We start from the raw sequence: 140,774 nt of genomic DNA, 5'->3' as shown, positions 1-140,774 counted from the left end.
TTAAATTCCTGTCTAGCATTGTTCTGAGATTTGTGTAGAAATAAAGGCCTTATTGTTTTGTGTACTTTTAATCAAGGGGTTCTGTTCACTATTTTGGGTGGGAGGAATACAGAATTGGGCTTTGTTTGTATGAAAAGTTAAGTAGGTTTTATGAGGCCTTTACCTCACGTGTCTCAGTGTAGGCACTATTTTAGCCAAGAGTAGTTCTCGTTCCATTTTCTTTAATTTGTACTGCTACCCAAGACATCCAGTGAAACAATACAGAGCTTTGTGGTCCTAATTTTAGCCTCAATGCTTCCATTTTTTTTTCTTTTTAGACCAGAAGTCACCCTGAAGAGGGGTCAGTTGTTACGACTATGTCCTGTGCTTCTTGGAATAGCCTGAATTTGTTACATTATTCCCACATGTCACATAATGCCCAACACTGTTTAGGGGAAGCTTTTCATCAGGTTCTGTGAAGAGCCATGTGCCTTGATGTACTTAATTCCATAGGTTGGTGTCACTAGTAAAGAGTATGGGATCTAGGTGTGAACTGTAATTGGTACAGAAATACTGGATGTGATTAATAGGGAGTGAAGTAGCCAGCAGCAAACCAGAAGGAATATGCTTTTTATAAAAGGAATCTGAGGCCGGGCGCTGTGGCTCACGCCTGTAATCCTAGCTCTTGGGAGGCCGAGGCGGGCGGATTGCTCAAGGTCAGGAGTTCAAAACCAGCCTGAGCAAGAGCGAGACCCCGTCTCTACTATAAATAGAAAGAAATTAATTGGCCAACTGATATATATATATAAAAAAAAAAATTAGCCGGGCATGGTGGCGCATGCCTGTAGTCCCAGCTACTTGGGAGGCTGAGGCAGAAGGATCACTCAAGCCCAGGAGTTTGAGGTTGCTGTGAGCTAGGCTGACGCCACGGCACTCACTCTAGCCTGGACAACAAAGTGAGACTCTGTCTCAAAAAAAAAAAAAAAAAAAAAAAGGAATCTGAAATTCCCATGACTGTGGCTTTTAGTAATCACAGTACCTCCAAATCTGTGTACCTCCTGTAGTTAAAGTCATTATCAGAGAAAATATTCTTAACATGTTGCAGATTCCCATTGTCTTTTTGGGATGTTAACTGGAAGTCCAAATTCTATACAGGCAAAAAGACAAGGATATAGAATGGAGCTCCTGTAGTGCAATGGTGTGGATTTTTTTATCTGCTGCGCTGGTGGAGTGCTGCCCTTTCCCAGGCATGAGGAAGGAGATAGTGGAACCAGCATGGGGTTTCCAAAAAGTGGGAGAGCCAGAGTTTTTGTTTTGAATCATGTTTTAAAAATTGAGGTGTAGGCCGGGCGCGGTGGCTCACGCCTGTAATCCTAGCACTCTGGGAGGCCGAGGCGGGCGGATTGCTCAAGGTCAGGAGTTTAAAACCAGCCTGAGCGAGACCCCGTCTCTACCATAAAAATAGAAAGAAATTAATTGGCCAACTAATATATACATATAAAAATCAGCCGGGCATGGTGGCTTGTGCCTGTAGTCCCAGCTACTCGGGAGGCTGAGGCAGGAGGATCGCTTGAGCCCAGGAGTTTGAGGTTGCTGTGAGCTAGGCTGACGCCACGGCACTCACTCTAGCCTAGGCAAGAAAGCGAGACTCTGTCTCAAAAAAAAAAAAAAAAAAAAATTGAGGTGTAATCAGCATGCAATAACCTATATATATTTAAGGTGTACAATTTGAAAAGTTTTATCATACACTGTAAACCCATAAAACCATCAAAATCTCAATAATGAACATACCCATGATTTGTCTTGTGCCCTTGTAATGGATTAATTTGCATTTTCTAGAATTTTATGTGAATGGAATCATAAAGTCTTTACTTTTTTCTCATATTTTTCATGCTGGATAATTATTTTTAGATTAATTAATGTTGATTATGCAAATTGTTCATTTTATTGCTAAGTAGTATTCTGTTCTATGGCTATGCCATTATTTGTTTATACATCATTTGTTAATGGGCAGTTGGGTTGTTTCCAATTTGGGGCTGTTACAAATAAAGCTGCAATAAAGATAGGCATATAATCCTTCATATGGAATTGTGTTTTGTTTCCCCTTTGTTAGTGCTTTTGGTGTGGTCAATCTTTTTAATTTTGGCTATATTAATAAGTGTGTAATGTCATCTCACGGGGGTTTTAGTTGTGTTTCTCTGATGTTTTATGATGTTGAACACTTTTCACCTGTGTCACCTCTGTATCTTCTTTCATAAAATTTCTGTTAATGCTGTTAGTCTATTTTTGTAATGGATATTGGCTGTAATAATTTTCAATAAGACAGATATAACAAACATATGTTGGAATTTTACTCATTCTTTAGTCATGTGAGTGACATCTTTGGTAAATGGAATAATTGGCTTTGAATCCTAGAAGAATTATTGTTCAACTTTTTTGTGCTATTCATGGTGTTAACAGCCTGCCCTAGACACTTATTTTTCACTCAACACTATTCTAACAAGGAACACTATATATTTTTAAGTCTAATCTACATTATTAACATATTCTTCATTAGGTTCTTAAGTCTAGCAATTCATTAAACCCTGGTTTTAGTGTTTGCCAATTCCCCTGGTATAAGTATTCCTACTATGGCCAATTCCAAGCCACCAAAATGATGTCACTGAATATGGAGTTAGGAAGAGATGGGCAGTAGCACATCATTACATTCTGTTTCCACCATGCTGATACAGTATACAGAAATAGTCTCAAGAACATATATGAGAGTGAAACATAGTGACATAATTAGGAAGTGACAATTTTTGGTATTTATTACCATTTTTTAAAAAAATAGCTTTGTTGATGTATAATTGTTTCACAATAAATTCTGCGTATTTAATGTGCACAGTTTGTGCCTTAATACATACTTTTTAAAACCTTGACAGCAAAAGATCCCCCCTACCCTTTTAAATCTATCCCTTGTAATCTAAAATCAATTAAAGGATATTCTACCCATTTTAGTGGATATTTTCAAATATATGCACAAATGGAAAGGACTGTGTTATGCAGCCCAGGGAACCCTTCACAATCTTCTATGATTATTGATCATGTCATGGTTTCTTGTTTCATCCGTCTCCATGCACATTACTGGATAATTTTACTTATTCCTAACATCTTGTCATTAATTGCTAATGGCTTCATAATGCATTTCCAAAACATAAGGGCTCTTTAATTTCCTAATAACTTTATTAAACAACATTTGAGGTATCATAATTTATGTAGTCAGTGCTCAATTGCCTCAAAAACATTTTTTAAGGCATCCAATCTAAAATGAACTGTGTGACTTTTAGAAGTTTTGTCTGGTAAATCTACTTACCCATAAGTACCACTTTAGTTTTTTATTCTTTTTTTTTACTTTTATTTTATTTTATTTTTATTTCGGCATATTATGGGGGTACAGATTTTAAGGTTTCAATAAATGCCCATTTCCCCCCTCCCCCCACAAGTCTGAGTCTCCAGCATGACCATCCCTCAGATGGTACACATCTCACTCATTATATATGTATATACCCACCCCCCTTCCCCCTCCCACCTTGCCAATACCCTATTGCTGTAGTACCTATGTGACCACTTAGGTGCTGTTCAGTTAATACCAATTTGCTGGTGAGTATATGTGGTGCTTGTTTTTCCATTCTTGGGAAACTTCACTTAATAATATGGGTTCCAGCTCTAACCAGGAAAATATAAGATGTGCTATGTCACCATTGTTTCTTAGAGCTGAATAGTACTCCATGGTATACATATACCACATTTTATTAATCCATTCTTGGATTGATGGGCACTTGGGCTGTTTCCACAGCCTTGCTATTATGAATTGTGCTGCTATAAACATTCGAGTGCAGGTGTCTTTTTTGTAGAGTGTCATTGGATCTTTTGGGTAGATGCCCAGCAATGGGATTACTGGATCAAATGGTAGATTCACTTGTATCGCTTTAAGGTATCTCCATATTGCTTTCCACAGAGGTTGAACTAGTTTGCAGTCCCACCCAGCAGTGTAGGAGTGTTCCTCTCTCTTCCCATCCACGCCAGCATTTGTTATTTGGAGACTTCTTGATAAAGGCCATTCTCACTGGAATTAAGTGATATCTCATTGTAGTTTTGATTTGAATTTCCCTGATGATTAGAGATGATGAGCATTTTTTCATATGTTTGTTGGCCATTCTTCTGTCTTCTTTAGAAAAGTTTCTGTTCAAGTCCTTTGCCCACTTTTTAATAGGGTTATTTGATTTTTTCTTGCTGATTTTCGTGAGTTCTAAGTATATTCTAGTTATCAGTCCCTTATTGGATGCATAGGATGCAAAAATTTTCTCCCATTCTGTAGGTTGTCTGTTTACTTTCATGACTATTTCTTTGGCTGTGCAGAAGCTTTGTAGTTTGATCATGTCCCATTTATTTATTTTTGTTGCTGCTGTGATTGCCTTTGGGGACTTCTTCATAAACTCTTTGCCTAGGCCGATGTCTAGGAGAGTGTTTCCAACTTTTTCCTCTAGAATTCTAATAGTTTCATACCTTAGGTTTAAGTCTGTTATCCAGCATGAATTGATTTTTGTAAGAGGTGAAAGGTGTGGGTCCTGCTTTAGCCTTCTACAGGTGGCTACCCAGTTTTCCCAGCACCATTTATTGAAAAGGGATTCTTTTCCCCAGCGTATGTTTTTGTCTGCTTTGTCAAAGATTAGATGGCTATATGAGGATGGTTTTATATCAGGATTCTCACATCTGTTCCACTGGTCCATATTCCTATTTTTGTGCCAATACCATATTGATTTAATTACTACAGCTTTGTAGTATAGTTTGATACCTGGCAAATTAATGCCTCCCATTTTGTTTTTGTTGCCTAGAATTGCTTTTGATATTCGGGGTCTTCTTTGGTTCCATACGAAGTGTAAAATTATTTTTTCTATATCTGTGAAGAATGCTGATGGGATTTTAATAGGTATTGCATTGAATCTGTAGATCAGTTTGGGTAGTATAGACATTTTGATGATGTTGAGTCTGCCAATCCACGAGCATGGTATGGATTTCCATCTGTTTACATCCTCTGCTATTTCCTTCCTCAGTGTTTCATAGTTCTCTTTCATAGTTTCATAGTTCTTTTACAAGTCCTTGGTTAAGTATATTCCTAGGTACTTTAATTTCTTTGTTGCTATTATGAAGGGAATTGAGTCTTTGATTTGGTTCTCAATTAGATTGTTGTTGGCGTATATGAATGCTGCTGATTTCTGTGTATTGATTTTGTATCCTGAGACTTTACTAAATTCATTTATCAGTTCCAGGAGTTTCTTGGTTGAATCTTTGGGGTTTTCTAGATATAATATCATATCATCAGCAAACAGTGAAAGTTTGATCTCTTCTGTCCCTATTTGGATACCTTTAATTCCCTTGTCCTGTCTGATTGCTGTAGCCAAGACTTCCAGCACTCTATGTTGAACAGAAGTGGAGATAGTGGGCAGCCTTGTCTGGTTCCAGTTCTAAGTGGGAATGATTTCAATTTTTCCCCATTCAGTATGATGTTGGCTATGGGTCTGTCATATATGGCTTGTATCATTTTAAGGTATGTCCCTTCTATGCTGATTTTCTTAAGTGTTCGTATCATGAAAGGGTGTTGAATTTTGTCAAAAGCTTTTTCTGCATCTATTGAAAGAATCATGTGGTCTTTGTTTTTCTTCTGTTTATGTGGTGAAGTGCATTTATAGATTTACGTATGTTGAACCATCCCTGCATCCCTGGGATGAAGCCCACTTGGTCGTGATGGATTATATTTTTGATAAGCGTCTGGATTCGGTTAGCTAAGATTTTGTTGAAAATGTTTGCATCTATATTCATTAGGGATATTGGTCTGTAGTTTTCTTTTTTTTTTTTTTTTTTGAGACAGAGTCTCACTTTGTTGCCTAGGCTAGAGTGAGTGCCGTGGCGTCAGCCTAGCTCACAGCAACCTCAGACTCCTGGGCTCAAGCGATCCTTCTGTCTCAGCCTCCCAAGTAGCTGGGACTACAGGCATGCGCCACCATGCCCGGCTAATTTTTTCTATATATATTAGTTGGCCAATTAGTTTCTTTCTATTTATAGTAGAGACGGGGTCTCGCTCTTGCTCAGGCTGGTTTTGAACTCCCGACCTCGAGCAATCCGCCCGCCTCGGCCTCCCAGAGAGCTAGGATTACAGGCGTGAGCCACCGCGCCCGGCCCGTAGTTTTCTTTTTTTGTTGCATCCTTTCCTGGTTTTGGTATCAGAGCAATATTCGCTTCATAAAAGGTGTCTGGGAGGTTTCCGTTCTTCTCGATGTTGTGGAATATTTTCTGCAAGATAGGTACTAGTTCTTCTTTGTAAGTGTGGTAAAATTCGGGTGTGAGGCCATCTGGACTGGGACTTTTCTTTTTAGGGAGATTTTTAATTGCTGTTTCTATTTCAGCTGTTGAGATTGGTCTGTTCAGGGAATCTATTTCGTCCTGGTTGAGCCTAGGAAGGCTGTGTGTTTCTAGAAATTTATCCATTTCCTCCACATTTCCCAGTTTGTGTGCATAAAGATTTTTGTAGTATTCATAAATTATATCTTGTATCTCTTGGGGATCAGTTGTGATATCTCCTTTTTTGTTCCTGATGGAGCTTATTGGAGATTTCTCTTTTCTGCTTTTCGTTAGCTTAGCCAATGGTGTGTCAATTTTGTTTATTTTTTCAAAGAGCCAACTTTTTGTTTTATTAATCTCCTGAATAGCTTCCCTGTTTTCAATTTGGTTTAGTTCTGATTTGATCTTGTTGATTTCACTTCTTCTGCTGGGTTTGGGGTTTGTCTGTTCTTCTTTTTCCAGCTCTTTGAGTCGTTTAGTTAGATTGTCTATTTGTGATCTTTTTGTCTTTTGGTTATAGGCATTTATGGAGATAAACCTTCCTCTCAGAACTGCTTTAGCTGTGTCCCAGAGGAGTTGATAACTTGTCTCTCCATTGTTGTTTTCTTCATAGAATTTTTTTTATTTCCATCTTGATTTCTTCATTTATGAAGTAATCATTTAGTAGGAGGTTGTTTAATTTCCACGTTTTTGTGTAGAAATGTGAGTTTCTGTTAGGGTTGATTTCTAGTTTTATTCCACTGTGATCTGAGAAGGTACATGGTATGATTTCTATTTTTTTAAATTTCTTGAGATTTACTTTGTGTCCTAGGATATGGTCGATCTTAGAGAATGTCCCGTGAGCTGATGAGAAGAACATATATTCAGTGGATTTTGGGTAGAATGTCCGTTAGATGTCAGTCAGACCCAGTTGTTCCAGGGTTTTGTTTAAATCCATTATTTCTTTATTAATTTTCTGTTTGGAGGATCTGTCTTGTGCTATCAGTGGGTGTTGAAATCTCCGGTGATTATGGAGTTGCTATTAATCCATTTTCTTAGATCCAGTAAGGTTTGCTTTATGAAACTGGGTGCACCTAAGTTGGGTGCATATATATTTAAAATTGTTATCTCTTCTTGTTGAAGTGTGCCCTTCACCATTATATAATGACCCTCTTTGTCTTTCACTACTTTTGTAGGTTTAAAAACTAAATCATCTGAAATTAGAACTGCCACGCCAGCCTTCTTTTGGCTTCCACTTGCCTGGAATACTGATCTCCACCCTTTTACTTTTAGTCTATACGCATCTTTGCAGGTTAGATGTGTTTCCTGAAGACAGCATATACTTGGCCTGTATTTTCTTATCCATTCAGCCAGCCTATGTCTCTTGAGTGGAGAGTTTAAGCCATTCACATTTATTGAGAGAACTGATAGGTAAGGTAGATTACTGTTCATTCTGTTGGGTTGGATGTTGTTGCTTTGATTTCTCTCTTGAGCCATTGTATTATCTGGCCTTTAATCTTTGGGTTTTGGTTGTTTTTATATTCGTGAGTTTTTATTATGGTGTTCTGTGCGTAACACTGTTTTGAGTACTTCTTGTAGGGCTGGTCTTGTCTTGGTGAATTCTCTGAGACTTTGCTTGTCTGAGAATGTCTTTATTTCTCCTTCATATATGAAGCTTAGTTTTGCAGGGTATAAGATTCTAGGCTGGGCATTGTTTTGTTTCAGAAGAGTGAGAATGGGGCCCCAAGTCTCTCCTTGCTTGTAAAGTGTCATTAGAGAAGTCTGGTGTTATGCGAATTGGCTTTCCCTTGTATGTCACTTGCTTCTTTTGTCTTACAGCTCTTAGAAGGGCCTCTTTAGTTGATATTTTGGTCAGTCTGATGACTGCATGTCGTGACGTCTTCCTGTTTGCACTGAATCTCCCAGGGGTCCTCTGAGCTTCTTGAACTTGTATATCAAGATTTTGAGCAAGGCCTGGGAAATTTTCCTCTATTATATCTTCAAATAGCTTGTCCAACCCTTGAGTGTTGTCTTCTTCCCCTTCTGGTAACCCTATGACCCTCATATTAGGTTTCTTCACATAATCCCACATCTCTTGTAGGCTTTGCTCTTTCCTCTTGTTTCTCTGCTCTATCTCTGTGACGGTTTTATTTAGTTGGAGGATGTTATCTTCAATCTCTGAGATTCTTTCTTCTGTTTGATCTACCCTGTTCTTGAGACTTTCCACTGTATTTTGTAGTTCCCTGAATTGATTCTTCATTTCCAGGAGTCGGTTAAACTTTTCTTCATTGTGTCTATTTCTTTAGTGAACTTTTGTTCTAGGTCCTGGAGCCTTTTTGTGGTTTCTTTGTGTTGGTTATTGAGTTGTTGTTGCAGCTCGGTGAGTGTTCTTATGATCCACATACGAAAATTCCTCTTCTGTCATTTTGGTTGCCTGATTTTGGTTGGTGGCCATTTCTAGGGGGCTGGTGCTCCTCTTTGGGGGTGTGTTTTCCGCTTGGTTCTTCATATTTCCTGAGTTCCTTCGCTGATTTCTTCCCATGTCGATCAGTTGTTGTTTCTTTCCTTTAGGTTTTTGTTTGGGTATTCACACACCTTGTTTAGTTTCTGAGCCGTTAGGTGGTGTCTGTGGGTGAGATTCGACCACTCCCTGTATAATGAGTCAGTGGGTGCCGTGAAAAGGCTGTGCAGGATGCCCTCCCTGTCAATAGGTGGCGCTTGCTTGGAGGAACAGGCTATGCTGTTGATTTTGTGTCCTGTTATCAACTCTTGTGCTGGGCGGAGCTGGGTTGGGAAAGCCTGCCCTCAGGCACCACCAATGCCGTTAGCAGGGGTCAAAGTTCTGTTCTCTGCTTCCAGAAAAAGCTGTCAGGGCGGGACTGGAATGGCCCCACTCAGCCAGAAAGTCTGCGTGTGGGGGTGGGGCTGTCTGAGACCCGCAGTCTGGAGCGGGCCTCCTTCTTTCCACCCTCCCCAACTCCGCAGCTACTCCTGGGTCTCTGCCAGCAGGCCAGACCACACGCCATCAGGCCTCCCCTGACTGTGATGCCGGCGGGGAGGTTCCCTGCACAGGAAGGAACGCCGCCTGGGCTGGGTGCACGGCCTCCCTTTGGTAGGAGGGTTGCCCTCTAGGACGCTGATCTGCCCCTGAAGGCACACACACCTCAGTAGGCTGTTCACATATATCCCTTCTGTGCCCCGGGCAATGCTAGACCTCGGTGCAGGGGATCTGGTCTGCAGGTCCGACCTCTGGGCTCCAGATTTCAAACTGTATCCCCACTAGGGAGAGGAGTTCCAGTCCCAATTCACCCACAGGGAGCCCAAGCTGGGTCTATGTCTCTCAGCCTCTTAGTCGGCACCGTTCTCCTGGGATCACCGTGCCAGCAGCACCTGGGAGGGTGGACGGGTAGGGAGCTCACAGTCTGAGTTCCCCTTAGTCAGCTGTAGGGCCCCAAAAGGGAAGGTCCCATTCCCTGGAGGTGCCTCTGGCTGGTGGCTGTATTGTCTCTCTGGGCAGCCGCGGGTAGGGTCGGCGGAGGGGAGGAGGAGGCGATATGGCGCCTGCCGCGAGGCTCGGGTCTGTGCACACGGAGGTGCCGGGAGGGAGTTGGGAGCCTGGTGCCACGTCCGCTACAGGCTCACCGCGAGCTGGCGGTGGCCGTCTCTGGGCTGGTGTCCGCAGGTCTCTCCACCGGCTGGGGAGCCCACCAGCAGTCCCAAATGCAGGGGAGGGGAAAGGTGACTGATCCACCTACCCTTGCCGCTGGTCTCCGGGCTGCTCCAGTGGTCTCAGCCTCCAGTTCTCCTCTGCAGCCTCCTCCTGTGGAGTCTCCCGGGGTCTCAGGTACCCCTCCTTCCGGCCCTCGTCCACTGTATGCTCGTCTTCTTGCTTCTTTTTTCTAATTTCTGCTAGAATCTGTCTTTTCTGCAGAGACACTCTGTCTGGCGGTGTTTCTCGTCCACCATCTTGATCCTCTCCCTTATTTTATTTTTGGTATCTTATACAATGCCCACAATCCCCAGTTGCGGCAAGAGTGCAGTGGACACCATCGGCCTGGCGGGTACTTTGCTTGGTAACTTCGTGCTTCCAGGGGGTTGCTGGAAGGTCTACTTTGAATCCCACTTCTGATACCAACCTTGTCGCTGGTCTCCAATTTTATTCTTATTATTTGTTAAAGTTGCTGAATTACTTTTCCATCAGAATTTGCCCCATTGTGGGTTTGGTTTTTTGTATCTCTCAGTGTGTTTAACGTGTTGACCTCCATATTTCCTGTGTACTGGATACTAAGGAGGTGGATGGCATGTGCAGTCCTGGTGGGTCTGTGTGTGACAGTGACACACCAGGAAACCATGCCACATGACAGTGTGTTTTGCTAGCATACTGGAGCCCCGCCTGGAAACAAAACATTTCAGGTACCATTTCATATTCCAGGTGTCCCAAATAGAGTGACAGTGTGTGTTTCTGAGTGTGGTAGTTTTAATATACCATACAGCCTAGGGACAAACACATATCCCAGGATCCCTGTGTGACTGAGTGTGAGACTGACATTCCTCAACACAGCCTGGACTCACACATGCATATACCACATCCACAACATGAAGCAAGTGTGACAGATACGAGACACACAACTGCCATATGCAAAGCACACTAGTGACCTGTTGGACAAGACAGAGATTCTGACACATGGCAGTTGTGGCCATTTGAACACCAATACTGCACGGAGATTTGTGAGACAGATGTGATAAGGACACCCCAGGGCGCGGTATGTGGGTCGCATACACATGTGCTGTATTGCTATTGCTATAGCAAGCTCTGAATACCTAGCCTTTGCACGTTCTCATTTGGATAGCCTTCATCTATTTCCACAACATGTACCCACAAGTGCACAGTCGCATTGCTTGTGACAATGTAGGTACAGCCTGGCTGGAAGAGGACAACCTTTCCACTGTCCTGCAGGTAGCTAACGCACGGATGAAGGTCACAATACTTGGACGCTCACTTTGGCACAGACTGCAGACTTGCATGCAGGCTGATTCCATGTGACAGCATGGGGACGTGGAGCTAGGTAATCAGACAGAGCCCCAGTAGCAGAAACCAGGACTCACAGATGGTTTCCCCAACGGGAGCCTTTTCCTCTCAGTCACAATTACATTATGTCCAGAGGTCACGTCCACCTTCCCCAGGCCCTGCACAGAACTCAACCCTCAGGAGACCTCCGTGATTTGGGTGATTTGGGCCTGGGTCTCTGTCTTTCCTGGTGAGGACACAATAGGTTTTCATCTCACCCAACAGCCCTGAGGGCACTTGCTCCCTCTGATTTTTCAGGCATTGGTGGCCTTAAAGGATAGAACTACTACGTTCACCTGGGAGAAATGGGGACATTGGGAGCTGGCCCAGAGGACCTCATAACGGGATGTGGCACTGGGAGCCTGTGGGGCTTGCGAGTAAGGCCCTGTCCCTTTCCCACATGGGCCAACTGTGGCTTCTTCCTTGTTTCCACCTCTTGCTCCCACCCGCACACATTGGAGAGCAAGCCTGAGGGGCCTTCCACCCACAGCCTTTGCTGTGTTCTGGTCTCACAGCCTTTTGCCTGGTCTTCTTGTGACTGCATCCAGAACCATTAGACAAGATCCATAGTTCTTCCTTGCTCCAGCGCGCAGCACTCTCTGTCCTCAATCTCGGGCCTTTATTCCAGAATCCATGGGAAAGAAGCTCATGGCCCAGCCTGGTGCAGTCAGGCGTCCCTCCCAACTTAGTTAGCTGGGTCATGGGTGATGGGCTATTCTTAGAGAAGGGGCGATTTGAGCGGGGCCCCCAAATATCTCCATAATTCAAACAACCTGGATAGAAAGGCCTCTGACGTGTCCATGTGATTGTCCCCTGTCCCCTGTCCCCTGAGGCTTGGGCCGTGCCACTGGCACAGGAGATAATCCTGAAGGAGTTCCATGTACCCTCGAATGGCGGGGTGGAGGCCTGAGAAAGCCAGTCTTCTTGGCCTTCTCTTTCCCTTCGGGATGTTTCCAGGAGGACCTCGAGGCTTGCTGCTTGGAGGTTAATGCCCCTGGCCGGGGCTGGTCCCCTTCTCAGTGAGGAAGCATCTTCAGACTCACATCCTCAGCGGGGCCAGGGCTCACTGGGACTTGATAGAATTTTTTCCCCATTCCATTGCGGAGGTTTGAGGGCAATTCTTCTTTTGTGGGGAATCAAACTGGTTTTCTCCTTTGCCAGAGCAATGCAAGATGCCGTTTTAGTATAAGTCTATTTAAGGTCAATAAAAAGTGGGTCCTTTAAAGTGAAACAAGTAGTAACAATGGCTACAGCTAATTGTTGACCCAATGTCAGGCCTGTTCCAGGCACTGTTCCTGATGACTTTGCGTCCCTGTCCTCTCAAGGTCAAAACTACACCGATGCGGTGAGTCTCTATGAAGCTGAACTCAATTCAGAAGCTGCTCCTGCATTGTGAGGTGCCATCTTCTGCCCTCTTTGGTGGTAAAAGTCCGTTCTTTCTTGAAATGTGGTGAGAGTAGATGGTAGTTGATGTCTGTGTCATGTCCTTATTGAACCAATCCTTGTGTGGGCTGTCCAACTTTTACTTATGTTTTTTAAGAAACAGAGTCTTACTCTGTCACCTGGGCTAGAGTGCAATGGTGTGATCATAGCTCACTGCGGCCTCCAACACCTGGGCTGAAGCGATCCTCTTGCCTCAGTCCTCTGAGTAGCTGAGACTACAGGCACATGCCACCACACTTGGCTAATTTAAAAAAAAAAATTATTTGTGGACCGGGCGCGGTGGCTCACGCCTGTAATCCTAGCACTCTGGGAGGCCGAGGTGGGTGGATCGCTCAAGGTCAGGAGTTCGAAACCAGCCTGAGCAAGAGCAAGGCCCTGTCTCTACTATAGAAAGAAATTAATTGGCTCACTAAAAAATATATATATAGAAAAAATTAGGCCAGGCGAGGTGGCTCACTCCTGTAGTCTGAGCATTCTGGGAGGCCGAGGCGGGCGCATAGCTCAAGGTCAGGAGTTCGAAACCAGCCTGAGCAAGAGGGAGACCCTGTCTCTACTATAAATAGAAAGAAATTAATTGGCCAACTAATATATATAGAAAAAATTAGCCGGGCATGGTGGCGCATGCCTGTAGTCCCAGCTACTCGGGAGGCTGAGGCAGGAGGATCACTTGAGCCCAAGAGTTTGAGGTTGCTGTGAGCTAGGCTGACACCACGGCACTCACTCTAGCCTGGGCAACAAAGCAAGACTCTGTCTCAATAAATAAATAAATAAATAAATATTTGTGGAGACAGGGTCTCACTATGTTGCCCTAGCTAGTCTCTAACTCCTGGCCTCAAGTGACATTCCCTCCTTGGCCTCACAAAGTGCAGGGATTCCAGGCATGAGCCACTGTACCTAGCCTCTAATTTTTAAATTTTTTAGCAGTGCATGAAATGCCAATTTCTGGGAATCATCAAACCATCCCCTCCCATAGGCTCCTATTCCCGGGTTAAATCTTCCCAGTCACCATACCTCCTCGCTTCCATGTCCCCCTTTGGCCAAGGCTGCTGTGGCCACACAGAGTCTGTGAGCCATTTCCTCCTTAGTGTAGCACCAGGAATAAAATGTATATAATGCATTCTCTTGTTGAAGGCTTTTTCACGTTATTGGTGTTTATAGATTGCTTCTAATACCGTGTTTCCCCCAAAATAAGACAGGGTCTTATATTTATTTTTCCTCAAGAAGACACCCTAGGGCTTATTTTCAGCGGATGTGTTATTTTTTTTTAAGTATGGTACAACAATCTACATTTATTAAAATATAGTGAAGTCATCTTCTTCTGGAACATCACCATCACTCTCCAAACCCCGAAGTCCATCCTAAATTTCTTGCGACTCTATTTCCTTTAGACCCACCGGCCCGATCTCTCCCGTGGAGCCACAGAGCTGTCACGGGCGGATGAGAAGGGCTGCTCTGCGTCTTTCCCGCTCCGCGCCGACACGCATGCGCTGTGCAGACGCGCCGCGTGGCCACGCCCGTCACTAGGGCTCATTTTCGGGGTGGGGCTTCTATTGTGCACATGCTTAGACATCCTGCTAGGGCTTGTTTTATGGGTAGCTCTTATTTTTGGGGAAACATGGTACTTATGCTGGCACCAGCCTTCCTTTTTCCCCAAAGCAGGGTAGATAGAGGGCCCGTCCTCTGCCTATAACTTATTCCTCTGGAAAGCCACAAGGCTTTTTTCAACAACTTGCTCAACTGCCCTCTTACTGAGAAGCATTTCCTTATTCAACTGTGTAACTTTACCCTTCGCTCTCCCACCCTCTACTTCTCAGCACCCTTAACCTCTCCTTTCCACAGGGCATGTCGCGTTCAACATGCTATGTATTTGGAATTTCTGCTTTTTGTTTCCCATCTCTTCCTTGAATCGTATTATGGACTGAATGTTTGTGTTCCCCTCCAAATTCATATGTTGAAACTCTAACCCACGGTGTGATGATATTTGGAGGTGGGGCCTTTGGGTTGTAATGAGGTTTAGATAAGGTCATGAAGGTGGGACCCCCATGATGGGCTTAGTGCCCTTAGAAGAAGAAGAAAGGGCAGTGCTTGCTCTCTCTCTGCTGTACAAGGTCACAGAGAGAAAGCGCCATCTGCAAGCCAGGAAAGGGACATCTCCGGGAACCAAACTGGCCAAATTCTGATCTCAGACTTCCCAGTGTCTGGACCATGAGAAATAAATGTTTGTTGTTTAAGCCACCCAGGCTATAGTATTTTTCTATAGCACCCCAAACTGAGACGGAGCATGAACTCTGTGAGGACAGTGGTCCCGGTCTCTCTTGCTCCCTGCGTCCTGGACGCCTGCAGCACCACTTGAAATCCGCCGGGTGCTCCGTGAGCATTTGTTAGAGCAGTGAAGGAGCGTGAAGGCCCAGATTTTTTGGTTTTTATTTGTTTATTTCCCCCTTGCTGGCAACCCCTTCTCAATATATTCTTTCTCCTGTTCGGTGTATTATTCAGTATTTTCAAGAATGAAAAAATCAATCAATTTTGGAGACAAATCCCTGACTGTGGCCAAGGTCCTAGCCAAGACATGTGCTCAGCCTCACTCTCTTACTTTTAACTTTTTAGGGTTTTTGTTTGTTTGTTTTAGTGATTTCCACCTTCCACAAATATTTTTCCCCCACAGGTAATCTCAACTCCCCTTGCAGACTCTGTCACTACAATTTCAGGTAAAATGTTCGTCAGTTTCCAGAAAGAATATGATCTCATGGGGCCGTAAATGTTTGTCTTTGGGATAAGATGCCCGTTTTGCACAGGTGCTCATATTGTGACCACGGCAAGGAAAAGCAGTTGGTAAGCGGCTCTTCTGTTCAGAGAAGTCTAAGATTTTAAAATGAATAGTATCTACATTACGAAGTTGAGTTAGAAATATTGCATAAAAAACAATTGGGCTTGCTGGGTTTGTAACACAAACACTGAGATGTATCTGTGCAGGGAAGAATTTTGTTTTGTGTGGGGAAACACTAGCTCTGGGGTCTCCTGACATTTCTGATCTGCTTCTCCTATCTTGGTAGCAGCTGAGCGCTTTTCTTACTTGTCCTTTGACTACACATACTGAAGCCCACAAAATGGCTTCTAAAGCTTTGATCAACATGTCATTTGTCTTAGTTCATTTTCTGTTGCTAAAACGGAATGCCTCAGACTGGGTAATTTATAATGAACAGAAATGTATTTAGCTCATAGTTGTGGAGGCTGAGAAATCCATGGGCATGGAGTCAGCATCTGGTGAGGGCCTTTGTGCAGTGCTGTCTTGTGGTGGCAGAAGGGTGAGCAAGTACATGGGGATGAGAAAGCATAAAGGACTAAACTCACATTTTTTTTTTGAGACAGAGTCTCACTGTGTAGCCCAGGCTAGAGTGCCATGGTGTCAGCCTAGCAACCTCAAACTCCTGGGCTCAAGCGATCCTCCTGCCTCAGCCTCCCGAGTAGCTGGGACTACAGGTACGCGCCACCATGCCCGGCTAATTTTTTCTATATATATTTTTTAGTTGGCCAATTAATTTCTTTCTATTTTTAGTAGAGACGAGGTATCACCCTTTCTCAGGCTGGTTTCGAACTCCTGACTTTGAGCGATCCACCTGCCTCGGCCTCCCAGAGTGCTAGTATTACAGACATGAGCCCGTGCCCGGCCTAGACTCACTTTTATTACACCCTGCTCTCACAGTAACTCATCCATCCCATGACTGTGACATTAACCCATTCATGAGGGCTCTGTCCTTATGACCCAATGGAAACCACCCCTTAATAAAGGGGTTCAAGGTGAGAACTGTGGTAAGGCCTAAACTCTGCAAAGGCACCGGCAAAGCTAAAACTAATGATAAAGACCAGCCACTGTCCCTTAGTTTGCTTTCCTATAATTGTCACTTAGGAGTCACATAGCTAATGGTCATAAAGATTTTTAACTTTCCCCATCGATAACATCCCCCTTGTAAAACCTAAGGCTAGTTTTTGAGCTATCTTTTAGGCCCTGCATTCCAGTGGAACAGCTGACCCACCCAGACCAGCAGCCTCCACCAAGGAACCGACTAAACTAGTCTTTAGACCCCCCTACCCAAGAACCTACTCAGCAAAGAAGACAATTTCTGTCCCCCCATGGTTCTGCCGTGAACCCAGCCAATTAGCAGACCCAATTGCCTAGCCGTTTGACTATCAAACTATCTTTAAAAACCCTTTCTCCCCGATTTTTTTTGGAGATGGATTTGAGAAATTCTTCCCATCTCCTCACATGGCACCTGCATATTACAGTCTTTCTCTGCTGCAGCCCCTGCTGCTGTCGCAGTGTGTTGGCTTCCTCTTGAGCAGCCGGCAGTGAGCCTGGTTGGGCTGTGAGAGGATCATCTCTTAAAGGCTCCACCTCTTCCCACTGTTATAATGGCAGTTACATTTCAATGTAGGTTTTGGTGTGGACATTCAAACCACTGCATGTTTGTTTGTTACCAGCTGCTGACAGCTTGCACCCTGCGTCTGAGTGGCACTGCAGTGTGTACATTTTTTTGGGTATTTCTTTGGGTCCCTGCCCTGCTGAATGGAGTCTACAATATATTGTCACCAAACATTTCTGTAATTAGATACAAATTTTAAACTTTTATCATCCATACAGAGATTTGCGAAGATCATAAAAAATGTTTAGGCATTGCGGATTTTGTGAGCACAAATAAGCAACATCTTTGCTACTCTAATGACAAATGTTTACTTGACATCTAATCAGATTTTAAAGTCCTTTCATGTCCTAATTATCTGGGAGATCTTTTACACTGTTGCCCTCCCAGTCTCACAAACCCTCCTATGCATCCTTTGAATTTCTACCGCAGCACTCCTCCCTCTCCCTGACCAGCAGCCATAGCTGTTTTATCCCAGGAAACCCAACTCTGCCCGATGCCGATGCTGTGTGGGATGGACATCTTCATATGCCTGTCACTGATAGGGTGCTGTACTTTTTTCTTTTTTTTGAAACAGAGTCTCACTTTGTTGCCTGGGCTAGAGTGCCGTTGCATCAGCCTAGCTCACAGCAACCTCAAACTCCTGGGCTCAAGCAATCCTCCTGCCTCAGCCTCCAAAGTAGCTGGGACTACAGGCATGCGCCACCATGCCCGGCTAATTTTTTCTATATATTTTTAGTTGGCCAATTAATTTTTATCTATTTTAGTAGAAATGGGGTCTCGCTCTTGCTCAGGCTGGTTTCAAACCCCTGACCTCGAGCAATCCGCCCGCCTCGGCCTCCCAGAGTGCTAGGATTACAGGTGTGATCTGTAATCCTAGCACTGCGCCCGGCCTCAGCAGTTACTTTTGATTTTAATTATGTAAGGTATAGAATACAATGAAAACAATAGAAATATAATTGTAAAAGTGGGACATTTTTGTTTTAATAAATTTCATTTTGTATGTTCTTGAAAACTACAAAATTTCAGTTGCTAACAAATTTCACTTGAGTGAAGTATGAGTGATGATAATACAAACATCTAAGATACGTTGTCACATAAATCTACAAGTATTCTCCCCCAAGAGTATTTTCAGAGACATTTTAAATTCTCAAGACTTCCTTAAAAACCCAACTGTGAATCACATTGGATTAATTATGTTTTTACATAGATTAAAATAATGATGGAAATTTCTATTGTCAAAAGACAAAAATTTCAACAAATTTAGCTTACAGATCGAATTGGTTTTTACTAGCGATTCGTGGCTGGGACAATATCTCATTCTATAAAATGGAAATAGAAGGTAGCTGGAGCAGGAGTAATGAAACAGCATAAGATAAAAGTGGATTGTTTAAGAATACACCTGCATTTATACATATTAAGTATATTAAATATCTTTTTGTTCAAAATAAAAAGTGGATTGGTTAATACTAGGTTATGTCAGGTCACTTACCCTATAAGGGTTAAAGCCAAGGGGACTTCCTTATCATACCAGCTAAAACTAGCTCATTTGGAGTTTTCCCTATCATCTCTCTGATTTCTTGGACAGTCAGAAATACAACTTTTGGTTTGGTCTGTTTGGTGCTAGTGCAGGAGCTCAGCCCAAATTGGTGGCTTCCTATATATTTTATTTAGCAATCCCTCTCTTTCAGTCAGGCTTTTACCTCTGAGGTAAGACCTAGGCTGACCAAAACTTAAGGCATCAGTGCTAGTCTTAGTCACCATCATTCTTTGATTTTAGTTTCAACACATCATTCATAGTTTCCTCATTATCATGCATTTCTTTGAGTTTTTGTTGTTCTGGCTGGAGATACATTATTTGTTGTTTGTTGGACAGCTGCATGCAGCCATTTAAGACCTTTTGAGAGGGTACATTGCACCAGGAAGAGTACTGGGAGGACAATGTAAAGAGTTTAGAATGTGCTGCTTAGTAGGGTTCCTAGGAGCCAAACCAACTATTAATAAAATAAACAAAAGAAAAACAAAGGTTAGTAGCTATAACAAACTAAAGGACAGTCAATCAAGAAGATTTCTAGATTTGATCTCAAAGAATATTTTCCTGGTTTGCGGTTTGAAAGTCTCTGGTTATGACATTGGGTGTTTTGGTGAATTATGAGTGGCTCATGTGTCAGGCATGTAGGGTGTCTCTTGAAATTAACATCATATTCTCCAGCTTGTGCAACTTCAGGAACAGAGTAGTTTTAACTTCAGTGATTCCAAGTCAGAAAGTGGAAAAAATTGGCAATATGAATTTGTAGAGTTGTAGAATTAGAAGAATTTAGGATCCAATGTAGTTAGCAGGTAAAACCTTAAAAACATTGAATAGGGCTAGAATCTAATAACAAGGTGTCATATTAGTTCATTTTCTGCTTCTATAACAAAATACCACAAATTGGGCAATTTATAAAGAAAAGACATTTGTTTGGCTCATGGTTCTGGAGCCTGGGAAGTCCAAGATCAAGGTACAGTATCTGGTGAGGGTCTTCTTTCTGTGCCTTAATATGGTGGAAGAGAAAGTGAGCATTTGAGACAGAGAATGGGGGCCAAATTTACACTTTTAACAGGAGTCTAAACCCATAATAACTAACCAACTCCCATGATAATGGCATTAATCCATTTATGAGGGCAGAGCCCTCATGATCTAATTACCTCTTAAAAAGTCACACCTCTTACTATCATCCCAATACAATTAAGTTTCAACATGAGTTTTGGAGTGGATATTCAAACCATAGCAGGTGTAATATAGTTTTCTTTTGAAACATAATTTTTCTCTCTACATTTACCCCCATTTTTACCAAAGATAATTATGGTAAGACCAATGCAAAATAGGTCTAGTCTCATTAAATGTGGCTTGATTATTTACATAGTGTATAAAGAATAGTAATTGACCATATAGGCTGTCTCAGTCCATTATCTGTTGCTTATAACAGAATACATGAGACTGGGTAATTTAAAAAGAAAAGAAGTTTATTAATATTTAGCCCATAGTTCTGCAAGCTGGGACATTCAAAGTCACGGCCATGGCTTCTGGTAAGGGTTTCCACACTGCATCATGGTGGAGAAGATCAAAGGGAATCCAGATATATGAGAAGAGGGAAAGGCTGAAGGGCATCCCAAGTTTATAACGATGTACTCTCAAGGGAAATAATCCATTCCCGTGAGAACTAATCCAGCCAGAGTGAGAACTTACTGATTCACTACTATGAGAATGGCACCGAGTCATTCATGAGGCATTGCTCCCATGATCCAAACACATCCCAGTAGGCCCCACCTCCCAACTACACCACACTAAGGACAAAATTTCAATATAAATTTTGGTGGAAACAAACAATAACATAGATTCTTTGTAAATGTGCTTTGCTGGAACTTTTCATAAGGAATCTCAGGTTAGACTTTTAAAAGCCTCTCAAGACTAGGAGTACAAGCTAAATACTTGCCATCAGATTTTACTAGCACTACCTATAGATTTGTGTAAATGAGTCTCTTCTCAAAGTTCCCCCAATACTTTTAAGGTCCCTGTGCCTTATTCATAAGGTGTGGGAAACTCTTGAAGCCAGGTATTCTATGGACATTCTCAAATATGACATTCCAGTCAAAGCCTTGGTAATATTAACATAACCCATATGTTCAACTGTATCCTGTTATAAAGAGAAAATATTCTTATTAGATTTATGCAAATAACTATTTCCATAAAATAAGAATATTCACAAATAGCTTCTGAATTCTGAGGTATCAGGTAGGGAGAAAAAATAATTGTTTTATATTTATTTACAAATGTATACTTTATCAAATTATAGTTAAGTAAGTTATAGATAGCTCAAGAGAAAATAAAAAGTTTCCTTAAAGCTGGAAAACAAGACCAGGTGTGGTGGCTTGTGTCTGTAATCCTAGCACTTCAAGAGGTTGAGGAGGGAGGATTGATTGAGCCCAGGAGTTAGAGACCAGCCTGTGCTATAGTGAGACTCCATCTGTACAAGAAATTTTAAAGGAAAAATTAGCCAGGCATGGTGGCACACACCTGTAGTCCCAGCTACTCATGAGGATGAGGCAGGAGGACCACTTGAGGCCAGGAGCTTGAGGGTGCAGTGAGCTATGATCAGGCCACTGTATTCTAGCCTGAGTGACAGAGAGAGATCTTGCCTCAAAAAAAAAATTCCAATGAAAAGTCATAAAAACATTACCTTCATTAGTTTATCCAGTCCCATGTAATTAATTCTTATTCTGCTTGATCTTGGGACAGCAGTTTCGTGAATCTTTCAGTTTTTTCACTAGAGTTCTGAAAATTCTTACCCAATCCGATGGTATGATCTTAAATTTATCACACACCTGTAGTCGTCAGAGTCTTTTCCATGAATCTCTTTGAAGACAAAGCACTTAAGGGTCATGGTTTCTTGGAAATGCTTTCAGGAAAGTATTAAAAATAACAATTAATTGTCTGGAGATGACAAGTCTTAAATGGGGGCATGTGTGTAAGTCTTTATTGGATCTCTAAGGACCACTTCAATGTAGCCTTGAAATTATGCTTGGTAATGTCAGGTAGGGCTAAGGGCATTTAGGTAGCAGCACAGGTAATAGGAGGATGTGGTCAAGGCCAGAAGGTCAGGACCAATAACAACGGAGGAAAGAAACCACAACAGCAGGAACTTGAGGTTAGGAACTTTTCCCAACCTGGAGCATGCACAGAAGCTAAAAGCTTGTGATCAAAAGGGAACTTTGCCTCATTAACACAGTAAAATGCACACCCACCCAAGCCACGACAGTTTACAAATGCCATGGCAACCCTGGGAACTTACCCTATAAGGTCAGAAAAGAGGAGGAACCCCAATTTGGAGAACTCACCACCCCTTTCTTCAGAAAAATCACAAATATTTCACCCCCAGCTTAGCATAAAATTAGGGAACCAACATAAGAAGGTGAACTTCATTATGTTCAGGGTCTTCTCCACTGGCAGAGGCAGACACGTTCCTTTCTCCAGAATGTACTTTTGCTTTGTATCCTATGCTTTTTAATAAAGGCTGCTTGTGTGGAATTGCTTTGTGTCTGTCATTGCGCTGTGGCCCTGGCCCTGTTTGCGATTCTTCCAAGCAAGGAGCCAAAGGATCAGGACATCTCTCCGAAAAACACACACAACCTAACAGAAGCAGCCTATGAAATTAAAGAATTTGCCATACTCACAGGTCCTAAAGAGGTAGGCATGGCACTTCACAGAGGAGGCTCAACTGGGCCAGTGGAGAGCTGAAAGACAGTGTGGACCCGCGGGAAAGTACCTTTATCTGGGGCCAGGGTGGAGTATGGAAGTAAAAAGGCGGCAAGGAGATTTTACTGGTGTGTTTGAATGTCACTAGGTCACAGTCAAGGGATGGCAAGAAGGGGAACTTGTGGCTGATGCCAGCCTTATCGCACTGGTGCACCTGGTGGCCTGGTGGGGGTGCTCACAGCCAGTTTGTGGGGATGTTGAGGCACCAGAGTAATATGAAGTTTTAAACATTTACAACAGTGTGTCCACTAGCTCCCTTAAGAGCACCTGAAATAAATTGCAGAAAACACGACCATGAAAAGGGGACGCACGCTTGAAAGGGTGCGTCCCCTTTAAGTATACCCAAGGCCCCGTCCTTCACGGGAGACTCGGGATGCAGTTTCCCAGACCGCTCCGCACTTGAGGTTGAACGAGGTGCATCTCTGCCCTGGCCGGATGCAGGCGAAAACTACAGTACCCAGAAGGCAGCGGGGCGGCGGGGCGCACTGCACCAATGACGGCACGAGAGGCGTTGCCGGGGGCGGGGCTTCCGCGATCCTGGGTGGTCGTTTGTTTGTGGCGTGGAGTGTGCGTCCGCGCCGGCTGCGAGCGCGCGGCCGGCGAGTGGGGGTGACGGGGTCCGCCTGCTGAAGAGGATGGGTGCCCCGTGCGCTCCTCTGTAGGACCCAGAAAGGCCTCTGAGCCCACGGAGATCGCCTCAGGCGGCCCGGTTCCCCTCACGGCCGATGGCGGCGGCGATGGACGCGGCGCGGGTGAGCGGACTGGCCCCAGGCCACGCGCCCGGGCGCGCCCTCGGGGTTGCGGGCCTGCGAGGTGCGGGACCCTTGGCACTGCCACGCGGCCCTTCGCGCTGCCACGTCCCCGCTGTTGGCTTTCGGAGCCTAGGATGGTCCCTCGGTCCGTGGTCCGGAATCCAGGCCGGGGGTCTATGGGGAGGGCTCCCAGTTTTGGCAGCCAGCGGGGTGCGGAATGTAGGGTGAAATGGGGCTTTCAGGACACCACCACCACCGCCGTGTGAGTGAAACGACCCGCACTCCGCAGACCTCACTGCAGATGCCAGCAGTGCTCCCTCCTTTCTGGGGCTGTGATCTCCAGCAAGTCCACTTGCTGCCCTTGGCCTTCATTTTCTCGTGCAGAAGGTGGGGATGTTGACATTTTTTTCCTCTGGATTAAGGAAAGTACATAGGGCATATGGGTGACGTTTGCCCTCTCGGTGCCCAACACGGTTCAGGGAGCATTGTTCAGGATGTTTCCATGGAGATGCTCCCTGGGTATGTGCTGATTTTAGAGGTTCACTCCAGCAGGTGTCTGACACTTTGGCTTCCCTGGCTTACTGTCTCTACAAAGCTAAGGGCTTCTGTCAAGAGAAGTGGGAGTAGTGTTTGCAATTGTTGCTATGCTAGGGCAGAAAAGGTGGCAGGGCAGGCCAGGGAAATTATTTTTCAGTTTAGGACAGTGGAGCTGGGTTACAACTGACAGTAGTCAATCTATTCTCCTATCCAAGACAGTTACAGATGAAGGTGAATATTAAAATATTCTGTGGTGAGAGTGTGCAGAAATGGAGTGTCCCTTTGGATATAAACACATGAAGCCCAGGGTTACTCTTTAGCAGTCATTGTGATTACTCTTAATATAGCCCTGATCACTGTCAGAACTTGTGTTATTTGTTAATTTCTCATCGTCATGTGTCCCTCAGACTCCTTCTAGTGTCCCTGCCTTAAAGAGGCCTGCTCTGTCACTCCATCTAAGGTTGACTGTAATCTCTTTGGTCTCCTTGTTCTATTTTCTTGTCTTCTCAATCTTTTTTTTTTTTTTTTTTTTTTTTTTTGAGACAGAGTCTCACTTTGTTGCCCAGGCTAGAGTGAGTGCCATGGCGTCAGCCTAGCTCACAGCAACCTCAAACTCCTGGGCTCAAGCGATCCTCCTGCCTCAGCCTCCCGAGTAGCTGGGACTACAGGCATGTGCCACCATGCCCGGCTAATTTTTTCTATATATATTAGTTGGCCAATTAATTTTCTTTCTATTTATAGTAGAGACGAGGTCTCACTCTTGCTCAGGCTGGTTTCGAACTCCTGACCTTGAGCAATCCGCCCGTCTCGGCCTCCCAGAGAGCTAGGATTACAGGCGTGAGCTACCACGCCCGGCCTGATCTGCCTTTTGGACCACCTTTGCTTCCTCCTCTTCTATTCTCCTATTGCTCACTGCATCCAGCTAAGGAGTCCTAAACTTGCCAGGCTCTTTCCCAGGTTTCAGCCTTTGCTTTTGTATTTCCATTTGCCTAGAACACTACCTTAGATCTCTGCAGGGCTGCCCCTTAACACCATTCCTGTACATCAATGTCACCTCGTAGCATACTCTTTTTCTGGCTATTCTAGTTCTAGCTAAAGTACTCCTTGCCCCCACCTGCCTACCCTCTTGCAGCTTTGTGAGGTCTTTTACTCAGTGTTCATATCCTGCCTCTACTTCTTAAATGTGAGGCTAGGGGAGTTCTAAAGCTGCCTGAGCCCCAGGTTGCTGACTGTGACATGACATGGAAATGATGATGGCATTGACCTCTGGGCCTTTGGGAAGATTAATAAAAGTTGCAAAACATTTCAAGCATTCACATGTCCTAGACATTACAGTGATTGCCTTGTGAACATGTTCAGTTCTCAGAACTGCCTGGTGAAATGGGAATAATTATTGTTTGATTTGGAAATAGGGGCTTAGGGAAATAATGAGATATCCTCATCATGGTTACACAGCTGGCAACTGTCAGATTCAAGAAGCCTCATTCCAACCCCCAGGGTCTGGCTCCAGAGCTGGGACCTTTATTTCCTTCACCATGGCATATGAAGTCTTCAGCCCAGGCAGGAACACAGTGAGGACCAGTGGGGTTCAGCTGCTGCTGCTGTTAATCATGATTAGAATTATTTTTATAGTCATTTTCCTCCATTCATCTGATATCCCAGAGCACATACTGTCTGCTTCCCACAGTTATCGTGGGATTGCTTTTGTCTGTGTCATCTCCAGCGGCTTCCTCATGGGAGGCTTTTCTCTCAGCCACAATTGCATTACATCAAAAGGCAGTGTCTGCCTCCGCCTTGAGCCGGACACAGAGCTTGGTCCTTGGGAGGCCTTGGTGATTCATGCCTGGGTCTCTCTACACCTTGACCAGCAAGTGAGTGACAGGCTCTGATCTTATTCAACAGCACAATGTCAATACCACTATTTCTGTTTGACTTTCTAGGTGTTGGTGACTTTGAAAGATGTGGCTGTGACCTTCACCCGAGAGGAGTGGAGACAGCTGGACCTGGCCCAAAGGACCCTGTACCAAGAGGTGATGCTGGAGACCTGTGGGCTCCTGGTTTCTTTAGGTAATGGCTCACCTCCCACCCCTGGGGGCAGTCTAAACTCCCTCTTGATTCATGGCTGGGCAGAAAGGTCGCAGGAGCCACCTATTTTCCTCCTCACAGCTCCTGTAGTTTTCTGGTCCCATCTCTTTCTGCATGGTTTCTCTGTGTCTACTTCAGGGATTGTTGCAGTAGAAACATAATCCTTCCTTTTTTTTTTTTTTTTTTTTTTTTGTTGCCCAGGCTAGAGTGAGTGCCGTGGCGTCAGCCTGGCTCACAGCAACCTCAATCTCCTGGGCTCAGCGATCCTACTGCCTCAGCCTCCTGAGTAGCTGGGACTACCACCATGCCTGGCTAATTTTTTGTATATATATTTTTAGTTGGTCAGTTAATTTATTTCTATTTTTGGTAGAGACGGGGTCTCGCTCAGGCTGGTTTCGAACTCCTGACCTTGAGCAATCCGCCCGCCTCGGCCTCCCAAAGTGCTAGGATTACAGGCATGAGCCACCACGCCCGGCTAAACATAATCCTTCTTTTTTTTTTTTTTTTTTTGAGACAGAGTCTCGCTTTGTTGTCCAGGCTAGAGTGAGTGCCGTGGCGTCAGCCTAGCTTGCAGCAACCTCAAACTCCTGGGCTCGAGCGATCCTTCTGCCTCAGCCTCCCGAGTAGCTGGGACTACAGGCATGCACCACCATGCCCGGCTAATTTTTTATATATATATCAGTTGGCCAATTAATTTGTTTCTATTTATAGTAGAGACGGGGTCTCGCTCTTGCTCAGGCTGGTTTCGAACTTCTGACCTTGAGCAATCCGCCCGCCTCGGCCTCCCAAGAGCTAGGATTACAGGCGTGAGCCACCGCGCCCGGCCTTTTTTTTTTTTTTTTTTTTTTTTTTTTAAACATAATCCTTCTAAACACAAGCCCTCACTTCAGTGCTCAGCATACTCTGGCCTCAGTCTGAAGTCTTTATTCCAGATTCCACAAGAAAGAAACTGCTTGGCCCAGCCTGGTGGGACGAGCTGTCCTCACAGCTCTGTTAGTAGGGGTTGTGGGTGATGGGCTATTCTGAGAGAAGGGAGTGAGGCAGCCCCCCAGGAGACATTTGTCATCAGTGCCCCCAGATATCTTCCCAAGCAATATAATCTCTGTAAAAAGGTCCCCGATGCCTGCATGATCATTACTTGTTTCCTGTTGCTGGGCCCCAATTCTCCATTGCCCAGAAGATGTTTTGAGAGGTTGTACAGGAATGTCTTCAAATGGCATGGGTCAACACTCTGAGAAAACCATTCCTTTTACCTCCCCTATCCAATGTGTTGATTTTTGTCATGAAAAAGACTCGGATCAGTGCTGAGTCTTTCACCTGCTCACCCCCCAGAGTGGTTAATTTCTCTGTTAAGCAAAGGGGAGAGCCTCTAACTTACAGCTCTAAGCAGACTACATGAGCTTGGTGGGACTTAATAGCATTTTTTGATTTTGTTGTTGCATTTTGATGGTAGTCTTCTATCTGTAGGAAGTGAAATTGACTTTCTCATTTGCCAGAGCAAAACAAGGTTCTCTTTTAGAACAAAATATTTAGGAAAAATGAATCAGGTTAAAGAAAAATTACCAAGTGGATGGTACGTGGTGTGTGCTGTGCAAACCTGTCACTCTAAGTTTACTTGGAAAGGTGGACATCAGTGTGTAGATGACAATTGAACTGTAGAAAGAAAAATGAGGGGAATTTAGGCGTAAATAACCAGGGAATCATAATCTATTGTGGGTGCTTCAAAGAAGGCATCTCAGGAAGTGACAGTGGAGCTGAGACTTGAAAGCTGAGTAGGAGTTAGCTGGATGGATGGAGGTAGAGGAGGGGAACAGTGTTCCAGGGGGAAGAACCAACATGTGAAAGTGATGGGGAGCCCAACTCCTGGTGGAGCCAAAGGAATGTCCGATTCACCTTTTCCATAGGCCTGTCCTGAAGGTCAGAGCCAGGATGTAGCACACATTGGTGAACATTACTGAGACATGTCTGAAGGAATCTGGGCTGTGGATCAGAATCTGCCAGTTGATATTTCTGTGGGTCCTTATGCCTCAGTCATTGGTCTTCAATACAAAACCCTCCTGTTTTGTTCTCCTTATATCTAGTAAAATGCATTTGGCATTTTAGAATCTGTAGAAAACCAGATCAAACTTCCTTCACCTGGAAGGAAATGCACTACCTCACCTAAAGAGAAACTGAGGTGTGGCTGGCTCAGGCTTCTTGGATGCAGCAGCCCAGTGCTATTAAGGATGTCACAATCTCTGCTCCTCCTCCCTGGTCAGGCTTTTGTCTTGTCTCAGGCCGCTCCTTACAAGGATACAGGTTGGTGCAGCCATGACTGGGGCAGAAGGTCCTGTGTTCACCCCTCTCCTCCCTCTCAGAATAAAGGCTTTCTCTTCACAAGGAGAGCCCAGCCTAGGTCACCTCCCTACCTCAGACTGCTGATGATCAGGGATGCCATTATTTCAACCAGTGGTTTTCAACCCTGTTTGTGTACCAGAGTCTTCTGGGGGAAGGGGGGACATTTCAAAAATACTGATGCTCAGGCCTCACGCTAAGATATTTTGTTTCATTCGGTTTGAGTTGGAATCAGGAATGCTCAGGTTGTTCCGAAGCATAGGGTATTTAAGAACCAGTGATTGAGATTAATTAGAAAATGCCTTCTGGAGGCAGAAGCTCACCTTTGTGATGTCCCATGGCTGTGACAGCAGTGTGTGCCTGAACAGTGTTGGCCTCCATAGATGGAGGTCAAGAGCAGTGGGTATTGGTAGCACTACATTCTATAGCAAGAATGGGATTTGTGCTTGTCTTCATCTAATTGCCTGCCATAATAAAATACAAAAGACTGGGTGGCTTAAACAACAGGAATTTATTTTCTTACAGTTCTGGAGGGTGGGAAATCCAAGATCAAAGTACCAACTAATTGATTTTCTGGTGAGGACTCTCTTCATGGCTTGCAGATGGCTGCCTTCTTGCTGTGACCTCACATGGTGGAGAGACAAGACAGAGCAGAGATCTCTCTTCTGATAGGCCATGGTGCTATCAGATTAGGGCTCCACCCATATGACCTCATTTAATCTTAATTACCTCCTAATGACCCATTCTCCAGATACAGTACATTGGAGGTTAATGTATGACTTTTGTGGGGAACACAATTCACTCTATAGCAGTGCTCTTGGTTTTCAGTTCTTAGATCAGAATTTTGCTTACTTTGAGAGCAGCTCCATGTATGTCATGTCCCCTGTCATGAAGTCTCAGGCAACATAGACAGATTTTATTCTTCTCATCAGATCACCCCTGTCCTATTTCTTTTGTCATCAACAGGGCATTGCGTTCCCAAACCAGAGCTGATCCACCTGCTGGAGCATGGACAGGAGCTGTGGACAGTGAAAAGAGGCCTCTCCCACAGCACCTGTGCAGGTAGGAGCCATCCACTGGTCATGTGGAGTCATAGCAGCATTCGGAAAGCAAGGGGGCCATTGCCTCTGAATTTCTGTATGAAACTCTGTGTTGTGACCTTCTGGGCATCTAGTTGTTTCTGACCCACATCAGGGTACAGTGTGCATCAGCAGGTGAGTGCTGAATCTCACGGTTATTCAGAGAGAGCGGCTTTTGCGTGTGAACGGGAAGCTTTAATAAATAAAGGTTGCTCTGACGTAGTCCAGCTGGCAGAAGGGAAGTGAGAAGAAGGGGACAAGTCATACCCAGTTGCATACATATTCCATGACCACAAATTCTTGGTGAGAAGTAGGCATTTGACCACACCTGGGTGCTCGGGACTGAGAAACATAGTTTGGCTGTGTGCCCAAAGAGAAGAGCAAATGGATTTGGTTTATATCACCTCAGGATGCTATACTCAAATACGTCAGAGTGGTGATTCTGTCTCATTGAGTTGTCGGAGGATGTAATGAGATAACATACAATGCTGCCTAGGTCAGTGCCTGGCCCATAGTGTCAATAGAAGTCAGCTCTTAGTATTATCAATGTAACAGTATTAATGTAATGAGTAAAAGTAATGTTACACATTCACTTCTGTGTAATATTACACATTACACTCGGAGAAAAGGAGCCTTTCCTCCCTTGATATTACTATCCACACTATATTATGGATCCCACTCTTTCCTGCCTTCTCCATCCATTCATCCATCTTAACTGACAGTCAGAGTAGCCCCTTATACTATATTTTCCTGCTCCACTTCCCTGAAAGACACCAAGGTGACATTTGGCTTTTTCTGCTCCACATTTGTGCTGATTAGAGCCATCGCCTAGTGGATTGACATCACTGCTGAGTTGTGGGTTCTCCCCTCTTGTGATTCCTCAGGCCTCTTGGCCAGCCCCACCTCCAACCCTTTGTGTTCCAAACATGTGTCCCCATGCCCTTGATCTCACATCTCCACTTAAGGTCCTCAGAGGCACCTCTAGCTCCTCGTTTAGAGAATGTCCTACCATTCAAGCAGTTTAGAAGGTTAGAAACACCTCAGACAGCCCCTGGGCTCCTCCAACTTCATCAAACCCAGCATCCATCCATCCTAGTCCTGCTCATTTTACATCATCCTGGTCTCCTGAGCCCATCATCACCACTTTCATTGGCTGCACCACCAACAGTCCAAGCTCTTCTCATCTTGCCTAGACAGTGCCAGAGGCTCCTAGCGAGTCTCCCCACATCTACTCTCTGCCTCTGGACAGTTCTCTTTCCTGCACTGGTTCCTGTAGCCACTCAGATTTGTTCACTACTTCCTTAGCAACTGATGTCAGCATATAATTAATTTCATGTTAAAGATAAAGGCTGTGTACTTATGTGTTTCTTGCTTCTGAACCCTTAAAGGTTCATCTTCACCTGTGTCATGCCTGTGGCTTCTCTTATCCTCTGTGGAGGAGATCTTACCTCTAACCATGGCCAGTTTTTCCACCGGTGCCTATACTATGCCTTCTGTGTTCTCAGGGAACTTGTTTTTTAATTTATTTTCTTCCTTGTCTGTATCTTCATCCTTTATATATTCAACATAAAAATGTGCTCAAGTCGCTTACATTTGGGGACAACAAACCCAAAATGCTTTTTATCTACAGTAGCCTGTAAGTTGTGTTTACTTATAAAGCCAAGCTCCTTTGAGTTGTCTCATTTTTTGAAGAGATGTATTCACTTGACTTCCATATTTTTTGTTTAAAATAATTTTTAAAAATCTGACATATACGTGTGTATATATATAATAATGATGTGCACAAATCTTAAGGGTTCAGCTATGTATGTATAAACTGAAAACATATGTATAAACTGAAATATTTCTACATATGTATAAACTGAAATATTCTCCACCTACGTCAAGGTTTAGCATATTTCCAGCATCTTGGAGGCTCCTTTGCCCCTATCCTTGTTAATAGATACTCCTACAATGATAAGCCACTGTTTAGACTCTCTCACTAGGGATTCGTTTTGACTAGTCATGAATGTTGTATAATTGGACTCCCAAAGTATTTTGTTTTTTTGTATATTTCTTCTTTTTATCATCATTGTGTCTGCAAACTTGGTTCATCAAGCTGTTCATAAACAGCTAGAAGGAAGGACTGACACAAGACCCGCATTGAACACCTCTCACAAGGGCCAGCTCCAACAAAGTTTTCTTGAAAGAAGGGTGTAAAGGGCTACCCTTGAAATAATGGTGAATGGATGGTGAGATAATTCTTTAATGAATGGTTATTTTAAAGGCTCTAGGACCGACTTCTTGGAAATATCCACTTAGCTGGGCCCCAACAAAGATTGGTCTGCCAGAATCATCTTTGGCTCTGAGCTTCTGTCTACTGTGTATCACAGTATCTTGTGAGAATATCAGAGTGTATTTCTCCACTCTCCTATTGATTGACATTTGCATTGTTTATATTTTCTGGAGATTCTGAAGAATGCTGCCATGATTATTCTTTTTCCTCATATGTAGTAGATACAAGTACTCATTTCTGTTGGATATATACCCAGGAGAGGAATAACAGAATCATGAGACAGGTTTATACTTAACTTTAAGTCAAATTGTCACATATTTTCCCAAAGTAGCTGTACCATTTCCCTTCTTTACAAGCCAGGCATGAGAGTACTGTTGCACATGTTTAGGTTCTTCTAAACATGTGGTGATGTCTTTACTTTTGAGGCACAGTAGTTATGTCCCTCAGACCACAGCACTTCACTTGTTCTTGCTGATGTCACTGCTATCATCGTAATTGCCCAGTGCAACAATGAGAATAATAATAATGACAGTGGCCCACAATTTAGTGAACACTTATGCTTCATCAAGAACTGCATTTTTGTGCTTTGGCACGGTGACTCATGCCTGTAATCCTAGCACTCTGGGAGGCCAAGGTAGGAGGATCACATGAGCTCAGGAGTTTTAGACCAGCTTGAGCAAGAGCAAGATCCCTTCTCTACAAAAAATAGAAAAATTAGCCAAGCATGGTGGCATGCAACTGTAGTCCCAGCTACTCAGGAAGCTGAGGCAAGAGGATCGCTTGAGCCCAGGAGCTGGAGGTTGCAGTGAGCTGTTATGATACCACTGTACTCTAGCCAGGGTGAAAGAGTGAGACTCTGTCTCAAAAAAAAAAAAAAAAAAAATTGTGTATTTTCTCATTTAATCCTCATAATGGCCTAAGAAACTGAGTCTCCTAGTCTCTTAATTAAAGATTTTGAGACTGAGTAGAGAAAAGCATCCTCCAGTATCAGCCCATTTGACAGCAGCAGGGTTTGGACTGAGTCATCCTGTCTCCAGTGCCTTCACCCTTGGCTGCCATGCAATGTGCCTCCTCATATAGCAGAAACTTGTCAAATCTTACCATGCTTGACCTTTTGTATCATTTGTTCCCATGTGTCCCTCTATCACTTTTGTGCTGCAATCATCATTCCTTTCCTCTGACTCTGATCACACCTTCCATGTTGGCTTCACTAGGCATCTGGTGCCCTTTTCTTAAAACTTTTAAGTACTCTCCAAGGGTGGATCTGCCAACTTTTACTCACTCACCTTCACCCCAATGCCCGCTTCCTTTATCTGGCAGCTACTCCTCTGGCTTCTCCATTAGGACCCAACTCATGGGACACCCCCTCTAGGAGGCCTTTGATTATCTCTTTTTCTTCCCAATCTTGTTACATGCCACTTCCCTATACTCTCACAGCACCAAGAGGCATCAGTTCTTGGAGCAAATGCTCTTAGGTCAATGTCATCAAAACTCTGCCCTCCCTTCCCTACTCTGGACTGTGAAGAGGGGCATCTCCACTCCAGATCCTCTGTCTCCTGGTCCAGCCTGCACTCCAGATTTCCCCTTCAATGATGTCAGGGGTACAAGGACCATGAAAAGTATTTGGAAGCCTGGGTTATAGAGATGTAAAAATGCAGCAAGTGTCAGAGGTACTATTTGCATTCTTTTCTTACCGCTGGAGCGTTTGTTTCTGCTGTATTATATCACTGAAAGTCCCTTCCTTTTTGTGTTGGATTCCTTCAGGTGACAGACCACAACTTCAGACCAGAGAGCCAACCACTTGTCTGCCGGTCTTATTTCAGGGAGCCTTTCTCCAGGGAAGCCTGAGTTTGGGATCTTCAAGGGACTTCAGACTGGGGAGATCCAGGGATCAGGAAGGGCTTTTGGAAATGCAGAAAGGTCAGGTGAAGCCAGGGGCAGACCTCCACAAGGAGACCCATCGAGAGGAAATGAGCCTTGAAAGTGAAGGTTTGGGGATGGAAGGCAGTCTACACTCCGGGGTGTTACTGGAGCAGGTATCTCCAGGAGATGTTCTCCTTCAATGTGACTCACAGCAAACAGGGAAAGACACCTCAATTCATGGAGGGACAAACTCCTACAAATGCAAACAGTGTGGGAAAGGTTTTAGCCGGAAGTGGTATCTTGTACGACATCAGCGGGTTCACACTGGAATGAGGCCCTATGTATGCAATGCGTGTGGGAAAGCTTTTAGCCAGAGCTCAACCCTCATTCGACACTACCTCATACACACCGGGGAGAAACCATACAAGTGCCTTGATTGTGGGAAGGCCTTCAAACGCAGGTCGTATCTCATGCAGCACCATCCGATCCACACTGGAGAGAAGCCCTATGAGTGCAGTCAGTGTCGAAAGGCCTTCACCCATCGCTCTACTTTTATTCGCCATAATAGGATCCACACGGGAGAAAAACCCTTTGAATGCAAAGAATGTGATAAAGCCTTCAGCAGTAGGGCACACCTAATTCAACACTACATCATCCACACTGGAGAGAAGCCCTATGATTGCGTGGAGTGTGGAAAGGCCTTCAGATGCAGCTCAGAGCTCATGCAGCACCAGCGGATTCACACTGGGGAGAAGCCCTATGAATGCACTCAGTGCGGGAAAGCCTTTCATCGGAGCACATACCTCATTCAACACTCTGTCATCCACACTGGGGAGATGCCCTACAAGTGCATTGAGTGTGGCAAAGCCTTCAAACGCAGGTCACACCTCCTGCAGCACCAGCGGGTCCATACTTGAGAGAAGCTCTATTGGTGCAATGAATGTAGAAATGCCTTTACTGCTGCTGCTCTTTCATCCCTCATGATGGGACCCACACTGGAGGAAATAACCTGAGTGCTAAGAATGTTAGAAAGCTTTTTATTTTTTGTCAGTTCTTTCTTAATTAAATGCACAAGTAGTCAACATTGGGGGAGAAGCCTTGTAAGTGCAGTGAGTGTAAGATGCCTTCAGCCACCACCCAGCCCTTACCCGTAGCAGAAGGATTCACAGCAGAGAGAAATGCAGAAGGCATTGCACTTGCATCAACACCAGAGAACTCATGCTGGGGAAAGACATTCCAAATATAACTACTGAGAACAGTCTGAAAAAAGAAAAAAAATCTCATGTGCCACCTGATAATGCATAATGAAGAGTTACTGCTTAATTGTCATCACTCTGAGAGAACTTTCTGTGTCCAGGTCATTACTTGTCATGTAAAGAGCCATATTGGAACTTGACCCACCTTGTGATTTATTCTATGAATGTATAGAAACCTTCAGTGTCAGGTATCTCCTTGGTTTACACTGGAAAGCCATCTCAGCATTATTAAAATATGCAGGAGGTAGAGACATAGATTATAAAAGCGAAAAATAAATGTCTTTACAAACTTCAGACTTCCCTGTAAGCCTGTTACAGTTTTCATCAGTTTTGATTTTTAGTAGGGATATTTGAGAGGTAAAGGTTCTCAGCCCTGTGTTTTATATACATTCGCTGCTCTCCTGTGTCAGGAGAGTTGGACAACAAGGGTAGTTCCTCTTAACATTTCTTGGAAATTTTCTTTGTTCCAGACATCTCTGGGAGGGAATCTATTAGGAGGGAGGGTCATTCTTTCTGAGAAATATGAAGGCTTGAGATGTCTCAAGCCTTCATATAATTGAACTTATAAGAAATTAGAATGCAGAGAATATCCTCCCATGACAATTATCTTCTATTTCTAAAGATAGAAGAATTCACATATCAATGGTCACATTAAAATGTGTACCACTTAAAACTGTTTCAGGCTTGGTTTTTATTCAAAACAGAACAAAACAAAAAACCATATTAATGTGGTTTTAAATGCCCAGCACCCTCACTTTTTTCTGATTCCATTCTATTTGTTTGTTTTCTGACAGCGTGGTGATCACCTTATTTGGTCTTCTCAGGTGAGTCCCAATTTTTACTTCTTCCAGTCTTTCTTGGGTTCTTTAATCCTGTATATAGAGGCATTTTGAAGTCCCCCAACAAGTTTTCTAGGGATTGGGTTATAGCTAAAATAAGCAAAATAAAACACAGCTAAGGTAAATTCATGATAAACCCAGGAAATCAAACAGAGAGGAATCTCACTGATCTTATAAATAAATGTTTGTGTGACATTTTGCTACAGAATAAAGTGCCTAGTGTTTTAACAGGGGAACCAGGATGTATTCATGCAGGTTTAAGTGGGTTTCACAGTTAACTACCCATAGACTCATTCCTTTGCTGCTGGCATTGAATGTGCACATTTTCCTGTGGGATTTTTCTTTGAGTTAGTTTTCAAGCTACATGAGATAATGTTAGGTTAAAACATGTATTGTGTGAAAAATATAAAATAATGATTTCCTCACTTTGAGCCTTAGAGCCTTTTAAAAGACCGTACATGTACTTCACATTTTTATAGTGGGCATGCACCATTTTGTTGTGCTTTATGCACATATAATGAGTGGAATTCTTGAAGAGTTAGAAACACTATGTTTTTGTTTTTCCAGGCCAGAGTGCAGAGTTTTCTGTTTTGGGGGAAGGAGAGTGGACTCTTGAAGATTCCACCTTCCATCCTTTCTCTGGAAGGCTACACATACTGTAGCTGTGCTTGTACCTGAGTCCCTGGGTTCAAGAGAGTTGTAGAAATCCCTCTAGAAACATCTTGGCTCTCATCAAAAGGTTCTTCTTTCCAGGCCTGGGGACCTGGGCCCCAGTTTTTCCCAAAGCAGAAATGATGTATTTTCCATAGATAAAAGACACCCTAGGGTTGGTTTTGTCAACTTCCAGCCATTCCATACAGTCTTCGTTTATGTACTGAATGCAAGGAACAACTGAATTTGCAGCTGTGATGAGTGAGAGTCTCCTGAGACACCCATCGAGCATTTCCAAGACCACTTGCTGTGTTGTGGTTGCAATATGGGGAGTGGGACACATAGGTGGCTGAGACAGGGAGCTTACTGTCTATAGAGTATAGGAAAAACACGAGAACACGTACAATACATTAACCTAAACTTGTTTTTATCACCCTTTTTAATTCAGTAAAGGTTTTAGGAACTTAGTTCTTCTGTGTGCTTTCCAGAATATTCAGTTTATTATTAAGCTAAAATACTTTTCACACTCTTATTTCAGTTGTTGTGTGTTACATTTAGTGAACAATTGAGATAAAAAGCAACATCCTTGTGGTGCTCAGTCTGTGGAAGGAGAGTTGTGGGAGTGGGACTAGCTAGGCATGACTGTTCACATTCGATGCACTTCAATGAATAGGAGTGTGGAGGTGGGAAATGGGAGTGTCAGAGTGAACATTCACTTTAAGTTCATACACATGTGGAGACGTTCAGAATGTTCACAATAAATTTTATAATTCTAAAAAGACCACTCAAGATTGAAAAGAGAAGATTAAGAAATCACTGATGGAATAAGAACATGTAGTAGAACTAGAACAATGAAGAAAACTAACAGAAGTAAGAAGAACCAGAAAAGATTTGGAAGAGAAATTCTGAAATGAATGTGAATAATAGAAATAGATCAGAAGAATATGGAGAATTAATAAAGTTTCTTTGAACAAGCCATCCTACATTGGGAGCCTGTTAGTCTTGAAATTGCTGTGGTTATTGATCATTCTGGCCTTTGAAGAACTGCAGAAGTTCATATGGTAATGTTAAGTATTGAATTGTGTCCCCCAGGAAGATGTTGGAGCCCTAACCCATAGTACTTAAGAATGTGATCCTAGGCCGGGCGCGGTGGCTCACGCCTGTAATCCTAGCACTTTGGGAGCCCGAGTCGGGTGGATCGCTCAAGGTCAGGAGTTCGAAACCAGCCTGAGCGAGACCCCATCTCTACCAAAAATAGAAAGAAATTAATTGACCAACTAAAAATATATATACAAAAAATTAGCCGGGCATGGTGGTGCATGCCTGTAGTCCCAGCTACTCGGGAGGCTGAGGCAGCAGGATCGCTGAGCCCAGGAGATTGAGGTTGCTGTGAGCCAGGCTGATGCCACGGCACTCACTCTAGCCTGGGCAACAAAGTGAGACTCTGTCTCAAAAAAAAAAAAAAAAAAAAAAAAAAAAAAAAAAAAAAAGAATGTGATCCTATTTGGAGATAGGGTTTTTTTTTTTTTTTTTTTTTTTTGAGACAGAGTCTCGCTTTGTTGCCCAGGCTACAGTGAGTGCCGTGGCGTCAGCCTCGCTCACAGCAACCTCAATCTCCTGGGCTCAGGCGATCCTCCTGCCTCAGCCTCCCGAGTAGCTGGGACTACAGGCATGCGCCACCATGCCCGGCTAATTTTTTCTATATATATTAGTTGGCCAATTAATTTGTTTCTATTTATAGTAGAGACGGGTCTCGCTCTTGCTCAGGGTGGTTTTGAACTCCTGACCTCGAGCAATCCGCCCGCCTTGGCCTCCCAGAGTGCTAGGATTACAGGCGTGAGCCACCGCGCCCGGCGGACATAGGGTCTTTATAGAGGTATTCAAGTTAATGAAGCCATTAGGTTGGGCCCTAATCCAATGTGACTAGTGTCCTTATAAAAAAGCCAAGCGCGGTGGCTCATGCCTGTAATTGTAGCACTCTGGGAGGCCGAGGTGGGCGGATTGCTCGAGGTCAGGAGTTTGAAACCAGCCTAAGCAAGAACGAGACCCCGTCTCTACTATAAGTAGAAAGAAATTAATTGGCCAACTAATATATATAGAAAAGATTAGTCGGGGATGGTGGCGCATGCCTGTAGTCCCAGCCACTCGGGAGGCTGAGGCAGGAGGATTGCTTGAGCCCAGGAGTTTGAGGTTGCTGTGAGCTAGGCTGACGCCACAGCACTCACTGTAGCCTGGGCAACAAAGTGAGACTCTGTCTCAAAAAAAAAAAAAAAAAAAAAATAGAAATTTGGTCACAGAGACAGACACAGATGGAAGACAATGGGAGAACACCATGTTCAAGCCATGCAGTTTGTGGTCTTTTCCTGGGCAACCCCAGGAAACTAAAGCAGGTACCCGATTTTTGCCTAATTAAAGGGGTTCTATGGGGACATGGAGGATTTTAGTTGCCTCTTGCCCTCAGAGTGAAGATGAACTTGCTCGTCAGTCTCAGGTGAGTATTTCATTTTATTTGGTTTGGCAGAAACAAATAGGGAAGAACTTTTAAAATAAAATCCCATGTAAGGTGAGCAGAGTACACAGAAATCTAAATATTGAAAGGTGAGGTACATGGGCAGTGTCTGCTTAATAGGAGTGTGGTCTTGGGGAGTGTGAAAATATTTATAACTAGATAGAGGTGATGGTTGCACAGCATTATGAACTTAATGTTAACTACACTGTACATTTTAAAATGGCTAATTTTACATTATGTGAATTTCACCTCAATTAAAAAATTCTACATGGTCACAAAATGTTTTTGATGCTTATGTATAACTCATAGTAAAGAAGGCTTTTAGATTTATTTCTTGGAAAGCAACCCTGCTACTTCCAAGTAGCAGGATATGTCAAAAGAAGGAAGAATATAGCCTTCCATTAGATAGTATCAGAAGCCTTCCAACGTGGAAGTAAAATATTCTCTATACCTTTTCTGTGATAGGTATACATTCTAATAGGTGATAGGTTGTCTTTATTTATTTTAATTTTTATTTCAGGATATTGTGAGAGTATAAACATTTTGGTTACATTTTATGACTTTGCCTCACCCAGGTGAAGATTATAAGCGTGTCCTTCCCCTCTACAATGCTCACTGCATCCATTAGTTGTGATTTTAGCCCCCTCAACCCCCTAAACCCTAGAGAATATTACTACCATGTGAGCACCATAGTGTTGATCAGTCAGTGCCAATTTGATGGAGAGTGAATTGAATTGATAGGTTATCTTTTGAAATGGTGATTTTATGTTTATCATCTTTTGAAGTTCTTTCAGAACCACTCAGGTGAGCTTTGATGCAGTGAGCCATTATATGATGAAACTGGACTTGAAGGCTCTGGACAAAGAGAGCATCCCTCTGTCCTGGTCTCTGCAAGGACTTAAATTTTGATGTACTTATTCCCATTCATCTCATTCATCACTCCACATACAATCCACAGTTGTAGCAGGTCTGGTATGTATCCTTTCCTTTTATGTATATTCTAGTAAGAGGTGTCCTGGGTTCCATTTTAAAGGTATATATATGTGATTATTTGTTGCTGGGTGTAATGTTACATCTAAGATTTCTGTAAAGTGATCTATTAAGGGCAACATTTAAGGAGTGAAGATGAAATGACCATGGCTTACTCTCCTAAAGGCCAGATTCCAGGGCTGCAGTGTGGAACAGTAGAGTAAGGGTGGGCTTTAGCCACACACAGACATGGGTCCACATACTGCAAATTCTTTTTTAAATCTGGTCCTGCATACCAGAAATTAATGCAGTCCTACTCATACCTCTATTTTAGGCCAGGGAGACCTGACCTACTGAACTATAATACATTTGTGTTGTTAAGCTATTCAAATTCTGGTAATTTTTTATAGCAACAATAGAAATCAAACATCCCGCCCAATGTTTAAATGTAGCAAATTTACATTAACACAACTTTATCAACACAGAAAACCAGTCTATATTAGATGAGACCTGGGATGGACAGTGGGTTACAGCATTTTAAGAGTCAACTTCCTTATGAAGTATATTTTTTTCTTTCAGAAATGAATTGAATATCCAATATTAGATTTTCACTTTATACATGCATGGATTATTTCAAAATATTCTTAGCAAAATGAAATTTTAGTAACACTAAGATTAGGAGAATTTCTGAAATCACTAATATAATAAAAGATTTTGGAATGAGGAAAATAAGAGAAGGGACAAAGGAAGAATTTTTTTTTTTTTTTTTTTTTTTTTTTTTTTTTAGTGACAAAGGAAGAATTGAGAGTCTTTTGAAAGAGAAATTATAAAGTGAATTTAATAAAGACATGTAAATAGCCACAATATGGGAATTAATGGTTTCTTTAAACCAGAAATATCACAGTGCTGTGCTTGTTGACTGACCCAGCCCTTTGAAGAGTCATAGCAATTTGCAGGCAATAATGACTCAGTTTCTTCTGATCATAGTGGTTCTGGGGAGACACAGAGAGGAACTAAATTAAGGGCCTCCTGCTCCAAGAAGGGGGGAGGGGGTGAATCTGCTCTTCAATCAGGACTCTGGAGAGTTTTTTTTTTTCAATTGAAAAAGGACACTTTCATTAAACTGAATGTGGTTACAGAAGAACATATGATCTACCTTGCAAAATGTTCCATGTGCTGATAAGAATATATTTCCTGTAGTTTTGGGGTAGAATGTTCTGTAAATGTCTGTTAGGTCTATTGCTTTTATTTATTATTTTTTTAATTTATTTTTTATTTTAGCATATTATGGGGTTACAAGTGTTAAGGTTACATATATTGCCCATGCCCCCTCCCACCTCGAGTAAGAGCCTCAAGCGTGACCATCCTCCAAATGTTGCACATCTCACTGTGTTTGTATATACCCATTCCCTCCTCCCCCTCCCACCTGCCCTACACCTGATAAATGTTATTCCTATATGTCTACTGAGGTGTTGATCCGTTAATACCAATTTGCTGGTGAGTACATGTGGTGCTTATTTTTCCATTCTTGAGATACTTCACTTAGTAGAATGGTTCCAGCTCTATCCAGGAATATACAAGAGGTGCTATATCACCATTGTTTCTTAAAGCTGAATAGTACTCCATGGTATACATATACCACATTTTATTAATCCACTCATGAATTGATGGGCACTTGGGTTGTTTCCACAGCTTTGCAATTGTGAATTGTGCTATAAACATTCGAGTGCAGGTGTCTTCTTCATGAAGTGACTTTTTATCTTTTGGGTAGATGCCCAGTAGTGGGATTGCTGGATCAAATGGTAGATCTACTTGTATCGCTTTGAGGTATCTCTATATTGCTTTCCACAGAGGTTGAACTAGTTTGCAGTCCCACCAGCAGTGTAGGAGTGTTCCTCTCTCTCCACATCCACACCAGCATTTATTGTTTGGAGACTTTTGCCCATTTTTTGATAGGGTTGTTTGATGGGTCTATTTCTTTTAGAGTTCCATTTAAGTTCAGTGTTTGCTGATTTTCTGCCTCAATAATCTATCTAGTTCTATCAGTGGAGTGTTTAAGTCCCCAGCTATTGTGATGTTGCTCTTTATTTCTTTCCTTATCTAGCAGAATTTTTTTGTGAATCTGGGAGTTCCTGAGTTAGGTGCATATATTATTATATGCAGGATTGTTCTATCTTCTTGTTAAATTGACCTCTTTGTCATCATATAATGACCATCTGTCTTTTGGTACCATTTTTGATTTAAAGTGTATTTTACCTGATACAAGGATACCTACTCCTGCTATTTGCGTGGAATATATTTTTCCATCCCTTTACTTTGAATCTATGAGAATCTTTGTAAGTTAAATGGGTTACTTGCAGACAGTATATATTTGGGTGGTGGGTTCTTTTCCCCTATCCATTCTGCCAATCTATATCATTTAAGTGGGGCATTTTGAACATTCATATTCAGTGTTAATATTGATATGTGAAATACTCTTCTGGTCATCATGTTGATTGTTACCTAGTTGCTTTGTTTTCTCTCTTGTGTTACTGTTTTATAAGAGCTGTGTTTTAACTTTTGGGTGTTTTTACATTGGTGGGTACCAAATGTTCTGTTCCATATATGGAGCACTTTTAAGCATTTCTTGTAAGGCAGGTCTAGTGTTGACAAATTCTCTTAGTGTTTGCTTGTCTGGAAAAGAATCTATTTCTCCTTCATTTATGAAACGAGTTTTGCAAGACACACAATTCTTGGCTGGCAGTTATTTCATTTAGGAAGATTAAAAATGGGGACCCCAATCCTTTCTGGCTTGTAAGATTTCTGCTGAGAAATCTGCTAGTAGTCTGATGGGTTTTCTTTGGCAGTTGATGCTTTCATCTCACAGCTTGTAAGATTTTCTCCTTCAATTTGACTTTGGCCAGACTGATGACTATGTGCCTTGGTGATGTCCTATTTGCCATGAATCTTCCAGGTATATGATAACCTTCTTGTATCTGGATGTCTAAATCTCTAGCTATACCAGGGAAGTTTTCCCCAATTATTCCCTCAAATAGGTTTTCCGTGTGTTTTGCTTGTTCTAAAGGATACCTATAATTCTTATATTTGTTAATTTTGTATAATCCCATATTTCTTGGAGAAATTGTTCATTTGTTTTGATTCTTTTTTTCTTCATTTTTGACTGGGTTAATTAGAAAGCCTTATCTTCAAGCTTTGAAATTCTTTCTTCTTCTTGGTCTAGTCTGTTGTGGAAACGTTCCAGTGTATTTTTAAATTCCCTAAATGATTTTTTTCATTTCCAGAAATTCTGTTATATTTTCTTCTTATATTATCTATCTAGTGAATTTTTCATGATGTCTTGAATTATTTTTTTCATTTCTTTGTCTTGGTTTTCAACTTTCCCACCAATCCCATTGCCATCCACATTCTGAATTCCCTAATATTTCAACAATTTCCTTCTGGCTGGAGTCCATTGCTGGAGAGCTATTGTGATCCTTTGGGGTTGTCAAAACTGCCTGATTTTTCATGTTGCCAAGTTGTTATATTTGTTCCTTCTTACCTGGAACCTCTCCTCTCAGCTTGAAACAGATAGCTTCACAGTTCTTCTCTGCAGGGACTTCTATTGTTTGGTGAAGATACAGGAGGGTCCCTGGATGGCATCCTTGAGTACTGCTCCAGAAGATTGACCAGGCAAGAAAGAAACAGATGCACTCTGAGCACATGGCTGCACTCCTCCATCTCTCCTTTCCCCTGTAGTTGTCACAGTCCAAGCACATGCGGGGCGAAATTCATATGGAGGGGTATGCTGGTCCCTAGGCTACTGCTGAAGGCTTGGATGGAGACAGGGCTGGTACCTCTCTATGGAGGTGGGTGGCCATGGGGGTTTGCTCTGCCCAGGTCCTCTGGTGGAAGCAGCAGTGGTAGCTGAGCAGAGCTACTTATGTGGCAGCAGCAGATGCCAGGGCTGTGGGTATTTGCACCACCCAGGTCTGATGGTCGCAGCAGCATGCAGCAACTGGATGGCACATAGTTGTGTGGGCCTTTGCTCTACCCAGGCCTGATGACAGTGGTGGCAGTGTGGGCACTTGCCCTGTTCAGATCCATCAGGGGTGGTACTACGCAGGAGCAGTGGCAGCAGTTGCTGGGGACCATGGCTGTTTGTTTCCTCCAGGTTCCCTAGCTGTTTTGGCTGGACTAGACCAAGGTGGCAGCAGTAAGAACTGAATCGGTGGGTGCTTGCTCTGCCTGTGTCCCCTGGTGATGGTGGGAATGCATGGCACCTGTCCATGGGGCGTGTGAGAACTTCCAGCCTCCTTGTTCCCTCCGTGGCCCAGCAGGGTCAATGGGGAGGCAGCAGCAATGGAGAAGATTCATGAGTTCATGCAACACTTTGTGGCTGGGACCTCAGAATTGTGCCAGCTACAGCACCCTGGGATCAGAAGCCAGTGGAATCCTGCAGTGTCAGGACCCTCCTCCAGCTTAGAAACCTTCGTTGTTACTGACATTGTTGAAAACAGCCAACGGTCTCTATTTCTAACCAACTTCCCCTCATTCTGAATTTCTTTTATTATCCATTTCTTTTCTCTTCCACAGCACCACCTGTACTAACTTGATGTCTATTTGCTCTTCTATCAACAAATGCAGCACTTGTACAACTGCAAGCTAGGGACAACCTAAAGGTCAAGACTATAACAACGTTTTCTCACCAATGCCACCAAGAGTTTTTACTCATCTTTCTCCTCAAAATCACTTTAGAGTTGACAGCTGCATCAGTTACCCATCCTCATCACTAACTGCAAAGTTATCACAAGTTCAGAAAAAACTCACAAGGCTTCACAGAATATAATCATGTGAGGCTTTTATAGGCAAAGATAAGGCACAGTGAGATAAAGGGAGTTCTGGTCAGCATGAGATCTGAGGGCTGCAGGGACAACTCTACTGGCTCATTATCTGCACATGGATGTGTTCATTGTCAGCTCCAAGAAATCAAGACGTTTAAGGCAAAAACGTCATGGCCTCCTGGTATCACAATTAAGCTAGGTTGCCTAACTATGTAGGTAATTTTGAAATCACCAATAAACAAACTGGCTCTGGAAATTACCTTGAAATTTTGTTACCTTGAAATTTTTAAACTTTAAACAGCACATAAATTCTAGTGTCCATATATCAATCACCAAAAGTGTCAAAGCCAGACATCCAGTTTTTACAATAAAAATGGAGCTTTTCCAGTGCAGTTGTAAATTAGCTCTACCTTACAGAAAATGAATACATGATATACCAAGATTTGTGAGATGCTGCTAAAATAATAGAGAAAAACTTATAAATACCTATACTAGAAAAGAATAGTCTAAAATTAATGTCAGATTCTGCCTTAAGAAATTAGAAAACTAAGGGAAATTAAAGCCAAAATTGAGTAAAACTTTTATTCAATATTAGACTGAATGTTTTGAAGAGATGCTAGACTTCTATTCAATGTTGAACTGAAGGTTTTAGCCACTACAATGAGGCAATAAAAAGAAAGAAAACGGAGGGTGCCGCCTTGCGCGATCTGGCGGCCGTGTCCGCCCCCGCGGCGGAACTCGCTGTCCGCGCAGTTCTTTCTCCTCAGTCCGGGAGGCGCGGTGACCGCCACGGCCTCTGTCACCCTGCGGGTGCTGGCAGGCCCGTAGGGAGGACGCTGCGACACTGCGGAAGCCGAGGAACAGGGTCGTGCGGGCCGGGCGTCCCAGCTGCCGGAGGTGCGTGCCGGGCAGCTCGGCCTCGCGTCGCCCGGCGGCGCGGGAGGCGGAGGACGCAGTGGCACTCCTTTCCCGGCCGCGTGGCGAAGCCCGCGCGCAGCCTCGTCCGGCAGCCACGTCGCCCCAGATTGTGCGGGAGGACGAGAGCGTCCCCAGGGGAGAATCCCCACTAGGTGTGCGGGGTTCCTGCGGGGAGGAGCTGTGAACTGTGGGGTTCTCTATCCCTCCTTTCTCCTGTTAAAAATGAAACCGAGGAATGCTAAAACTCCTCACAGAATCTCTCTCGTTGGTACCCAGATGGGAGTTGTTCCAGTTTCCTGGTACTTGGGTGAAGAACAAGGAGGAGGTCTGAAGAAGCCAATTATGAACCACTTCCAAACCTACACAATCACACTACACAGAGTGGGGTCCAGAATCCCAAGTGATTTACATGCTCATTAAAGACCGAGAGACAATGTGCAGGTCTTGCTGTCGCTAACCCAGACCTGATCATCTGTGTGGAGTAGAAGAAAGAGCCCTGGAATGTGAAGAGACACATGAGAAAGTAGCCAAGCCCAGAGATGGGGTCTTGCTCTTGCCGAAGCTGGTCTTGAACTCCTGACTTCAAGGCATCCTCCCACCTCAGCCTCTTAGAGTGTTAGGATTACAGGGAGAAAGGCCAGTCATAATTTTTAAACACATTTTTTTTTTCTGTTTTCTTTTTTTGAGACAGAGTCTCGCTCTCTTGCCCGGGCTAGAGTGCTGAGGCTGCAGCCTAGCTCACAGCAACCTCAAACTCCTGGGCTCAAGCGATCCTCCTGCCTCAGCCTCCCGAGTAGCTGGGACTATAGGCACTCGCCACTACACCCATCTAATTTTTGTTTTTATTTTCAGTTGTCCAGCTAATATTTTTTTATTTTTAGTAGAGACAGGGGTCTCGCTCTTGCTCATGCTGGTCTCAAACTCCTGAGCTCAAAACGATCTGCCTGCCTCAGCCTCCCAGAATGCTAGGATTACAGGTGTGAGCCACTGCGCCCGGCCTAAATTTTTTTGTATATTTCTTAAAAAAGGCCCCTTTATGTTGCGGCCTGATTACAGAACGGGAGATGACATACACAGAACATATACATAAAACGCAGACAGAATTGGCTGCAGTCCCAGAAGAAAAAAGGACACAGAGACAAGAGACGGTTTCAGACTGTAGCAGCCAAAACTGTGCAAGCCAATTTATTTTATACAGTTTAATTGGGCAAGTGTCCTGTAGCTATTTTCTCATGCCAGCTACTTTTTGGTACGTGACTTCCCACGGCCAACACCTGCTTCTCCAGTCAAAGCAAAAAGCATGGCCATCTACAAGAGGTCTCTTTGATGTTTTGCACCACTTTCGGATAACAAACAATCTCGGCTCGAGTGGGAGACTTTGAGTCCTTGACCATCTTGCAGGGCCTAGCACCGCGTGCTGGTTACCAGGCAACCTTGGCTCACACTCGAGGCCACAGGTCTTGGCCATTTGCCTGGAGAAACAGTTTCTTCAGCCGGTCACCAAGCCACATCCTGCTAATTGTGGGAACAAGCAATGGGCTCCTGTTCTGCTGACTTGGGGTCTCAGCCAATCTGACCCTGGGACGGCTCGCTCACTTCACCCTTAGGATTTTGATAGAGATTACACTGAAATTGTACAACACTGTGGGTAGTTGTCACATCTTAACAATATTAAATCACCTAACCCTTGTGCAAGAATATTTTCAAAAGTGTATTTAATTTTCACATACTTTTTCATTCCTAATTTTCCTTCTGCTTTTGTCTTCTAGTTTCACTCCAATTTGGGTAGAAAAGATCCATTGTATGATTTTAGTCTTAAATTTGATAAGACTTGTTATGTGTCTTAATAGATGTACCATGTGTAATTGAGAATATTATGTCTCTGCTGCTTATGACTGAAAAGTTCTGTATATGTTTGTTCAACCTAGTGTATAATATTGTTAAAGTTTTCTGTTTTCTTATCTATCTTGTATCTGATTTTTTTATTTATTAATGAAGTGGAGTGTTACATTCTACAATTATTATGTTGCTATATATTTCTTGTTTTTGTTCCTGTTGATAATTATCTTGATATATTTAGGAGTCCTGATGTTATAGTTGTATATGCTTATACACGTATACATATATTTATTTATTTATATTTACAACTGTAATAGATTTCTGGTAAATGGACCCATGTTACCATATAACATCAATTTCTGTGACAGGTTTTTATTGAAAGTGTATCCCCTACCTAAATGTAGTTATTGTTTGCATGGGATATATGATTTTCATCTTGTTACTTTCATCCTGTTTTAATCTTTAGAGCTAAAGTGACTTTGTTATAGACAGCATATTGCAGGATCTTGTTTGTTCTTAATCCATTGAATTATTTTATTTCTTTTTATTAAAGAGTTTAATCTATATTTAAAATACTTCCTGAATGAAATAAAGTTATTACTGTTCTGTTAAAAAAAAGAAAGAAAGAAAGAAAACATACTCATATTGGTAAGAATGAGGTAAATCTATTTTATGGAGAAAATCCTTTGTCTATAAAAACCAAGAATAAAACTACTAAGTTTTTAAAGTTTAAAGAACACAGATTAAAATAAGCCACTTTCTGTAATAGTAATGAATTGGAAAATTAATAATACTGTACTGACAGATACCTGGGATTTAACACATTGACTGCCACACTAGAAAAAAAAAAAAACTTTCCCTGAGGCCATGGTGTTTTATTACAAAAATAGAATAAAAACTTCAAAAACACAATGATCCTTTATAATAAAAAATTTGTTATTTTTCATTGTTTTCTGTGTGAGTTATATGCAACTTGAAAAACAGAGTTTTTCAGAGTTCATGGAGCTCAAGGTAAAGAGATGTGTGAGGTACATATGCTTCACAGGGACCTGGACTCAAAACTAGTGTGAGTTAAATACAATTCACATGGCAATTAATGTGTTAATCAAGTATGGTAAGCCAACACAGACACAGAAATGACTGTCATGAAGGAAGCTTATACTTCCTGAATTAAAGAAACAGGAGGCATGGCATACCAAAAGGGATCATGTGGGGAAGGATTAGGGTTGGTTAGAAGGCAGAAGGGGAGAGGAGAGATGACACAGAGTCATTTTGCAGGAAGGAATGGGCAAGGAAAGGTAGGTGCACTGAGTATGCTTAAGATTTGATAGTTTGAATAATTCCAGGCACCTCTGAGCTACATGGGTGATCCACAGATGTTCAGTACCTCAGCCCTGGGGTGATTTAAAGCAGGGAAAATTTTGGCTTGGTATGTGAGTCTGATAGAAATGATTAGGGTGTAGGCTATGGACTGATTGGTTTGTATATAAAAGCCATGCTCATAGAGTAGTAGTGTGTTATTTCTAGGAATTAAATATCTCTGGGAGGGACAGTCTTTTCAGGATTGAAGTCCATAATGCTAGAGCATCAAGAATATAGAAAATAAGAAAATGTAGCTAATACAATTAAGGTTTACCATAGCATCAGATATAGAAAGTACTTGGAGATTTATAAGACTTGTAAGATGTATCCATGGAAAACTACAACACTGCAGACAAAAATTAAATAAGATCTAAATAAGATAATAGAACACTCAATATGTCCTTCTAAAATTGCTCTATAGATTAAATGCCATCCCAATCAAAATCCCAGTAGTTTTTTTCTTATCATAGAAATTGACAACTGGATCTATAATTGATATGGAAATGTAAAAGCCCAAAGATGGCCAAAATATCTATGAAATATTAATAGAAGGCCAAGTAGTACACGACCTTGATTTCAACACTTATTATAGAAACACATTTGTCAACACATGAAAGTATTAGGATAAATACAAATACATAAATAGAATAGAAAGTACAGAAAGAAACATATACATAAATAATTGATAAAGGTACAAAAGCAACCCAGTTAAGAAAGATCTTTTAAATTAATGTTGCTGAAACAACTGGGTATCAATCATATCTTTAAAAAAAACTTACAGAAATTAAATGAATATGATCATAAATAGAAAACCTAAACGGTAAAAGTTTCAGAAGGAAACACATAAAATATTGTATCTTTAAATTAGGCATACATTTCTTTCAATAACACCAAAAGAACAATCATTACAAGAACAAATAGACACATTCAACTTTAAAATTGAAAATGTTTTCTTTGGAAAACCAAATCAAATAAAGTAAATTAAAAGACACAGAATAGAACATATATGCATATATTTCTAATATAAAGTTTTTATTGAGATTACTGAAGGTGAAAACCATGAGAGAAGGTTCTGTGTATGAAAACTACATTTCAATGTTATAAAATAAATATTTCCACACAAAAATATGCATCTATCCCACTTTTTTGAAAACCAAGCTATTTGGTAACATAAGATTTACTTACAATTAAGGATTCATCTTCTCACAAGTTAGGAAGGACAGCCCTCTCAGTGGCAGCAATAAGTGGCAAGTAATGAAGATAATTTTCATCTGACATAGCAGACTTGGCCAAGTCAAAAAACCACAAATCTGGACTACAAAGGCTACATTCTCTCAAATACTGCTTTCCTGCCTATGTAGCAATCATCTCAAAAACAGTCTAGAAAAGTTATGCAAGTTCACAAAATCTTAGATTATTCATGATGACAGTGACAGTGGCCACAGGAAAAACAAAGGCCTGCAGTACTGAGAATTGCTATACACTCCCAAACCATGAGCCATAGTAACATGGACATTTTTGGATGCACCTATAAATGGGACACATTCACTGTTCTTGGCTGCAATTTTCTACACAATTTATCATACCTTAGGTCTCTGGGCTAATTATTGTTCTTGTGTGGCCGTAGCAGGTTGTACAACCAGTGACCTGCCTACCAAATTCTGCCCTTCAGTGAACACAGCTATGCTGAAGGACCTTGGAAACAGCTTTCCATGACCAATGCTAGGAAATATGAGGCATCACTGGGATCAAAGGTACAATTCATGCAGATAGATCCCAGTACTTGAGTGTCAGAAAGGCCTCTTCTCAAGGCGACCTCTGGACCTACAAATAAATCTGGCAACCACATCACATAATATACCTCTGCTGTCTTTCTTAGGAGACCTTGGAAAACAATGAAAATTAAGATAAACAGAACTAAGAACTATTTTTTTTTTTTTTTTTTGAGACAGAGTCTCGCTTTGTTACCCAGGCTACAGTGAGTGCCGTGGCGTCAGCCTAGCTCACAACAACCTCAAACTCCTGGGCTCAAGTGATCCTTCTTCTTCAGCCTTCCGAGTAGCTGGGACTACAGGCATGTGCCACCATGCCCGGCTAATTTTTTGAATATATATATTTTTAGTTGGTCAATTAATTTCTATTTTTAGCAGAGATGGGGTCTTGCTCAGGCTGGTTTCGAACTCCTGACCTCGAGCAATCCGCCTGCCTCAGCCTCCCAGAGTCCTAGGAATACAGGCATGAGCCACCACACCTGGCCAGAACTAAGAACTATTCTTTGATATCATCCTGTGCCCTTGGGGGGCACATAAAGTCGTAGTTCCCACAAAAGCTCTTTACCCTTCATACTGGTAGAACATGATTCTGTTCTAAACCCAGAACATGATTCTGTTCTAAACCCAAGCCACACAGTACACACAGCCTCCAAGATTAAAGGTGGTCTAAACAATAAGGTCTTTAGCACAAACATCAGCAAACGGTAAGATGTGCCATTTTCCTCCTTGGTGGAGTAGGGGAATCTCTACCATGGCACTCACATTAAAAAATGATATCCACAAAGAAGGTAAACCTCCCTAGGCTACCAGAACCCAAATAACTCTTCTTGGTCAAAGATAGGTCCTATCTATGCCTTAAAACAATCCAGCAGGTTGGAAGAAGACCCCCAATAGGCTCATATTATTCACAATTCCCTTCAGAATTTGGTGAGCACAAAAGTCTGCATGCCTTCAGCACATGTGAGTGACTGATAGGCACTGTGGGGATATGCCGCATTGTAGTGTATGCTGCAATGCCAGACAGATAAGAAAGCCAAAGTCCAGAAAGATTCCCAAGTACTTGGACCTCAAAGTGAATCATCCAACTGGTGATCTTCAGATGTATGAGGTTCATTTGTCTGATGGATGCCTTGAAAAATCTGCTCTCTGGTGTTTTGGTGAACAAGGTAATCATACATCCCATCAACGGCTAGGGCCTTTCTGCTGTATGAACTTTCTGATGCCTGATGAGGGAATACCTTTTGTTGAAAGCTTTCCCACATTTGCTGCACTCATATGGCTTTTCTCCAGTGTGGATTCTCTGATGCTCTACAAGTTTATTTTTGTAGATGAAGGACTTCTCACATGCAGTGCATTTATAAGGCCTGTCTCCAGTGTGAACTTTCTGGTGTTGAATGAGGCTGGTATAGTGTTTAAAGCACTTTCCACATTCACTACACTCACAGGGCTTTTCTCCAGTGTGAACTTTCTGGTGCTCAAGCAGTCTTTTTTTGTGGCTGAAGGCTTTCCCACATTCACTGCACTCATAAAGTTCTTTAATGTGGATTCTTTGGTGTTGAAAAAGCTTACGCTCAAGGTAGAAGCCTTTCCTGCATTCATTACATTCATAAGGCTTTTCTCTAGTATGGATTTTGTGGTGCTTAAGAAGTGTTTGTTTGGAGATGAAGGCTTTCCCACATTCACTGCATTTATAAGCCCTTTCTCCAGTGTGAATTCTCTGGTGTCGCATGTAGTCAGAGGATCGAATAAAGGATTTTCCACATTTGACGCACACATAAAGCTTTTCTCCAGTGTGGATCCTCTGGTGCTCAAGAAGTCTTCTTTTATGGATGAAGGCTTTCTCACATTCACTGCACTCATAAGGCCTTTCTCCAGTGTGGATTCTCTGGTGATCAAGAAGTGACTGTTTGTAAATGAAAGATTTCCCACATTCACTGCACACGTAAGTCCTTTCTCCAGTGTGAATTCTCTGGTGTCTAATGTGGTCAGAGGATCGAATAAAGGATTTCCCACATTCTATGCACATGTAAGGCCTTTCTCCACTGTGGATTCTCTGCTGATGGCCAACAAATGTTTGTTTGTGGCGGAATGATTTCCCACATACACTGCACACATAAGGCTTTTCTCCATTGTGGGTTCTCTGGTGCTCAATAAGTGAGTATTTGGAGCTTAAGGATTTCCCACATTCGATGCACACATAAGACTTTTCTCCAGTGTGAATTCTCTGCTGGTGTCCAACGAGCGTTTGCTTATGGAGGAATGATTTCCCACATACATTGCACACATAAGGCTTTTGTCCATTATGGGTTCTATGATGCCGAACAAGTGAGTATTTACAGTTCCAGGATTTCCCACATTCACTACATTTATAAGCTTTTTCTCCAGTGTGAACTCTCTGATGCTCAACGGCATGAACCTTCTCCTTGAAAACTTGCTCACATTTGCTACATTTGTAATGCCTTTGCTGAGTGTGAAAGGTCTCCCTGCTTCTATGTGGATACTCTCCACTGTGGGTATTCTGGTGCTGGAGAAGGCACTGGGTGACTAGGAAATCCTTCTTAACATCTTTGCATTTAAAAAGGTTGCCCAACACAGGGATTTTGCAGCTATTTACAAGCAAGGTCCTGTTGTCTTTCATTCTGACATATTTATCTCCACTGTGCTGGTTTTGGTTCTGGTGTAGATTCAAATCGAATGAAAAGTGTTTCCCACATGCCACACAAGTGTACAATTTCTGCCCAGGAAGTGCTCCCTGGTGCTCAGCCAGGTAAAATATATTTTTCATGACCAAGATACACATCTCACAGGAATGAGCATTTGAGATGGAAGGACCTGGCTTTGGAGAACTGGCCTGTGACACACCTTCTGTGGAAGCAGTCTGCTCGGGGGGGGCCTCCTCAGCCTCTACTCCATGCCAACAACCTGAAAGCACAAAAATGTGAGTGAAGTGTACGCAGACTTTGTTGTAAGGGAACAGTCCCATTACAAATACCTGTATGACACAGGCAAGGATGAGTCCATGGATTTGTTTTCAGGACAAGGGGGCTGGGGGCCTGGCCAAAGAGGAAAATATTTACAACACTGGGACTCTAAAAGTTACTAAGTTAAAAGTTCTCCATAAGCTAGGAAGCGTCTGTGCATACACATCTGATGATACATTAAGTGTGAGCTAATGTTGGAGAATAGTGCAGAAGGAGAGAAACTGGAGAGATGTGGGGGACAGAGAGGTAGGGAACAGCCAGGGTGCAGAAGTCACAGTAAAAATGACAAGTGGGCAAAATGTCAAGTAGGCAAAGGAAAGACAGAAATGAGGTATGGCATGAGCCTTGGCACCAAGATAGTGGTGAGCACAGGACATTTTCCTGGTATGATTTGATCTTAGTCCTGAGACCCTGCCCTCCCACTGTTCCACCTCACAAGGCCCTGGACCCTGTTAACTCCTTTTGCTATGGCTGGAGACTTTTCCACCTTGTCAGGAACACAGGGCTCTCTTCTGCTCCCAGCTCAGGTAGGGAGACTATCTGGGACCTGAAAAGTAGCTGTCCTAAAAGGAAAGCAGGTAGTTGATTAAAGAAAGAACACTGGCCCTGAGTGTCCCAATCCATAACAGACTCCTAGAGAAAAATTTATTACAAAAAGAACCTTGAGGAAATATCTTGCTGTCATAACCTAGTGTTCCCATGTAAGTACCTGTTAATTCCTGAGACAAGCAGGTCCCAAGAAACTTCTACTAAAGGCAAGGAGAGGACATGTGACACAGGTTCTGCCTGCCACAGACCTGAACCTTAGCAATGCAAGGCAAAGCTAGGTGGTGTTGGCCAAGCAGGCTGCAAGCCTCTGAACCCAAACCCTTAACTAAAAATAAAACGCTTTGGGACAACAGATGTTGAGGCTGCAAAAAGGCAAGGCCTGGTAAACACAGCACATAAGCCAGGAAATGAAGGGAGCAGGGCCTGTGGTCCAACTCTGGGAAAGACAGGGTGACTCCTGGAAAAAGGGGAAAAGCAGACGCCAGCATAGGTCGATGGTGTGGTTTTGAGGAATCTTACCCACTGAGGCCAAAAGTGCAAAGTTCTCCAGCATTACGTCGTGATACAGGCACCTCTGAGCTTCATCAAGGATCTGCCACTCCTCCTGGGAGAAGTACACCACAATATCCTCAAAGGTCACATGGCCCTGTCATGATAGGGGCAGTTGAGTTCATGAGCAGACTCAATCTCCAGGACCCCTAGTGAATCCTTCTTCCTCCCCAGCTCCCCAATTCAGGAGACACCAGTTCCTCATGGTATTGCTACCTGACATCTCCTCATGTCCCACTGATCGCTGTCTCCAGCCACCACTGCTACATGGGGCCGGAGATAGTGCTAAGTTAGCTCTGGGCCTGGCTTATAGAATCTCACCCAGGTTCATGCTAACAAGTAGCCCTGGAGACCCAGATCACACCACATACACACAAACTTGTGCTCACCCTCCTGGCTTCAACTCTTGAGCACAAGGACCCTGAGTACATCTACTCACCACTCACACATCACTTGGAACAACAGCTCCCTGACATCTCCAGACCATGACTCTCAAACCCTTAGCACCACTGCTACTCCTTGAATCTATGCTGCAGGCTTCCACACATGGCACTCGGCTTAAGGGACTCAGGCAGTACTTGCCAGGTGAAACCAGGTCCCAGCACTACACCACACCTCGGTTGTACCCAAGCCAGAGGCAGTCCCAGCACTGTTATGAAGAACTCCCCACGTGGCCTAGCCCCTTGTTCTAATTTCTGCCACCCAAACCTTGTGAAACTAAGGGAGCCTAATCCTCCTTCTCCTTCAGTGCCACCCATGCTGTACCCACATCAGGCACATCTTTCCTCTTCCCACCTATGAGCAATCAAAACCCTATCCCCAGTTGCTCCCACCACAGGATAAATGACTTTCCCAGTTGATCTCATTAGCTCCTAATCTGTCATCCTGTCTGGAACTCCCCAGACCCCACCAAGAGTTATCACAAAAGTCTAAGCCAGCAGAGGAGATAAAGCACCAGCCTTGGCTTCACTGTCATTTGACCTCCATTCCATTACTGCTTTGCCTCTGAATGAATCTCTTAACTCTTCCCCATTTAAAGCCTGTGCCACCAGTTGGACACATCCCCTTCCCTACCAATGCCACTCCTGAACAACATGGTCACTGCTCTCCCTAATCTGTCTTAGTGATGATCCCTACCTCTCTCCAGGTGATCATGCAAGAGATCAAGTCATTGGAGAATACCCTCCTCATCTTTCCCTGCAGATGGCATTGCCACCATGGCCTGAAGAGTCCCCCTCTTAAATCTGTCATGATCTGTGTGTCAGCCTCCAACTGGTGGGTAGTTTTCACCTGAATCCATTCCCTCAATTCCCAATGTCTGTCTCTTGCTGTGGACTTGACACCTCCACTCAGAGGTCCCAATATGAGACTCCATGTCATAAAAACTAACTCCTGGACTTCTGGTTTCCTCTTCTGCATGTAAAGAGTTTGGAAGTTGCCGCTCCCTCATAACAGCAAATAAATAGTTGAACAGACTGAAAAATGAACAACTCTTCTAGGATCTATAAGAGAGGTAAGGACACAGGGCAAATTGCTACCCCCCAAGATTGGAAAAAGACAAGTGAATACAAGGAGTCAAGGCTTACAGAAACAGAGACTCACGAAAGAAAACCACCATGGGAACCAGTGCCAGGTTAGGAAAACATGAACTATAATTCATAAATTGCTGGAGGCTCAGTGTGGATAATTTGAGAACTAAAAACTCCAGAGAGACTCAATGGAAAGGGGAGCCCCACAATCTTGTGATATTTTCCTCTAGGAAATCGACTAGGTTCTCATGGTAAATATCAGAAAAAATCCCCTTGTGCTTCTAGCAGAGGGAGTGGAAAATTAACCATTTAAAAATACGCCATAGCACTCTGTTCTTCTAAATAAAGCCTGCTCTCAGGCCTATTTATAGCAGTTCCTTTTACCAGGTACATCATGTCCAGCTATCAAGAAAACATAACAAAGCATACCAAAAGGCAAAAACCATAATTTTATTAGTTGTAAAAGTATATTGCAGGCCGGGCGCTGTGGCTCACGCCTGTAATCCTAGCTCTTGGGAGGCCGAGGCGGGCGGATTGCTCAAGGTCAGGAGTTCAAAACCAGCCTGAGCAAGAGCGAGACCCCGTCTCTACTATAAATAGAAAGAAATTAATTGGCCAACTGATATATATATAAAAAATTAGCCGGGCATGGTGGCGCATGCCTGTAGTCCCAGCTACCCGGGAGGCTGAGGCAGAAGGATCACTGGAGCCCAGGAGTTTGAGGTTGCTGTGAGCTAGGCTGACGCCACGGCACTCACTCTAGCCTGGGCAACAAAGTGAGACTCTGTCTCAAAAAAAAAAAAAAAAAAAAAAAAAAAAAGTATATTGCAAACTACAGGGCAACTATTTAAAAAAAGTGTAACTTGGCCGGGCGCGGTGGCTCACGCCTGTAATCCTAGCTCTCTGGGAGGCCGAGGCGGGCGGATCGCTCGAGGTCGGGAGTTCGAAACCAGCCTGAGCAAGAGCGAGACCCCGTCTCTACTATAAAGAGAAAGAAACTAATTGGCCAACTAATATATATAGAAAAAATTAGCCGGGCATGGTGGCTCATGCCTGTAGTCCCAGCTACTTGGGAGGCTGAGACAGAAGGATCGCTTGAGCCCAGGAGTTTGAGGTTGCTGTGAGCTAGGCTGACGCCACGGCACTCACTCTAGCCTAGGCAACAAAGCAAGACTCTGTCTCAAAAAAAAAAAAAAAAAAAAGTGTAACTTATAAGCTAAGGAAAGAGAGAAAATGGGAATACATAAAATTCTCAATTAAAACTGCCAAAGGGAGAAAAAGAATGGAAGACAAAAATAGGAACAAAGAGTATGGGCAACAAATAAAAAACAGTAACAAATACAGTAGATGCCAATCCAACTTATCAACAATCACTTGAACATCAATAGTCTAAAATGTACCAATACAAAGAGATGGTCAGAGTAGATCAATAAACAAGACACAAATACATGCTGCCTACAAAAACAACAACAACAAAAAACCCCACAAAAATAGTTAAATATAAAGATACATATAGATTAGAAATAAATGGATGAATAAAAACATACCATGGTGACATGGTAATCAAAAGAAAGCAGGAATAGCTATGTAATTTCAGACAGACTTAAAAGCAAGGAAAGTTATCACACATTTTTAAAAAAAGGGCATTACATAATGATAAAGAGGTCAAGTTTCCAAAAAGACACAACAATCCTTAACACATATTTGCCTAATAACAAAGCATCAAACTATGTAAAGCAAAAAGTGATAGAACTTTAAGGAGACATAGATGAATCTGCTATCCTAGTTGGAGAATTCAACATTCTTCTGTTATTCACAGATCCAGCAGTCAGAAAATCAATTAAGGACATAGCTGAATTCAACAACATCATCAATCAACTAGAAAAAAATTGACATCTTGAAACTACTCCGTTCAATAACAGCAGAGAGGACACGTTCTTCTCAAGCTCACACAGAACCTTTACCCAGACAGACCACATTCTGGGCCTGTTTTGTAAATGGTTAAAGCTTCTTATTTTCCTGATGTCTCAAAAGCCCCATCAATATACTGTGAGCACCGCACCTAGGTGACCAGGTGTACCAGTGTGATAGCACATGTCCCTGTCACAACCTCCCCTTCCTGCCCTCCCATGACCAAATGACATTCAAGCATACTAGGAAGATCCTCTCCTTTTGCTTGTGCACTCCATCCTGACCCCCAGTAAAGGCATCTGCCCATGGGTCTTCACTCTCATTCCCTGGGAGTTCCTCTCATGGTCCCTGCATGGCATCATGCCATACCTCCTTCTTCTAAGACCTATGAGTTGTAACAAGTCCTTTAATTGCATATGCCTCTCAGAGTGTAATTTCTATGGCAGTGTTGGAATAATCCCTAAAGAACCCACAAAGGGTACTATAAAACACATCTTAATAAATTTAACAGAATAGAAATTGTGTAACGTCTCCTTTCAGATTATGATGAAATTAACTAGAAAGCCATAACAGAAATACAGCTGTAACATCCCAAAATAGTTGGAGATTAAACATTTCTAAATAAGGATCAAAGAAATATTTGATAGAAATTTCCAAATATTTTGAGCTAAATGAAAATAAAAACACAACTTATTAAAATTTGTGGGATGCAGTGAAAGCAGCACTTAGAGGGAAATATACAGCATAGAATACATATACAGTAGCCCTTCCCCTTTTCTGCAGTTTTGCTTTCCAGTTTTAGTTACCTGTGGTCAACTGTGGTCTGAAAATATTAAATGGGAAATTCCAGAAATAAACAATTCCTAAGTTTTAAATTATGTGCTGTTCTGAGTAGTGTGATAAAATCTCACACTGTCCCACACAAGATGCGAACCATCCCTTTGTCCAGCATATCTATATGGCATATACTACGTGCCTGTCAGTCACTTAGTAGTCATCTTGGTTATCAGGTCGACTGTCTCAATATTCCAGTGCTTGTGTTCAAGTAATTCCTATTTTACTTAATAATAGCCCCAAGGCACCCTGACAATTCACACATGCCAAAGAGAAGCTGTAAAGTGCTTCCTTTAAGTGAAAAGGTGAAAGTACTCAATTTAATAAGGAAAGAAAAAAATCATATGTTGAGTTGACTAATATCTATGGAAAGAACAAACCTTTTTTTTTTGACACAGAGTCTCACCCTGTTGCCTGGGCTAGAGTGCCATGGCATCAGCCTAGCTCACAGCAACCTCAAATTCCTGGCTCAGGCGATCCTCCTGCCTCAGCCTCCTGAGTAGCTGTGACTACAGGCATGCGCCACCCACCATACCCGGCTAATTTTTTCTATATATTTTTAGTTGGCCAATTAATTTCATTCTATTTTTAGTAGAGACAGGGTCTCGTTCTTGCTCAGGCTGGTCTCGAACTCCTGACCTTGACTGATCCACCCACCTCGGCCTCCCAGAGTGCTAAGATTACAGGTGTGAGCCACCCCACCTGGCCAAGAACAAATCTTTTATCTGTGAAACTGTGAAGAAAGAAAAAGAAATTTTTGTGAATTTTGCTGTTGCACCTTTAACTGCAGAAGTTTTGGCCATAGTGCATGGTAAGTGTTTATGTAGGGTTTGTTACTACCTGCAGTTTCTTGTAATGTATCTCTTGTGGATAAGGGGTACTACTATATTAGAAAGCAAAAATGCTCTAAAATCAATCTAAACTTGAAAAAACTGGAAGGCTGAGGTAGGAAGATCAATAGAGTCCAGAAAAGTCGGGGTAACATACAAGACCCTGTTTCTATAAAAAATTTTAAAAATTAGCTGGGCATGGTGGTGCGTGCCTGTATGGAGGCTGAGCCAGAGGGATCACTTGAGTGCAGGAGTTCAAGGCTGCAGTAAGCTATGATCATGCCACAGCATTCCAGCCTGGGTAACAAGATGAGACCCTATCAGTCAATAAATCAATATTAACCCTTTGCACTCACTTGCTTTTTTCTTGATTCCTTTATTCTACTCAGGATTTAATTTTTTAAATACCCCAGATTTTACAAAGCGCGGTGGTAGAATAAAAAACTGGGGTTTATTTTCATACAAACTTATTTATTTGGATTTTTTTATATTTCAGATTATTGATACATTCAAAGAGTAATTTTAATCTCTATAATTTTTGCTAACCGTGTCAAGTCACACTCGACATCTGAGTGCAAAGGGTTAATAAATAAAAACTAGAGCAGAAGTCAATGAAATTGAAAACAGGAAATCAATGAAACTAAAAGTTGGTTCTTTGAAAAGAACAATAAGATTGATAAACATCCGTCTAGCTAACTAAGAATAAGAGAGGATAGATTACTAATATCAGAAATGAAAGAGAAGACACCACTACAGGTCCATGCATAGTACAAGGATAATAAAAACACAACTGTCAAAATTTACACAAGATGAAACAGAAATTATACCAATTCTCTACAGTCTCATTCAGAGGACAGAAGCAGAGGAAATACTTCCAAATTTATTCTATCTGGCTAGAATTATCCTAATATCAAAACCAGAAAAAGATATTACACGAAGTATAACTACAGGCCACTCTCTCTCATAAACGTATACGAAGAACTCCTCAACAAAATATTAGCAAATAAAATCCGACAATGTACAAAAAAAAAATTATATATCACAAGCAAGTTGGATTTATCCCAGGTATGCAAGGCTGGTTTGGTATTTGAAGATCAATAAATGTAATCCATTATATCAATAGGCTAAAGAAGAAAAACACACGATCATATCAGTTAATCCATAAAACGCATTTGACAAAATCCAACTCTCATTAATGATCAAAAACCTCAGTAACTAGGAATGGGGGCAACATCTTGAACTTGATAAAACTATCTATTAATACAAAAAACCTACAGACACTATCCTTAATGGAGAGAAACTCAAGGTTATCCCACTAAGATCAGGTAAAAGGCAAAAATGTCCCTTCTCACCACTGGTTTTCAACATCACAATGGAAATCCTAGCTAATGCAATAACACAAGCAAAGAAAATAAAAGGCATACAGATTGGGATGCAAATAATAAAACTGTCTTTATTCATGAATAACATGACTATGTAGAAAATCTGAAGGACCTGACCCAAAACTCCTGGAACTAACAACTAATTATTAGTTATATATATAACTATTAGTTACATAATATAACTTATATAATATAATAATATATATTATTATATATAATATAATATATATTATATAATATAATACAATATAATATATAAGTTATATAACTATAATATAACTTATTAGTTATAACTAGTTATAACTAATAAGTTATAACAGCAAGGTTGAAGGATAAAAAGTTAATATACAAAAATCAAGCATTTTCCTGTATATCAGCAATGAACAAGTGGAATTTGAAATTAAAATACGATGTACCATTTGTATTAGCACCCCTAAAATGAAATACATAGGTATTAATCTAACAAAATATGTATAAGATCTCTCTTAGGGAGAGTATAAATCTCTGATGAAATTTAAAACAAAAAAACTCTAGAACCATTCTCCATTCCAAAAAAAAAAAAAATAAAAAAAAATAAAACAAAAAAACTAAACAACTGAAGAGATACTCTATGGTCCTGGAAAGGAACAATCAATATTGTCAAAACGTCAGTTCCTTCCAATTTGATCTACAGAGTCAATGCAATCCCAATCAGGCCCCCAAGCAAGTTACTTGTGGATAAGGACAAACTGATCTTAAAATTTATACAGACAGGCAAAAGACCTGGAATAGCCAACACAATACTGAAAGTAGAACAACAAAGTTGTAAGACTGACACTATCCAAGACTTATTATAAAGCTACAATAATAAAGGCAGTAAGGAATTGGTAAAAGAATGAACAGATAGATCACTGAAACAGAATAGAGAGCACATAAGTAGACTCACATAAATGTAGTCCACTGATCTTTGACAAAGGAGTAAAGGCAATACAATGGATCAAAGACAGCCTTTTCAATAAATGGTTGAAAATGGAATGACTAGGCACCCACATGCAGAAACAAACAAAACAAAACAACAAGAAATCTAGAACAAAACCTTATATCCCTCACATAAATTAACTGAAAATGAATCACAGACCTAAACATCAAATGCAAAACTACAGAACTACAAGATAGCACAGGAAAAAATATAGATGACCTTGGGTTTGGTGATGATTTTTTTTTTTTTGAGACAGAGTCTCACTTTGTTACCCAGGCTAGAGTGAGTGCCATGGCATCAGCCTAGCTCACAGCAACCTCGAACTCCTGGGCTCAAGCAATCCTGCTGCCTCAGCCTCCCCAGTAGCTGGGACTACAGGCATGCGCCACCATGCCCGGCTAATTTTTTTTTCTATATATATTAGTTGGCCAATTAATTTCTTTCTATTTATAGTACAGACGGGGTCTCGCTCTAGCTCAGGCTGGTTTTGAACTCCTGACCTCGAGCAATCCACCCACCTCGGCCTCCCAGAGTGCTAGGATAACAAGGCGTGAGCCACCGCGCCCGGCCTGGTGATGACTTTTAACATATGTCAAAACCATGATCCATGAAAGAAATAATTAAGTTGGACTTCACTAAAATTAACAACGTCTGCTCTGTGAAAGATACTGTGAAGAGAATAAAAAAAACAAGCCACAGACCAAGAGAAAAAAATGTAAAAGACCTATCTGTTAAAGGAGAGTTATCCAAAGCTACAAAGAATTCTTAAAATTCACCAATAAGGCTGGGCGCGGTGGCTCACGCCTGTAATCCTAGCACTCTGGGAGGCCGAGGCAGGCGGATCCCTCAAGGTCAGGAGTTTCGAAACCAGCCTGAGCAAGAGCGAGACCCTGTCTCTACTAAAAACATAAAGAAATTAACTGGCCAACTAAAAATATATAGAAAAAATTAGCCGGGCATGGTGGCTCATGCCTGTAGTCCCAGCTACTTGGGAAGCTGAGGCAGGAGGATCGCTTGAGCCCAGGAGTTTGAGGTTGCTGTGAGTTAGGCTGATGCCACGGGACTCTAGCCCGGGCAACAAAAAAAACCCCTCACCAATAAGGAAACAACTAACATGATTAAAAAATGGGCCAAAGACATGAACCTTACTAAAAATATACAGATGAGAAAAAGCATACAAAAAAAGATGCCATATCATATGTCATCAGGGAAATATATATTAAAGCAACTAGATACCTCTACATACCCATTCACTGCAGGTGTAAATGCCAAATGGTACAGCCACTTTGAAAGACAGTTTGCTAGTGTCTCATAAAACTAAGTACGCCCTTACCATAATAACATCCAGCAATGGTGCTTTTTGGTATTTACCAAAAGAAGTTAACAATTTATGTCTACACAAAAACCTGGACATGGGCCGGGCGCGGTGGCTCACGCCTGTAATCCTAGCACTTTGGGAGGCCGAGGCGGGCGGATCGCTCAAGGTCAGGAGTTCGAAACCAGCCTGAGCGAGACCCCATCTCTACCAAAATTAGAAAGAAATTAATTGACCAACTAAAAATATATATACAAAAAAATTAGCCGGGCATGGTGGCGCATGCCTGTAGTCCCAGCTACTCGGGAGGCTGAGGCAGTAGGATCGCTGAGCCCAGGAGATTGAGGTTGCTGTGAGCCAGGCTGATGCCACGGCACTCACTCTAGCCTGGGCAACAAAGTGAGACTCTGTCTCAAAAAAAAAAAAAAAAAAAAAACCTGGACATGGATGTTTACAGGAGCTATATTCATATTGCAAAAACTTGGAAGCAACCAAGACGTCCTTTAGTAGGTAACTGGATACATGACTGGTCCATCCAGACAGTGAAACATTATTTAGTGCCAAAAAGAAATAAGCTGTCAAGCCATAAAAAAGACATGAAGGAACCTTAAATGTATACTATTAAGTGAAAGAAGCCAATCTGAAAAAAGCTGACTATTGTATGATTCCAACTATTAACATATGACATTCCAGAAAAGGAAAGAGTACGGAGACAGTAAAAAGATCAGTAGTTGCCAGGGGTTGGGGGTAGGAGGTGGGAAGGATAAACAGGTGGAGTGCAGAGGATTCTCAGAGCAACAGAAATACTCTGTGACATACTATAATGATGGATGCATGTCATTATATATTTGTCCAACCCATATAATATACAACACCAAGAGTGAACCTTAAGGTAAACTATGGATTTTGGATGATTACAATGTACCAATATGGGTTTGTAGGGTCCTCCAGATTCCCTCCACTTTCTTTCTGCATCCTGACCAAAAATCAGAGTACTTTAACCACTCTGGAGGTTTAGGGTAATCCCTTGTGGCACTTCCCCTATGCCATTTTTGGGGTGACTCTAGCCACAAGTTTGGTGGGACAAAACAAAGTTCGTCAATTATAATAAATGCACTACACTCTGGTGGAGATGTTAATAATAAGGAGTATGCATGTGTTGGGGCAGGGACGTCTGAGAAATCTTTGTATTTTCCTCTTAATTTTACTGTTAAACTAAAAGTGTTTTTAAAAAATAGTCTAATAAAAAATTAAAATTAAAAAGAGAAACCTCACTCCTATAGTACTTCTGCTAAATACTCCTAAACTAACCATTCATTTTCCATCTCAATAGATGTCACTTCTGCACTTTCATCTGCTAAGGCCAAACATCTTGAAGTCATACCTGACTTCTCTCTCTCACCATACCCAACAGAAAATTGTCCCTATTTACTAAACAGATTGAGAAATTAACCTCCTCTCCCAACTTGACAGCTACTACTCTGATCCAGCTACCATCAACACTCACCTGAAATGTCAGAGTAGTCTTCTGCTTGCCCCACTATCTGTTACCTACTTTGTCAACAGAGGAGCTTGTTTAGACCTTAGTCGTATCACTTCTCTCCTCTGCCCCAAACCCTCCCACCGCCCTCAGTTGAGGCCTTTGCTCCTCAACATAACCCTCAGGATGGACTCTTATACTTTCTTCTCTGTTCTTAGCAGACACAATGGAGACTTGCAGTTTTCTAAACATCCCCACATTATTCTTACCTCCAAGCTTTTTGACATGCTGGCTCCCATGCTGGAAACCTTTCATCATTTCATCCTATCGGACACAGAAATGCAAGCATCTCCATATAACTTCTGACCCTGATTAAGGATTCTGGGGCTGAGATGACCCCAGGGCCCCAGGACTAAGGACAAAGAGTCCCAGGACACCAATTATCACTTGTATCTTTGTGCCAGGATCATATAGTGTAGGGATCAGGGTTGGTGAGAACCTGGGACTTCTTCCACTTACCTGTGATGGTTCCACAATCCCTTCTGTTGCCATGGTAATCTGTGGGAAGAGATAGGCTATGAGAAAAAGATGATCATGGTGGTGTATACAAAGGCTGAGTCATTCCCGTTTTGTCCCAGAAAAGCGTGACCTCAGGCTGACATATAGCCTCACGTCCGCAGTCCTCAGCACTACCCCTTGACATCGTGTCACACTGGACAAAGACCTGAGACTATCTTCATCTGTAAAGTGGAAACACTTATGACAACCACCTCATAGGGCCATTGTAGGCATCAAACTCATTAGTACATGTCCAATATTAAGACTTAGGTATTACTCCCCATAGGATTAAAATTTCTATAAATGTCTTTACAAATTTGGGTATCTCTTACTGTTATTTAAGACCTTATATGAATACAGTATTTCTTTTCTTTTCTTTTCTTTTTTTTTTTTTTGAGACAGAGTCTCGATTTGTTGCCCAGGCTAGAGTGAGTGCCTTGACATCAGCCTAGCTCACAGCAACCTCAAACTCCTGGGCTCAAGCGATCCTCATGCCTGAGCCTCCCAAGTAGCTGGGACTACAGGCATGCGCCACCATGCCCGGCTAATTTTTTGTATATATTTATTTTTAGTTGGCTAATTAATTTCTTTCCATTTATAGTAGAGATGGGGTCGTGCTCTTGCTCAGGTTGGCTTCGAACTCCTGAACTCGAGTAATCCGCCTGCCTCTGCCTCCCAGAGTGTTAGGATTACAGGCGTGAGCCACCGCGCCCGGCCAATACAGTATTTCATTAAATAATTAGAGGTTTCTGTGATTCTCTTTCTGACACCAAAATATGTAGTGTCTTTTCCAACACCAATTTTCTGATTCTCTGATAACTGGGTGTCCCACAATACAATTCTATTCTGGGTACTAACTACCTGGAGTCACCATCTGAAACAATAGGTTTAAAGGCTTAGTCATACAAAACTGCCCTTACTTCAGATGCCAACATGCAGTCCACTGTAATTCTGTCCAATGTGGCCACAAATTTTGGGGTTGCCATGACCTTAGGTTCCATAATTTACTAGAACCACTCACAAAACTCAGGAAAATACTTTATGTTCACTGGTTTATTACAAAGGATACAACTCAGGAACTGCCAAATGTTAAGAGATGTGTATGGCAAGGTACTGGGAGAAGGGGTGTGGCAAGGTGCTTCCATATCCTCTGTGGATAGATCTCCCTTCCAGCATTTGCAAATTTTCACAACTTGCAAGCTTCCTGAGTCTCACTGTTCAAGATTTTATCTAACCTAATCTCTAGTTCCTTTCTTTTCCCTGAAGGCTGAAAGTTCAAATTCTATAATCACTTGGTCTGTTTTGTGACCAGCTCCACTTTGAGCCTATCTCAAGACCCCACCCTAATTCTTCTCACCCTAAGCCATCTCATAAAACTCAGGTACAGTAGTCTCCCTTATCTGTGGCTTCATTATCTGTAGTTTCAGTTACCTACAGTCAACTGAAGATGCTTAGGAAATTTCACCCCCAAATGTGTCTCCCTGGTATAAACGATACTTTGAATTAAAGGCCCTTCAAGATCAACAGGCATTGGAAGGGACTTCCCCTTTATCTGTATAAACTGGACTGACCCATCAAAAAGAACAATTGATTTTCCTTCCCCTTCCCATTCTCTCAATATATTGAAGGAAAAAATGATTAAGAATGCAACCAGACCTGGCCCAAATCATTTTAAACATAATACCTGTCTCTCAGGTTAATTTAATTTGCAAAAAGAATCATTTACAAGTCAATCTGTTTCTCCCATGCATTCATTCTCCCTAGCAACCATTTATTGATCCTAAACAAAAATACCTATATTTCTCATCTTCCATTCCCCTCTAAAAGGGTGGTATAAAAATATCTGGATCCCTCTGGAATATTGGGTAATCATCTGTGAATCTCCCTGTAAGCATGGTAAACATACTCTTCTTCTCATTAATCTGCCTTAATTGTGAGTTGATCTTTCAGCAAACTTTGGGGGGGAGAAGGGAAGTGCCCCCTCACCCCCACACAACTTTGGTTGAGAAAGATTAAATGAAGAATACCAGAAATAAACAATTCACAAGTTTTAAACTGTGCAGCATTTTAAGGAGTGTGAGGAAATCTTGTGCCATCCAGCTCCATTTCTTCTTCATCATAAGAAGAGTGAGTATAATATAGTAAGATATTCTGAGAGGAAAAGAGATACCACATTCACAAAATTTTTATTATAGTATATTGTTATAATTGTTCTATGTTATTAGTTATTTTCTTAATATGTTACTGTGCCTAATTTATAAAGTGAACTTTATCGTAAGTATGCATGAATAGGAAAAAACAGTATATACAGAGTTCTGTACTATCCAGTTTCAGGCATCCACTGGAGGTCTTGGAACATATCCCCTTGAGGATAAGGGGAGATATGTTCTGAGAAATGCATTGTTAGGCAATTTCATCATTGCGCCAAAATTATAGTGTGTATTTACACAAACCTAGATAGGACAGCCTACTATACAGTTAGGCTATATGCCCGTTGCTTCTAGGCTACAAACATGTACGGCATATTACTGTACTAAATACTGTAGGCAATTTAAACATAATGTTAAATATCTGTGTATCTAAACATAGAAAAGGTAGAATAAAAATATGGTATTATAATCTCATTGGACCACCATAGTATATGCAGTTGATGTTGTTGTGTGGTACATGATTATCAAAAAGGACTTGTAATGAATAACAAAAGACACTTTTCCCTGAGAAAATTACAAAGGTTTTAGGAATTCTTTGCCAGGAATGTATGACAAAAACCAAATATATATATATATATACATATATATATATATTTATTTATTATTATTATTATTATTATTATTATTTATTTTTTTTTTTGAGACAGAGTCTCGCTTTCTTGCCTAGGCTAGAGTGAGTGCCGTGGCATCAGCCTAGCTCACAGCAACCTCAAACTCCTGGGCTCAAGTGATCCTCCTGCCTCAGCCTCCCGAGTAGCTGGGACTACAGGCACAAGCCACCATGCCCGGCTGATTTTTATATATATATATATTAGTTGGCCAATTAATTTCTTTCTATTTTTATGGTAGAGACGGGGTCTCACTCAGGCTGGTTTTGAACTCCTGACCTTGAGAGCAATCCGCCCGCCTCGGCCTCCCAGAGTGCTAGGATTACAGGCGTGAGCCACCGCGCCCGGCCTTATTATTATTATTTTTTAATTTTTATTTTGAGACAGAGTCTCACTTTGTTGCCCAGGCTAGCGTGAGTGCCATGGCATCAGCCTAGCTCAAGCAACCTCAAAATCCTGGGCTAAAGCAATCCTACTGCCTCAGCCTCCCAAGAAGCTGGGACCACAGGCATGCGCCACTATGCCTGTATATATATATATATATATATAATTTTATATACTATATATATAATTTTTTCTATATATATTAGTTGGCCAATTAATTTATTTCTATTTATAGTAGAGACCGGGTCTCGGGCTTGCTCAGGTTGGTTTCGAACTCCTGAGCTCAAACGATCGACCCGCCTGGGCCTCCCAGAGAGCTAGGATTACAGGCATGAGCCACCCCGCCCGCTAAATATATATTTTTTTATTAGAGCACAGAGGCATACTGTCATTTTGACCAATTACTAATTGATAGCATAAATTTATTTGTTAAATCTATACAGTTTAAACTGTATTTTCCTAGGAGAGCAGAGGCCCCTGTGCTGTTTTGGGCCTGGGCTGCTCCATGAATCTGGCTGACCTTTTTCTGGCTTCACAGAGAGTGAACAGTCTGCTGAGTCTTCAGAATGGTGAATCTACATAGCTTCCCACCCTCAGATCCATCCTATGCAGGGGTCCTTATTCCTTACACAGAAAGAATCCCTGGAATTCCCAGGCCCCTCCCATTTGCAGGTGGCCTAGTAAGGCCCACCACCCTGGGCCCCTCCAACCTCCGTCCTCCCTTCCTTCATCTGAGGGCCCATCTCAAAATAAAACCTTAAACTCCTCTAAATTTGAGGCCCAGGCTTGGTTTGAGCTCAAACGATCCGCCCGCCTCAGCCTCCCAGAGAGCTAGGATTACAGGCATGAGCCACTCCGCCCGGCCAAATATATATTTTTTTATTAGAGCACAGAGGCATACTGTCTGTCACCATTTGTACATCACTGTACTAGTCTCCTCCCCTGAATTCCCTACTTGATTCCAGTGCCCATGTAACAGCTGTACTGTGGGGCATTTTTGTGACAATGTCCATATTTCAACGCCTAATCACTCCCTGACATCTGCTCCCTCACCAGATTCCCTTCTCAACTCTTCCAGATATTCAGGTAAAAGACCTTGAGAGCATATTTCATTCCCACTTTTGCTCAAAGGCACAAATGATATAGCAAAAATTCCTGCTGGCTTTACCTTTAAGACCTATCAACACTATTTTTACTATTATTATTATTATTGTAATTTATGTCCCACCCGCCACAGTCTCATCCAGAACCCACCATAATTCTCTTGGATTCTATTGCAGTAGCCTCCTCACTGGTCTCCCTGAGTCCTCCCTCATCATCCCCTCACCCAGTCTGTTCTCCCCTGGACAGCCTTTGAAATATTTTTAAAACCCTCACTCAGATCATGTTCTCCTTTCGTTCACAACCCTCCAAAGCTCCCCAAAGACTCAGACTGAAGACCCTGCTGCTCAGGCTGTCATGGCAGGTGTGATTCTCACATTCTCTGCGGACACGAAAAGAACCCCAGGTTTCCCAGATGGTCGCGGCTCAGGAGCCCCTCCAAACTGCGCACGTGCAGGCCACTTCTGCCCTTCAGCACACTGGCCGTCAGACCAGGAACCCCACCCACGAGCGCCTACCGTTCTGGAGATGGGCGCCTGAAGGCAGCGACCTGAGCAGGCGATCCTCATCCGGGGCTTTACGATTTGGGGGAAGATCCGGGGAACGCACCCCTGACCTGTGGCAGCTTCACCGGCTCGGCCGCCGCCATAGCAGCCCGCGGCGGATCGCGACCGGGAGACGCGCGGAACGAGGGCGGAGATCCGGGAGGGGCGCCGGGGCAGATCGCCCCAGTGACGCTCAGACGCGCTCCTCTCGCCCTTTCCAGCTCGTTACCTGGGCCCCAGCCAGCCACGCGCAGCCGCCAGCCCGGCGGACGCAATCGACTGCCAAGATGACCACCGCAAGGAAGACACCGGAAGCCCCGCCCCGGCGTAGCGCGCACTCGCGGAAGCGCTCCTCTTCTGGGCCTTCATTGGCCCAAGGCGGCAGGACTTTCGGGGCACAGTCTTCTGGGTAATGTTGTTCTCACCACAGCATAGGCATTTAAGTGCATATAAACCAGAAAACATGGCAGGTGTCTCCAGGGTAGAAATGCTTGCAACTGCCAAAAACGTGAAAAATAAACTAAAACCTTCAAAAGAAGAATGTATAAATGCATTTCATTCATACATTCATACCATACAATACTATACAAAGCTGAAAATGGATAACTTGATAAACACGTATAAGGCGCAAAATCACAAACATTATATTGGGCAAATAAAGTAAGGCACATAATAATCCTTATTATATGGTTCCATTTGTACAAGATTTCCAAACAGACAAAACTATACTAGATAAATACATGTCCACCATATAGGTATTAAAACTATCAAGTAAAACAAGGATATGCTTACTTGGACTATGAGAAAATTTCTTAAATTCTGTGGTTTGGATAATTGCATTGGAAGAATGCACGTAAGTCTCCTGGGGTGCTATGAATGTTCCACTTCTTCACCTGGGCAAGAGTAAGATAGATATAACTTTAGAAATAGTTTTTAAACTGGCCACGTACCTTTTGAGCTGTTTTCTCTATGCATATTATATTTCAAAAGTATGGAAGTCCAACATTATCAGGATAAATAAATACAAACATGGGACATATTAAGTGAACACACAAAACAAAATATATAGATTTTAATGCAGATTAAGAAAAGCTGATCTATGTTATGAAAATAAGAAAAAGAAAAATCATATATATTATGTTATATGTGAAGTGAGAAAGAATAAATAATGCCAAATATGACACAAAAGTACAAGGCTTTTTTAGTTATAATAATAATTTAAAGACTAAAATATGTCATAATGGAAAAATAAAATAAATTCATTGCCTATTTAAGCAAAACTTTACAAAAATAATTTTGAAAACTGTAGCCATATAGTGTACAGAATTTTTTTTTTTTTTTTTGAGACAGAGTCTCACTTTGTTGCCCAGGCTAGAGTGAGTGCCGTGGCGTCAGCCTAGCTCACAGCAACCTCAAACTCCTGGCTCAAGCAATCCTCCTGTCTCAGCCTCCCAAGTAGCTGGGACTACAGGCATGTGCCACCATGCCCGGCTTTTTTTTTTTTTTTCTATATGTATTAGTTGGCCAATTAATTTCTTTCTATTTATAGTAGAGACGGGGTCTCGCTCTTGCTCAGGCTGGTTTCGAACTCCTGACCTCGAGCAATCCACCCGCCTCGGCCTCCCAGAGAGCTAGGATTACAGGCGTGAGCCACAGCGCCCGGCCCAGAATTTTTTTAAATGTTGAGAGATATCACATTACTAATTTAGAAATGGAAATCATGTCAATATGTCACAGAACAATAGAGGTCTATTATAAAATGAAAGTCATAAAGCCAGAAGTATTAATTGTGAGAAAACATTCACTTAAAATATACATTATTATAACAATTATTCAAAGAAAAAAAGAATTGTGGTAAATAAATTATTAAAATTTAGATTTTGCACATCTTCTTAAAAATTGGTAAACCAGGCCTGTAATCCTAGCACTCTGGAAGGCCGAGGCGGGCAGATTGCTAGAGGTCAGGAGTTTGAAACCAGCCTGAGCGAGACCCCGTCTCTACTATAAATAGAAAGAAACTAATTGACCAACTAAAAATATATATACAAAAAATTAGCCGAGCATGGTGGCGCATGCCTGTAGTCCCAGCTACTAGGGAGGCTGAGGCAGTAGGATCATTTGAGCCCAGGAGATTGAGGTTGCTGTGAGCTAGGCTGATGCCATGGCACTCACTCTAGCCTGGACAACAAAGTGAGACTCTGTCTCAAAAAAAAAAAAAAAAATTGGTAAACCAGACAAAAATCAGCAGAAATATAGATGACAATAATAAAATCTTCAGAAGATACACTTACATCTTATTCTTACATTGTTGAAAATTTATAAAACCTACATTCACTATACCAAAAATGAATTGACAGTGAAGATAAGTTTTCCAAATTGTCTGTGGCTATGTGAACTTGGAACACATTTTGAGAATGGGGTTCCATGAGAGAATAAGGTCTAAAAACCTATTCAAGTCAACATTGTTTTAATTATCCCAAGGAGGGTATATAACTAGTTCCAGTCTGGAGGAATAGAGGACAAACTAATTCACTGCCAACAATGGATGCCTCAAGACATCTGTGCTTCTTCACTTTTTTAAAATCAAATTCAGTTCACAGAGGGTACAGAGTGGAAATGATGCAAGGACATAGATATGTCAGTTTTCTTTCCTGAATGTTTTCTTGCTAGCTCAAAAGTTGTCAGGGCTGAGGCTGAAAAACCACAAGTATAATAATGATGAAAAACCATATTTCTAGTGTTTGGAAAAAGATCTCCTGTGTTGGGACAAGTTACATCAGAGAAATTCTGATTTACATCAGAGATATTCCCCAATAAAATATTAGCAAACCAAACTCGACAGTACATTTAAAAAAACTTGGTAAAAACTTACTGCAGGAAAGATGTCTCCAGTGTGCCTGCTCACCTCAGATAATCTAGAGACAAAACCATATAAGGTGGCTGGGTTAGCTACTGCGTGACCTTTGCTGTATTTTGTGGCCTAGGGAAGCCTGAATTTAGTGGGATTATTCCTGGTATTGGAGAAGCTTTTCTCCAAGCATTTTTCCTTAGAACAGATTGTTCAAAGGTGATAGTGAGATCATCACAGTGTATGGTCTGCAGTTCAGATTCTCACAGTCTGGGTGGGTTAGAATCATCTGATGAACTGGGCAATTTCCCAGGTGATGTGAATATACATAAAAATTGGGAATTAGTGGCCTAAATATGCATTGTGTAAGATAATGATACCTAGGGATGTAGGGAAATATTAGTTTTCTTGGTGAAAGGCTGTGGAATATTCTTACTCGTTAACATCTTCATGGTTTCTTCACGGATGTATGTGCTGGTTGTTTCCGTTCATGGAGTTATTTTTTTCTTGGGAGTGCAATGTTGAAGTTCCACTTTCAGGACACAGGTTGCCAGAAGTCATCTTTCCCATATAAGTTATGAGTTGACTAATTTACATTTGAAAACTTCTAATTGTATTCAATCCGGCTGCACCTTGGATTAAATCACCATCCTAAAATGAGGCAGGATTTCACCAATATAATAAAGGCAAGTGACTACACACTGCAGGCTGGGTTGTGGGTGTTTATCCATACTGAGCAGTCCTGTTGCTTGGAAAGAAGCCCAGACTTAGAATACAGTTTAGCGTTAATATATTACTGTCTCATTGTCACCACAGATCTGGCAGTTCCGTTTCTTTGTGACATGTGTAAGGGTCTCTCTCAAGGGTAACATAACACTTAAACAGTGTCAGGAAGTAGAGGGCTCTTAGAAACCCAGGTAAAGTGAAAGGAACCACTTCTCATGAGGAGCCACTCAGAGTGACCCACTCCAGCAGTGAATGGATTGAGGCCAAAGCCTGAATCTGACTGCTGGGCTGGGAAGAGAGCTCAGGAGACGCCATGCTGGGGGCTAACTGTTGGGTCAGGAGTAGATGAAGCTTTTTTTTTTTTTTTTTAATTATTTTTTTTATTTTGGTATATTATGGGGGTACAGATTTTAAGGTTTCAATAAATGCCCATTTCCCCCCGTAGATGAAGCTTTAATGGCTGGGTTTATGATCTCTTGGGAAGATGTGGCACAGAAAAAGGGGGAAGTGCCTTGGGACCCAAAAGAAGATGGCAGAGCAGTGCCCTGGTGAGTTCCTGGATACTCACCATGGTGGTAAACACCAGGCACCTGGGCAGGAATCTGAAGCTCCAGCTGATCAGGACTTTTGAGGGCTGGTACTCTGAGACTGAATGGGCGACAAGCTCTAACTTTGGGTGCAAGGGGCACTCATACCCTCGTGCTGCTTTAGAGAAGAGAAGTGGAAGGCTCACATAGGCTGAATGGACAGGGTCCTTGTGTCCTGTAAGTCTGTGGGACAGGAAATAAGTGTCTTATGTATCCCTACCCCCCAGTTTGTTGGCGAGGTGGAGTGCTGAGCAGGCTGTTCCCTGCTGAAGACAGAGACATAGCATGGTATTCCTAGCTCTGCCTCCAAAAGTCCTTGGCTTCCCAGCATCCTGTCCATCCAGTTTGTCTCCTGTTGGTCCCTGCAGCCCATCTGGTAGCATTTTTGCCTGTGCTAGTGGTGCCTCCTGACTCAACTGTCTGAGCTTCCCTGATGGGACCTCCTGCAGCCTACCTGGGCCAGGATCAATCCTATTTGCTGCCCTGGCCTCTGATCTGGGGCAAAAGCAGTTCAGGAGGAATGATACTCTTCAATAAATGGTGCTGGAACAATTGGACGTTTACAGGCAAAAAAAAAAAAAAAAAAATGAACATCAAGATAAACCTCACACCTTTTGCAAAAATTAACTCAAAAATCAAATTCTTAAATATAAACCATATAGTTATAAAATTTTATTTAAAAAGACAAACAGGCCGGGCGCTGTGGCTCACGCCTGTAATCCTAGCTCTTGGGAGGCTGAGGCGGGCGGATTGCTCAAGGTCAGGAGTTCAAAACCAGCCTGAGCAAGAGCGAGACCCTGTCTCTACTATAAATAGAAAGAAATTAATTGGCCAACTGATATATATATAAAAAAAAAAAAAATTAGCCGGGCATGGTGGCGCATGCCTGTAGTCCCAGCTACCCGGGAGGCTGAGGCAGAAGGATCACTCGAGCCCAGGAGTTTGAGGTTGCTGTGAGCTAGGCTGACGCCACGGCACTCACTCTAGCCTGGGCAACAAAGTGAGACTCTGTCTCAAAAAAAAAAATAAATAAATAAAAAAATAAAAAGACAAACAGAAGAACATCTTTAGAACCGACAGCTATATTACAAAAGAAAATCTCAAATAAATAACATCTGAAGGAAATAGAAAAAGAAGAACAAAATAAGCCCAAAGTTCAGAGAAGGAAGGAAATAATAAAAGCTAGAGCAGAAAGAAATGAAATACAGAATAGAAAAAATGATGAAACTAAGAATTATTTTTTGCAAATATAAACAAAATGGACAAACTCTAGCTAGAATTATCAAGAAAAGAGAGAAGACTCAAATAAATACAATTAGAAATGAAAGAGGAGATATTATACTGGATGGCACAGAAATAAAAAGATCATAAGGAGCTATTATGAGCTATACATCAACAAATTAGATAATCTAGAAGAAAATGAGTAGACTCCTAGACACATTCCTAGCAATCTACCAAGACTGAATCAGGAAGAAATAAATAGACAGCTTGAATAGAGCAATAATAAATGAGGAGATTGAAACAGTAATAAAAACTCTCCCGACTAAGAAAAGCCCAGGATCATATGGTGATTCATGGGTGAATTCCACCAAGCACTTCAGGAAGCTGTAATACCACTCCTTCTTAAACTCTTCTACAAATAGAAGAGAGGACACTTCCAAATTCATTTTATAAGGTAAGCATCACCCTGATATCAAAGTCACACAAAGACACCACAGGAACAACAAAAAATCATTACAGGTCAATATACTTAATGGCTGTGGATGACAAAATCTCCAATAAAATATTAGCAAACCAAACTCAACAGGACATTAAAGCAATCATACACCATGACTAAGTGGGATTTATCCCTAAGATGAAAATTGACTCAAAGTACACAAATCAATGCGATACACCACATTAACAGAATGAAGGATAAAAACTGTATGATTTTCTTGATAGATGCAGGAAGTGCATTTGACAAAATTCATCATCCTTTCATGATAAAAATCTCAACAAATTAGGTGTAGAAGGAACTTAACAATTCAAATATGAAAAGCCCACAGCTAACACCATATTCAATGATGAACAGATGAAAGCTTTTTCTGTAAGATTTAAAACAGGCAAGGATGCCCACTCTCCCCACTGTGTTTCTTTTTTTTTTTTTCTTTTTTTTTGGTGAAGTGTCTGTGCAGGTCTTTTGACCATTTCTAATGAGGTTTCCATTTTTTTATTGTTCAGTTTTTAAAATTCTTTGCATATTGGTCCATTTAACTTGTGCCAAAAAAAAAAATTAAAAAAAAAAAAATAAAATTCTTTGTATGTTTTGGATAACAGTTCTTTATCATGTATTTTTTTGGCAAATATTTTTCTCTACATATGTGGCTTGTCTTCTCATGTTCTTGACATTATCTTTAGCAGAGAGAAGTTTTTAATTTTAGTTAAGTCCAGCTTATCAATTATTTTGTTCCTGGATGACAATATTGAGTCTTACTATCTGTGAACATGGGATATCTATTTGTTTAGTTCTTCTTTGACATCTTTCCTCAAAGTTTTGTAGTTTTCCTCATATAGATCTTGTACATACTTCATTTGATTTATACATTTTGGAGGATGCTAATGTAAATGGTGATGTATTTTAATTTCAAATTTCACTTATTGCTGGTATATAGGAAAGCTGTTCACTTTTTATTATTAATAATAACTGTGTGTCCTAAAAATTGGCTATAATTGGTTATTATTAGTTCCAGGAGTTTTAGGTTTACTCTTTTGGATTTTCTACATAGACAATTATATCATATATGCACAAACACAGTTCTGTTTTTCCTTCCCAATATGTATATCTGTTTCTATTGACTTATTACATTAGGTAAGATTCCAGTGCAATGTTGAAAAGCAATGGTAAAAGGGAACATCCTTGCCTTCTTTATCTTAATGGGAAAGCTTGGAGTTTCTCAGAATTAAGTATGTTATCTATAGGTTTTTCATAGATATTCTTTATCAAGTTGAAGAAATTCACCTATATATCTAATTTGCTGATTTTAAAAAAAATCATAAATAGGTTTCGGATTTTGTCATATGCTTTTTCTGAATCTCTTGATATGCAATATGATTTTTATTCTTTAGCCAGTTGATATATGTTATGTTAATTGATTTTTGAATGTTGAACCAGCCTTGCATACTTGTGATAAATTCCACTTGGTTCTTGTGTGTAGTTATTTGTATACAGAGTTGCATTCAATTTGCTAATATTGTGTTGAGGATTTTTGCATTTATGTTCATGAAAGATATTGGTCTGTGGTTTTCTTTTCTTGTAAGACCTTTTTTTGATTTTAGCATTATAATGCTGGAAAGATGACTTGGAAAGTGTTCTCTTTGCTTCTATCCTCTGAGAGAGATTGTAGAGAATTTATATAGTTTCTTCCTTAAATGTTTGGTAGAATTTACTAGTGAATCTGTCTGGACCTGTTGCTTTCTGTTTTGGAAAGTTATTAATTATTGATTCAATCTTTAAATAGATATAAGCTTATTCAGATTGTCTACTTTTTTGTGTTAAATTTTTGGCACATTTTTGTGTTAAATTTTTGGTACATTTTTGTGTTACATTTATTTATTTTGAGTTAGAGTCTTACTTTGTTGCCCAGGCTAGAGTGAGTGCCATGGCGTCAGCCTAGCTCACAGCAACCTCAATCTCCTAGGCTCAAGCAATCCTCCTGCCTCAGCCTCCTGAGTAGCTGGGACTATAGGCATGTGCCACCATGCCCAGCTAATATTTTGTATATATATTTTTAGTTGGTCAATTAGTTATTTCGATTTTTTTAGTAGAGACGGAGTCTCGCTAAGGCTGGTTTCGAACTCCTGACCTCGAGCAATCTGCCCGCCTCGGCCTCCCAGAGTGCTAGGATTACAGGCGTGAGCCAACACCCGGCCATACATTTTTGATTATGTCTTTTAAGGAACTGGTCCACTTCATTTCATCTATGTTATCAAAATTGTAGGCATACAATTGTTTGGAATATTCTTTTTTATCCTTTTATTGTCTATGAAATGTATAGTGATTTTCCCCTCGTCATTTCCAACATTAGTAACTTATTTATTCTTTTTTTTTTTTCTTGGTTAGCCTGGCTAGAGGCTATCAGTTTTATTGATCTTTATAAAGTACCAGATTTTGGATTTACTGAGTTTCTCCATGATTTCATGTTTTCAATTTCATTGATTTCTGCTCTAATTTTTGTTATTTCTTTTCTTCTGCTTACTTTGGATTTAATTTGTTCACGTTTTTCTAGTGTCCTAAAGTAGAAGCTTAGGTGATTGATTTTAGATATTTATTCTTTTTTAATATGTGCATTCTATGCTGTTAATATCCCTCTAAACTGCTTTACTTCATTTCACAATTTTTTTTTTTTTTGAGACAGAGTCTCCCTTTGTTGCCCAGGCTAGAGTGAGTGCTGTGGCGTCAGCCTCGCTCACAGCAACCTCAAACTCCTGGGCTCAAGCAATCCTCCTGCCTCAGCCTCCCAAGTAGCTAGGACTACAGGCATGCACCACCATGCCCGGCTAGTTTTTTCTATATATATATTAGTTGGCCAATTAATTTCTTTCTATTTATAGTAGAGATGGGGTCTCACTCTTGCTCAGGCTGATCTTGAACTCCTGACCTCGAGCAATCCACCCGCCTCGGCCTCCCAGAGTGCTAGGATTACAGGCGTGAGCCACCGCACCCAGCCCATTTCACAAATTTTGATAAGTTATGTTTTTATTTTCATTTAATTCAAAACGTTTTGAATTTTTTCTTGATTTCTTCTTTAATGTATTGATTATTTAGAAGTGTGTTATTTAATCTCAAAGTATTTGTGGGTTTTACAGTTGTTACTGATTTCTAGTTTAATTTCATTGTTATCTGAGAGCAGACATTGTATGATTTGTAATCTTCTTAAAATTTTTTTATTTTCATTTTTTTTGAGACAGAGTCTTACTTTGTTGCCCAGGCCAGAGTGCCATGGCATCAGCCTAGCTCACAGCAACCTCAAATAAGCTCGGCATGGTAGAGCATGCCTGTAGTCCCAGCTACTCAGGAGGCTGAGGCAGGAGGATTGCTTGAGCCTAGGAGTTTGAGATTGCTCTGAGCTAGGCTGACGCCACGGCACTCTAGCCCGGGCAACAGAGCCAGACTCTGTCTTTTTTTTTTTTTGCAGTTCCCAAAATTTTATTAAGATGGAATCACTGCTAATTACACAGAAGCTACTTGCCTAAGCCAAAATCCATGAGGTTCATATGAACTTTTACACAAATTAAAAACAAATAGCATATTCAAAATCCTGATGCCCAGGTGATGAAGGCTGATGTGAATGAGTCTGCACATTTATTTCAGGCTGTTGAAGAGTTTGTGGGCCACGCAGTGGTCCCTTGCATGCAAGAAGTCAAAGAGCTCCTCTGTGCAATCCTCTTCTATATGTGACCAGGAGGAGACACGCTCACCACAGACCTCTAGCCGCTCCCGGGCCTTTACACATTTCTCCAGCTGCTCACATTGCTCTCTCACTGTTGTTAGGGGATCCACTAATTCCTCCTCTTCCTTTTCCTCCTCTTTGGGATCTCCAGATCCAGTCAGCATCTTTTGTACGTCCTCCAGACCCATGTCCAGCTACGGTTCTGGATTTAACACGAGCAGCAACAGCGGCACCTAATACACTTCAGGATCAAGAAGGACTCCAGACTCTGTCTTAAAAAAAAAATACTCCAAGAGGACATGTGAAATGCATAATTATTTAGAACACAACTTTTCAGGTTCTTGATAATTTAAACATTTGGATCAAATTCCAGCATGACAGCATGAAAAACTTCATAGACTCAGCCAAACTAGCAAAAATTATAAAAACACAATTCAAAGTCTCTGGAAATGGTGCTACAGGTATATAGCAAGTTAAAAAATAATTATTCAAGAAAATCGAACATTCAGTAACAACAGTAAATCAGTCACCTTTGAAGGAAGACAACTCCTTCCCTCCTTCCTTCTTAACTCAACAAGATGGAAACTCTACTCCAGACTGGTGGATCTGAGAACACAGGGCTCCCTCTCCCTGGGGCTCCCAGGCAGAGTGCTATCTTCTTGGGAGAGGCAATCTGTCAGGAATTCTCATCCTGTCCCCAGTGTGCAAATTTGTATGTATAATGTTCAATTGCTGGCTCCCTCATAAAGGGTACTCTCAGTGTTTCTCCATATTAAGTAAGTTATATAGACTAGGAGGTGTCATGTACCGTGCACTCCTAAGACCTTTCTCTACTTTCACTGTATGCATAAGGCCTATTTGGGTTGTAAAGTTTCTGTTGCTGCAGCAGAGCAGACATTTTAACCAAATGGTTAAAAAGGTTTTTCCACATTTTTTGCATAAGACCTTATTCTTTCATAAGGCCTTTCAGGTTTGTGAAATCTTCAGTGATGAATAAGATTGGAGGTGTGGCTAAAGGCTTTCCCACATTTTTTGCATTCAAGACTTTTCTCCAGTGTGAACTTTCTGGTGTTGAATGAGGTTGAAACGCTGGCTGAAGGATTTCCCACAATTGCTGCACTCATAAGGCATTTCTCCCGTGTGAATCCTCCGATGTTTAACAAGACTGGAGCTGTGGCGAAAAAACTTTCCACATTCTCTGCATTCATAAGGCCTTGCTCCAGTATGAACTCTCTGATGCTTAACAAGGCTGGAATTTTCACTAAAGAATCTCCCACATTCATTGCATTTAAAAGGCTTTTCTCCAGTGTGAACTTTTCGATGTTGCATGAGGCTAGAGCTTTGGCTGAAAAATTTCCCACATTCACTGCACTCATATGGCCTTTCTCCAGTGTGAACTCGCCAGTGATTAATAAGGCTGGACTTGTGGCTATAAAATTTCCCACATTCACTGCACTTATAAGGTCTTTCTCCAGTGTGAACTCTCTGATGTTTCATAAGGCTGGAGTTGAAGCTAAAGAATTTCCCACATTTGCTGCACTCATAAGGCCTTACTCCAGTGTGGATTCTGTGATGCTGAACAAGTGTAGAATTATGCCTGAAAGCTTTTCCACACTCATTGCATGTAAAAGGCTTTTCTCCAGTGTGAACTCTCTGGTGCTGAATGAGGTCAGCATTGCGGCTAAAGGATTTTCCACATTCACTACACCCATAAGGCCTTTCTCCAGTGTGAACTATTTGGTGTATGAAAAGGTTGGATTTATGGCTAAATAATTTCCCACATTCACTGCATTCATAAGGCTTTTCTCCAGTGTGTAGTCTCTGGTGCTGAACAAGTAAATATTTCTGACCAAAGGCTTTCCCACATTCAATGCATTTGTAACGCCTTTTTCCAGTGTGAAGGGCCTCCCCACTTTTGGTGCTCCTGTGTGACTCCCCTCCAGTGTGAGTCACCTGGTGCTTGTGAAGACCCACGCTAGTGGGAAAGTCCTTCCCGTCCTCTCTGCTGTGGAAAGGCTTCTCTGACAGGTGGACTCTGCAGCTCCTTAGAACTGGGACCCACCCTCCTTCTCTTTTTAAGAGTTTCTCTCTACAGTGCATCTTCTGGTGTTGGTAAACATGTGAACCGAGCAGTACTTCTACAGAAGCTTCTACTCTGCTTCTACTCTGCTCAGAAGGAGTCTCCTTAGCCTCCACTCCATGCCAACAACCTGAAAGCAGAGAAATGCTGATGTAGACTTTGAAATGAGGAGACAGCCCCCTCACTAATGTGCGTCTGACACTTCCAGTAATGAGTCCCTGGGATGGCTGGCAGAACAAGAGGTCAGGGTGGGGAAGGACCTACTGTGCAGTACTGAACCTGGTAAGCTCACAGACTGGGGGCCCTCATGAGCATTAAGGATGCAAGGATGGGGTGCAGCACAAGAGGAGAGGCAGGCTCCCCAACACACTCCTGCAAATGGCTTTCTGCAGGGCATTGGCTGCTGGGGACACAGGACACAGTGCAAAAGGGGTTGTCCAAGCCCAGAAAAACCAACTGCAACTGAATAGCTGGTGCTTGAGGACTATGCAAGGATAACTGCACACCTCACAACACATTTAGTGAAAGGTACTGCAGAGGAAGGGGTAAAACATGGAGGGCAGAGAAATGGGGGACAGCCCTAGGTCAGAAAGCAGAATGGTAGTGATAAGTAGGTAACTGAGGAAGAAAAGATGGAAATCATCGGTAGCCCCTTGCTTTGGCATCAAAACACCAAGGACCACTGGAAAGACTTCTGGTATGATTTGAACCCATTGCTGAATTCATATCTCTCTAAGCTCCACCCTCCAAGTACCTTTTGGCATAGCTGGCGCCATGAATCCCCAGGCAGGCATGAAGGACTCTCCCCATGACTCCAGTTGGATTATTTCATGGCTCTTGGAAGATGTAAGTCCTTAGGGAGACAGGACAGGTAAGTGGCCAGCACTGGGACAGAGTGACCCACCCCACAACAGACCACAAGAAAGAAAATTAAACAGTTCAAAAACAACTTGGAGAAGGGTCTTACAGGAACAAGCCAGTTAACCACTTCGGTACGGCGCTCACCGGCCACGAAACCTTGCCCACAGCCAGCACTCATAGTCCGCACGATAGTTTGTGCTGTGCATTGATGACAAATCCGTTTTGTTCTTGTGTGATGAGGAAAGCTTTAAAGCACTGAAAGCTTGTTTTACTTTACAGGCAGCTTTACTTGTAATGTAAATCAGAATAGGTAACACATACATGTATGTTTTCATTACATTATTTATAAATGTTCACAATTTTATTTTGATAAATGAAAAATTAGAAAAGTCATATCATGCTGTCAGCTAAAGTCGATGTGCACCTTCATCTGTGGCTGTCGACTACAGTCAACGTTTGTACTGAAGTGGTTAAACTGATCATGTCACTGTCTCGATCCTGGCACAGACAGACCCTGAGGTATGTTGGCTAGAGGACAAAGGCAGAACCTGGGGCACACTGCCACAATATGCATAGCATACTCAGGCTATAGAGAGGCCAACAGGATGAGATCCACTAGGCTGACTGCAAGATTCTGGACCCCCAAACCCTTTCCTGCATGGCTTTGGGGCAGCTCAGGGAGAGAAAGCAATAGTGTTACAGCGCAGGCCTATCTGTTACAACACCTACTTCAGGACACTGGGGAAGGAAACAGTACCCATCTATAGGAGGACAGACCTGTCCCTAGGAAAAGGAAGAAGAACAGAGCCCAGCCCAGGATACTGGTGTGGGTGTGAGGGCCTTACCCAGAGAGGCAGTAAGTGCAAAGTTCTCCAGCATCACACTGCAGTATAGGAGCCTTTGAGCTTCGTCAAGCAGTTTCCACTCCTCCTGGGAGAAGCAGACGGCCACGTCCTCAAAGGTCACATGCCCCTACCAAGGTAGGGAAAGTTGAGTTTATATGCAGCCTCCTTCTCTGGGATTCTAGGCATCCCCCCAAATACACACCCCTGCTCACGATCCTCCCCATTTCTCAACCACAGATATTACAACAGGTCTCAGGGCCACTGATACCCACTCTCTCCTCAGGTACCTTGGTCACTGTGTCCTTCCACAGCAACAACCGGCAGGTGGGCAGATACCTAAGCTCTGAGCCTGGCATGTAGGGCCACACCCCTCTTTTCAGGCAGTTCCCGAGGTCCCCTAGATCCTTCATCTCAGATACAACCAAACCAGGGCTCACACTTCAACCTATGTCTCAATGCCAGCGCCCTGGGGCCAGCCAAACATTTAGACACCCTCCAAGATGCACACCCTCCAAGATGCACATGCCATACCTCCCTTTACATCTCCAAGCCCTCATTGCCACCACTGCCCCCTACACCACATTGTATCTCCCCACCTTCTGCCTCATATCAATTAGTGCTTAAATAAGTATTGAATTCATAAATTCATAAATTGGGGGCCTGGGCCCAAGGAACCTGACTCAAACCAGTCCTTTTGGCAACCTGGAGCTGCCTGCTACACACTGTGCAATCCTGGTAAATCTTTAATGCTGGAGCAGATGATCATCCTTCCTTTAGTGAAGGCTGGGGAAACTTCAGGCTGCTCCACCAGCCTGGCTGACCTTTCCTTTATCCACAGGGAGTGGACAAGAGGGTCTGCTGAACCTGGAGTGGCAAATCTATATCACCCAACATGTCAGTCTCCATACCAGTTCTGGGTCTTCATACTCTATAACCCATCATTCCTATAGACACCAGACAGAACCACTTGGGACCACAGGACTCCACCCTCTTGAGGCAGCCCCACCCTCCAGGATCCTCTTTCCCTGCCTTTACCTCAGAGCCCATCTGAAATAAAAATGTTAATATTCTCCCTCCTAAACAGAAGCCCCAAGCCTTGCGTTGGTGCAGGCCTCCACTTACTACCTCTTGGATATCTCTAGCCCAGATCCCTCCCCAGAATACCAGATGTGAGCTGCCCATGTAATACCGCCACTTTGGGACATCTCAGTATCACCATGTCCAAAATTCAACTCCTAATCTTCCTGAAACCTGCTCCCTGCACAAATTTTTCCCATCTCCATCCTTCTAGATGTTCAGGGGTACAAAAAATACAAACAGAAATCCAGGATGATCCTTCATTCCCCACTTTCTTTCATATACAGCCACATCTGATATGGCAGGAAATCTTGTCTGTTCAGTTTATATATCAATCTCACTTGGTCGCCAAGGCTGGAGTGTAGTGGTGTGATCATAGCTCACTGTAGCCTCCAACTCCTGGGCTCAAGCGATCCTCTAGCCTCAACCTCCCAAGTAGCTAGGACTACAGGTGCACGCCACCACACCCAACTAATTTTTAAATTTTTTTGTAGAGTTGGGGTCTGGCTACATTGCCAGAGATGGTCTCCAACTCCTGGCCTCAGGTGATCCTCCCGCCGTGACTTTCTGAGGAGCTGGGATTACAGGCGTGAGTCACTGCCACCACTTTACCTGTTCAGTTTTTAAAATTGATCCGAGATCTGGTCACTCCAGTCCCCTCTATAATCACTTCCACCAGAACTCTCCATTAGTCTCTTGGATTTACCTACTCACAAGTCTCCTTGTCTTCACCCTCATCATCCCACCCTAGTCTGTTTTCCACTGAGAAGCCTTTGGAAAACTTTGAGAAACACATTGAGTCTCTCCTCTGTTTCCAACTCTCTATCGCCCAGCAGCGCCCACAGAACGAAGGCCCTGCTCGGGCTGAAATGTCATGTGTGCTTCGTCCCCTCACAAGCTGTCCACCAGACACCGGGCAAATCTCAGGCTTAAGACCAGGGACTGTGGACTATGGGCTCAGGAACGCCCGAGCCTCTGTACGTGCCGGCCGCCTGTCCCACTGGGTGTCAGAAACAGGATCCCGCCCACAAGCGCCCCACTGTTTTGGACCCGGGGTCCTGAGCAGGCTGCTTTCCCAGGGATTTAGGATTTGGGTGACGGCCGGGGCGGGTTAGGGCTAGGGCTACGCCTAGGGTTAGGGTTAGGGTTGTGCCGGAGGACGCGGCACTTACCAGAGCAGGGTCCCTTAGCACAGCGGCCGCCATCGGACTCTGAGGGCGGAGCGGACACAGGAGAACGACCGCGGCGGGCACCCGGCTCACCCTGGGCGCGGCCACCGAGGCTCAGACCCGTCTCAGTGCGGTGAGGACAATGCTTGCCTCCTCCCGCGCCTCAGCTCACAACCAGCTTCCGGGGCCCTAGGTTCAGTGAAACCTCTGGAAGCGCAGCTTAACTGATCGCCGCTAAGCCGGCGCCGGATGTCCGCCCAGTGCGTTGACGGAAACGCCCATTTCCATTGGCCGAGCAACCCCGCCGCACGGCGCAGCGTCTCCTGGGTAATGTAGTTCCACAGCTCCAAACTTGGAGAAGCTGGAAAAGCTGCGGAGATGGAGCTGAAGAAGGCAGGGTATGGAACGGCTGCCGGACTGGTGCAGAGACTGTCGTTCTTGTAGATGTGCCTTGATTTCAGTTTTCCCTGAGCAGCTGCTCAGGGAAAGACTCTCTCCTCCGCTTGAAGGACTTGAAGAGAATAAAGTGGTTTCTTTGGGCTGAACGATGTATGCATCCCCCAATTTCCTTTGGCAAAGGAACGCCCAATTTTAAAGTCAAAGGTGACGACGCAATGTTGGATGTCTGAGAATAAGTAAAGGCTCTGAATTACGGATGTGGGTGGTGAGAGTGTCGGGGATCTTAAGAATTCACTTTTCCTCATTTTTTCCCTTTCTCTTCTCAAGGACTCAATGTTGATGTTCAGGCAGGACGATAGGCCTCCCACCCACAGCCAGCATTCCTCTCTCCCCAGATTTCTCCTCTTCATCCCTTCCTACTTCATGTTCCCACTCCCTTTCCACTTCCAAGTACAAAGCCAACTCCCCACAGGTGGGTAGAGTAGGGGACTGTTGCTGACAACAAGCAGCTGTTGATAAAAGATGCCAACCCTTTACTATATGTTGTCCCACTACAGCCTCTGCCATTTACTACTGTCCTTTTGTGTCAGTCTCCTTTTCCTGATTCTTCTCCTATCCCTTCCATCTGTGGGCTGAGCAATGATCAACTTCATCACAGCCTTGGGGTGACTCACAAGGACAAAAGGTGATTAAGCATTCCTTCCTTCTTGGAACTTTCTGAAACTAGGTGTTCAGTACTAGCTGACTCTGAAAAGGAGGAGGTGAGTCAATATTGGGATTGAGGATGTGATAGGATAGAGAGAGACCCAAGTTCTTTGTCACTTCCATAGTGGCCATGGTGTTTTTATTCAGCATTAGTTATTTTAGTCAGGCCATGGTATGGCACATGGAAGAGTCGGGGGAGGAGAGTGAGGAGAGATGGACCCATTGACAGTATTTGGACAAGGTGTAGAGGAACTTCCCCCTGTTAAGCCAAGGACAGTAAGAGATGTCTCACTTCCTTAAGAACACCCCTTAGAAAAGTAGATTCTGGATTATTCACCTAACAGATTATGGGTAAGTCATGAAAATGAGCTGACCACCATGACATGAACTTCTGTGGATGAAGCTAACTAACATATTACGGAATCTAGTCCTATATACAGTATAATACAATCTATAGAAAATTCAAAATCTGGCAATAAGAAACAGTATATCATTTAGGGAAACCTACATAGGTGGCAAAACTAAAGACATCAACAGAATGGTTATCAAAATGATTAACAAAAATGTCATGCAAGTGTCAGCTCTAGGAGGGGTGTAAGGCAGGTGAGAGATGTGATGAGAGAGGATGCCTAACAAATTATGCTTTATCATGGATGGTTATTTCACAGATGTATCTTTTTAAAAATTTTACTAATATTATTTTATTGGGCAGTGCCCTGAACCAGAATAGGTTCAGAGAGAATCCCAGATGTGGTTTTCATTAAAAAACAAACTGTATACCTATAATGAACATTCTACTGAATGTGTGACAGTTTTAAAATAAATAAAGAAAAAGTCTATGTAGACAGTTTAATTTTGTCACAGGAATGGTAGACAGACTAAAACAGATTCATATATATGTGGAATGTAAATAACATGATCAGTGAGGAAAGAACAGACTAATTATGTAGTTTAGGTAAAATTCATTTATATCTCATTGAATTCACAAAGTAACTTCCATGCAGATACTTTCAAAATAAAACAACATATTCTGGTCTATAGGTTTTCTCCGTAACCTCTGGAATCCATTTTATTTCCAGCCTTTAGGAGTATTTCCATGTTTATAAAGAGTGGAAACACCAAAGTTTGAAGCCCAGGCCCTACCTTTGACCAGATCTCCTTAAGGGCTTTAGACCATACTCTTTAGTGTTTTGGAAGCCCAACTTACCCAAGAGAACATAAGAGGAAGATGCTCCTCAGAGCCCAGTTACAGGTCAAGCTTCAACACATGAGCTGCTTCAGGGAATGAGGGAAGGCTGAGGGTTACAACCGACCAAGCAGATTTTGTTAAGAATTTCCCGGATTCCCCAAGATTAGAGCTTAATGTAATGATCCACCACCCAGAAGCTCTGGAAATTCTGGACTTCCACTGGATATGGCCGTCTGCTCCTTAGACACTTGAAGTTAGGACCCCTCTGCTAGAAAGCCAGAACTAACTTTTCATCTGGACTATCTTTAGAAGGAAAAGTGGACAGGGAAATTAGGCTATAGAATGGGGAAATAGAACTGTCTCCTCTCTTCTGACAGTGCTTTAATGACAAAAAAAAAGAAAAAAAAAAAAGTAAAAAAAAAAAAAAAAAAAAAGAACTGTCTCCTCAGGGAGAGAGGGGACTGATATTTCAGAGGGGCAATTCTGCTCCACAGCAGGTAAGCAGCTCCATGACCTAGTGTTACACAGTCACCAGAAGACACCATCCCATGCAGATGTTGCCTTGGTGACCATGCACTATTCTGAAGCTCCAGTGGAATCAAGTAACCAAGGATCATCAAACACCCAAGACTACAGCTATTTCTGACTGCCATAACCCTCTGCTTGCTCCCACAGCCATCCCAGCTTTCATACTTGCCTGGATTTCTTTGCTCTACTGAAAACTGATTCACCAAAAGTGACTAAAAATACTGGAAGAAAGTTATCTACACATACCACCCAAATACACTAAAGTCTCTCCTCCAAGGCCAAACCTTGAAAATAGTGGTCCGGTTTTGTGGAATTTGCTCAGTCCACACTCTGTCTGAAAACTGGACCTAGAATGGAACAAAAAGTGAGAAGTTGTTCTAAATATGGTGGTAAAAATAATGGATGTAGAAAAGAGACAATATGAGGGAAGAGTGGTTGAATCAAGGAAGGAGTTGAAAATGTTTATAAACCCAGGGCTGGGGACATTGTTCTTTCAAATGGGCTAAATGTGAGTGGCTTTTATGGAGGTAAAAATTGAGAAAATGAGAAAGACAAATCCATGACAGAGCCAAGTTTAAAATATTCAGGTAAAAGGCAGAGCAAGTTCCAAAGAGATCAGGTGAGAAAAAACTTGGTGAGTTGGAGTAATAGGGAGGAGGACATAGTAGCTGGGGCAAGGTATGGGGAAAGGAGCAATGTAAGAAACTGGATTTGATTGTGTATTCAGTGCTGAGTTCCCAGCTCTCTCCTCCTATCCCACATTTAAATCAATTCTTCCCCTTACTCCTGGGCCCCAGGATCATGGCTGTGATTTCCGCTGCCTTGGAGTTTTAGGGGCACACTTTCCAGAGTCATGTAAATGGAATCTAACAATATGCAGCCTTTTTCACTCTGGCTTCATTCACTTAATGTAATGCATTTGTGATTCACTTTTGTTTTGTGTATTAACAATTCATTCTTTATACTTCTGACTAGTCTTCCAAACTATGTACCATACTTGTTAATCCATTAATTTGTTAAGGACTTTTTCTGTCAAAAACTGTGCATTAATAATAAAGCCAACATATATTTGCCTCAGTAATTTTTTTTTATCACAGATTTTCATTTCACTTGGGTAAATACCCAAGAATTGAATTAATGGGTCACATGCTAAGTGTATGTTTAATTTTAAAAGAAACCATTTTCTGTGATAATTGTATAACTTCACATTCCCACCAGCAGTGTATGAGTTTTCCAGTCCTCTGTATCCTCACTAATACTTAGTATGGCCAGCATTTTACATTTTAGCTGATCCAATGGCTACATAGTAGTATTTCATGGTGGTTTTAAATGGCATTTTCCCCAGGACTAATGATGTTGAGCAAATTTACATGTGCTTATTTGAAATTCGTATAATTTTTCTGTGGAAATGTCTGTTCAAATCTTTTACTTATTTTTTATTAAGTTGTTTATGTTGGTTTTTGTTTTGTTTTCTGTTTTTTTGATAGAGTCTTGCTCTGTTGCCCTGCATAGAGTGCAGTGACATACTCGTAGCTCACCGTAACCTCAAACTCCTGGGCTCAAACTCCTGCCTTAGCCTCCCAAGTGGCTAGGACTACAGGCGCACACCACGATGACACCCAGCTAATTTTTCTATTTTTAGTAGAGATGGGGTCTTGTTCTTGCTCAGGATGGTCTCGAACTCCTTAGTTCAAGCGACCCTCCCACCTCCTCCCAGAGTGCTAGGATTACAGGCTTGAGTCACCTCGCCTGGACTATTTGTTGTCTTAGCATAGAATTTTGAGATTTATTAACATATTTTGCGTTCAAGTCCTCACTCAGGTATGTGATTTGCAAATACTTTCTCCCAGTCTTTGGCTCATCTTTTCATTCTATTAACAGATCTTTTAAAAACCATAAAATCTTAATGTTGAGGAAGTCCAATTTATCAGTTTTTCTTACAGTTTTATTTTTGGTTTTGTATCTAAGAAATATCTGATTAACATGACCACAAAGATTTTCCTCTGTGATTTCTTTTAGAAGTTGTGCAGTTTTTTAAATTTGTCCTTTTGGGCTATGACTCATTTTTTTTTTTTTTTTTTTTTGAGACAGAGTCTCGCTTAATTGCCCAGGCTAGAGTGAGTGCCGTGGTGTCAGCCTTGCTCACAGCAACCTCAAACTCCTGGGCTCAAGCAATCCTCCTGCCTCAGCCTCCCCAGTAGCTGGGACTACAGGCATGCGCCACCATGCCCGGCTAATTTTTTCTATATATATCAGATGGCCAATTAATTTCTTTCTATTTTTATAGTAGAGACGGGGTCTCACTCTTGCTCAGGGTGGTTTCGAACTCCTGACCTCGAGCGATCTGCCCGCCTCAGCCTCCCAAAGTGCTGGGATTACAGGCGTGAGCCACCGCGCCCGGCTTGCTATGACTCATTTTGAGTTAAGTTTTGAACATTCCAAGTCTTTCCTCTTCTAGCTTGAAAAGTATATATGCTGATTCTATTTACTATATTTAAGCTAGAAATTGCAACCATTTAATACATTAGAGTACTGGATAGTGTTGTAAATACATTTACTTTCCACTTGGAAATATAAAAGATTTAAAACATTGAGCAATGTCTCTTTTCAATTCATATGATACTGAAGTTATGCATGGGAATTCCATCATTCTAATTACATAAGGAGATATATGTTTTACACAGTGATAAGCAATTATTTCAATCAAAAGATGCACCTCTCTTCATCCTCATTCCTTTTCTGATTGCAAACCTTTCACTTGAGATCAAACTTCTTTGGTCTCGAGTATTAAGAAATTTATTTTCTGTATAAATATATAAAACCAAACTGTAACCCAGCCACGACAAGACCACTTACTTGCTCCAGGCTTGTTGGGCCATGGTCGCACATATTTGGCTCAAAATAAACCTCTTTAAATTATTTTACAGAGCTTGGATTCTTTTTCATTGACACCTCCTAACATCCCTACTGCATGTTCCACAGTGTGGTTATGTCTGGAGTCTTTTCTCTCTTGTTCCTAACCTAAAATGCTGAGGCTCACAAAACTAGAGCTTCAGGCTACATGTGTTTAGAAACAACATGATATTTATTAACTTCCAGCTAAAGAAGTCTGAATGACATTAGCGTATAGTGTGTTTGTGTGATTTTTTTTGGTGATCATTTTTTGCATAAAGAAGCTTGAAACAATGTCTCTAAACATTTCTGTGATATGTTACAGACTACATTCACCATCGCGGCTCCTTTAAGAGGAAGGTCCGCCTAGTCCGTAGAGACTCTAAGCTCCTCTACCAATAGGGCTGTGCCCCAGCGGTCGCGCGGAATCCCGCAGTCTGGCGTTGGTGCTAATGAGAACTACATTTCCCAGCAGCCTTGGCGGCGCTAGGCCAATGAAGGCCTAGGGAAGGAGCGTTTCCGTTCTTGGGTAAGACGTCGGGGTGGGACTTCCTGTCCCTCTTCAGGCGGACATTTTATTTGCTTTTCGATTAATCCCCCAGATCCGCCTCTGGAATACAGTGTCAGACCGGCGGTGACAGGAAAGGGAAAAAGAGAGAGAAGACGCTGTCTTCCCTGAAGAGAGGCAGCCCCGAGGCTCGGAAGTGGTGCTGCCGAGTGACCTGGCTGCTGGGGCGGATCCTGGACCTCGGATCCCTTGTTCCCGTACTTGTCTCCCCTTTTCCCTAGTCTGCGAGCCCGATGGCGGCAGCCGAGTTGATGGGCCCAGCGCAGGTGGGTTTGTTCCTAGGGCCTCGCCCTGACTTCCATCTCTGAATCCTCAAGGGCTCCTTGAGTTACTGCAGCCCAGGCCCTCGTGTCCAGGACAGTGGGGGCACTCATGGTTGGGTCCCATTTCTGGCGGCCAGGACCGTGAGTTGTGGAAGGTCGTTGTGGGCAGAGGGACCAGCCCATGCAAAGGGTCAGAGGTGGGACTCAGCTGGAGCATTCAGGAAAACTGGGTCTTTGGTACCTGAAAGGATCAGAGTGTACGAGAAGTAGTCACATCTGGAATGTCAATCTCAGCATCTGGGTTTCTATTCTGAGGGTGATGGGAGCTATGGGAGGTTCCGAACAAATGAGAGACACGATCTGAGGGTTTAGAAAATATCCCATACACTGCCTAGGGGAGAACTGACTTGGGTTGGCCATGGGAGGGGGGGAGCGGGTATGATGATGAAGGTGAGGGATAATTAAGATTGAGAACTAGTCCGAGGCAACACAGTTGTTAAGAGGTGGTCCTGAAGACTGAGGCACAGAGGGTGGACAGCCCCAGGTCACTTTGTACCGGAGCAGGAATATGGGATAGGCCTAAACTTTTGCGACTCCTTTATGGTTGCTTGTCTCACAGTTTCCCTCTTCCCACAGGTTCCCATGATCTCAGAAGTAATTATGGACCCTATACAGGTGAGGGGAGAATGCCTATGCTCTCACTGATCCCACCTCCCACCCCTGCCCCACATGACCTCTAGGATTGTTGTCATATAGAATGCTTTCCTGCTACTTTCTGATCCTTTGGATCTAGGAACCCTGGAGAAACACCAAGCCCAGGGACCCAGGCCCAGGCCAGGGGCTATATGGAGGTGTTTCCTTTTCTAGCAGCTGTTGGAATAAGGGAAGGTTGCTTCAGGCTCAGGAGCCAGCTTGTGCAAATACTTGGAGGTGAGACTGAGACTTAGAATTTTCAAGAAATGGCAGGGCTCTGCCACCCCTGATAGGAACCAAGAGCAGGGGAGCAGGAGTGAGGCTTGAAATGATTGGCTGAGGCGGTAGACCTGTATTCCGAGAGTGATCTGACCAGATGAAGCGTGGAGCAGAGGAGGGATGTGATCTGACCTAGGTCTTAATGGCCTCCTCCTAACACTAAGTGGAAAACAGATGGTATGCATTGAGGCTTACGATGGAGGCAGGGAGACCAGGGAGGAGGCTACTACAAAATTCCAGATGAGTGGAGATAGGCCAGAGGAGTGGCTGTGTAGATAGGAGAAGTTATTGGATAAGATTTATTGATGTGAGAGAAAAAGAGATAACCTCAAGTTTTTTGGCCTTTCGAGCTACTGTTGACTTGCCCATCTATCAGCAGAGATAGGCAAGTTAGTGGTAGAAATAACTTTCAATGTGGATGTGAAGAGTTTATCTGTGGCCATGTGAAGAGTCTGAGATGTTCCAGAGAACACTTGAGTGGAGGTGTCAAGTGGGGTGCATGACACATACAACTGGAGTTCTGTAGAGGAGCTCAGGATGAAGATTATTGTATAGACTGGAGTTTATGAGAGAGAATATTCACATCACAGTAGTAGTGCAATTAGTAAGCCAGGAAGGTGATGGTGGAGGCCACTGACTGGATAGAGGGCCAGAGTTGTGAGACAGATGTGACCTCAAGAGTGATGTCCATGTGGAAAAAAAGTATGGACTGATGGCCCCTAGGCTTACGGGAGAAAAGTGAGCCCAACTTTGGTTGTCTAGTAAGCATGATCTTAGCAACCCCAGAGGAATTAGCTGGCAGAAAGGTGGTAGAAGTAACTGTCCGTGTGGATCTCAAGAGTTTAGCAACTCAGGGGTGAGGCCATGTATCCTAGGCCTAGAGTTTAGATGGTGCTTTCCTGCCCACTTGCCTGTGGTTGCTGTGGGTGGACACAGTGATCATTGTGACCATGAAGAAAGAGAAGACACCAATGGCACCCAGTCCTGGTATTTCCTTCAAGTTGAAGAGTTAGGTAGGAGGGTGTACAGGTAGATGTGTGGAGCATGCATGGGGGTCCTTGGGAGAGAGACTGCTCATTGACTTGGCTCTCTCCATTGTGGCAGGGGCAGGTGAATTTTGAGGACGTGTTTGTGTACTTCTCCCAGGATGAGTGGGAGCTCCTTGATGAGGCTCAAAGGCTCCTGTACCGTGATGTGATGCTGGAGAACTTTGCACTTATGGTCTCGCTGGGTAAGGCCCTCACACCAACCCTAGTGTCCTGGACTGGGCCCTGCCCTTCCCTGTTTTCTCAAGGTGGCCTTGCATTTCTTACGTAAGAGCCATGGGCATTACCTCCTTCCCCAGTTCCTGGAGTAGGTGCTGTGGATATGGGGCCTGATTCTGGGCTGTGTGCACGGCTGCCTGCTATTCCTGAGCACTGTGAATACCTGCTGTCCCAGAGCAGGCTTGCATGCATGAATCCAGGAGTTAAGTGTCCTGTAGTTGGCTCAGTAGATCATATTTATCTTGTCCTTTCCCTGACTGGATGTCCCTATCCATATTCATGGGACTTCTGTACCTCAGTTTTCTGCCACTTTCCTTTAGCTGACATTTCCTGTGGCCTGCCTGTGCCAGGAATTATGTAAGAACCATTATAGTTATTGCTTGCTGAGACCACTGGGCCATCCCTGCAATATCCTACTTTGAGATTATTTTTATAATACTTAGTTTTCTTCTCTGTGGGGTGGGTCACCCAGACCAGTGCTGGCCATTTACCTATCCTGTATTTCCCTTAGGACAGGCATCTTCCATGTCTCGTGTAATTGCCTCACTGGAGCAGGGCAGTGAGCCCTGGGCACCTGACTGGGTAGATGTGACTCCAGCCATTGCCAGAGAGACTCTAGGTGGGAGTGGCCCTGGTGAGTAGGAGCTGGGGAAAGGGGTGACATCAGGGTTGGGTTCAAATCATTCCATAACCTCTGTGTGCCCACAGTTTTTTTTGTGTCAAGACCACTGGTCACACTTTATTTCTATCCACTTAGCCATTTACATACTTGCGTTTTATGCTCTGACCTTTGGCCTCTGGCTGTTCCACACCTCTGCCTCCATGAATATGCAAAATGAATATGCAAAATTAACACATGAAGGTGCAATGTTTTCTGTCCCCTGGCTCTCCCCTCCACCCCGCAGCCAGCATGGACTGAGTAGTGGGCATGTCAGCACTATGGGTATGGGAAAGAGAAAGACACGTCTCGTATTATTTCCACAGGCCAGTGGGGTAATGCAGGAGCACTGTCCTCGCCTCAGGGTCCCTGCTCTTTCATCTCCTGTGTGGCCTTTGAATGATCCCTTTCTTCTGGGGGGTTCGAGAGGGCTTCATTTGTAAAACGAGACAAGGGGCTTTACCAATTTATCTCTGAGTTTCTCAGAGTTACTGTGAGTCCACAAAAAGTCGCCCATGTCTCATTTCCAGTTCAACCAGCTTCTAGCATCCTCTTTTCCCAATTCTGAAAGCTGTTTCCAGTATTTGGACTTGCTTCCAACAGCCCAAGCAGTAAGGGCAGGTTAAATGCAAAATCTTACCTAAAAATATAAAACATTACCTCTTCTTCTCTGGCTAATTGTATTGGACACAAAAATAATTTTTGTAATTCTCATGAGTAGGTTTTGTTGGTTTAAAGGCATAATTAACATTTTATTTGTGCTCCGTGAGTCATTCTCCCACCACATACACACAAATGCATATGCGGAGAGATGTATATTTAAATATTTGTTACTCTAGAGAAGTACAGACTATTTAAAACAATGTTGTGGTAGAACTATTTTTCAAACTTTTTAAAACTATTTTTTTAATTCTTTAGCAAAATATTGCTGTCTACCATTTAAAAAAAAATCAAAAGTGGAAGTACACAAAACACATAGAATAAGGGTTCTACAAAAGTTTGACCAACATTTACAAGTTGCACTCTCAGTATGCTTATGTATGAATATATAAACACTGAAGGCAGTTCCTAGAGCAAACCAGATAGAAATAAAATAATGACCAGGTAGATTACAAACTGAGGTAGTAACCCTACAAGCACTTCTATGGAAAAATTCATCCCCACAGTGAAAAACTCCAAATGAAGAGGTCATCTGTTTTACTTATGTTTTCCATTATCTGTGCTCTCCACTTCTCTATCTGCAGTTCTCTCCAGCATGGGCCTATACTTCATGGGTCATGAGATGTGCACATAACCAAAGTAGTTCTTAAATACCAGCTACTCAATAGCAATTTGATTTTCTTAGACACTGATATACCTTCTGCACAGCTCTCACCTGTCCCCAGCAGCAAGGAAATCCTATTGTGAATGACTTTATTAAAGACCTTGCCCCTTTTTCCTGTTCTGTATCCCACAGTTGTGTCCTCTCCCAGTCAAGGCCTCCTCCATTCTATGACCTTGATCTTGGTTGTGTTAGGCACACATTTGTGATGAGGATGCCTGCCTCCCATCTGCGTCAATTTTTCACAGCATTTCTCTGCTTTCAGGTTGTCATGGAATGGAGTATGAGGAGATACCTTTTGAGCAGAGCATTTCTAGAGAAGGATTGTCACAGATGAGGACTCCCAAGGAAGGCTCTTCTGCCAAGAAGGTTCACACCTGTGAGACATGTGGCCTGGTCTTGAAGGATATTTTGCACTTGCCTGAGCATCAGGAAACTTACCCTGGGCAGAAACCGTATATGTGTGTGTCGTGTGGGAAACAGCTGTGGTTCAGTACAAACCTTCACCAGCACCAGAAGCAGCATAGTGGAGAGAGATCTTTCAGAAGAGGTGACAGCAGGGCCTTTCCTGTTAACAACTGCCCTGTCCAACCGTCAGAGATGCCTTTTATGACAGGGAAGGGCTGTAAGGACTTCTCAGCCAACTCAAGCATTTTCCAGCACCATGCCCCTCACAGTGAGTGGAAGCCACACGGTAATACCAAGGGTGAGGAGGCCTTTCACAGTGGACAAAGACATTACAAATGCAGTGAATGTGGAAAAGCCTTTAGCCGCAAAGACTCACTTGTTCAGCACCAGAGAGTCCACACTGGAGAAAGGCCTTATGAGTGTGGTGAATGTGGGAAAACCTTTAGCCGCAAACCTATACTTGCTCAGCATCAGAGAATCCACACTGGAGAAATGCCTTATGAGTGTGGCATATGTGGGAAAGTTTTTAATCATAGCTCTAACCTTATCGTACACCAGAGAGTACACACTGGAGCAAGGCCTTACAAATGCAGTGAATGTGGGAAAGCCTACAGCCATAAATCCACACTTGTTCAGCATGAGAGTATTCACACTGGAGAAAGGCCTTATGAGTGCAGTGAATGTGGGAAATACTTTGGTCACAAATACAGACTCATTAAACACTGGAGTGTTCACACTGGAGCAAGGCCTTATGAGTGCATTGCATGTGGGAAGTTCTTTAGCCAAAGCTCTGACCTCATTGCACACCAAAGGGTACATAATGGTGAAAAGCCTTACGTGTGCAGCGAATGTGGAAAAGCCTTTAGCCACAAACATGTACTTGTTCAACACCATAGAATTCACACAGGAGAAAGGCCATATAAATGCAGTGAATGTGGGAAGGCCTTCAGGCAAAGGGCTTCCCTCATCCGCCATTGGAAAATTCACAGTGAAGAAAGGCCTTAGTATAGGAAATACGCCATCTCCTTGTTCAACACAACTCACACCACAGAGAAGCTTCAGGAGTAGCTATGTGTGACCATCAGCCAGAAGTCGAACTTAATACATTCGAACATGTACCCTGAGGAGATTCTTCTGAATGTCAGCTATGTGGGAAGCATTCTGGGGCTATGTTGCATTTTCTAAATTGCCCAGGACCCTTGCTGGAGTTATATCACTGCCAGTGCCTCTGACAGAAGCCATCTATCTTTGCATTGTTCAGTCCTGCACAGTGTATAGGTCACCTCAGCATGCTTCACAAGGCAGACCTTTGTACTTGTCCTTCCCCTAGAGGGATTGTCAGTAGTCTGAGCCCATTGAGAGTTCTCACACCCTCCTTCCCCCTGGCTGGTTTAAGCATGAATGTGATGACTGTGACCCAGTTTTGTCCAGGAGGATGGGATCTTTGTTCTACTGGCCACTTGTAGAAAAAGTTTCTTTTCTTCTTGGACTTTGTTAATCTCATGTGGCACTTGTGGTGGATTTATCCAGCCTCTAAGATATCTAACCTGCAATTACCTGCCTCATATTTTTCTGGTTTTGCAACAGATGCCTTAATTTATAGACTACCTTTAATCTTGGGGATTCTGTTCACTTTATGGGTTGGATTGAAACAGAATTGAGCTAAGCCAATATAAAGGCATGACCAGCTTTTGTGAGAGCTGCAACAATTTGTGTCTCAGAGAATAGCTTTTGTTCTAGTGTCAGCATAACTTGCATTGCTGCTTAAACTCTCTTAGGGAAGAATACCAGTCTTCATGGGCCTAATCTTGTGGTCGATATGCCAAGACTATTTGTGTGACTGGGGTCACCCTAAACATTGGGTGTGTGTTGTGAATCTCTAGAGTATCTGGGAGCAACATGAATTGGGTCCCTTGTTCCCAGGGGATTTTTCATATTCCCCAGGCCTCTTGAGTAAGCCTTGATCCCCTGGGACCTGCCCAGCTTCCTGAAATTTATTATTCAATAGGCAGATGTTACTGGCTCTCCTATAAAAGGCCGAGGTAGGAATTATAATTGGTACAGAGACACTAATTAATAGGGAGTTGGGAAACTGCCACAAACTATGGGGAACTGACCATTCTAAAGGTGTATCTGCACATATTTCCATTACTATGGCTTTGTTATAAAGGTTTATATAAATTCTCAGGACTCCTATACCTGTGTTTCCTATGGCTAAAATCACTGTCAGAACAGTTAATCTAAATATTTCCTGCAATAAACTGTATATATTTGTAGTGTACAGTTTGATAAGTTTTGAAACACATTTGCACCTATAATACCAAAATTTTCCTGATTCCCTTTATAATCTCTCCCTCCCTCTCACCCATCCCTAGATAACTACTGATATGTTGTCACTGTAGTTTTGTTTGCATTTCCTAGAATTTTATATGTAGAGAGTAATTTAATATGTACTCTAATATATTTGGTTTCTTTAACTGTATATAATTATTTAGTGATTCATCCTGTTCTGTGTTTCAATAGTTTATTTCTTTTCATTTAAGAGTATTCCACTGTATAAAAATAGTTCCAAAACAAGTGATCCAGGAGAGAACTCATATAATAACCAACCCATAGTATCTGTCATTACCTAAACATGGTAGTTTTGTGCCCTCATTTCTTATATATTCCATAGGTAACTCTGAGCTATACAAAGGTAAAAAATACAAGGAGGTAGGAATTTGTAGGGAGTTTTCTTGGACTTTGGTGACCATAATCATATATTTTTTTCTTTATTTTTTTTATTTTTGAGACAGAGTCTCACTCTGTTGCCAGGGCTAGAGTGCCGTGGTATCAGCCTAGCTCACAGCAACCTCTAACTCCTGGGCTCAAGCAATCCTTCTGCCTCAGCCTCCTGAGTAGCTGGGACTTCAGGCATGTGCCACCATGTCCAGCTTATTTTTTCTATATGTTTTTAACTGGACAATTAATTTCTTTCTATTTTTAGTAGAGATGGGGTCTCACTCTTGCCCAGGCTGGTCTCAAACTCCTGATCTTGAGCAATCCGCCTGCCTTGGCCTCCCAGAGTGCTAGGATTACAGGTGTGAGCTACTGTGCCCAGCCTGTTTTTCTTTACTTTTTTAAATCTTTTAATGGTGAATTACATTGACTGATTTTCAAATGTTAAGCCAACGTTGCATTTCTGGGATAATCCCCATTTGGTCCTGATGGATTATTCATTTAATGTATTGTTGAATTTTTTTTCTTTTTTTCAGATTTTTGCAGCTAAGTTCATGAATGATGTTAGTGTCTGATTCTTCTCTAATGCCTAGATTTGGCTTTGGTATCAGCATAATCCTGGCTTTACGTAATCAGTTGGGAAGTATTCCTTGCTCTTCAAGAAATGCTCTTTCTGGAAGAGTTTGTGAAGAATTAGCATTATGTCTTCTTTAAATGTTTGGTAGAATTCATCAGGGATGTTTTCTGGGCTTGGAATTTGTTTTGTGGGAAAATTTCTAACTACAATTTTAATTTCTATGGTATCTAGAGGGCTGTATAAGTTGTATCTACATTTGTCCATCTGTCTATTTATCTACTTACCTATCTATTTTCCATCTCTAGAATGAGCTTTGATTGTTTTTGTCAAGGATTTTGTCCACTTCATTTAAGTAATCAAATTTTTCAAAATATTCTCTCATTATTTAATACCTATAGAATTCATAGTAATGCCACCTCTCTTATTCCCGATACTAGTAGTATCTATATTTGTCTTTTAATCCTGATTGGTTTAATTGTAGAGATTCATCAATTTTATTGATGTTAAAGCACTTGGTTTCATTAATTTCTCTGCTTTGTTTCTTTTTTTCCCATTCTGACCTTTACTATTACCTTTTGCTTTTATTGGATTTCATTTTTCTTCTTCTTTTTTTTTTTTTTTCTGAGATAGTCTTACTCTGTTGCCCAAGCTGGAGTGCCATGGCATCATCCTAGCTCACAGCAACCTCAAACTCCTGGGCTCAAGCGATCGTCCTGCCTCAGCCTCCCAAGTAGCTGGGACTACAGCCATGCACCACCATGCCCAGCTAATTTTATATATATTTTTAGTTGGCCAATTAATTTCATTCTATTTTTAGTAGAGACAGGGTCTCTCTCTTGCTCAGGTTGGTTTCCAAGTCCTAACAAGCGATCCTCCTGCCTCGGCTTCTCAGAGTGCTAGGATTACAGGCGTGAGCCACCGTATCCGGCGTCTTTTGTTATTTTTTAACATGGAAGCCAGGGTCCTTCATTTATCATATCATTTGTCCTTATAGATCACTATTTGATGTTCAGTGTATTGAGAATCAGTTTTATATACTTTGTTATTTCATTTAGTTTTTCTCTTCTTTTCCCTTTCCTTTCCTTTCCTTTTTTCCCTTTCCTTTCCTTTCCTTTCCTCTTTCCTTTCCTTTCCTTTTCTTTCCCCTTTCCTTTCCTCTCCCCTTTCCTTTCCTCTCCCCTTTCCTTTCCTTTTTCCTTTTTCCTTTCCCCTTTCCCCTCTTTCCTTTCCTTTTTCCTTTCCTTTCCTTTCCTTTCCTTCTTTCCTGACGGAGTCTCACTCTGTTGCCCCCTGCTAGAGTGCCATGGCATCAGCCTAACTCACAGCAACCTCAAACTCCTGGGCTCAAGCAATCCTGCTGCCTCAGCCTCCCAAGTAGCTGGGACTACAGGCATGCGCCACCATGTCAGGCTAATTTTTTCTATTTTTGGTAGAGACGGGGTCTCGCTCTTGCTCAGGCTGGTCTCAAACTCCTGAGCTCAAATGATCCGCCTGCCTCGGCCTCCCAGAGTGCTAGGATTACAGGCGTGAGCTGCCGCACCCTGCCTAGTTTTTCTTTTGCAAGAAAATTTATGAACCTCTGAATCAGATACCTTGAATAACTTAGTAAAATTTTTTTTTTTTTTTTTTTGGAGACAGAGTCTCACTTTGTTGTCCAGGCTAGAGTGAGTGCCGTGGCGTCAGCCTAGCTCACAGCAACCTCAAACTCCTGGGCTTGAGTGATCCTTCTGCCTCAGCCTCCCGAGTAGCTGGGACTACAGGCATGCGCCACCATGCCCGGCTATTTTTTATATATATATCAGTTGGCCAATTAATTTCTTTCTATTTATAGTAGAGACGGGGTCTCGCTCTTGCTCAGGCTGGTTTTGAACTCCTGACCTTGAGCAATCCGCCCGCCTCGGCCTCCCAAGAGCTAGGATTACAGGCGTGAGCCACAGCGCCCGGCCAACTTAGTAAAATTGATACACCTCCAGCCATGTCAAAGAAAAAGACAAAAATCACATATTACAAATATGAGCAAGGAAAGATGGTATAGTACTAGATACTCTGAAACATCATAAATAATGTATGATTATTTTAAACAGCTCTTTCTCAATAAATTGAAATTTAGAAAACAAAAATTTTCTGAAAGATACCAACCAACCAGGCTTACTCAAGAAGAAATAGATAATCTGAAAAATCCTCTGTTAAAGATATTTAATTAGTATTTCCAGACTGCTAGTAGTACAAATCAGTGTATAAATGTAAGAAGCCTTCCTACTGAAAACTTCAGACCAAGATGGATTCACTAATGAATTCTACCAAATATGTAATGAACAAATAATTCATACTCTATCAAACTCTTCCAGAAAAAAAAAATAAGGATGGAACATGTCTCAACTAATTTTGTAAAGCCATTATTATACTGCTAGCAAAACCAGGTAATGTTACTAAAAGAAAACTATAGACCAATATTCATGAATGTAGATGCAAAAAAACCCTCAAAGTTTTAACAAATTAAATCTAACATATGTATGGTAAGAGACAGATGATAAGTTATATTCTAGTGAGATTAGGAAAATAAGGTAGGTGTAATGATTGAAAATCTATTAATGTGATCTTTGTTAAATAGAAGGTATAGTATAATAAAGAATAGATATAGGACTTTGTCCCAGGTTGTTGGCACACAGTTTCAGAATTCTTGGAATTCTTTGAGTGACAGGAATGTCTTTTTAAAAATATATATTTAGTGTGTGTAGATACATACAGAAAGAGATATGGGGTCTTGCTGTGTTGCCTAGGCTGGAATGCAGTGGCTATTCACATGCATGATCCCACTACTGACCAGCACTGGAGTTTTTACCCACTCCATTTCCAACCTTGGCCAGTTCATCCCTCCTTGGGTAACCTGGTGGTCCTATGCCTCCGCCTCACAAGTAGCTGGGACAACAGGCGTGCACCTGGCAGGAGTATCTTATACTAAAGAAGTGGTTCATAGTGGGCCCTAAAATACTTTTGAATGGGGACTGGTCACTAGAATGGCTGACCTTGTCATTAGAGGATTGAAACTTTTAGCCAGATTCATTTTTGGATAGAGGAGAGGGGCCAGAGATTGAATTTAGTTATGTGAATGTGATTTAACTAATCATGAGTACAAAATAGGACCCTAGATCAAAACTGGACACAGGCTTGGTGGAGTTTTCTGGTTGGAGAACATTGGTGTACCAGGAGAGTGAGATGCCTCGACTCTGTAGGGAGAGGGCATGAAAGTTTTGCATCTGGGACCCTCCGAAACTTTGTCCTATGCATCTTTTTCATTTGGCTATTCCTGAGTTTTATCCTTTATAACAAAACTGGAATCATAAGTATAGATAGCATTTTTATTGAGTTCTGTGAGCCATTCTAGCAAATTATCATTCTAGCAAATGTAAAGTTGCCATAGGAACTCCGAAATTATACCCAGTTGGTCAGAGGTGCAGGTGGCCCCTGAGACTTTGGGCTGACATCTGAAATGTGGGCAGTCTTATGGCAAACTGAGCCACTAAACCTGTGGAGATGGACGCTAACTCTGGGTAATTGGAGTCAGAACTAGAGGAGGCTTCCTCAACCTGGTAGAGGATGGCTACTAAAAACCTAAACCGAATGTCATATCTGATAGTGAAAATCTGAATGCTTTGGCCCCAATATTGGGATTAATCAGGGATGTCCATTCTCACAACTTGTATATAACATTGCACATTGAGAGTATGTGCCATCGACATAAAAAATAAATGGTGTGCAGATTATAAAGGAAGAGCCAATATGGTCATTGTTTATAGATGACATCTATTTATAAAATCTGTGGTTGCCTACCTAAGAAGGTAATATATCTAATAAATGAGATTAGTCAAGGTCCCAGGATAAAAGGTCAATATACAAACAATGTTGGGAAATTGAAAAACCATATCATTTACACTAGTATCAAAGTTTGAAATATTTAGAAATACACTTAACAAAATACATTCAAGAACTATTAAAAACTACTTATTTTATAAATACTTATAAAAGATTGCTGAGACAATCTTTCCTGATACATTTCTGGATCTAAAGACTCAATATTGTATTTTGTCAATTCTCTCCTAATGTTCCACAGGTTCCCACAATTATCAAATTCCTTGTGATTTTTTTTTTTTTTTTGGAAATTGAGAAGCTGATTCCAGTATTCATATGAAAATGTTCACATAGGATCAAGAATAACAAATTTGAAAGATTTTATCTTAAGGATTTTTGTAGAGCTATGCTAATCAAAAGTATAGTATTCTTTAGGGACTTTTTGATAAAGGCCATTCTTACTGGAGATAAGTGATATCTCACTGCAGTTTTTTGTTTTGTTTTTTTTTTTGAGACAGGGTCTCACTTTGTTGCCCAGGCTAGAGTGAGTGCCGTGGCGTCAGCCTAGCTCACAGCAACCTCAGACTCCTGGGCTCAAGCAATCTTCCTGCCTCAGCCTCCTGAGTAGCTGGGACTACAGGCATGCGCCACCATGCCCGGCTAACTTTTTTCTATATATATATATTAGTTGGCCAATTAATTTCTTTCTATTTATAGTAGAGACGGGGTCTCGCTCTTGCTCAGGCTGGTTTCGAACTCCTGACCTCGAGCAATCCGCCCACCTCGGCCTCCCAGAGTGCTAGGATTACAGGCATGAGCCACCGCGCCTGGCCTCTCATTGCAGTTTTGATTTGCATTTCCCTGATGATTAGAGAGAGAGGAACACTCCTACACTGCTGGTGGGACTGCAAACTGGTTCAGCCTCTGTGGAAAGCAATATGGAGATACCTTAAAGGGATACAAGTAGATCTACCATTTGATACAGCAATTCCACTACTGGGCATCTACCCAAAAGATCAAATGACACTCTACAAATGGGACACCTGCACTTGAATGTTTATAGCAGCACAGTTCACAATCGCAAAGTTGTAGAAACAACCCAGGTGCCCATCAATACATGAGTGGATTAATAAAATGTGGTATATGTACACCATGGAGTACTATTCAGCTTTAAGAAACAATGGTGATATAGCAGCCTTTGTATTTTCCTAGATAGAGCTGGAACCCATTCTACTAAGTGAAGTATCTCAAGAATGGAAAAACAAGCACGACATGTACTCACCAGTAAATTGGTATTAACGGATCAACACTTAAGTGGACATATAGGAATAACATTTATCGGGTGTCAGGCGGGTGGGAAGAAAGGCATGGGCAATATACGTAACCTTAACATTTGTACCCCCATAATATGCTAAAATAATAAAAAAAAAGTATAGTATTGATAAAAGGATAAACATAGCAAGAGGATAGAGTCTGGAAATAGAACCACACATATATTGTCAATTTATATTCAACAAAACTGCCAAAATAGTTCAAGATTGGAAGGATAAAATTTTCAACAAATTGTTCTGAAAAATTATGACATATACATAAAAAAATAACAAAAAGTTCAATACTTGAATCATTTGCTAATTAAGTCAAAATGAATCAAAACAATGTCAGATTAAATATATACACCTCATAGAGGACAATGCATGAGTATATGAGGGACAATTCTTTAGACAAAATTTTTTTTTCCAAATGACAGTCAAAATTCAATAAATCTGGACTTTATCTGAATTAAAAGCTTTTGTGTTAAAAAGAAACATTTAAGGCTGGGCATGGTGGCTCACGCCTGTAATCCTAGCACTCTGGGAGGCTGAGGTGGGCAGATTGCTCGAGGTCAGGAGTTCGAAACCAGCCTGAGCGAGACCCCGTCTCTACCAAAAATAGAAAGAAATTAATTGACCAACTAAAAACATACATAGAAAAAATTAGCTGGGCATGGTGGCGCATGCCTGTAGTTGCAGCCACTCGGGAGGCTGAGGCAGGATTTCTTGAGCCCAAGAGATTGACATTGCTGTGAGCCAGGCTGACACTACGGCACTCACTCTAGCCTGGGCAAGAAAGTGAGACTCTGTCTCAAAAAAAAAAAAAAAAAAGAAAGAAAGAAACATTTAAGAAAGTGAAAATGCAAGCCATAGCCTGGGAAAAAATATTTGTAAAATACACATGATAAATAACTGGTATCTTGGTGGAGGATGAGTGAAAATGGGCCCGAAAGGTGGGTCCAATAATGTTCTCAATAATAAATTGAGAACATTACTGAGGGCCACCTATCTGCCAGGTACTGGGCTAAGTGCCAGGAATAGGACCTTGGCCCAGGTGAGGGAGAGAGCTAGCTACACAGGCACAAAGGTTATGTTTTATTTAACTCTGTGTGACTAGTGCCTGTCACACAGCAGGCACCCAGCCTATGGTTCTAGAAACAAATGATTTAATGCTTTAATGGGTTTACCGAAGTGGGCCTGGCCATCAGTGGGCACTCCCTGCCTGTTTTTTAAACAAGCGAAAGTGTTTCTTCCACAGAGGACTTGTGTAGGGGATCTCTGGGAAGAAAGGCCAGATAGAATAGGTGAGATGATGGAGGTTTGGGGAGAAAAAAAATGAGGCAAGAATCAAGGCAAATAGTATGAGGAAAAAGAAAGAAACATAGAAGCTCAGGGGTCGGGGGAGAACAGCTAGAGAGGAACAGGAAGGTAATCACAGCAAAGCATGTGCGTGTTCTGGGGTCGACAATATTTCAGGCTCATAAGACCCTCAGCACTGTATTAGGAAAAAGGAAGAGAGGAGCTAGGATGTGTAAGGGTGTAAAAGAGTCACCAACCATTGGAGGAATTAAATGCATAATGTCTAAAATTGATAAATCAAGGAAAAGCACTTGAAGTTTATCTTTCAGGTATATGGAAGACAGTTAAAAGTACTTGCCCTCAGGCAAAATGCCCAGAGACGCCCTAAAGACTCACTCCACTCCTCGGTTAGTCTGCTGGCCCCAATACCCTTCCCTCCTTGGACCCAGGCACAAACAGACCAGAGTCCCCTAGGCAGCCAAGCCCACCCGCACAGAAAGAAGAGGCCAAGACGAGAGCTATAAAGTGGAGAGCAAGGACCGGCCTTTGAACAGAGAGGGATCGTGAGGCTCCCCAGGCAGCTGCAAGGCTAACTTACAAAGTCAAGATCTTTTAAAATGGTATTTGATTTTCTGGGTTGAACGGGAATCTTCAACCAAATAAAAAAACCTCTTTTGTGAGCAACAGCTGAAATAATGGAGGAAACCACCGGAGGGAAAAGGGGTCAGGGTGGGATCAAAGCCAATCTGATTTCTCCTTGCTCAGATGGCCTGGTTTGCCTCAAACTCATTCAGCCTTGCAATGCTCGAGGACAAGGGGAAGAGGCCCTTAACAGAGAGAGGCATAAAACAGAGGCAGAGAACAGAATGCCAGGGCTGGAACTGGTCTCAGCGACTATCTTGTCTGGCTCCCTCCTCACATGAAATGGGGGGTGGCGAAGTTCAGTGTGGCCGGACAATCTGTCCAAGGGCACAGAGGCAGACCGGGCAGACTTTGGGTGCCTGGAACTCCAGAGTTCATATAGGGCTTATGCTTAGAGATGGAGATTCCATATCCAGATCACTAGTTTCCAGCCTTGGAGAACAGGTTCCATGTCTTCGACTTTTAAGGAGGAATCAATTTTCAATTACTTAAATTCTAAAAGCACTCTTTCCTGGCCGGGCGCTGTGGCTCACGCCTGTAATCCTAGCTCTTGGGAGGCCGAGGCGGGCGGATTGCTCAAGGTCAGGAGTTCAAAACCAGCCTGAGCAAGAGCGAGACCCCGTCTCTACTATAAATAGAAAGAAATTAATTGGCCAACTGATATATACATAAAAAATTAGCCGGGCATGGTGGCGCATGCCTGTAGTCCCAGCTACTCGGGAGGCTGAGGCAGAAGGATCACTCAAGCCCAGGAGTTTGAGGTTGCTGTGAGCTAGGCTGACGCCACGGCACTCACTCTAGCCTGGACAACAAAGTGAGACTCTGTCTCAAAAAAATAAATAAATAAATAAATAAATAAAAGCACTCTTTCCTGAAATCAGTGTTTCATCACGTCTGAGGTCAAGGCGTCATACTGTTTCCCCATATCCAACACCCCTTTCACAATTGCCATGCTCCATTTTATTACAAAGTAGTGAATGAATGAATGAATGAATGAATGAATAGCATATCTTTAAGCCTTCTGAATTTAATGATGAGGCATTGCACTGGGTATAATAACCTCCAAGATGATTTTGAGATGATTCAATATACTGAAGCCTCCTTTATTCAAGACATTGCAATCCTATACTAGGGCTGCATGTCATTTTCTCTCTTCTCCATATTTCTGATAAGGGAGAAACATAGTGTAGAATTTGGGGATGTCCTGAGTTCATGTATATTGAGGAGGGAAGTGGCAGGAGTGATGGCAGATTGTGCTGAATGATCTTGCCTCTTCCATCCCCTGGCTATTGTCAAAGAACGCATTGCTGCTACAGAAGAGTTACCGAGCAAGCAAAGCAGAGAGAGAAGGTCAGAACAAAACACTGAACTTAGCAGACCTCATTCCATCTAGGCAACAAACTCATGGCAGCACTCTGGGCCTTGTCCACCCTGTCCCCTCCAACTCTTTCCCTTTATTTTATCTTCTTTCTACCCATCTTAGAATTAAGATATTCGAATTTTGTCAAAAGTATGTCAGAGAACAGGACTATGCTACAAAATGTCACCCGCATTCACCCGCATGTCAGTTGAGTGTTTCGCGTCATTTCGAAGAGCAGATGGCAAGTCCCACCTTCACTTTGGACAGAATAAATTTATATCTTCAAGTTAGGAAAAGAAAGTAAGCAGTGACACTGTGTATTTCCTTAAAAGCTCCTTCAGACTTGTAGAAGAAACATTATCATTAATTTTGGCCAAAGGATTGATGCCATAATTCATACTCGGTTTTTACTTGGGTACGCTCTCTTGCTGTTCCTCATCAGCCACTACTCTGCCAGATTAGTCATTCGTAGTATGTGCTTATTAGATTTAGATTGACTTAATGGAGATATGTTGTGAATTCAACTGTAAATAATGCACTTAAAATAACAATTACTATATCTTTTGTAACCACCACACCTACCGGTGGTTCAACACCTTCTCCTTTTGCTGTTTATTTTCCGTAAGGTAGATCAAACTGCACTCTTAACAGCAGAACATTTACTTTATGTAGGACAAAATGCTCCTAAAATGCAATTTACTATGTAATGACCTGAACACTTTAGAAAATCAGCTTAATTAAATTTGTTTTGGGAATGCATACATAAAATGTTAAAGGACCGCTATATTAAAAGCTATTAGTGTAATCTCTAGAAGATTTGCATAATTGTCCTTTGCATAGTCTCCAGGAGAGACAACCAGGAAACCCAAGCAAGTTTAGAGGGGCAGCCGGAACCAAGACTGCTACTATGGTCTCTGTCCCTGGGCAAAGCCCTAATACTGGGCAGGGACACTATGGGAAGTAAAAAATAAATAAATAAATAACTGGTATCTTGATTTTTAAAAAGTAACACTTACAATAATAAGATTCACAATCCGATTTAACAAAGGACAAAATTTTGAACACATTTCACCAAAGGAGATGCATGAATGATAAATAAATATGAAAATATTCTCAACATTATTAATCATACTGTAAATATAAATTAAAACCACAATGAGACACCAGTACACACTCATTTGAATGACAAAATTTCAAGACTTCCAAGTCATTGAAGTTGAGAAATAACTAGAACTCCCATGCATTGCTAGTGGGTGTTAAATACACTTTGGAAAACAGGGTGGTAATTTCTATAAAGCTAAATACGCACTTACATAGATGGACACAGCTATCTCATTTGTAGGCATATCCCTAAGAGGAATAAAAACATATGTCCACAGAAATACTTGTATTTGAATGTTCACAGCAACTGTAGCTTTTTTTTTTTAAACTTCGGTCTTCAATGGTAAGTTGTTTTTGTTTTGAGACAGGGTCTTGCTCTGTTGCCCAGGCTAGAATGCAATTGTGCAATCATAGCTCACTGCAGCCTCCAACTCCTGGACTCGAGCAATCCTCTCACCTTGGCCTCCTAAGTAGGAGGACTAGGACTACAGGGACCAGGACTACAGGCGCGCAACACCACACCAGCTAGCCATCTTTACTGATGAAACCCCAAACTAGAACAAATTAAAAAAATTATCAAATGTCCACCGGTAAGTGAATGGGTAATTGTATTAGTTTGCTAGGAATGCCATAACAAAATAATATAGAGAAATTAATTTTATTTACTTGTTAATAAATAATAAAATAATTTTAATTAATTTTCTTTCAATTCTGAAGCCCAAGATCAAGGTGCTGGCTGGCAGAGTTGGTTTTCTCTGATGTCTCTCTCATTGGCTGGCAGGTGACTGCCTTCTTGCTGCCTCTTCACAAGGCAATCCCTCTGTGTACACGTGCCCTGGTGTCTGTGTGTGTGTTAATCTCTTATAAGGACACTAGTCATACGGGACTAGGGCCTAACCTAATGCCCTCTTTTAATTTAATTACCTCTTTAAAAGTCCTGCCTCTGAATATTGTTATTAAGTATGAAATGTTTGATCTCTTTAAGTACTAAGTTTGAGAGTTGATATCTCTGACATTCCACTTTGACACTTCTTGTTTTATTTATGTATTTATTTATTTGAGACAGAGTCTTGCTTTGTTGCCCAAGGTAGAGTGAGTGCCATGGCGTCAGCCTAGCTCACAGCAACCTCAATCTCCTGGGCTCAAGCAATCCTACTGCCTCAGCCTCCCAAGTAGCTGGGACTACAGGTATGTGCCACCATGCCTGGCTAATTTTTTTCTATATATATAAGTTGGCCAATTAATTTCTTTCTATTTATAGTAGAGGCAGGATCTCACTCTTGCTCAGGCTGGTTTTGAACTCCTGACCTTGAGCAATCCGCCCGCCTTTGCCTCCCAGACACTTCATGTTTTATTTTTACTATGAAGGCACATCCTCAGTCTTTCAGAAGCACAGGTTGGCTTGTTATTATCTTTCAAATTTTTTTAGAGCAAATTTTATGAAAAATTTTGGATAAGTAAAAAATTCCTGTTATTTTCAAATATGAGTTCCATTGTGGAACCACTCAGGGCAGTACATACATCATACTTTCACAGTTCAGTGAATTTTTTCCTAGGTCAACACATTTTTGAAGCCAGGACCCAACCAAGTAAAGGTTAGAAGACAAATACCTCACGATCTCACTTAGATGTGGAATCTATAAAAGTCAAACTCATACAAGTAAAGAGTAGAATGGTGGTTACCAGGGGCTGGGGACATGAGGTGGATATGGAAAAAGGGGGGTGATATTCAAAGTGTTCAAAGTTTCAGTTAGGTGGAATAAGTTCTGGTGATCTATTGCACATGGTGACTGTAGTTAATAATAATACATATTTCAAAATTGGTGAAAGAGTAGATTATAAATATTCTTGGCTGGGTGTGGTGGCTCACACCTATAATCCTAGCACTCTGGGAGGGCAGATTGCTCAAGGTCAGGAGTTCGAGACCAGCCTGAGCAAGAGCGAGACCCCCTCTCTGCTAAAAAATAATAATAATAATAATAGAAAGAAATTAATTGGCCAACTAATATATATAGAAAAAATTAGCCGGGCATGGTGGCACATGCCTGTAGTCCCAGCTACTCGGGAGGCTGAGGCAGAAGGATCGCTTGAGTCCAGGAGTTTGAGGTCACTGTGAGCCAGGCTGACTCTACAGAACTCTAGCCTGGGCGACAGAGTGAAACCCTGTCTCAAAAACAAAACAAAACAAAGCAAAACAAAACAAAAACACATGCATATGATGAAGCAAATTAGTATGAATAAAATTTGATAGTGTAAACAGTCTCTGATGAAAATAAACGTTCTCACCACAAAATAATAAGTATGTGAGATGACAGATTAATTAGCCTCATTTGATCATTCTGCAATGAGTACATACACCATTACGTCACATTCTACCAAATAAATATATACACTTATTGTTAATTAAAATAAAATTTTCAAAAGATCAGCGTCAGCTTGCTAGCATCTCTGTCAGCCTCTCTTTCAACCACGAACCAGCAAAACAAAAAAATGTCTAACTTTTATCGTTTCCAACTTCTTGCATCTGCCTTCTAACATGGCTTTGCCTGTTTTTGCACTTTTTATTCATTTCAGTTTGGCAGCAGCGGAGGTGGCAGCTCATGCTGCTGTTGGCTCTCCTCTTCTTCCCCTTCTTATCCTCCTTGCTCTCCTCTTTCTTGTCCTTCGTCTTCTTCCGCTTTCTCTCCTTCATCCTATTTCTCCCACCCAAGTACAACCAGGCCCGACCCTGCTTAGCTTCTGCCATCAGACGAGATCGGGCGCGTTCAGGGTGGTGTGGCTGTAGACTCCTTCATCCTATTTCTGCACTTCCTCCTCTTCTTCACCTTATGTTTTCTCTTCCTCTTCCAGTTCCTTTTCTTCTCTCCAACTCTTCTTTTCCTTCTTTTTTCCTTTAAAATCTCTCCAACTGGGGATCTATATAGTTGATGTGCCTTTTGTGGCCGTAAGTATGTATGTGATTAGGTGTGGATCTTAAAGATTCAGGTAGACAATACCATTTGTGGGGGAAATAAATTTTTCAGAATGTCTTAATCTTCAATGAGTTTAGGGCTTCTTCAGTCAAGTCACTCTGGTTTGAGCTCTCTCAGTTGGCTTGCTGATATAATAACATAGATATTTTACACAAAGTTAAAGGCTACCAAAATCACTGAATTTACATGGAAAAGAAGTCATATGAGATTTTAATTTCTGAGCCTTTAAACATGAAACACCCAGTTGCACCTTAGTTTAAACCTTTACCCTAAACACCCATAGATTTCGCCCTCACGACAGTGGAACTGTTCTCTGTACCGTTTTCTCTGTGCTGGGCCGGGATCCCCAGTGAGCTGCCATGGTCTGTCCAGAGCATTCCCAAATATGGAATGTGCCTTTGGAATTAGCTGTGTCATTTGACTTCCAGGTTTGTCATGAAATCATTTTAATCTTGCAGTAAAGCAGAGAGGAAGTGCAGGACAGAGAGTGGGCTGACTCAGAGTTTTTACCTGAACCACTTTTTGAGGAAGGGATCCCTGGAGCTGGACACAGCAGTGAGTGTGGCAACCAACACAGCGCAGAGATTCTTGTTGGGGCCTCATGCGCCAGAATGTGGAGATGCCCTCAGGGTGTATAATTTCAGAGTTGTTTTTTTTTTTTTAAGACAGAGTCTCATGCTATTGCCTGGGTTAGAGTGCCATGGCGTCAGCCTAGCTCACAGCAACCTCAAACTCCTGGGCTCAAGCAATCCTGCTGCCTCAGCCTCCCCAGTAGCTGGGACTACAAGCATGCACCACCATGCCTGGCTAATTTTTTTTATATATTTTTACTTGGCCAATTAATTTCTTTCTATTTATAGTAGAGATGGGGTCTCGCTCTTGCTCAGGCTGGTCTAGAACTCCTGAGCTCAAACGTTCCACCTGCCTCGGCCTCCCAGAGTGCTGGGATTATAGGCGTGAGCCACCGTGCCCAGCCCGTCGTGTCATTTTTCTATCAAGCATGAACACGCTAGGAGGATCGCGTAAGCCCAGGAGTTTGAGGCTGCAGTAAGCTATGATGACTCTCTGCACTCTAGCAAGGGTGACAGAGTGAGACTCTGTCTCAAAAAAAAAAAAAAAAAAAATCCCTCATAATGAAGTATTTCCCCTAAATCTGTAAACAAAAATGTTTCCTTGCATCAACTTATTTTGAGATTCCCTGAACTTCACCCCTAAAGTACCTAACACAGTTGGATTGGGTGTTCTTTGTACAGCAGGATCCATGATATTAATTTTTAGCTCTAGACAGGGACAATACAGCCCATGTTTATGTTGGTATCACAAATTACCAGCACTTAATAGTTCCTAAATATTTAAATAAATGACTGAATTCCATGAAGAGAACACACTCATGGCATGGCAACCAGCTCAGGAAAAAGGGTTTACCATGCCCTACATCCAAAGCAGAACTGAGAGACACGGGTATCACTGAAGATGAGCACAAAGGGGCTGAGAGCTGGAAAACATGAGGCCACAAACACAGAGTTGTTCACCACCCACTGGCCTGGGTTTGCATCTAGAGTCACCCAAATTGTCAGAATAGTATAGACTGAATAGAAAGCAAAAAAGGAGCTCACTAGGATCAAGATGGTGCTTGTGGCTCTGGCCTCATGGGAAGGTCTGGAGGAGAGTTTGTTCCTATGAATGTGTTGGACTCGCTGCTTGTGTCTCTGCAGGACAAAGATCATGGAGCCATTGGGCCAAACCATGAAGCTCAAACTCATAAAGTCAGGGGAAAAATATATGACAGTATATAGTATGGCAAAACTTTCCTGCATTGTCCAGGAACAGTATCCATAAGTGTTTTTCACACTAAGGTTTCTGGTATTCAATGGCCCATTCACTATAAAAAGAATACTTGTATTTATCAAGAGATGCGGGATCCAGCAGAGAAAACAACAGAAGCCAATGAACTTTAGGGATCTGATCTTGAGCTCCAACCACCTGCATATGCTGGGATTGAGTTTAATGGCTTGCAATCCATTGAGGAGACAGAGAGTGCTGAAGGAAACTCCTGTGGCCAATCTGTGATTATAAAAGACAAGTTTACATCCAGTATTATCCAGAAAATATTTCAATCCAAAAGTTGCCATTGTCTGCGGTATCCCTTTAGAGCAAAGGACCAAGACATTGGCTAAGGCTAATTGAGTGAGAATCAGGTCTATGGGTCTTGATTTGTATCCAGATCAAAGTGAAGTTATAAAAATAAAGGAGATAGGCATTCCCCAGGATCCCGACTCCATTCTGACTGAGGAAGATAATCCCAATTTGCAATTTTCCAGAAGCCATTCCATTAGTATCTAGGGCATATTGATTTGCATTGAAGTTAGAAAAATCAGTGGGGGAAAAAAGTACAAATAAATGTCTTACCATCACTGGAGGCAGTTTTCAGTGTTTACTCTAACCATATTTTCTCACTTTAAACAGGAATTAATATTTTGTGTTTCTTTGTGCAAAGGAAATTCACAGAAACCTGCACTGGAATTAGCCTATGTGTCCAATCTGCAGAGAATCCGGTGAATGGATGAAGGCACACGTGCACGACAGGTCTCTACAGCCGCAGATAGGAAAGACAGAGACCTCTGTGTTCAAATTCAGTAAGTTTTACAGTCATCCTAGTTTTGAAGATGTGAATTTGTTCCAATATGATTGACATACTAGTATGAACATAAAGAATTTTGTTGGCTTGTGCGTGATATTGCTTGCAAGAACTAGATGAATGTAGAAAACTGCGCCCCGTTGCACCAAGTTGAAGGAAAACACAACGTGAACCAAACACACATCGGAGTTTACCACGTGTTATGAGCTGCGCCCATCCACACCTAGTTCTATAGACCCTTCTTTTTACCACTTCCCAGTAAATCATAAGCTGTGACCCTTCTGACCCCCAACTTCCACAGCAAACTTCAAGTCTTTTTAAGGAAAAGTGTCATACTTATCATAGCATTTATGTATTTATTAACTATTTTACATAAATAAAGTATGTTGCCATGTTTGCAGGTTTCTGGCTTGTTTTTCCTGATATTTTTTGGGGGGGTCCCATTAATTTCTGTACTTTTTAACTGCTGATTTTGTATAGCTCAGTAATTTCTATGGACATATAGGTTGCATTCCAGCAGAACTGGATATATAGTATTTTCCCGAGGACATATACTTAAGTGAAAAAAGCACAGCCCAGAACAATGTATGAAGTACGCTAGGTAGAGAAGAGCATCTACATAGAGGGACAGGGGTGACATGGTGCAGGGACAGAAAAAATGAGAGGCTTTCATGAAATTTTTTGTGATATGCCTTCAACATTTTTCAAATGTAAACATTTTATGTAATTACTAGATAATCTCTTTTTGTTTTTTTGAGACAGAGTCTCACTCTGTTGCCAGGGCTAGAGTGCCGTGGCGTCAGCCTAGCTCACAGCAACCTCAGACTCCTGGGCTCAAGCGATCCTCCTGCCTCAGCCTCCCGAGTAGCTGGGACTGCAGGCATGCGCCACCATGCCCGGCCAATTTTTTCTGTATATTTTTAGTTGTCCAATTAATTTCCTTCTACTTGTAGTAGAGACGGGGCTCTTGATCTTGCTCAAGCTGGTTTCAAACTCTTGACCTTGAGGGATCTGCCCGCCTCAGCCTCCCAGAGTGTTAGGATTACAGGCGTGAGCCACCGCGACCGACCCAATTACTAGGTAATATTAAATCAGAATGAAATTTTTAAAACTCACAAAATGAAAATTAAAAGAAAAAGTGATCCTAGTTTTGGCTTTGCATAGTGGCCTATCCATGCAAAGAAAAATAATCTTCAAGTAGGTTTAAACTCAGGGGACACATACACACACACACATTCACACAAATCGGTGCAAGTAAAATTAGGAAAAAACAAAAAAGCACATATATCAAAGTCAATCTCACTGTTGTGCAATTATACTTCAGATGTCAAATGTCACCATGGGCAGAAATCGGGCTATGTGTACAGAGGCTGTCTCTGTGTATTATTTCTTAAACTGCTTGTAAATCTATGATCATTTCAATTAAACTGTCAATTAAAATGTCTAGGGACATGCAAGACAAAAATAAGACATTGTGAAATCTTGTCCATAACTATATTTTAGTAAACATCATTGGTGTTGATGCATTGAAACAAATAAACAAGCCTACAACGTAATCAGTAAACATGGCTTTTGGCATAGGGCAAAGGAAGTACAAATACTAACTCAACGAATTTAAATAAACTCTAAATCTTATAGTTTGGGAAGAATGGGCATTAACTCACGCTGTGCAGCTATGAGCCACACACCCTCACTGCAGCACTGGCGACCGCACACCCCACGGGGCAGAGCAGCGGCCATCTCGTCTGCCCTAGGTGTAAGTCAGCAACACAATCTAAGTTTTTGTTCAACAACAATGAAATCACCTAAAAGAGACATTTCTAGAATATATCCCTATCGTTAAGTGACACGACTATATTCTATTTTAAACATATATATTTCGTGTGATTTCACATTGAAAAGGGCTGGACATCGTCAGCAATGACCATGAGCATCTTCAACACCTAGATTTTTTTCAAAACCCTTTTTTTTTTAAGAGAGCCGGGTCTCACTCCGTCGGCCAGGCTACAGCGCAGTGGCATGATCATAGCACATGGCAGCCTCAAACTCCTCTTTTTCTTTCTGTTTTGCTTTGTTTTTACTTTTTTCTTTTTCTTTTTGATAGAGATAGGGGCTCACTCTTGCTCAGGCTGGTCTTGAACTCCTGAGCTCAAGTGATCCTCCTGCCACGGCCTTCCAGAGCGCTAGGATTACAGGCGTGAGCCACTGTGCCCAGCCCAGATTATCTAAATGCCAACTCTCACTAAAAAAAAAAGCAAAGGATTCTCAAAATAAATGCTGATTTCAAATCACCTAAGTTAACCCCCAAATTTCTCATCAAGTAAGGAATCTATGATGTTCAAGAAAACCTGAATTTATTATCAGGGAAAACGTAATTCACTTGGAAGGGAATTTCACTGCATAATATTTATATAAATCAATCATAAAAGAAAGAGTAACTCCAAAGATTTCAAACTCAACACATATGTTTAAAAAATGTTATTTACATGTATGTTAATTGGCTTATTTTGTTTATGTTATATATTATATTAATCATTACAATGGTTAAGATATTATGTAAGCCAACACTTTTTCCTAAGACTGATTAATAAAGGGGAAATATCAATCATTTCTCCTGCTTTCTCTGCATGGACTATTTTCAAGTAATCAAAATAGATGATGAGAAGGGCCAGGCGCGGTGGCTCACGCCTGTAATCCTAGCACTCTGGGAGGCCAAGGCGGGTGGATCGTTTGAGCTTACGAGTTCAAGATCAGCCTGGGCAAGAGTGAGACCACGTCTCTACTAAAAAACTAGAAAAAAATTAGCTGGACAACTAAAAATATATATAGAAAAATTTAGCCGGCATGGTGGTGCATGCCTGTAGTCCCAGCTACTCGGGAGGATCCCTTGAGCCCAGGAGTTGAAGGTTGCTGTGAGCAAAGCTGACACCACGGCACCCTAGCCCGGGCAACAGAGTGAGACCCTGTCTCAAAAACAAAACAAAACAAAAAACAGATGATAAGAAGTCCTTATTTTAAGAAAACTCTTTCTAATGAGTTAAAAAATAACAATTGATTTAAATAGCAAAATGTTACATTCTCTCACACAGTGGGAAGTCATTAGAGGAGCACTCTATACTCTCTGTGAGATATCCCTGAAGGATTTTTTGACAGTAAACTCCATCTGAATTTAATCAAGCTTATTGAGAATTATACATTTATTGAATATAAATGGAACATATTAAGCAACTTCAGTGGGACACAAGGTAATAGAAGGTTGGACATTAGCCTACTACAAGGATCTATGTATTATCTTCTTAAGAAAGAGAAAAATAGGCCCAGCCCAGTGGGTCAGGCCTGTAATCCTAGCTCTCTGGGAGGCCGAGGCAGGCGGACTGCTCGAGGTCAGGAGTTCGAAACCAGCCTGAGCAAGAGCGAGACCCCGTCTCTACTATAAATAGAAAGAAATTAATTGGCTAACTAATATATATAGAAAAAATTAGCCGGGCATGGTGGCGCATGCCTGTAGTCCCAGCTACTCGGGAGGCTGAGGCAGGAGGATCGCTTGAGCCCAGGAGTTTGAGGTTGCTGTGAGCTAGGCTGACGCCACGGCACTCACTCTAGCCGGGACAACAAAGCGAGACTCTGTCTCAAAAAAAAAAAAAAAGAACTATTTGCATAGCATTTATATTGTATTAAATATTATAAGTAATCTAGAGATGATTTAAAGTATACAAATGGGCCAGGTGTGGTGGCTCACACCTGTAATCCTAGCACTTTGGGAGGCCAAGATAGGATTGCTTGAGTCAGGAGTTTGAGACAAGCCTGAGCAAGAGAAAGACCCCTTCCCTAAAAAACAGAAAAATTAGCCAGGCGTGGTGGCATTCACCTATAGTCCCAGCTACTTGGGAGGCTGAGGCAGGAAGATCACTAGAACCCAGGATTTGAGGTTGCTGTGAGCTATGATGATACCACTGCACTCTAGCCTGGGCAACAGAGTGAGGCCCTATCTTAAAAAATAGATAAAAATAGATAAATAAATAAATAAATAAACTATATAAAAGGATGTGCACAGGTTATATGCTAATATTATGCCATTTTATATAAGGGACTCGAGCATCTGCAGATTTGAGTGTCCACAAAATCTTGGAACCAATACCCCATGGCTGCCAAGGAACTATGGCAGATAGATGAGAAAGAGGTATTTAATCATAGATATAATTATATCTCAACCATTCCGGAGTGGCTGCCTTGGCCCTTTGGGGGATAGAGACTATCAGAATAGTGTGAGAATAGACTATAAAGGTGTTTTTTTTCTTTAATTTTGGTTACATTTCAGTTTAACAATTGTACGTTCAGACTATTAAAGACTGTAATCTATCCATACTTCATAATCTTATTTGCCTTATGCATCTTTACATAAAATTTTCATTTCTATAAATTGGAGATAAAGGAACCTCTCATTGGTCTAACAGAGAGATGCTATTACCGTGTTTTCCCCGAAAATAAGCCCTACCCATAAACTAAGCCCTAGCAGGATGTCTGAGCATGCGCAATAGAAGCCCCAGCCCGAAAATGAGCCCTAGTGACGGGCGTGGCCACGCGGCGCGTCTGCACAGCGCATGCGTGTCGGCGCGGAGCGGGAAAGACGCAGAGCAGCCCTTCTCATCCGCCCGTGACAGCTCTGTGGCTCCACGGGAGAGATCGGGCCGGTGGGTCTAAAGGAAACAGAGTCGCAAGACATTCAGGATGGGATTCGGGGTTTGGAGAGTGATGATGATGCTCCAGAAGACGCCTTCATTCTATTTGAATACATGTAGACGGTTGTACCGTACTTAAAAAAAATAACACATCCCCTGAAAATAAGCCCTAGGGTGTCTTCTTGAGGAAAAATAAATATAAGACCCTGTCTTATTTTTGGGAAAACATGGCAGCAGCCTTCCCTGATAGTAGAAACCAAAAGACATGTTATTAAAGGCTGCATCTAACACCACGTGCCCTTTCCAACACAAAACAACACGCCATCACACACCGGCGGCTGTCACACGACTCTAAGTGTCTACTCAGTGGCGGGAGCCCTCTCTATCTTATTACACACGCCCGCGTCCTGAAGCCTTTGGAGAGAATGCCAAGCAATGTTGTGTTTAGTAAGGGGCAATTAGTGTCTACATACTTCAAACCACCAGGCTACGGATATCTGTCAATGTTAAAAAATAAATAACGGCCGGGCGCAGTGGCTCACACCTGTAATCCCAGCACTCTGGGAGGCCGAGGCGGGAGGATCACTCGAGGTCAGGAGTTCAAGACCAGCCTGAGCAGGAGCGAGATCCCATCTCTACTATAAATAGAAAGAAATTAATTGGCCAACTAAAAATATATAGAAAAAATTAGCCGGGCATGGTGGCGCATGCCTGTAGTCCCAGCTACTCCGGAGGCTGAGGCGGGAGGATGGCTTGAGCCCAGGAATCTGAGGTTGCTGTGAGCGAGGCTGACGCCACGGCACTCTAGCCTGGGCAACAGAGGGAGACTCTGAGTCAGAAAAAATTGATTAATTAATTAAAAGAATAAAAATAAATAAGAAGAAATTTCAGAGAGAATCTACCAGGGAGAGGAGAGGGCCGGCAGGGCTGCTGGTCTGCGTCTGCCGGCTGCTCCTCTATCTGGCTGGCTATCGCCTAACAAGTGTTGCGTTCCTTTTTAATATCAACCTCAGAAGTTCGATTTTTTTTTTTAAAGTATTTTGGAATTTCTTGAGGTAAATTCTAAGTATTGGACACTTATTTGAGGAGAAAAGCTGCTCACCAAGTGCAGGCCCGTGGGCGGGCAGACGGCGGGCGCGGCGGCGGCCTCGGGCCTGGGTAGGCGTGGACGGACCTGAGGTGCGCGTCTGGGATTCCATGATCTCATCTGCTCTGGGAAGTGATTGTCATTTCGCCTGTCATTGCACTGATAGCATCTTCATGGGGGATCGAGATTATCTCTGAGAACGTGTGAATGGTGTCAGCTCCTGACACCCATTAAAAGTAATAAAGATATACAACAGGAGAGGCAGAAAGAAACGAGGAACCCAACGTTTGAAATAAACAACAAAAAAGTCCCAATGGAAGATGAGCACAGAACACACATATAATAAGTGAAAGAGGAAAGTTAAGCACATGTCTACCTAAACTTTTTTAATGACTTTATTTATTTATTTTTTGAGACAGAGTCTCGCTTTGTTGCCCAGGCTAGAGTGAGTGCCGTGGCGTCAGCCTAGCTCACAGCAACCTCAAACTCCTGGGCTCTGGCGATTCTCCTGCCTCAGCCTCCCAAGTAGCTAGGACTACAAGCATGCGCCACCATGCCAGCTAATTTTTTCTATATATATTAGTTGGCCAATTAATTTCTTTCTATTTTTGGTAGAGACAGGGTCTCGCTCTTGCTCAGGCTGGTTTTGAACTCCTGACCTCGAGCAATCTGTCCGCCTCGGCCTCCCAGAGTGTTAGGATTGCAGGCGTGAGCCACCGCGCCCGGCCTTTTTTAATGAATTTAAATAAATTATTTCCAAAATATGACTCCTTTCTTTTCCTGAGAGCACTAGGGTAGCGAAGTTGGAGGAAGAGACAGTGAGTCAGCAGAGCTGCAAGCAGTTTTCAGGATGGTACAAATGAATATTAAATCTCTATTGTCATATTTGTTCGGTATTTCAGCAAATGTGTTTGTATACCTTCCATGTTTCAGGCATGTTCCAAGGTATATAGGATAGCTATATCAGTGTACAAAACCTAAAAGGTACTTTGCCCTCATGAAATTTACACTGTAGTTGGTGGAAAAGTCAACAAGCCATCCATCTACTGTTCCAAGCAAGGCAGTGAAGGACAAAGCTCTGCAGGGGACGAGGCCCAGGGGCCGTGATGGGTTGCAGCAGGGAATCGGATCTCCAAGTTTGGATTCACAGTGAAGATGATAGTTGAAGAAGTATTTTAAACTTTTGAGGAAGTACATTTTTATTTCTTACTTTCTAAGATTTGTAGATTGATTACCTTGCCTTTTTGTAATACGTAGGATCTCCAGCATAATACTGAATAAGAATGCAAAGGGCAGCCACCCTCCTTGTGTCCATAATCTCATGGGAATATTTTAATAATGGGCCATAAGACATACTATTTGCTATAGAATTTTGTAGTTGTTACTTATAAGTTTAATGAAGATCTAGTATCCCTCAGTTTCACAAATCTGTATCTATCTATCCATCTATCATCTATCTAATTATTTTTAATACATTAAGAGCAAGTTGGGAACACTGCACCCATCAACTAATGATACTTTAGCATGCATTTCCTAAATAAATGGACATTATCTTAAAGTAACCTGAGCTCAAATCTCAAATCCAGAAACTTAATACAACAGCATTGTGTAATTCATAGACTATATTCAAATTTTGCAATTGTCTCACAACATGCATCATAGCTACTTTTCAGTCCGGTGCCAAATATCATGAAGTGCATTTATTTCCCAAGTAGCTTTAGTCTCTATTGCTGTGAAACTGTTTCTCACCTTTTTAGATTGCCTTTTTCTTGCTCAGTTTTTAGCTGCAGGCTACTTATTCTGTAAAATTCCCTTCGGATGGTGTGTAGCGGGTGTCCTCCTGATTAGATTAAGTTCACGCACATTTTAGCGAGGGTGCCGCAGAAGTGACGCTGTGTCCTTTTGGAGCATCAGGAAGTACGAAGGTGTGTGGGCCCCTTTTGATGAGGTCAACTTTGGACACTTTGATGCAGTGATGCCTCTCAGATCTCCCTATGCAAAAGTTACTGTTTTTCCTAAATAACTCTAAGTTATTAATGAGGAGTTTTTAAAAATATGTAAAATTTCTTTTCCTCATCAATTTTTCATTCTACTAGGTTTACCAGCAATTGATGCTTATCTCACCCCATCAATTTGTCTATATTTTCCTTGGCATTCTACAGTAAGATAGAAATTATCCTTCTCCCATAATGATTGATTTACTGATTCATTCATTTTTATCTCTGTGGACCCATGAATACTTTATTTCTTTAACCAAATTAAATGAGGTATAATTTCCAATCCATAAAATATAATTCACTAATTTGGCTGGGCACGGTGACTCACGCCTGTAATCCTAGCACTCTGGGAGGCCGAGGCGGGCTGATTGCGTGAGGTCAGGAGTTCGAAACCAGCCTGAGCAAGAGTGAGACCCCATCTCTACCATAAAAATAGAAAGAAATTAATTGGCCAACTAATATATATAATATAAAAATCAGCCGGGCATGGTGGCTCGTGCCTGTAGTCCCAGCTACTCGGGAGGCTGAGGCAGGAGGATCGCTTGAGCCCAGGAGTTTGAGGTTGCTATGAGCTAGGCTGACTCCATGGCACTCACTCTAGCCTAGGCAAGAAAGCGAGACTCTGTCTCAAAAAAAAATAAAATAAAATAAAATAAAATAAATAAAAAATTTAGTGTTGCCTACGTGTAGTGTTTGTAAAGTCTACAGTAGTTAAGTAATGTCCTAGGCCTTCACATTCACTCACAACTCATGCACTGACTCACCTAGAGCAACTTCCAGTCTGAAAGCTCCATTCATGGTAAGTACTCTATACAAGCATACTTTTTCTTTTTTTAATCTTTTATATTTCATTTTTACTGGATTTTTCTCTGTTTACATATATTTAGATACAATTACTTGCTATGTGTTCCAACTACCTACAGAATTCAGTGCAATAATATGCTGTACAAGTTTGTAGCCTAGAAGATATAGTCTATATACATATATAGCATAGGAATTTACACAATCACAAAATCACCAAATCTTGCATTTCTCAGGATATATCCACATTGTTAAGTAACACATGAGTATAACAGAATTTTATTCAGGCTTTAAAAAGATGGAAATTCTAATTCATGCTACAACATGGATAAACCTTGAAGGTATTAAGTGAAATAAGGCACAAAATAAGTCACAAGAAGACCAAAACTTAAGTTTTCTCATATGGGGTACCTGGACTAATAAATTCATACAGAGTGGTTGCTGTTAGGGACTAGGTGGAGTGGGAATGAGTGTTTAAAGGGTACAGAGTTTTAGTTTCAGGAGTTGAAAGGACCTGGATATTCATTGCACAACAATGCAAATAACACTAATGAACCGTACACTTATATACAGTTAGGATGTTAGACGTTATGTTAGCTGTATTTTAAATTAAAAATAATAATATCATAATTCCCAGTACTAAATCAAAGCAGATTTCTGTGTGGAGTCTTTCCACATTTGCATTATATATAGGTTCTTTATCTGGTGTGAACTTTTTGGTGCTGAATAAGGTGGGAGTTTTGGTTAAAGACTCTCCCACATTTGCTACATTCATAAGGCCTCTCTCCAGTATGAATTCTCCAATGTTTAAAGAGGCTGGTTTAGTATTTAAAGAGTTTTCCACATTCGAGGCACTCATAAGGCCTTTCTCCAGTGTGAACTCTCTGATACCTAATGAGTTTGCAGTGGTACCTACAGGGTTTCCCACATTCGCTGCACTTATACGGCCTTTCTCCAGTATGAATTCTCCAATGTTTAATGAGGATGGAGTTACACCTAAAGAATTCCCCACATATGCTGCACTCATAACACCTTTCCCCACTATGAACTCTCTGATGTCTAATGAGTGTGGGCCTATCCATAAAGAACTTACCGCATTCTCTGCACTCATAAGGCCTTTCTCCGGTGTGAACTCTCTGATGAATAATGCGTGTGGACCTGTCAATAAAGAACTTCCCACATTCACTGCACTCATAAGGCCATTCTCCAGTATGAATTTTCCAATGACAAACAAGGTGAGCCCATGTAAGGAAAGTCTTCCCACATTGGCTGCACTCATAAGGCCTTGGCCTGGTGTAAACCTTCTGGTTTTCAACTAGATCAGATTTTTTTTCAACAAGATTTTTTGGAAAGAATCCTTCAGTGTAGATTTTCTGGTGCTGAACTAGGTGGAACTTTCTAATGAAGGCCTTCCTGCATTCAGTGTACTCATAAGGCCTTTCTCCAGTGTGAATTTTTTGGTGCTGAATAACATGTTTGAGGCTGAAGGCTTTCTCACATTCACTACAATTATAAGGCCTTTCTCCAGTGTGATTTCGCTGATGTTTAGTACGGTTGGGGTTGTACCTAAACAATTTCCCACATTCACTGCACTCATGAGGTCTTTCCCCAGTATGTATTTTTTGGTGCTCCAGAAGCATATGTTGGTGGCAAAAGTCTTTTCCACACTGGCTGCAGCTATAGTCATTCTGTCCACCTTGAAAGGCCACCTTGCCCTGGGTGTCCCTGTGTGGCTTCCACCCACCATGAAGGGCCTGTTGCTGGAGAAGGTCTGAGTTAGCAGTAGAATCCTTGCCGCTCTCCACGCATGGGAAGCTCCTTTCTGCCACATGAACTCTGTCATTCTTCACAAATAAACGACTCTCCTCGTCACTTCTGGAGAGTTTCTCTCAAAGCTGCCACTTTTGGTGCAGGTGCACTGCCACACATGTGTACAACCCTTGCTCAGGGTGTGTTCTGTTCTGCTGAGACAGGTGCAGAATGCCTTTTAGGAGAGAACTACGTGTCTCACAAGGCTGGGAGATCTGGGTGGACTCACATTGTTTTTGAGTCCTGAATGGTGACACAGCTACAGAAACACCTGTTCATAAAGTGCCTCCTCACCCTCAGATGCATGGCAACAACCTGTAAAAACAGAAATGCTGTGACTTTGGAGGGAGGAAGCAGCCCCATCACAAATGTTTTATCAGAGACACCTACCAATAAAATCATGGGATTGCTGACAGTCATGAACGTTGGAGGCCAGTGAGAGGAAGATGAGCTGTGCAGAGCTGGGCCTGGCAAGTGCCCATGATGGGAGAGCCCTGATGCAGGGTGAGGACACAAGGGAGGGTGCAGTATGGGGAAGGGGGCGGTCTCCAACTCACTCCACTGCAAATGGCTTTCAACATGCCATAGCTGCTGATGACCGGTAAGCAGTGTATAGAAGGTTGTGTCCAGACCCAGAGAGATCTGATTGAGACAGAGCAGCTGGTGTTCAAGGACTACTGAGGGAAAAAAAACAGACCACATGACACCTATAGTACAAAGTCATATGTTGGAGGACACTGCAAAAGGAGCAGTGGAAGAGAATGGGTGAGAGGTGAGGCCAGAGAAGTGGGGTTGAAGGGGAGTCTGGGGCCAGAAGTCAAAGGAGAAACGACAATGGGAAAGAAAGGGGAGAAATGTGCTGTGACCACTGGCAGGGGTATCAAATTAGACAGGTTCCCAGTGTGAGCTGAACCTAGCCCTGACATTACAACTGTTCCCAGCTTCCACCCACCATGTCTCTGACGTGTCCTAATGAACCTCCCTTGTCATTGATGGAGTAATTTCCACCTCTCAGGCAAACAGGGCCCTCCCTCATGCTTTAGGTGAACAACTATCTAGGCTTAGTACAGGGCAACTTAGAAGAAAAACAGGGAAAGGGAGTAGACACAACCCAAGCCATCTAGCATTCTAAATCTGTAAGAACTTCTAGAGTAGAAGTAGTGACCTCACAAGTAGTGACCACGTAGATGCCTGAAATTCCCGGCAGAGGCAGTCTCCAAGAGTGTCAGCAAGAGGAAGGGAGAAAGCCTTAAGTATAGAGGTTTCATGCATCTGGATGTAGTAACCTGACGAGGGACAGGAAAGGCCACTGGGATTTCTTAGAGAAATCTCAAAATTTGACTCCTGAGCCTTATCTTGCAAGGCCTCAGAGCTACGGGAGCTGGGTTTCCTTCAAGAAAGGTGGTACAGTGTAGATAGCCCAGCCCTGGCTCCCATTACACATATGCCAGGAAAATAGGAGAGACAGTGGCATGTATGATCTGGTGTGGTAAAGACAGAGCTGCCCTGTGGAAATGTGGAAAAACAGAACCCAATACAAGACACTTGCTTACCTACAGATGACAGAAGTGTAAAGTTCTCCAGCATTACATCACTAGACAGATGTCTCTGAGCCTCATCAAGGAGCCCCAACTACTCTTGGGAGAAATATATGGCCACATCGTCAAAGACCACACAATCCTGGCAAAATTATGATAGCTCATTCCATGAGCAGCTTCTTGTTCTGTGTTTCCTAAGATCTGTATGTATCTTTTTGGCATCAATTACTTATAGGGCCAAACTAACAGCCAAACTTAAAAATTTCCCTTGCAATCCACATCCCATACTCTGAACCACCTCTTTATCTAACTCACACACACTGCTATTTCCCCTGCCCTAAGTCAACCCAAAGCCTGGTACAACTAGGGATAGTCCCTTTGTCCCAAGGCCCACCATACTTATTTAAACTAGCCAATCTTAAACTGTGCACCCTGTCCTGCCTTGCCTTTCCTGTCAAAATCCTAATAAAGCCTTTGGCATGTGCTTTTCCCTCAATCGTGCAACTACCTCCTGACCAAATCTGCTGTTTCCTTTGTGGCCTCGTATGGTGTGGAATGCCCCCTCCACTCCACATATGTAAGTAATAAAAAATCTTTCAATGTCACTGCCTCTCTGTCATCACTCACTCATGTCCATAAATTAAAATTCTAGGCTGGGCACGGTGGTTCATGCCTGTAATCCTAGCACTCTGGGAGGCCGAGGTGGGTGGATCGCTCAAGGCCAGGAGTTCAAAACCAGCCTGAGCAAGAGCGAGACCGCATCTCTACTATAAATAGAAAGAAATTAATTGGCCAACAACAACAACAACAAAATATACATATATATATATATATATATATAAAATAGCTGGGCATGGTGGCACATGCCTGTAGTCCCAGCTACTCGGGAGGCTGAGGCCAGAGGATCACTTGAACCTAGGAGTCTTGAGGTTGCTGTGAGCCAGGCTGACGCCACGGCACTCACTCTAGCCCAGGCAACAGAGTGAGACTCTGTCTCAAAAAAAAATAAAATAAAATTCTATGGGTACAATCATTGATACACTTTCCTCTCCAGGATCATCAGTGCTACCCCCATCACACACACACACACACACACACACACACACACACACACATCAACCACTTCCCAAAGTGGAAGAAATATCAGGTCCTGGGGGTTCTGGTGCCTACTCGTCACCATACTGCCACCGATCACTGAGTCAAGCACAGAACATGGATAGCTGGAGGAAGGGAAAGAAAAGCACCATCAGAAAAGCTTGGCATGCAGAGCCCAACCCCTCTTTTATTATCCCTGGGGTCCCCCAGATCTTGCCACTCAGACAACAAAACTCAAGACTCATCCTTCTCCTTTACATTCCCAATGACCAGACTGGGGCCATCCATTCACACTGCTCCTCACCTTTACAACACTCTTTGGATGCCACCTCTGTCATGTGTCCACGCCCCCACTGCTGCAGCACTAACACCACGGACATTTCCACAACCTCCCCACATGCCACTCTGTACATGGAATCATGGCAGTGTGTGACAAATGCAACCAGAATCCTATTTTCCCCTGAACTGCCCAGAATGCCAATGTTTCCCAGTGCCTGGCACAGCTACAAGCCCTCTTCTGGGACCCACATCCAGTCATGTTTCCAGCTTTAACCTCAGTTACCCAAACCTACATGAGAAACTCACAGTTCTCTCATGCCTCCTCTGAGCTCCAGATCTTGGCTGCCTCCTCCTTCTGCACTGCACACGCTGTCCCATAAGCAGAATGACTTCCCTGTCTACCTCACCCTAACCCAAAATCCATCTGCACTGCCCTCCCCAACCCTATCTCCACTGCAGGTCTAGTGACACTCCTAGCTGCTTCCTCATCCCTCTTTGTGACACTCACCACCATCACCCAGATGCCCAAGAGACAGACCAAGTCCTAAGTCCCTTCTTTCCTCTCTAACTGCACTGCCCCTAAAACCTAAGGATGCCTCTTCTAAAATCTGACCCACACCTCTGGGGATCGTGTACACACCAGGTATCATGCAGTGGATGTCTCCATCCTGAACACCTCCACTGAACTCCATTCCTCTGTGTACAATTGCTAATCTGGCACCTACACTCAGAGTCAGGAACATTTTTGTCTTGGCCAAAACATGGTTCCTCAAGTGCTCTATTAAAATTCCTCCTATCACAGAATTTACCACATCTTGGTTGTTGGAACATCCATCCTTCCAAACAAAGCCAGAACCATGGAGCCATCTCTGACTCCCCTGGAAGGAGCATGGGCAGCACTAGCTCAAACACATCCAGAAGCTACCCACTCCTTCTACTTCCACAGCCACCCACTCGTCCAGCCACCACCAATATCCACCTGGACTGTTGCAGGAACTATGTCCCTAGTGTCCCTGATCCCACCCTCAACCCAAATCTGTCCTCTATTCAGCAGGCAAAGGGAGCCTTTTAATATCTGAGTCAAATCACCTCCTTTTTCCTCCCATCAAACCGTCCCTTGCTTCTACCACCCTCAGATTAGAGGCCCAGAATCTCAGATGGTCCTTTACACGCTGATTCCTGCATACCTCAACCTCCTGCCCTGCTCTCTATCCCAGCAGATATAACATGATGTGCAATTCTCTAAACAAATCTCACCAGCAATCATTTGAACATTCTGGATCCTACGCCTGGGACACCCTGCCACATCTTACCATTAGTTGTCAGAACCATTCCACATAATGAAGGACTGAATTGATACCCTGGATCTTGTGGAACTACAGCGTCTTCAGATGCATGGAAGGGAGAAGCAAAGGTGAAGCATCTCAGCACACCACCATTCCCTTTATCAGCATGCAGAAACCATCGAGTGAGAACTGGAGTGGCTGCAAGCCTGAGACAGACTCCACTCACCTGTGCAGGGTCCTCAAACATTTCTGCCACTGCCATGGGATCCTGGGTGAAGAGGAAGTCCATAAAAATTGGATCACCATTGTAAGATTCTACAGGCTAAGCTGTTCTACCACCTATGCACCACATTGCAGCAAAGTAATCTGAGGCTAAGATAAGATCCTCAGACTTCAGTCCTTCCTCTTAGTAGCTCTGTGTCTCTGGACAAAAACTGAACCTCCTAAGCTTTAGTGCCCTTATGAGTAAAAAGGATAAAAAGGGTTCCCATCTCAGAGGGCTCATACTGGCATCAAACATAAGTAGTGCAAGCTATGTGTCAGCACTTACTTTTCACAGAATTAACAATTTTGTGTATGTTTTCAGTACAAATGAAGTGGAAGGCTTTTGAAAATTTGGGAATTTAAGAACTGTGATGTATAAAACCTTCCATTGTAAGCAAGTAGTTAGAGGTAAATTAACATTCCAACAATTAATAAATATATGTACAAATTTAACTTACTGATCACAGTCATTTCTAATTGCCCACCTATGTGTACATATTTAGAAGGATATTGGTTCGTATTTTATACATTCCTAAGTTAATGAGTTGTCAGGAGGGGACTAAGTAGGCAGGTCAGGCATTAGTACCTTCAGCAACCAGGCCTGCATGCTACATAATGTTCTGAAGGGACCTTACTGGGGGCCCTTGACTTCAGTGGAGGATGTGAGAAAGCCGTGTCCCAGTCTAGCCCCAGTTGCTGTACTAGACTGCCTGACATTTCCCTCTCCCATAGAGAGTGGCCATGAGGATCTGCTGAGTCTGCAGGTGCAGAATCTAAACCACCTCACACCAGTCTCCATCCTAGGCCACATCCTTATCCTATCCATTCCTCCCTTTTGCAGACACAGGCCAGAATCCTTCCCATTACAGGTCTATACCTATCTAAAGGGAATATCAGGCTCACGGATCCACCCATGGTCTGCCCTCCAAGTCTCAACCCTCCCCTTCTTCGCCACAGATCCCATCTGAAATTACATTAAAACTTCATATTCAGGCCGGGCGCGGTGGCTCACGCCTGTAATTCTAGCACTCTGGGAGGCCGAGGCGGGCGGATTGCTCAAGGTCAGGAGTTCAAAACCAGCCTGAGCGAGACCCCGTCTCTACCATAAAAAAATAGAAAGAAATTAATTGGCCAACTAATATATATAATATAAAATCAGCCGGGCATGGTGGCTCGTGCCTGTAGTCCCAGCTACTCGGGAGGCTGAGGCAGGAGGATTGCTTGAGCCCAGGAGTCTGAGGTTGCTGTGAGCGAGGCTGACGCCACGGCACTCACTCTAGCCTGGGCAAGAAAGCGAGACTCTGTCTCAAAAAAAAAAAAAAAAACAAACAAACAAAAAAAACACTTCATATTCAATATGATCCTCAGACCATGCCCTCACACAGTCCACACCTTCTACCCCTTTCAAAGTTGTAGAATAGCTACCTTCCTTGACCTTTGGAACTTATCCACCTAGTCGTGGGATGCATCCATTTCGTGACACCTCTGAATCACCATGTCCAAAATCCAACCCCTGATCTTCTCCCTGAAACCTGCTCTTTATGACTTCCCCAAGTCCATTCTTTCAGATTTTCAGACAAAAATCCATGAGATGGACCTTCACTAACTACTTTTCCTCACAGCTAGATTCGATGCAGCAGGAAATCCTGTCTCCTCTATCTTTGAAATCCCCCCAGAATCTCAACATATCTCCTCTCTACTGCCACCCCTCTGGTTCAGCCCTTACCGTAATTCAACGAGGGTCTACTTCAGTGGTCTCCTCGCCGGTTCCACGCCTCCGTTCCACGTCCTGCTTTTCCCTACTTTAAACTTTTAACTCTGGGCATGACCGTCCCGTCCGTCCTCTCTTCACAACCTCCCATGGCTTCCAGCTACTCCACTGTCATTCCAGGCGAGCCTCCACCTCACTCTCTGTTCCCTGGAGACACAAGACACCCCAGGTTTCCCCAGCGCGGCCCACTCAAGAGCACCTACATGCCTCTGTACGCGCTGGCCCCGGGCGGGAACTCTCCCACACCTCATCACACCGGCCGAAACGGGGACCCCACAGGAGAGCTCCCCGGTCCACCAGACACGGCTGCCTGCCCTGCAGTGACCGGAGCAGGCGCCCCTCCGTCCGGGCTTCGGCGCTTGGAGTTGAGATCGGGCCGGGGAGGGGCCGGGGACGAGCACCCACCTGAGTGGAGCTCATCGGGAAGAGCAGCCCCGGGAGCGGCGGGTGACCTGGACGGAAACGAGGGAACTGGCGTTTGCAGCCCTACTCAGTCGAGCCTCACTATCGTCTCTGTGCACTCGGGACACCTGTTATCACGCTTTCCCGCTATCACCGGAATCCCGACTGAGCGCTCCGGGACCATAAAATCAGGGAATAGACCCAAAGGCAACCATAATGACGCCACAAATGGGCACTGGCGGAAGTCCCGCCTACACGCACATAAACGCCTCTGCTAGGCTTTCATTGGTTCACCTGGCTGCCTGCGCACGCCGCACAGTCCTTCGGGTAACGTAGTTCGCTGCCGCCCCCTGTCGTGTCCCGGAATTGAGGTCACTCCTTGACGTTCTCGGGAAAGCCAAGAGGCCTCTCGAGGGGCCTTGCAAAATGGAGTTCCCAGGCTTCAGGGCTTCAGGCCTGTGGTGAGGCTTCGCTGGCTCTTAGACGGTCAGTCGTAGAATGCAGTCTAGAGCAAGTCCGAGAAATGTTCCAAAGAACTGTTATTTCAGATTCTATGAAGCACAGCAAGTTTCCAAAGGATGCACATGCGAAGGGACACAGCAGCCTGTAATGACTCCTAGTAACTCACAGCTGTCAGCTCTTTTGTTGCTTGTCAAGAACATATAGACTGAAGCTTTGAAGATTATGTGATGACCTTCTGTATGCTCCGTTGGGAAAATAGACTCCAGATAGGAGTCGGAGAAGGAAAATCTTGACTACCTATATAATCAGTGTTTGTGTTCCTACCCAGCAAGCAATACTTTTATTCAGATAATATTTATTACTTTTTATCTGAAATATTTTCCATTTATTTTAAGAATCTGAAAACGAAGAGCATCTTATTAATATACCATTTTCTGCCAGGAAATTGTGTGGCCTTCCAACAGTCAAAGCACATGTGCAAAGAGTGCATCTTATCCCTGAGATAAAGATTTGAGAATACACGATCTCATCTCTTTGCTGAAAAGTGATTTATCATTTCACCTGAAGTTGTATCAACAGTGTCTACACAGGGACTTCAAATTATCTCTGAGAAAGCTTTGTGAAATGGGTATTATCAAAGTTATTAATGATGATTATGTAGCTATTCAAAGAAAGTGGCAAAAATAGTTGTAGAAAAACATATCTGTGACAGGAGATAAAAAGTAAAGATCTCAGTGAAGTTTGAGCAAGAGATAGTGAAATCTGAGAAGAAAATAAAGCTGAACCTGTGGCTGTCCTGGAACCTTGGATATGCTCAAGGTTTGATGTCCAACAAGTATGTGTTTCTTTTTCAAACTTGAAAACGTTGTGTGTTAACAGCTTGGATGTAGAGGTAAAGACAATATTTTAAAAGAGTTACCAGGAGAAAAAAATAAAAACAAATAAAAGAGTAATCAGAAAGGTAAAAATGAAAACTGAACCTGTGCTGTCATATTTATTACTCTAACATATGTTCAATGAACACTTATTGGATGTCAGCCACAATAGTAGGTGTATGGGACACATCAGGAATAGGATTGCTGGGCGAGTGCGGTGGCTCACGCCTGTAATCCTAGCACTCTGGGAGGCTGAGGCAGGCGGATTGCTGGAGGTCAGGAGTTCGGAAACCAGCCTGAGCAAGAGTGAGACCCCGTCTCTACTATAAATAGAAAGAAATTAATTGGCCAACTAATATATAGAGAAAAAATTAGCTGGGCATGGTGGTGCATGCCTGTAGTCCCAGCTACTCGGGAGGCTGAGGCAGGAGGATCGCTTGAGCCCAGGAGTCTGAGGTTGCTGTGAGCTAGGCTGACACCAGGGCACTCACTCTAGCCTGGGCAACAAAGCGAGACTCTGTCTCAAAAAAACAAAAAAAATATTAATATCTGGACAATGACTTATGGTCTCTCTGGCAGGATTGGTGAGGGAAGACCAAAGGTGAAGATTAAGAATTAATTTTTTTTTCTGCATTAAGGAAGGGAAAAGACTGTTTTTCGGCCAAAGTCTTGAAATTTGCTATACTGGCCAGTTTACAAAAATGAACAATAAAAATATATTCTGCCTAACTGAAAGTCTAGCAGAGGCAAGCCTTTGAAATGGGTGGTTTCAAAAAAGTGGACATTAAACTAATTTTCAACATATAATCAATTAAAAAAATCTCACTATTATGGATATTTACTTCTTTGTGTAAGCGTGGCTTGCTATACAAATGGGCAATGGCCACCCAAAATATAAAACTTGAACTCTACCCCACAATCTGTATCAACTAGTTCAGGAAGCTGATTTTCTATCTACAGTAATCCATCTAAGAAGTAGATTATGATCTCTAGCAGGCAGGCCAGGAAGCCAAACCACAATCCATGAGAAAATTGGCTTAAAATGGCCAGGACTAGATTAATAGCTGACAGCTTCCTTAATTTTTACCCACATTTTCAACTTAGAACCAACTGGAGAAAGCCAAACATGAACTACTAGCCAATCACATAGAATTTTGACCTTCTAAATAGCCCTCCCACAAACACACACACATATTCAGCATGACAATAGCCTCCAATCAGGGCATACCCGATACCTTCCCTTTTATCTACTATAAAGCTTCTACGCTATTCTCTTTGCCTTAGAAGTTCTGGCAATTGCAACATGTGTTGGCTGACTCCTTTGCTATCGTATGCTCTGAATAAACAGACTTTGTTCTCATTGGAATTTTTATTTATTTTCAAATTATGTCTATTTAGAATCCAAGAATACTACTATTAAGCATTGTTATTATTGATGAGGTTAATGGACAAAGAAATGATATAGATGGATGTAACCACTGTAGAAGTTATGTTATATTGGATAATAGTTATAATGAAGTTCCCACTGAGTTATGCTCTACACTGTTCATCACTGTGTGCCCAGCCTCCAATTAGGTATGGTACCCACAGAGGGCCCTTGTGCTTTGCTATTCATAACTTGCCAAGTACGTGCTGACATGGAAACTCACCAACAAATCTGAACATTATTCTCTTTGCATGGTTTCTTGGCTATTTATTCTCAGTTTTGTTCCCATTTCCTATTGGCTCCCATTAGGTTTGCATCTTTGGTAGTATGTTATCATTCTTTTTCATCCTTTGTTCCTGTCCTTTGTGTAACAGTTCTAGAAGTATTGTTTTAGCTGGGTTAGGTGGCGTTTGCATGTAGCCTCAGCTACTCAGGAGGATGAGGTGGAAGAACCGCGTGAGCCCAGGAGTTCAAGTCCAGCTCAGTCAATATAGGGAGGACCCATCTATTTTTTAAAAAAAGATAGTCATAGGGTAAAAATTAAGGAATAGGCCCAAGAGAATGTTGTTTCAGCTGGCCTCACAGGCCAATGATTTTCTGGTTCTCACTGTACTGGTATCGATTTTGACAGACTTTGCTGTGGGTCACCAATAAAATGGGATGAAGTTCTTGTTCCTTCTCCATTTTGTGCCCTGAAAATTAGGCATTGATACATAGAGAGCATCCCCTCAAATTTTTTGCATGCTGGCATGTGCATACTCTCAGGTCCTTGTGTGGAAGTGGCTACCTGTCATGTTGTAGGAACCAAGCCCAAGGTATACAATCATTACATTCATCCCAAATATTGCCAGCTTTTATGGGATCATCCAAATCTAAATCAACTCTTCCAGGGAAAACTCCTGAATGTTTTAAGTGCTGTCATTACAGTCATAACTTTCATATTTACATTTCCAAATGGCATAACTTTGTCAGGGTAATTTTTGCCACTGGTGACTACTATCAGTAACATTTCAAAAAGAAAAAAGTAAAGTAGCTATTATTGGTATGATTTCTCATGTTCAGAATCAAAAAATGTTTCAATAAATATTTCCTTGAATAAAACTAATGACAAATATTTTCTGAAGGACACATCTTAGGGTTTTTGAGAAAAGAAAAAGAAAAAAACAAAAATAAAAAAAATAAAAATATTTAACAAATTTAAATAAGAACTAGACTCATTTTCCTAGTAAATTCTCTCCTTCTTGTCTTCCGGTAGCGTCCTTATATTTAATTATCCTTTTTCCCCCTTATCCTTCTGATCTTTCTTTTTCTGTACTTCCTTTCTTCTCTGTTCCTTGCTCAGATTTCATACCTCTTTCCAACAAATTTTCTAAAACCCCCAAAATGCCAATTATCTCTAAAAACCCATTCCTGCCAAAAGCTAGGTATGTAGGCAACTGTCAAATTTAACCTTTTGCACTCGCTTCCTTTTATCTCAATTCCTTTATTCTACTCAGGATTTAATGTTTTAAATACCCCAGATTTTACAAAGCATGGCAGTAGAATAAAAAACTGGAGTTTCTTTTCATAGAAACTTATTTATTTGGATTTTTTAATATTTCAAATTATTGATACGTGCAAAGAGTAATTTTATTTATTTTTTATTTTATTTTATTTTATTTTTGAGACAGAGTCTGACTTTGTTGCCCAGGCTAGAGTGAGTGCCGTGGCATCAGCCTAGCTCACAGCAACCTCAAACTCCTGGGCTCAAGCGATCCTGCTGCCTCAGCCTCCTGAGTAGCTGGGACTACAGGCATGCGCCACCATGCCCGGCTAATTTTTTTCTCTATATATTAGTTGGCCAATTAATTTCTTTTTATTTATAGTAGAGATGGGGTCTTGCTCTTGCTCAGGCTGGTTTTGAACTCCTGACCTCGAGCAATCTGCCCGCCTTGGCCTCCCAGAGTGCTAGGATTACAGGCATGAGCCACCTCGACCAACCTACCAAAGAGTAATTTTAATCTCTATAATTTTTGCTAACTGTGTTGAGTCACACTCAACATCTGAGTGCAAAGGGTTAAACCCTGGCCCCAAGGCTGAATTAACAGGTGCAACTAAAGATGTCCCTAAACCCAAATAAGACCAGCAAATATTCATAGAGGAATTTAGAATTATTTCAGATGCATAGAACCTAGAGTTATGTGACTTATACCATGCTATTGTTTGAACATTTGTTTCTCCAAAGCTAATGTAGAAATGTAATTGCCATTTTAACACTATTAACAGGCGAGACCTTTAAGAGGTGTTTAGGTAATGAGGGCTCTGCCCTCATAAATGGGCTAAGGGTATTATCACAGAAATGGTAATATCATAGGAATGGGTTTTGTCTCCTCTTGCACTCTCTCTCTCTCTCTCTCTCTCTCTCTCTCTCTTGCTTCCTCTTTGACCTTCTTCCATGTTATGACACAGCAAGAAGGCTCTTACCAGATGCTGGCACTTGGATATTGGACTTCCTAGCCTCCATCACTGTTGTCCAATGAATTTATCTTCATTATATATTCCCCAATCTGTGGTATTCTGTTATAGAAGCAAAAATGGACTAAGACATACCACTTATATACCTATTAGTCTGAAACTCAGATGATCAATTCATAATGAAAAAAGCCTGATTAGACTGACTCTGACATGGAACTACAGAATTATCTTTTTCCACAATAAACCTGAGGGCCAAAAAAGGCCATAAAGCCAAAGTCTCTTAACCACTTCGGGACCAGCGTCGACTATAGTCGATAGCCACAGATGAACGCGCACAGCGACTGTAGCTGACAGCCGTGATATGACTTTTCTAATTTTTCATTTATTAAAATAAAATTGTGAACATTTATAAATAACGTAATGGAAACATACATGTATGTGTTACCTATTCTGATTTCCATGACAAGTAAAGCTGCCTGTAAAGTGAAACCAGCTTTCAGTGCTTTCAAGCTGTCCTCACCACAAAAGAGCAGAGCAGACCCGTCGTCAGTGCACAGCACACACTGCCCTGCGGACTGCGAGTGCCGCCTGTGGGCGAGGCTTCATGGCCAGTGAGTGCCATGCCGAAGTGGTTAAAAGCCACACCTGAAACATTTGTAATCAAAGTTACCTTGACGAGAATAACTACTATTTAAAAGAAGAAGAAGAAGGCCGGGCGCGGTGGCTCACGCCTGTAATCCTAGCACTCTGGGAGGCCGAGGTGGGCGGATTGCTGGAGGTCAGGAGTTAGAAACCAGCCTGAGCAAGGGCAAGACCCCGTCTCTACTATAAAAATTAGAAAGAAATTAATTGCCAACTAATATATATAGAAAAAATTAGCCGGGCATGGTGGCACATGCCTGTAGTCCCAGCTACTCGGGAGGCTGAGGCAGGAGGATCACTTGAGCCCAGGAGTTTGAGGTTGCTGTGAGCTAGGCTGATGCCACAGCACTCACTCTAGCCTGGGCAACAAAGTGAGACTCTGTCTCAAAAAATAAAATAAAATAAAAAATAGAAGAAGAAAACGAGTGTTGCCAAGGATGTAAAGAAACTGGAACTCTGTGCTTGTTTGTGGGAATATAAAATGGTTTAGCCACCATGAAAATCAGTATAGCAGTTCCTGCAAAATTTAAAAATAGGATTATATATAACCCAGCAATTCTTCTTTTGGGTGTATTTCCAAAAAGTATTAAAGCAGGGACTCAAAGTCATAGTTCTACACCTATGCTCAAAGCAGTATCATTTATAATAGCCAAAATGTAGAGGCAATCTAAGTGTCCACTGACAAATGAGTGGATAAGAAAAATTATATATACACATATACACACACAATAAATAGAGAACGGAATATTATTCAGTCTTAACAAGGAAAGAAATTCTGACACATACTATAACATGGAAAAATTTGAAGACATTATTGTAAGTGAAGTAAGCCGGTCACAAAACCCAGTATCTATATAATTCCACTTATAAGAAGTAGCTCAAATAGTCGAATACATAGAGGCAGAAAATAGATGATGGTTTCCAGGGACTAAGAAGGGTAAAAATAAGAAGTTGCTTAATGGGAACTATAGAGTTTCAGTTTTGCAAGATGAAAACAGTTCAAAGGTTGGCGGCACAATGTGAACTGTCTGAACACTACTGAGATGTGCACTTAAATATGGTCAACATGGCAAATTTTATGCCTTATCACCATTTTAAGAAGAGAAAATAATCAACTGGACAGTATTCATCATGCATACAAAAGAAGTTGAAACTATAGGAAAGTTTCTAGATATACTAAAAAAAAATCTTTGGAGAAATATTCAGCAGTTAAAGAAGGACTCATATAACAGCAGTGCTTACATTTCATTTTGTCAATTGAGTTAAACCTAAAATTGGATACCTAATTCAAAGGCAGAAATTAAAATGGGAAATAGCCCCTTTACCTGAACTCATTTCCTGGATTTAGAGAACAAAACCTACACAACAGAAGATGGTGGACCAGAGAAACCACCAGCCAGATCATCTCAGTAAGAAGAAGTTTTAAAAGAAAGAGAAAAAACAGACAGAAAAACATAGATCTGAAGAGGGTCTGAGGGAGGGGTGCCGAACTCACAGGAGACGCCATGGAAGAGGCTGCAGAGCAGAGCTGGGAGGAGAAAGGCGTCAGTGGGGACTAAGGCCTGAGAGGCTGAGAGACCAGTGAGGAGGGTAAGTGGATTGGTTAACTTCCCGCTTTGTCGCATCTCAGACTGCTGGTTGGCTCCCAAGCTGCTGAAGAGACCTTCTGCCGATGTGAGCACAGAGACTGCGCCACCAGTAAGTGGAGAGCTTTTTGTGCACAGGGCACCAGTCTCCCAGCCTTCTTGGGGCACCTCCCACCTCACAGACCTAAGCTGGATGGCAGGTGCCATATTGCTTCTTTACCTACCTGGTACCTTCATCCTCCCCAGGGTGCCTCAACCCCTCAGCTTCCATCTTTCTCATCCTCATACAACATTTCACAACTTGAGCCCAGACTTCAGGAGCCACAGGGGTCCAGTAGGTCCTGGGTGACCTGTGTGACTCCAGAGCCCCATCACTATGGGCAGACTGCCTCCCAGAGAGAAGGTTGAAGATGACCAAAGGGCAGACTTATTTGCACCTAGATTCTTTTTCTCCCTTTCTCCTCCCCAATCCATGGTTGGTGAGAGAGAAAATTGAGCCAACACATGGAGTATTCTACAGAGAACAGGGTTCGGACCTGTCCTTCTGGGGTCCTGCAGCAGACTGAGGGGTGTTCACATGGCAAACTCCCTGCACACCAGCCCTCCCTGGTGCTGCCTGCCCAGTGACTCCACCAGAGTGGGACACACCCTTAGGTGGAAGAACATTAAACCACCTTGGGCACCCTGCAGGAGACTTGGGACCAGTATCCTTTTCCCTGGCATGATCAGGGATTGATCTCTGGGGCCCAGGGGACAGGTCCACAGACTAGATCTTGTACACCCAGGTCTCAATGCCATTGCCTTGGTGCACAGAAGGGATATTTGTGAATTAGTCTTGTGAAGTGTTGGTGCCTGCAGGGGCAGATCAGGGGTAAGAGTGCAGTGTGGGTCCTAACTGCAGCATGCTCATAGGGCAC

General features: G+C 42.4%; 6 protein-coding genes, 1 non-coding gene and 1 pseudogene across 13 annotated transcripts; 3 read left to right on the top strand and 5 right to left on the bottom strand.

Moving 5' to 3' along the window:
• The first annotated feature begins 23,077 nt into the window (after window positions 1–23,077).
• On the top strand, window positions 23,078–48,238 carry ZNF550 (zinc finger protein 550). 4 transcript variants are annotated; one of them, XR_012912499.1, is made up of 7 exons: window positions 23,078–23,316; window positions 25,794–25,920; window positions 29,239–29,334; window positions 33,391–34,933; window positions 35,540–35,569; window positions 39,530–39,716; window positions 45,728–48,238. XR_012912499.1 is itself a non-coding variant. In XM_075993301.1 (4 exons), exons 1-4 carry the CDS (start codon window positions 23,290–23,292, stop codon window positions 34,404–34,406), a joined length of 1,266 nt encoding a protein of 421 aa, XP_075849416.1. In that variant the 5' UTR covers window positions 23,078–23,289; the 3' UTR covers window positions 34,407–35,039. The 4 variants fall into 4 exon arrangements, 1 of the variants encoding a protein (XP_075849416.1); XR_001150691.3 differs by lacking the exon at window positions 45,728–48,238 and adding an exon at window positions 44,286–44,792; XR_012912498.1 differs by lacking the exon at window positions 45,728–48,238 and having other exon boundaries at window positions 39,530–44,792.
• A 1,425-nt stretch (window positions 48,239–49,663) lies between these two features.
• On the bottom strand, window positions 49,664–74,908 carry ZNF549 (zinc finger protein 549). 2 transcript variants are annotated; one of them, XM_075993299.1, is made up of 6 exons: window positions 74,291–74,908; window positions 73,433–73,647; window positions 70,122–71,041; window positions 65,262–65,300; window positions 54,474–54,600; window positions 49,664–53,346 (listed from the first exon to the last, which is right to left on the bottom strand). In XM_075993299.1, the coding sequence occupies exons 3-6, from the start codon at window positions 70,170–70,172 to the stop codon at window positions 51,614–51,616; spliced, it is 1,950 nt and encodes a 649-aa protein (XP_075849414.1). In that variant the 5' UTR covers window positions 70,173–71,041; window positions 73,433–73,647; window positions 74,291–74,908; the 3' UTR covers window positions 49,664–51,613. The 2 variants fall into 2 exon arrangements, with proteins under 2 accessions (XP_075849414.1, XP_075849415.1); XM_075993300.1 differs by lacking the exons at window positions 54,474–54,600; window positions 70,122–71,041; window positions 73,433–73,647; window positions 74,291–74,908 and having other exon boundaries at window positions 65,262–68,072.
• Window positions 74,909–79,466: 4,558 nt separating this feature from the next.
• On the bottom strand, window positions 79,467–79,926 carry LOC105863867 (cytochrome b-c1 complex subunit 6, mitochondrial pseudogene; annotated as a pseudogene). The gene has a single exon (XR_001150692.3). The product of XR_001150692.3 is annotated as a cytochrome b-c1 complex subunit 6, mitochondrial pseudogene (transcript).
• A 784-nt stretch (window positions 79,927–80,710) lies between these two features.
• Window positions 80,711–86,026, bottom strand: LOC105863866 (uncharacterized). Its single transcript, XM_012751392.3, is given in 5 exon segments — window positions 80,711–80,788; window positions 80,790–81,948; window positions 82,573–82,671; window positions 83,525–83,651; window positions 85,774–86,026. Coding segments are annotated over 5 exon segments (1,485 nt in total). The 5' UTR covers window positions 85,807–86,026; the 3' UTR covers window positions 80,711–80,721.
• Window positions 86,027–91,810: 5,784 nt separating this feature from the next.
• On the top strand, window positions 91,811–99,219 carry ZNF772 (zinc finger protein 772). Of its 2 annotated transcripts, XM_012751387.3 has the most exons (5): window positions 91,811–92,317; window positions 92,951–92,989; window positions 94,391–94,517; window positions 95,063–95,185; window positions 96,796–99,219. In XM_012751387.3, exons 1-5 carry the CDS (start codon window positions 92,285–92,287, stop codon window positions 97,941–97,943), a joined length of 1,470 nt encoding a protein of 489 aa, XP_012606841.1. In that variant the 5' UTR covers window positions 91,811–92,284; the 3' UTR covers window positions 97,944–99,219. The 2 variants fall into 2 exon arrangements, with proteins under 2 accessions (XP_012606841.1, XP_012606843.1); XM_012751389.3 differs by lacking the exons at window positions 91,811–92,317; window positions 92,951–92,989 and having other exon boundaries at window positions 94,422–94,517; window positions 95,068–95,185.
• A 12,784-nt stretch (window positions 99,220–112,003) lies between these two features.
• Window positions 112,004–112,065, top strand: LOC142861502 (small nucleolar RNA Z39). The gene has a single exon (XR_012912727.1). It is a non-coding gene; the product is annotated as a small nucleolar RNA Z39 (small nucleolar RNA).
• A 1,860-nt stretch (window positions 112,066–113,925) lies between these two features.
• VN1R1 (vomeronasal 1 receptor 1) lies at window positions 113,926–115,193 on the bottom strand (the record flags this gene model as incomplete). The annotated part of the gene is given in 2 exon segments (XM_012751374.2): window positions 113,926–114,992; window positions 114,994–115,193. Coding segments are annotated over 2 exon segments (1,038 nt in total), but the record flags the coding sequence as incomplete, so codon positions are not given.
• A 9,038-nt stretch (window positions 115,194–124,231) lies between these two features.
• On the bottom strand, window positions 124,232–132,676 carry LOC105863863 (uncharacterized). The gene is made up of 4 exons (XM_075993302.1): window positions 132,416–132,676; window positions 131,966–132,157; window positions 130,003–130,243; window positions 124,232–126,092 (listed from the first exon to the last, which is right to left on the bottom strand). Exon 4 carries the CDS (start codon window positions 125,606–125,608, stop codon window positions 124,790–124,792), a length of 819 nt encoding a protein of 272 aa, XP_075849417.1. The 5' UTR covers window positions 125,609–126,092; window positions 130,003–130,243; window positions 131,966–132,157; window positions 132,416–132,676; the 3' UTR covers window positions 124,232–124,789.
• Window positions 132,677–140,774: the final 8,098 nt, after the last annotated feature.

The sequence above is a fragment of the Microcebus murinus genome, chromosome 16, assembly GCF_040939455.1.
Source record: "Microcebus murinus isolate Inina chromosome 16, M.murinus_Inina_mat1.0, whole genome shotgun sequence".
Taxonomy (NCBI): Eukaryota; Metazoa; Chordata; class Mammalia; order Primates; family Cheirogaleidae; genus Microcebus; species Microcebus murinus.
Note: the sequence above shows the minus strand (reverse complement) of the source record. Positions and strands in the feature narration are given on the sequence as shown.

What these genes read in the sequence shown, in the direction of transcription:
- ZNF549 (XM_075993299.1), bottom strand. Translation starts at nt 70,172, where the DNA reads ATGAGGATCGCCTGCTCAGGTCGCTGCCTTCAGGCGCCCATCTCCAGA. An exon ending in AGGCGCCCATCTCCAGAACG is followed by an intron (nt 65,301 to 70,121) that starts GTAGGCGCTCGT and finishes CTCTTCCCACAG; the next exon opens with ATTACCATGGCAACAGAAGG. An exon ending in TGCACTTTTGGCCTCAGTGG is followed by an intron (nt 53,347 to 54,473) that starts GTAAGATTCCTC and finishes TTGTGCTTTCAG; the next exon opens with GTTGTTGGCATGGAGTAGAG.
- ZNF550 (XM_075993301.1), top strand. Translation starts at nt 23,290, where the DNA reads ATGGCGGCGGCGATGGACGCGGCGCGG. An exon ending in TGGGCTCCTGGTTTCTTTAG is followed by an intron (nt 25,921 to 29,238) that starts GTAATGGCTCAC and finishes TGTCATCAACAG; the next exon opens with GGCATTGCGTTCCCAAACCA. An exon ending in CTCCCACAGCACCTGTGCAG is followed by an intron (nt 29,335 to 33,390) that starts GTAGGAGCCATC and finishes GGATTCCTTCAG; the next exon opens with GTGACAGACCACAACTTCAG.
- ZNF772 (XM_012751387.3), top strand. Translation starts at nt 92,285, where the DNA reads ATGGCGGCAGCCGAGTTGATGGGCCCAGCGCAG. An exon ending in AGTTGATGGGCCCAGCGCAG is followed by an intron (nt 92,318 to 92,950) that starts GTGGGTTTGTTC and finishes CTCTTCCCACAG; the next exon opens with GTTCCCATGATCTCAGAAGT. An exon ending in TCTAGGTGGGAGTGGCCCTG is followed by an intron (nt 95,186 to 96,795) that starts GTGAGTAGGAGC and finishes CTCTGCTTTCAG; the next exon opens with GTTGTCATGGAATGGAGTAT.
- LOC105863863 (XM_075993302.1), bottom strand. Translation starts at nt 125,608, where the DNA reads ATGCTTCTGGAGCACCAAAAAATACATACTGGGGAAAGACCTCATGAG.